General features: G+C 36.1%; 1 long non-coding RNA gene across 1 annotated transcript; it reads left to right on the top strand.

Annotated features, from left to right (window-relative positions):
• Positions 1–32,342: 32,342 nt before the first annotated feature.
• On the top strand, positions 32,343–115,384 carry LOC139437269 (uncharacterized). Its single transcript, XR_011647006.1, has 4 exons — positions 32,343–32,606; positions 45,732–45,766; positions 46,779–46,825; positions 111,906–115,384. It is a non-coding gene; the product is annotated as an uncharacterized lncRNA (long non-coding RNA).
• Positions 115,385–144,179: the final 28,795 nt, after the last annotated feature.

Here is a 144,179-nt window from a genome sequence, read left to right as displayed (position 1 = left end):
GGGCATCTCTAAGGGAGAGTAGGATATACGCTTACGAAATTTACTGGCCCTTCATGGATATCCATTATATATTTTAGGACTTATATATGCCTCAAATGTGATTTTATGCTATAACACATCCAAGAATTTGACCACATCCTTAATGCATTAGAAATTGTTCCAGGGCTCCTCTTATTAAATGGAAAAGTCAATATAATTTAATAACTTTTTAAAAAGTGAAAATGACGTCAAAATTCATATAAAACATCTTAGTTTCCAACAAATGTTTTACTTTGATGGAGGAAGGGAATAAGACTGGTGTTCTCTTTGACATGCATCTTTTTAAGCATCTCTAGGTTTTCAGACTTAAGAGAGAAATCCTTTGAAATATTGTTTATCATGGTTACATCCTTGAAGAGTTTTTCCATGCTTACCAGAGTAGATATAAATCTATGAAGTGGATTACTTCTCAATACCTAACTTATGTGGTTTGGCTATTAGTATAAAAACCACGTTGGGTGTTGGTAACTTTATATCTGCTCTTGATTTTTCCTTTGGTTTGGGTACCGGAGAGATTTCCAGCTCCTGAGGTATTTATGACTTACTAATTTTCCAGGTTGAAAGCCAGAGACTCCAATAAACTTATCATTTCCCAATTTGATTGTTAGGACACAGCAGTAACCTCTTGAGAGAGAATGAAACATTGAAATACTTTTGGTAGCACAGACATGGCCTAAGAGTATCTATCTAGCAATTCATCTCAACTGGTCAGGAGCTGTATGTAGCTGGTATGGGCTAAAATACTCAGTTCTTTCTCAATCCTCTTTCTGTCAGAGAGCATGGGTCATGCAGAACTCTAAAATGATTGAAATAAGAAAGAGATTTAAGTTAAGCCAGTTGCTTTTGATGATTGGAAAAGAGCGGTGTACTCCAGAATATTGTATATATTTTGGTTGCAGCAATCTGCATGGTGACTGGATGTGCTGCACGTGGTATTCAGAGTTAGATTTGATAAAATATACAGTTGTCTGAACTTATGCCCAGGACCAGAAACCAAATAGGACCTAAAAAATTTGGAGAGTTCATTTTTGCATTTCTGTATTTGAGCATTCCACCAAACAAATGGAACATTAAGAACTTGTGGTTAAGTTAGGATAAAAATTTGGAGTGGCTACTGCTTGGATGAAATGGTTTCGTTATATTTCCCTACCATCGCTTAATGATCTGTATCCCATGAGGTCATATTGGAGACCCCCAACTGCTAAACCTAAACAGCCAACTGGAGCCTACCTTTTTATCAATAACATGATTTTTTAAAGTTCACTGTGTTCCCCTCACTCTTCTGCCCACCCTTAACTTGTTAGGGAAGGATATTGGCTCTGAATTTTAAACCAGACATGGAAAGTTGGTTGGTTTCCTTAATAAAATCTTCACAAAATTGACTTTTAACATATAGAAGAGTTTTCCACTAATGCCTTTTTTCCATTTAAGGAAGGCAGTAAAGTCTGATGTAGTGAAATCTGTAATTAATAACAAAGATTCTCCAGGTTCCTCACTTGTTTTTATATACATTATGCTTTTTGATTATTGCCCTTTGCATTTTTTCTTGATGAGTGGTGCCTGGTAGAATATGATACAAGGAGGAGCCTTGGCATGAATATGAGTGAGCTCAATTACCGAAATGGTGAAATGGCAGGGGCGTTATGTATGATGCTAGTTGATATAGTTACATTGGTTATGTAAGTGCAACATCACCTATTTAAATAGTATTTTTTTTCTGTGGTGGTTTTGTTTTCCTTCATCTACATAGGCAGCCTTTAATAGGGAGTGTTTATGCTTTAGTACAAAGCACTAGAATTTGGTTCAGGATTCTGGATGCTGCTACTACTGCTACTGATGACTTATTTGCATAACTTTGAGTCCTTTTCATTCATTATTTCATTTAATCATTAGCAAATTTCCTCTGTGGTACTTAATATCGGCCCCATCTTATAGGTAAGAAAATTGAGGGTTAGCAAAGCCAAGCAATTTACTTTGATTCTCAGAGCCTGCAGGTGGAGGGACTAGCCCAGCTAGGTGGGATTTGGAACGCCCAGCTCTTTGCCACTATACCACTCACATCATGTGAGAAGCTCCTGCTGCCCCTGGCCAGCCCTGTACATGTGGCCAAGTTGTTTAATTTCCCTGAACCCCCTATTAGCAATATGCATACAGGCAACAACTCTACCTCTTTCACATGATATTATGTATATTAGATAAAATAACATGTGAAAGTACTTAACAGCATGTTGTCTAATGCATGTACGAAGTCAGTAAGTGTTTGTTTAATCTGAAAAAATAAATATCTATGACTTGAAAAGATTAAAACTTGCAGAAGGAAGACAATGATTGTTTCTGAGCTGCCTAAACGGTTGTGAAACAATAAGAAAAGAGACAGTTTGAGCAGAGAATCTGAAAAATAAGAAGAATATATATCTTCCTTTGTTTTTCCCCCAGGAAAGGATTGATGTTCCCTGCAGAGACAGAAAAAAAAATTGCCAACTCTTTTCACCATACTAGTTAAAATGCTGAATTATAAGGTGTCTTTCAGCATACAAAATGCATAGTGTCAGGCTTGAAAATGTATTAGTAGCCTAGGAATTCAACAACCCGATACTATTTCATTCTGAAGAACAAAATTAGAAGTTCTCATTAATATACTCTTCACCAACTAGAGAGTATATATATATATAAAAACACAGCATAGAATTTCTCCATGAATTTATGGTGTTTTTCTTTGCTTTACTTTCTGGCTTCCTATGAAAGCCACAAATGTGAACAACGGTTATAATGGACCTTAGAAAAGATGAAGAAGAAGGAGAGTAGGAGAAGGAGGAGGAGAGGGAAAAAATGATCGCTACAAATTACTAAACTATTGAAAAATATATTTTTAAATGACCAATTGAGGATAATGGAGTCCAATAATAAACCATTATGCAAAGAAGATAAACTTTAAAAAATAACTATGGACATTGTTATTCAAGAAGCAAGAAGGTCTTTTTGCTCAGAATATTTCTTAAGGAGGACGGATGACAAGGAGGAAGCATGTGTGTATGCCTATCTGTTTTTATATTTACTGGAGAAACAGTCAGGGATAAATTCATGAGAAGACCTGTACTATTGTAAAGGAATTAAAATCTTATTTTGAGGGCATTGGGCAACAGGTGAAAGGTGTTTCTTTGAGAGGTGACATGATCAGAATGGACAGCTTATGAGGTCATTTACAGAGAAGAACAAATAAATAAAAGTAGGTATCCTGCTTCTGATGGGGATATGAAGCAAAATGATGCGTTTAATTTTAAAATGTCGAGCTTACATTCTTTATGGGGAAACAGGTATAAAATGCTTGAGAGGCAGTTTAAAAATTCAGGTCCAGAACTAAGGAGAGGTATAGGTACAGAAGTCACCATGTACATAGAAACGGAGACTTGAGAGTAGAAGAGATAACATCATGGAAGAAGACAAAAGACAGAATTTATCTGAGAGATGAATGAGGCAGAAACATGCAGGTATCGTTGTAACCATGTAATCCCAGCTTTCCCAGGCTTATCAGAAAGGGGTCTGTGCAGTGTACCAGGAGACTATGGAGCACTTCAGCCCCACCTCAGTCTGTACCCCACCCCCACCTGTGCTCCAAATACACACATACACGCTGGAATTTTTCACACTTAAAAGGAAATGGAATGTGTGGTTCGGGGCCACTTATGACTCAAGTTATTATAGTGATTCATTTAGGTGACTCTAGAAAAGGAAATATCTCCCACTTCCAATGAGAGTATGGCCCAAATGGCATAACATGAAATTCTCAGAATTGGGGGGAAGGGGGAGATGTAAGGTGTGAAGGATTTCCTTTTGGAGGTGAATTAATCTCAAGCACTAAAGTAATGCATCTGCAGGCTTGACGGTAAGTGCATACAAAGGAAATATTGGCCAGTTCATTTTAATGGATAGACCCTTAGCAACAAATGTCCACTGCACAACCCTATGTCTGGACTGCAAATGGAAATTGTTAACACCTCATATATCTCCCTATTTCTGACCAGTATTTCGTTGGCCTCATCAACAGTGGTAGCCTACTAACTTGTCCTCTCCCGCCCTCCTCTGTCCTCTTCTCCTTTAAATTCGTTCTCCACAGGGGCACCAGAGTGAACTAATTAAAATACAAACTTGGCAGCCTAAAATGTCTCCCTGGCTCATTCCCAACCCAACTCTCCAGTCTTATTTCTACCAATTCCTGCCTCACAATTTATCCTCCAGAATGATGTTTTCTTTTGTTTATACCCAGTAGGTAATTTCTCACATACATAGTTTTAATTTTTCTGAGTCTGACTGGAATGTATTTGTCCTTATATATGACAAATTCCTTCACATTTTTCAAATAGTTCAGGAGACATATCCTGCAAGAAGCTGCTCTTTGCTCCTCTTCCCACTTCATTCATCTTTCCTAACAGGTATTCTAATAATAATGCGTCCACATCTTCACAACTCATCACTTCATCTTAAATGATACGTTTCTGAATTTTTGTCTCCCTTAGTCAAGTTGGATTCTGCAAAAACAAAGAATAAACTATTATTCAGTGGTTTTTATAAGCTATTATTCCATGGTGTTACCATACGTGATTCACAACGGGCATAAACCAATAAACCTTGATGTATTTTTAAAAAGATATATAATCCACTTCTTCACATTATTTAAATTTTGAAGTGTCACCACTCACAGAATAACATTAGATATAATTGATTACTTTCTTTAATTTGAAATTAAACATGATATTTCCTAAAGAAGAACATTTATTTCTTTGCCACATACTACCTATTACACTATTATGTTTTTTTATTAGAAATCAAACATCATCTGCCTACAAGCTTGAGTTTATCCAACAGCCTAAGGGATAGCACTGAGCTTTATAAGTATGTCCCATTTCAATGTTTGTGTGCCAGTCTCCTGAGAATCCTGCAGAAGAACTTCCTGTCATTTCGTTGCCAATTCTAGGTGGATGAAAAATGCACAAGGGGCATTCTTCGTAGCACTGTTGGAAGCTGTGGAATTAGAATGAGTAAAGGAACCCATTTTCTTGAAATTTTTTCTCAAAAATTTTTCAAATTTCCTGAAATTTGAAAAAAAAAAACAAAACCAGATTCAGTGAAATAAAATGGATTCCAAAGTCTTCATGTCTGGGCTTTAGGTACTTTTGGCATTTCAATATATTCATAGTAGAGTAATTGTGATTTCTCTCTACTTAAGTTCATAAAGTATCATAGGGCAACCCATCAGAAAACAGGAATTCTCAATCTGGTGATTTTTGGAGAACCGGTTTACCTATAGGTACCAACTCGGAGGGAAGAACTAGATCACTTGCAGCCTGTAAAACTGATGAAAGATAGGCGTACACTGGCAGGCTGTGTCATTCATTAACATAAATTGCTGCTAAAATAGTAGGTTACACCAGAGAAATTGGTGGCTGTGATTTCATCTACTTCAATAGTGACTAATTCCTTCTAGTAAGGAGATTACATGCTTCCTGCTACATGCGAGAGATATTAATAACTGCTGTCTTTCTCTTCAAAGTGAATTTGAAAATCTGAAATAGACTCGAAATAAGTTCCCTGAAGGAGGCAGTTGCTTAGCTTTATGATTGAAATTAAAAGCAGGGGTTTCAGCAGTGTATTTTGTTTAATTTAAAGGTCCAAAATAAAATCGAGTGTGTATGCTCCCAACTTCTTTTATTGTTCTGCATTTTGAAGTTATCCTAAAGTGGGAATTCAATAAGCTGTTAGAAGTAAAATGGAAAATAAATGAAAGAAAGTGACTCCTTTATGTTTTCTAAAAAGTCACTTATTCAAACCATTGGATTATATAACCAGAGCAATGCAATTTGCACAGAGTGATGTAATTTGCTTGAAAACCAATGCTTCACATTTCACTTCACAGTCCATACAAACTCTAGCAAGATTTTATTTAACGATCTTCATAACTTTACCATCCCTAGTTAGCCATATATATTCTACTGGAGAAGTGAATCATGTGAGAAGTTGGTGCATTCAAATCATAACTGGAAGAGTGAAATTCAGATACTTGGTGTTCAGGCACACGTAGTACTTAAGTTAATGAAGGTAGTAATAAGGCAGATCAGAAAGATGGAGAACATACCAGGTGTCCTTCAGTAAGTCTATCTTCTCTTTAGCTTCCCATTATGTCTGAAGTAAGATTAATGACCTCCCCTATTATATAGTTGTCCTAAGGATTGTAAGAAAGCACTTTTGAAATTTTGTGGTGCAAACAAATCAGTGTATTATTTTCTACCAAACCTAGGAGAAAAGTCCAAACGTATTAAAGAAAGCATAACATTTCAAAATGCCGAATAAACAAAACTCTAATTTAGGCAGATTCTCAGGATTCTAAAATTAGGTGATTTCAAATAACTTTGTATTAAGGTTTCTATAACTTTTATGTAATTTGTTGTCCCACCTTTATAAAACTTAGAGTAATGTCATATTTTGGAGTCATTGACAAAGGGTATATATAAATTAATTCTAATTAGGTTTTAAAATTGACTCATTAAAAAGACAACGTTTTGTTAGCTGAAATGTAAGCACCAGGGCAAAGCCATCATTTCATGAAAATCAAAATATCACTTTCACATGCAGATATTTGGCTTCTAAAATATTTATTATGAGGCCTGGTGAAATTTATGTTAAACTGCAAAACTGATACACAAATGTTATTTTCCAAGAATGCTTGTGACGACAAAAGCAACGGAGATCTAGACCAAAATTAAACCATCTGCTAACAAACTGTAGGAATTCAATTGCTCTTTTCATATGAATCCTGGAAAACTTAAATTCTAGCCCTTCTTTTCCTAACCATAAACTACGAGGCAGAAAAAACATCATTTTAACATGAATAGGTTCAGTTTTGTTTTATCACAGCTTTTACAAACAAGTCAGACTGACTAATTCAGTTGTTTCATTTGTATATAATCACTGCTAATTTTGCCCTCTAATATATGCTGAAAATGCAATGCTTAGCATGACTGAGGTTTCAAAAATATTTGAAAGCATAAATAAAATTGTATTTTAGAAACATACAAATTTTATGGACTTCATTAAAATTATGTGAACATATATGAACATTCCTAAGTACACTTGTATTTCTTTGGTAGGGTCTCTAATTCGCTAAAATGATTATATTATTTTATTTAATGAACCAAAACATTACATATTTCACTATTTACACTCCACTGAGAGTAATGCTTAAGTTTTCTTATAGATTTGCTCGAGCTGGTATTGTTTTTTCAAGGGTTACTTAATTTTACATAAATGTCAGACTAATTTTAAGCAGAAGCATCTTTATCCATTTTATATTTTTAAAATGTATTCATATTCCAGAAGAAGCTCTCCCTAGCACCAAATACTCAGAAAATAAAATTGGCTTGGAAGTAGGGGGTAGTGGATTTATCTGTGTATATCTTGTGTTACTTAACCCCACAAGTCAATATCCTCTTATTGTTATAATGTGAAATTTAAAGAAAAATTTACTTATTGTTTTATGTTATCAATTATGAATAACTCAAAAATATGATTGATCTTAAAATTATCACTTAAACTGTAGGGATTTAATCAATCTGTTGCAATGTGTGCTCATAAAATATATTTTTGGATTTTGGTGATATACACCCTTTTTATAGAACTGAACAGCCAAAGGAACCCTAAGTTGTATGAAGAGCTAAATAAACATTCATTTGCATTAGGTGATTGGTCCTCAAGAAGTGATGCTGTCACTGGCAGGTTCAGTAATTTTTTGGAGGTTTATAACATAGAGATCAGAAGAGATAAAGGGATGGCTACATGTATCAATTAGAGGCATCTTTTTTTTTTTTGTAAAACTGCCCAGAAAAACAGAACAAAACAGTTTATTTCCCTGTGTTCCATGTCCCAAGGGCTTCTGTTGTTATTGCTGGTTTTTAAATAAATTTTTATTTTGAAATAACTTTAGATTTACAGAAAAATTTCAACGATAGTACAGAGTTCCCATGCATCCTTCTCCCAAGTTTGTTTTCTCCTAATGCTATCATCTCGTATTGCTGTGGCACACTTGTCAAAAGTAGGAAACCAAAACCAAGACATTACTATTTACTGAGCTGCAGACCTTATTCTGATTTCACTCATGTTTCCACCAATGCCCAGGACACCACATTGCATTTAGTTGTAATGTCTCCTTAGTATCCTCTGGTCTATGACTGTTTCATAGCCTTTCTTTGTTTCAAATGACCTTGACAGTTTTGAGGAGTACTGATGCCTTACATTTTAGAATGCCCAAGTACTATGTTTCTAACTCTATTAAAATTAGCGCTCAAGAAAATAATGACAAATTTATAAAATATCACATTTTGAGATGGCCATGGATGCAAATATAGATTCTGGTTAAAAGTACTCAGGCCAATTAAAGACTCTCTTGAGGAAGAATTATCAGCAATGTTAAATGTATTTTAAGTCTGAGGTGATTATGGACAGATATTGGTAACCAAACTCTAGGTAGCTAGATGAAAATCTGGATAATGCTTTATATTTGAAATCTTGGTTTTAGTCAGCTCTATAGTTTGTACTAAGCTATAGCTTGATGCAAAAGTAATTGTGGTTTTGCATTGTTGAAATGCCATTTGATATTGAAATACATTCTTAAATGTGGTTATATTATACATCATTTTAATGTGCATTTCTCACTTTATGTTTTTTTGCTAATGACTTATTACTTGCTATTTATTTTATATTTATTATGGACTAAGGAAATGATGTTAGACAAAAAGCAAATCCTAGTAATTTTCTTATTTGAGTTTCTTATTTGAGAATCATCAAGCAGCAGAGGCAAATCACATCAACAACGCATGAGCCAGGACCTGCTAATGAATGTACAGTGCAGTGGTGGTTCCAGAAGTTTTGCAAAGGAGACCAGAGCCTTGAAGATGAGGAGAATAGTGGCCAGTTATCTTAAGTTGACAATGACCAACTGTCAAAGTTGATCCTCTTACAACTACGCGAGAAGTTGATGAAGAACTCAGTGTCGACCATTCTACGGTCGTTCGGCATTTGAAGCAAATTGGAAAGGTGAAAAACCTTCATAAGTGGTTGCCTCAGGAGCTGACTGAAAATTAAAAGAACCATTTCTTGATGGGGTTGTGACGTGCTATGAAAAGTGGATTTTATACGATAACCAGGGGTAACCAGCTCAGTGGTTGGATCAGCTCAGTCGTTGGACCAGCTCAGTGGTTGGACTGAGAAGAAGCTCCAAAGCCTTTCCTAAAACCAAACTTGCAACAAATAAAGGTGATGGTCACTGTTTGGTGACCTACTCCCAGTCTGATCCACTACAGCTTTCTGAATCACGGCGAAACCATTATATCTGAGAAGTATGCTCAGCAAATCGATGAGATGCATCGAAAACTGCACTGCCTGTAGCCGGCATTGGTCAACAGAAAGGGCCCAATTCTTCTCCACAACAATGCCTGAACTCACATTGCACAACTAATGCTTCAAAAGTTGAATGAATTGGGCTATGAAGTTTTGCCTCATCCATCATATCCACCTGATCTCTTGCCAACTGACTACCACTTCTTCAAGCATCTCGACAACTTTTTGCAGGGAAAATGCTTCCACAACCAGCAAGATGATGCAGAAAATGCTTTCCAAGAGTTCATTGAATCCCGAAGCATGGATTTTTACACTACAGGAATAAACTTTTTTTCTTATTGGCAAAAATGAGTTGGTTGTGATGGTTCATATTTGATTAATAAAGATGTGTTTTAGCCTAGTTATAATGATTTAAAATTCATGATCCAAAACCACAATTCCTTTGCACCAACTTAATAGAGACTTTTGCTCCTATTCCAGGGGTCTGGCACTGTGGCTTTCCCATTGCCTGGGTGCTCGAGCTGCTGAAAGCAGTACAAAAGTATAATGAACACAGCTGAAAATTGAAAGTGTATGATTCGAGGTCGCATTGCTTGCAAAACTTCAGAAGTCTGTGCCTGCCAAGAAAAGAAGTTGAAGCATTACACTTCCATTTCTAGAGAGAAGCAGAGCCAATACCTATAAGACATATGTCTTTATTTACTCAAACATAAATCAAACCGTCCAGGAACTTGTGCAAGTAAATCGGATTCCATTTGTATGTTTTTCCTGACACATAAATCTAGCTGCATGCAGAATGGCATGAATAATGCACACCCGAGCTCCCAGAGTGAACAATCTTTCACTGAAAACCTGGGAATGATGGCTTACCTTACAGAAATGGGATTGGCACCATAGAGACAAATGTGAAAAATGCATAAGCAATTCTATGTGCATCTATTTTTCTCCTATTGGAAAAGAATGTTCTGATCCACTTTAAAGGAGCTGTATGCCAGTGATTAGTTTCCTCATTTAACTCATTAAATGATAATAATAATAAACCATAATCACTTAGTAGTAGTAAGTGATTCTTTTGTGTTGGGCACAATAAAACAATCCTGTCAGATGGTGAAATGTAAGGACTAAAATTAAGGCTCAATATAATGTGCTGCCTTGACATCTGGTAAAATCAAGATGCCCTCACATTGCTAACCACAAGGTCCCCTCCCTACTCTGCTCCTGCAAATGAGGTTCCCAAGCAGACTACCTTTCTTATCAAAAGGACCATGCATAGTTCCCGCTTATCCTTGAGTGGCGGGTTTCAATTCCCTGCCAGGCCACGGAATTAGTCAAACCAGCCAATCCCTTCCTCCCGTAGGAACCCGGGGGCACCCCACCCTCTTGATACTGCAAAGACTGCCTCCCTCGGTCCTTCGTTGTTCACTTTGTTCCCCAGCTCTACCTCCAACCTCTGCCTGGCATGCAGTTTCCTTCTCATCTGGGCTATGAGTTTACATGCCTAATAAACTACTATTGATCTCATCTGCCCAATGCCAGGTGTATGTTTGGCCATCCTGGGCTGGAAGCCCTCCTTCACCAATGGAATGAATAGGAGGTGATTAAACAGAGAGGTCTTATTATTATTGTCATGGTAGAGCTGAAGAAAGTAAGAGATGGGAGGTTTTCCTAACTTATTCCAGACCATAAGCTCGTTCAAGTGCAGTGTCAAATCTAGTCTGTCTGATTCCAGAGAAATAAGAAGTACTAAATACTTGTTATCTTGAGCTCCAAATGTTTTTTTTTTTTTTAAGATTTATTTTATTTATTTCTCTCCCCTTCCTAACCCCTCCCCATTGTCTGCTTTCTTGTATCCACTCGTGTGTGTTCTTCTGGGGGTCCACTTGCATTCTCAGTGGCACCAGGAATCTTTGTCTCTTTTTGCTGCATCATCTTGCTGCATCAGCTCTCTTTGTGTGCGGCACCATTCCTGGGTAGGCTGTGGTTTTTTATGCGTGGGGTGGCTCTCCTTGCAGGGCACACTCCTTGCACATGGGGCTTTCCTACGCAGGGGACACCCCTGCATGGCATGGCACTCCTTGCATGTGGCAGCACTGTGTGTGGGCCAGCTCACCACAAGGGCCAGGAGGCCCTGGGTTTGAACCCTGGACCTCCTATATGGTAGGTGGATGCTCTATCAGTTGAGCCACATCTGCTTCCCTCCAAATGTTTCTTGATTGCTTATAGTGATGAGTAAATAAGCAGACTTGAGTAATAGCATACACAAATAAATGAAGAAAAACCATTTATGAAATCCCTAGAGAATAAAAAGAAGAAACTATGTCTTCAGTCTACAAAACTGAGTTAAATACACCATGGGATCCTTGTATCACCAACATGAAGGGCAAATCTGCATACCAATATTTACATCCCATTTATCACCAACTTGTTGGAATGATTCAGGAGGAAAATACCTTGACTTGAAATCATAATTGAAGTTATAAAGATCTTCATTCATTTATTGAAACTGCCCATTGACTCTCTCAGAGTGAGGGAAATTGTAAGCTTTCATTTGGCAGTACTGGGGACTGATATACAGGCTTACAGTCAAAACTTGTTTGGGAGCATTTAATATGTGTGTTGGATTACAAGTGCTAGAGATTCAAAGATAAAAATGACACACTGTACAGGTTTGTAGACCTTATATCTGGCAGAGAAGCTAGGCATCAAATAAATAATCTTATATTTGAATTCCTACCATTAAATTTTAAAAAGTCACAAGATACTAAAAGAAATTTGCATGATTCCTCAAAAATAAAAGATGAAACTAAATATCCAGTTCCTTAATTTTGATTAATACTTCTGATCAGTTGATTTACATGTATGAAATCTGGTTAAAAAGAGTTAGCATATGATCCAACAATTCCAATCCTAGGTCTGTGCTCAAGATAATTAAAAACATATTCCATGCAAACACTTGAACACAAATGCATATGATGGCATTTGTATTAGTCAGCCAAAGGAGTGCTAATGCAAAATACCAGAAATCTGCTGGGCATTATAAAGAGTATTTATTTGGGGTAGGAGCTTACAGTTACCAGACCATAAAACATAAGTTACTTCCCTCACCAAAGTCTATTTCCGCATGTTGGAGCAAGATGGCTGCTCATGCCTATGAGGGTTCAGGCTTTCTGGGTTCCTCTGGGCTCAGCTCCTCTGTTTCCTCCACAAGGTGAACTGTAGACTACCAGGCAAATGGCTCTGTCTCTTTTCCTAAGGCTCCAGTGTAAGTCTTCAGCATCAAACTCCAACATCAGAACTCCAACATCAGAAATCTTCAACTCTGTTCTTTGCTATGCCCTAATGACCTGGCCCAATCAAAGCCCTAATTATAACTTAATCATGCCCAGGTACAGACCAGATTACAAACATAATCCAATATCTATTTTTGGAATCCATAACCATATCAAACTGCTACAGCATTATTCATAAAAAAGTGGAAACCTAACTGTTCAATTAATATATGGAAAAAACAATGTGCTATAACCATGCAATAGAATATTATAAGACAATTTAAAAAAAGGGAATGAAGTACTGATACATGCTACAACATGGATAAGCCTTGAGAACATGAGGCTAAATGAAAGTAGCCAGTTAGAAAATGTATAATTCCATTTATATAAAGTGTCCAGAATAGGCAAACCCATTGAAACAGAAAGTAGATTAGTTTAGTGCTTGCCTGGGATTGTGGGGAGGAATGGGGTGATGGAGATGGGGAGTTATTACTAATGGGTAAGGTGTTTCTTTTGGGAGTGATGGAAATGTTCTAAAATTAGATTGTGGAGCTAGCTGCACAATTCTGTGAACATACTAAAAACCACTGATTATAAACTTTAAGTAGGTGAGTATAATAGTAGGCGAATTATATCTCAGTAAAGCTATTAACCAAAAGAACAGAGATCAGTGAAGACCAAGTTTGAGGGGTTTTGGTGGTGGTGGTGGTGTGTGTGTGTGTGTGTGTGTGTGTGTGTGTTTGAATTTATCTGGATGCAGGAGATATTTTTAAACAACTACTTCTGAGGGAAGAGTGAGTGCATTCCATGAAGATAGCAGACACTCTGCTCTAGATATCAAAGAAGAAATCTATGTTTCTCTCTCTCAACTTGGGAGTAAGAGAAGAAAAACACCCACAGATACCTGTGGGGTGAGAACTTCAGGAGGCAGCAGCTTCCTAGAGTTATTTACATTACTACTGCCTTGTACCAAAAAGTATCACCAAGACCCAAATTTACACGAGACATCAACTTATGATTTCCGCAGTATGGAAAGTTCGCTGAGGGAGAAGCTCTTAGACTTGGAAGGCATTGTGCTCAGGTTATAATGCAGCATGAATAATATAATTGAAGACAAAAATCTCAGCATATGGCAATATGGAGGAGTAGTAATGCCTGAAGAACAAGTATAGGCTAGATGGGCACATTATACCCAAGGATCAGATATCCATTAATAGTCATAGGTTGAAGAAACCTATCTATCCTCTCACCTGCAACTGAATGCAATCCTAGGGAGAAAAACCTGAATTAACTTCTACCGATAAGTTTTATATTCTATCACAAAAGCAAATGAGAATTTGAAATAAAAATTAGAGTGATAGAAAAAAAAGTTGCATGTTTTTACAGTTCCATACATGAATTTCATGTTCAAACAATATTAGCAATTAGAAGTAAATAAGATAAGACTCCCAAACTCAAGGAATTCACTCTCCATTGAAGAGTCCTATGCTCTTGGTTCAGAAGAGGATCAAAGAAATGTGGTAGGAATTAACTTCAAAAATAGGTAGAGGTCAAATAACTGCAACTAACTAGAAAGGAGAAACACAAGCAAGTAAGTAATCATTTTGATTTCCTTAGCTAAAAATAAGAGGTGTTTCTAAAAACCTATATATATATATTTGAAAAGTTGTAGATTTACAGAAAAATCATACAGAAAATATCAAGTTCCCATATACTGCCCTTTCCCCCACCCTGATTATTAATACATTGCATTTATTACAGTTGATGAAAGAATATTATTACAGTTGTACTATTAATTATAGTCTATAGTAAAACCTGTATTTTTGATAAAAGTGAAGTGTGCAGATTCATCGGGCAGTCTACAGCAGGATTTATTTGTAAGGGAATGGAATTAAAGCATAGAGAATTTTTACAAGATGATGTGATTTTTCCTACTATTTATAAGATTCTGAGGTTGGCTGATATTGGGAGGAGTAAGGACATGGGGAGATATACAAGACATAGCCGGCCAAATGGAGAAAGAAACTTAATGGAAGCTTGTAAACATCTCAGTGCTAAGTCAGTCATTGGAAAAAATATGAAAAGAAATTTAAAAGTAATCTTTAAGACCCATTTCATATGTCATAAATCTGGTCTTATCAATTTCAGTACGGGGTAGTTTATATATCTAGACAAGTGAAATAAAATTTGTGTAAAGCCTCAATGATTTAGAGCACAGCTATTAAAAACATAGCAAGCAGAATGAAACAAAAATATGTATAAGAGATTAGACACCATGTCCAAGTGGGATTTATCATAGAAATATAAAGCTGGTTCAACCTAGGAAAACCAAGAAATGTAATAAACTATATTAATTAAGACCAAAACCACATGATCATCTCCATATATGCATAGAAAAATCACTTACCAAAATTCATGGTAAAAGCATTCAACAAATTCGAAATCGAAAAGAACTTTATTAGCCTTATTAAAGGACATCTGTTGAAAACCACAGCTAATATATATAAAGGTGAAAGACTGAAAGCTTTCACCCTAAGATCAGAAATAACACAGGCTGTCTGATCTAATCACTTTAGTTCAATATTGAACAGCAAGTTCTAGCCAAAGTAATTAGGTAAGAAAAAAGAAATAAAAGGCATCCACGTTGGAAAAGAAGAATTAAAATGATCTCTTTTTACTGATGACAGGATCTTGTAGATAGATCATCACAAGGAATCCACACATGTACACATACACAAATGAGAACTATTAAACAAGTTCAGGAAGTTGCAAGATCCAAGACAAATATACAAAAATCAATTTCATTTCTGTACCTTAGAAACAAATGATCTGAAAATTAAATTAAGAAACCAATTTCAGGAAGTGGATATGACTCAAGCATTTGGTCTCCCACCTACCACGTGGGCAGTAGGTGGTTCATTCAGGTGCCTCCTTGAGAGAAAGCTGACCTGGCCCGGCAAGCTAACACAACAAGATGATGCGGCAGGAGGCACAGGAAGAAGGGCATGATGGGAGACACAGTGGGGCGGGAGCAGAGGTTCCCAGTGCCTCCTGGAGAGAACAAGCATTTTGGGGAGCTGGTCCTACCAGCAGGCTGATGTTGCAGGATGGTGCGGAGAGAGACACGAAAGGAGGAACATGGCAGGGGATGCAACAGAGAGGGGAACAGAGGTGACTTGAGTGATTGGATGCCTCCCTCCCACTCTGGAGGTCCTGGGTTTGGTTCCAGGTGCATCTTGAAGGGGTAACGGGGCTAAGCAGACATGGCGAGTACAGACAGTGTATGTGTAGGGGGTGATAAATAAGTAAAATAAATCTTAAAAAAAGAAACCTATTTCATTCGCAATAGCATCAAAAAAGTAAAATAATAGAAATAAATTTAACAAGATGTGTAAGGCTTATACACTGAAAACTGCAAAACATTATTGAAAGAAATTAAAACCCAAATAAATGTAAAGTCATCCCATACTCATGGAATGGAAAATAATATTTCTAAGATGGCAATAAACTCTAAATTGATCTATATATGCAATGTAATTTCTGTAAAAACCTCAGTGCAGTTTTTTTTCCAGAAATTAACAAACTGGTTTTAAAATTTATATGGAATTGCATAAAATGAATGACGCCATAAGAAATTAAGTATTGATACATTTCACAAAATGTGTGAACCTTGATAATGTTATGCTACGTGAAAGAATCCAGAAAAAGGTAACCTATTTTAGAATATCAATATTATATGAAATGCACAGAATAGGCAAACTCATAGATGCAGAAAGTAGGTTAGTAACTGTCAGGCATGAGGGGAAGGGGGTAATAACTAGTTGCTAATGGGCAAGGGGTTTTTTTTAGAATAATGAAAATGTTCTGGAATTAGAATTGGTGATGGTCATACAACTTTGTGAATATACTAAAGCACACTGAAATATATACAATAAAAGGGTGATTTTTTTGGTATTTAATTATATTTCAAATAAAAAATATAGGATATCCAGAAATATTAAAAGAGACACCGAAAAAGGGGAAAAAATCTAATCTCTAACTGCCTATCTTTAGTCTAGTTTCAGAGGCAGTATTCACATGAAGCAATATTAACAGTCCATATTTAACATGTTTTAAAATTTTGCATTTTTTGCGTAGTTTTTTTCCATAATAACAATTTACAAGTACTTTGAGATCCCAAATCAGCTTTCTTTTACATTGTTGATATATGTGTCAATGAAAAACATCCTTTTTAAAAAAATTATCTATTTGTTTATTTATTTATTTTAAAGAAACTTTAGATTACATAAATGTTACATTAAAAATATAAGGGATTCCCATATGCCCCACTCGCTCCCCCTCCCATACTTTCCCACATTAACAACATCCTTCATTAGCGTGAATCACATTCATGAATTAGTTCATGAATGTTACAATTCACTAACACATAGTGAAGCATTGCCACTAACCATGGATTAGAGTTTACAATATAGTTTACACTCTGTCCCATGCAATTTTGTAAGTTATGACAAGATATATAATGTCCTGTAACCCTCATTACAATTGTCATGTAGGACAATTACAATGTCCCCCAAATGCCCCCACATTACACCGTTTTTTTGGCTCTCCCTCCCCTCAGAGACTCTGGTGGCTACTGCCTTTATATCAATGATACAAGTTTTTCCATTGCTAGAATAACAATAAGTCTGTAGTAGAATAAATAGTAAGTCTACTTCAGTCCATTGTTCATTCCTCAATCCTGAGGATTTGGGGACGGTGATGCCCACTCTGCCTCTAATTGAGAGGGGTTGAGATCCCATGGGCAGATGGATGAGACTATCTTCCTTGCAGGTGCAGACACTCTCTGTTCCTTAGGATGGGCACTGTCCATCATCATCACCTTGTTAGTTGTCCTGGGTGAATCCAATGAACTGGAGAGTAGGTGTTACAATTCTGCTGAGAGTCAGGGCCCATCTGGCATGTGGAAAGATGAAATGTTTAAGTATTTTAGACATACAACTACCAAGTATAGAACTCGCTACAGGTTAAAATAGTAGGGCAGAAGAGCCATGTGTTGGGAAACCACAAATGAGTCCCACTCTGTCATACTGGGGAGAGCAAATTCCAAGGTAAGGCCCACTTTTTAAATTTATTTTTAAATTTTTGCATTTTATATGTTATTTTTAAGCCTATCATTATTATTTCATTTTCTCATTATTTTATTTGGTTATTTTCTTGGCTTCATCTTTGGAGAGGTTTTGGATCACAGAAGGGTCACAACTGTGGCAGGGGAGGATCATTGGTGCAGGGTGCTGGTGATGGAGGGATGCAATGGACGGGGTTCATCTGGGGAATGCCTCTAAGGCATATGAAAGAGTTCAAGTGTTTCTGGGGCAAAAACATTACCTTTTGCCATGCAATAGAACATAAACATATCATTTCAGCAGTAAATTCCTATGAAATAAGTATTTCTCATAGGTATCAGAACTAAAGCAGTTCTAGCTATATTATAAACCTTCTCCATAAAAGATGTAATTTGTTAAGCAAAAGTAAGCCTTCAAATTATCACTTATAAGACAAATGTTTTTTCACATGTCTTTCACTATTAGCTTTCATTAACATTGTGCTATTGGCATGGCTTACTTATTAATATGAGTGTCAGTGGGGACTGAATATAATTTGACCTATCACCAAGTACTAAGTATATGGTCCTATTTATTACAGAGTCAGTGTGTTACAGCATAGTAATAATTCCTATAATCATAGATGCCTAGTATCAGTATGTTCAGAACACAAATCCAATACATTTCCTGCTTTAATGGCTATACTGAAAATTGGGTGTTCCAAGTGCAAATAGAAATTTTTCTCCTCCTAATTTAAGTTGAATTTCCACAATTCAAACAATAATACAGTGGAGTGGGTATAGCTGAGTGGTTGAATGCCTGCTTTGCATGTATGAGGTTCCAGGTTCAATCCCCAGTACCTCCTTAAAAAATAAAAATAAAAAAGACCACAGAAGTATTTCCCATTCATCTATAATTTTTTAAGTTCAGATACAGATATTAATCAATTAAAATTATTCTCCTACAGGGTTTGATGAGTATTTTTAGGCTTTAGGAGACATAAAGTCTCCATCACAACTATCACCTTTGTCATTGTAGCATGATATAGTATGTAAATGAAAGAGTGACTATACTACAATCTTTTTTTTTTTCTTTTTAACAAAACGCAGGTAGCAGGCCAGATTTGACACACAGGCTCAAGTTTGCTGACCACTGGTCCACTCGATAAAATACTCAGTCACTTTCCTGGAATTTTCTACCCTGCTTATAGTGTCTAGATGTCTCTAGAGCTCTCAGAAGCAGCCCTGCCTAAGGCACTGTTTACTCTGGCAGTCAGTGTAACCTCTGAAATGACCTCCTGACTCAGTTTGAAATCTCTTAGCCATAAAAACTCATTTGTATTTAATATTTCTCCCTTTTGGTCTTTTTTAAATGCATTGCTAGTTGACACTTAGTAATAATCCCTCAGTGCCAGGGAAGCTAATCCCCAGGAGTCATGTCCCATGCTAGGAGGAAGGTAGTAAATTTATATGCTGAGTTTAGCTTAGAGAAAGGCCATATTTGAGGCTTTCAGGAGGTAACTCTTAGGCAATATATATTACTAGGCTAAGTTTCAGTTTCACAAAAATGAGGTTCATAAGAACAAAGATCAATATTAAGGGCCTGGTGTATTCATCTGTCCTCCTTTGCTAGGCACTGTCCATGTACTCTAGAGATTCTTGCCATTCTATTAAAGAATGTAGCAGGACACCCCAGTATAGGAATTCAGTTTTCCATCAGTTATTGTGTGAATCTCCATTCACCAAGACAACACCCCATGCCCACATTAGCACCTTCATATTCTGTAGAGACAGGCCCCAGGTGCACCCCTCCCCACACCCCAACACACCATCGATACCCCACACCAATGGTCCTCCCCTGCCACAGTTGCAAACTGTCTGTAATTCAAACCCCCCAAAAAGCAAAAAATTAAAAAAATAAAATTTAATGAAAAATTTGAAAATTTGTAAAAAATGTTTTGCATTGTGCTTTTCATCACCATAAGATCTGTTACCTCTTAAGTATATTGGCAATTTATTCTGTATGTTCCCCCAGTGTCTTATTTTTTTTCCTACTTTATATTTCAAGAGGCATTAGGATACAGAAAAGTCACATAGAAAGTACAGGGGATTCCCACTATCTCCTTTACATCCACTGCTACCAATAACATCCTACATGAGTATGCTACATTTGTTACCATTGATGAACAAATATTGAAGCATTGCTACTAACCATGGTCAATAGTTTACATTATAATGACCTGTATTGGTCATTGTAAGATCTTGTAGAGCAATTCCAATGCTCAAAAAATGCCCTATGTTCTATACATTCTTCCCTCTCCCTCCCCTCAGAACTTATGGCAACCACCAAGTTTCAATTTTTGAAGAATAAGGTTCATTGTTACATGCAATGATATTGAGAGCTTAACTTACTGGTCTATTTTTCTATACTTGAGAGATTCTTGCCCATCTATTTGAGAATGTAGTAGGACTTCCCAGGATGGGAGTTTAATATTAATACTTTCTTGTTTATTGTTTGTGTCTCCACCGACTGAGTAGCATCCTATGACAAGATGAACACATTCATATTCTATAGAAGTATGCCCCAGGTGCACCTTTTCACACACATCCCCCAGCACCAATGCCCTGAACCAGTGACCTTCCACTGCCATATTTGCCAAAAGAACATTCCTATCATTGTAGTTTCAGCCATGGACCTACAAATCCCCAGAGTTCACCTGTTCCTTCTTCCATTCCCCCCTCCCAGTTCCATGGATAGTCCAGCCCAAACCCCTCACCCTGATCAACCTCACAGTCCAGCACCATTGACCCCGCCCTCATGCTTGCAACACCATCACCCTATCCATTGGCAAAACACCCCCTTCCACCTTATCATGGGTTTTGCCATATTGAGCATTGGCTCACCACACTCCCTTTATGTCTCCTAATACCCTATCTTCCATACTTTAGCTCTGTGAGTATGCTCATATACTTAGGTCATATGAGTGAGGTCATGCAATATTTATCCTTTAGTAACAGACTTAATTCACTCAACATAAGTTCTTCAAGATTCATCCATGTTGTCGCACATGTCAGTACTTCATTCCTTCTAATAGGTGAGTAATATTCTATCGTATATATATTCCACATTCCAACAGTGAATGCTTATCCATTCACTGTTGATGGGCAGTTGGATTGCTTCCAACTTTTGATAATAGTGAATAATGGCATAGAACATTGGTGGCATCAGTTCTTCTGTGTATCTTCCTAGTAGTGGTACTGCTAGATGCTATGCCAATTCTAGAGTTAGCTTCCTGAGGAGCTGCCATATCATACTCTACAATGGCTGAACCATTCTACATTCCCACCAGAGATAGATGAGGTTTCCCTTTCTTTCACATCCTCTCCAACACTTGTAGTTCTGTTTTTTTAATAGTTTCCAGCCTAATAGTTGTAAGATGATATCTCACTATGGTTTTGATTTGTTTTTCCCTAATTGCTAGAGATATTGGGTATCTTTTCATGTGTTTTTAGCCATTTGTATTTCCTGTTTGGAAAAGTATGTATTGAAATTTCTTGTCCATTTTTTACATGGGTTGTTTGTCTTTTTATTTTCAAGATATAGGATTTCTTTATATATGCTGGACGTAAGACCTTATCAGATAAGTGGTTCCCAAATATTTTCTCCCATTGAATGGGCTGCCTTTTCACTTTCTTGCCAAACTCCTTTGAAATATGAAGTTTTTAATTTTGAGGAGGTCCCATTTATCTATTTTTCTTTCATTGCTCGCACATTGGGCACAGTTTATGAAAATGTTTCCTACTACAACATCTCATAGATGCTTCCCTAAATTATCTTCTATGATTTTTATGATCTTAGCTCTTATATTTAGGTCTACGATTCATCTTGAGTTAATTTTTGTATAAGGCATGAGATGATGATCCTCTCTCATTGTTTTGCATATGGATGTCCAGTTCTCCCAGTACCAATTGTTGAAGAGGACATTCTCTCCCAGTTGAGTGGGCTTGGTGGCCTTATTGAATATCAGTTGATAATATATGGATTGGTTAGTTTCCATTGTGCTATCCTTGTGCCAATACCATGCAGTTTTGACCACCATAGCTTTGTAGTAAGTTTTAAAATCATGTAGCATGATTGCTCCAATTTCATTTTTCTTTTTCAATATGTCTTTAGCTATTTGGGGGCCCTTGCCGTCCAAATAAATTTTAAAATTGACTTTTCTGATTCAGTAAAAAAAAAAAGCTGTTGTAATTTTTATCGGACTTGTGTTAAATCTGTAAATCAATTTGGGTAGGATCGACATCTTATTGAGATTTAGTCTTCCAATCCATAAATGTGGAATAGTCTTCCATTTATTTAGGTGTTCTTTGATTTCCTTTAACAATGTTATAAAGATATCTGTGTACAAGTTCTTTACATCTTTAGTTAAATTTATTCCTAGATTTTTGATATTTGATTCTTTTAGTTGCTATTGTAAATGGAATTTTTTCCCTTGACTTCTTCCTCAGATTGCTCATTATTAGTGTACAGAAATGCTAATGATTTCTGCATGTTGATCTTATATCCTGCCACTTTACTGAACTCATTTATCAGCTCTAGAAGCTTTGTTGTAGATTTTTCAGGACTTTCTACTTATAGGATCTTGTCATCTGTAAGTAGTGAAATTTTTACTTCTTCCTTTCCAAACTGAATGACTTTTATTTCTTTTTCTTGCTTAAGTGCTCAAGCAAGTACTTTGAACATGATGTTAAATAAGAGTGGTGACAGAGGGCACCTTGTTCCATATGTTATAGGGAAAGCCTTTAGCATTTCATCATTGAGTATGATGTTAGCTGTGGTTTTTTTCATATATACATTTTATCTTGTGTTTCTTTCTATTCTTATTGTTTGAAGTGTTTTTATCAACACACTTTATTGAACCTCAGGAGAGTTGCAATCAACACCTACTCTCCAGTTCATTAAACTCGTCCAGGACAACTAACAAAAGAATGATGATGGACTATGCCTATCCCAAGGAACAGAGAATATCTATAACTGTAAGCAAGACAGTTCCATCCATCTGCACCACAGGATCCAAGCCTCTCATTCATTAGCAGAATGGGCATCACCAGCCACAAACCCTCAAGATTGAGGAATGAATAAACCTAAGGGGAGAATGCAACTATTGAACAAAGTAGACTTATTATTCAAGTAATGGAAAAACTTGTAACATTGATAAAGACAGTGGTCATTAGAGGTTCTCAGGGGAGGAAGAGATAAGAACAGTTATAACATGGGACATTTTTGGGACTTTGGAATTGTTCTGCATGATACTGCAATGACAGATACAGGCTATTATATGTTTTATCAAACCTATAAAATTGTGCAGTGCAATGTATAAACCATAATGTAACCTATAGACCATGGTTAGTAGTAATGCTTCAATATGTATTCATCAATTGTAACAAATGTACCAAACTAATGGCAGAAAGTGTGGAAGGAGCAGGAAGTGGGGTATATGGGAATCCCCTATATTTTCAATGTAAAATTTATGTAATCTGAAACTTCTTTAAAAATAAAGGAAATAAATAGTCATATTATTTGCAAGTATGGTTGTCAATAGAGGTTGTTATTAATTTCAGTTCTGCCATTTTTCTAGCTGATCATATTATTTTTATCTTTTAGAAAGCCACTATCATTGAATTTAATATTCCCCATAATAGACTAAAGATATCAACAGGTAACTGATTTTGGCTCTCCAGGGACATGTCAGCAAAACAATCTTTAGCAAGTGAATTGAGGCTTCTTGGCCATAGACCTTTAAATCTGGAGGCAAGTTCAGGTCATTTGACTTTGCATTGAAGATAATAAAATTGGACTTATAGAAGAGAAACCACCATTTATAAACATGCTCCCATCTTCTATACTTCTTAGGTAATAATTGACAATGTGTTTCTGATAACAGGAGTAAGCAGGGTAGAGAATGATAGGAGCTGAAATTGGAGAAAAAAAGCATTGGCACAAAAGACCTTGTAGGCTGGAAAGAGTGTTTGGATTGCATTCTAATATAATGGGAAACCTTTAAAAGGAGTTTGATTAGGAGAAAGTCATGATAGATTGACAGGTATAAAAACAACTTTGGCTATTATGTGAAAAATGGAAATCCAATTTGGAGCCCTTTTTCTCAGGGAAATATGCTAATGATTTGATATCAGGTACTGGATTCAGATTTTATCTTGAAGGTTGAAGTGATAGGACTTCATGATAGATTGATGTGGGGAATAAAGGAAAGGGAGGAATTAAAATTTTCTGCTGTTTTTGGTCTGAGCAATTCCATGAATTATGGTGCTATGTACTGAAATGAAAAACTGGCAGAGAGCAGGTGTGGTAAGAAAACTGAAAATACTGTTTTGTACATTTCAAGCTTGATGTGCCAATTAGATGTAGCATTTGGTTTTATTCCTCCACAGTTTTGGAAATACATATTTCTTTATATAAATTTAGAAGTCATAAAAATATAGATTATAGATAGGGTTCTCAAATTTAACAAAGAAAAATGTAGGGCACATAGGTTAACTTGAATTTCTTCCCTCACCAAAGTCTGTTGCCATATGTTAGAGCAAGATGGCTGCCACCATTCAACCTTCCTCTTCCTCTTAAGGCTCTGTAGTCCCAGCTTCTTCCAATATCAGCTGACTGGAATAAATCTCATCTCTTTACCCAGGCTTATTTCTCTCCAGGCCCAGTGGATCTGCTCTCTCCAGTGTGTTTACTTCCCAGGCTGAAGCTCAAAACTCCAGACTCCCTTTTCTGGGAGTCCCTGCCCACCAAGAGGGCGGAGACTCAATGTCCTACTGATGTGGCCCAATCAGAGACTTAATCATTATTTAAGCAAGTGAAAGTAAAACCTCTGAATCCAATACACTCTAATATTCCCAGAGAGAAAGATGAGTCTACAAACATAATCCAATATTTCCTTTTGGGATCCATCAATAATATCAAACTGCTGTAGTCCCAAACAGTCATTTGGCATGCCAGGGTTTAAAGATCAGAAAGAGAAGGAGAATCAAGAAAAATAGAAAGGCTGAGGAGTATCAAAAGAAGTAGGAGAAAAACCAAGAGTATTTGAAAGAAAACAATGAAAGTTGAAAGTTTGAGAATTTTGATCGAACTCTCCATCTTTGCTTTTATTGATGTGTACACACACACACCCCAATATAAATATATACTTGCAAATTTTACTAAACTGTGTACCTATAAAATAAATATGCTTCCAATAATATAAATATATCTACACACCACACATATTTGAATTTCTAAATTTATTTTTATTTTTATATTAATATATTATTCATATAACCATAATGTCCACCCTTTTACAACAATTTAGTGGCATTTAGTATATATTCACAGATGTCCAGCCATCACCAATGTCTAATCTATAACATTTTCATCACTTCAAAAGAAAGCCCTGTAACCCACTAGCAATCACGCCCCATCCCTCTCTCTTTCCAGCCCTGAGCAACCATTAATCTGCTTTCTGTTAAGAGTTACCTTTTCTGGACCTTTCGTGTAAAGGAATCATAGCATAGGTGATCTTGTGCTTGGTTTCTATCACTTAGCATAGCATAATATTTTCAATATTCTCCATGCCACTTTCAATCTTCTCTTTGGATTCCCAATATGCCTATATTGGTATACATGATCATGTCCCATAGGTTTCTGAGGCTCTTTCCATTCTTCACTTTTTTTTCTTTTGTTTCCTCAGTCTAAAAACCTCAATTGGCCTATTGTCAAGCATTTTTCATTCTTTATTCTGCCTGCTCACATCTGCTGTTGAGATCTGCTAGTGCATTTTTCATTTCATTTATTGTAACTTTCATCTCTGGAATTTCTACTTGGTTATTTTTGAAAACTTTTATCTATTAATTATTATTCTGTATTTGCTAAGGATCATTCTCATGCTCACCTTTAGTTTTTCAGTCATTGTGATGGCTAGGCTAATGTGTCAACTTGGCCAGGTAATTGTGCCCAGTTCTTTGGTCAAGCAAGCACTGGGCTAACTGTAATACATGGGCATTTATGGACTTCAGTCACCAGGGACTTTACTGCAGTGGTAAATCATAGATAGCCGATTACAATTGCATCAGTCAGGGAGATTCCCATCAGTAATGAGTGACACTTTATCCAATCAGTTGAATGCTTGAAAAGGGAAGTGATTCCAGCATTGAGTGAGAATTTCCCAGCTAGTCTTTGGACAGCCAGCATCTCCCAGAACTCATCAAGAACCTTCACTGGACTTTCATTGGAGCCCCTGGTTGCAGCCTGCCCGCGAACCCTGGACTTGTGCATCCCATGGTCACGTGAGAGACTTATGTAAAACTGCATACAGATATCTCTTTTTTATTCTGTTTCCCTAGAGAACCCTGACTAATGCAGTTATGATTTTCTTAAATCTTTTAGTAAGTTCAATGTCTGGGCTTCCCTAGGAACAATTTCTATTGATTCCTTTTATCCTGGGTATAGGTCACTTTCTTCTTTCTTAACTTGGCTCATTTTTTATTTAATACTGTATATTTTAAACAATATAATGTGAAAACTCTGAAAATCATGTTCTCCCCCTTCCCCATGGTTTGTTCATTTTGTTTCTCATTGTTGTTTGTTTGTTTAGTGACTTTTCTAAACTAACCCTATAAAGTCTGTATTATTTGTCATATGTGGCCACTGACTTTGCTACTTGGTTATCTTGGTCAGTTAATGAATGGATAGCTATTTGTTAAAATGCCTTGGATTTATAAGTCCTCTAGGCTTTGGCAAGGGGGTCTGTGTGCATATTGGGGCATGCTTTCAATTCTCAGCCATGCTGTTTACATCTCTGCTTTAGCCTTTGTGTCCTCCTTAACATAACCTCAAAGATAGCCAGAGGTGAGATCTCAGGGTCTTCTCTGTCTCTTCTGAGCATGCCCACAGCCCTGGACATGTTCATATCCCTATTCATACACAGCATTCTAGATTTCTGGGAAGACGTTGAAGCTTATAAAAGCCCATATGGATAACTCATGTGTTAGATTTTCCTTTTAAGAATTTTGGTTAGCCTACTGTTTGTCCCAGGTGCTACACATCACCTTAGGTAGCCACAATGATTGTTTTTGGGGAAAAGGCTGTTCCCTCGGGGGAAAGTATGAGTTAGGTCAAATAAAGATAGCCTTGTAAGTGGAGTCTTCCAGTGAACCACCACTCAGGACAAATAATGACATTTCTCTGGGGAAAGTGCTTTGGTGGAGCTTCAACCCTCCAGGGATTACCAGGTTGATGGTTTCACTGTGATTACAGGCTCAAGGCTACCATGGTGCCTAGGAATAGGGGCCTGGAATTGGACTAGAGTAAATTAAAAGGTCACAAACCTTGTTGTTCTTACTGAGATTTAGTTGTTTTTCCTGAATAAATATTGCCCAGATTGGATCTAGCATTCAGTTGATTCCCAGAGTTCTGCAAAAGTTGATTCTGACTACTTTTCCCAGTGTCCTTAATGCTTTTATGGAGGAATGTTATCATCTGTCATCTGCCACCTATATCATAGCAATGCCTCTTGAGTCTGTCTTTTACTGTGTCTTATTTATGGCCATCATTACTTCTTTTACTTATTACTTAAACCAGAGGTGAACAAATAAATGTGTGTATACATTAGGAGATGCTCAAAATGATCTAGGGGATGCAAAAAGGAAATAAGAGGGAGTCCCTTAAAATTTATTTCATTTTTTCTCTTTATTTCTATTTCTGCATGTGTTTGGCAATGTACGTAATATATTGATGCAATAATATGCAAACATACATTATAAATAATTAAATACAACTATTTGGAGATGTGTGAAGTGTGCTCACTTTTTAGCTTATAAGGATGTAACAGTAAAGTAGATTAGTGACAATGACTTGGACAATCAGGTTAACCTTTTACTAGTCCTATGCAACCAGTTTCTTCCTTTTCATTCATTCATCATTCCATCAGAATTATATTCTTAAAGCACAAATCCACATTGCCCTGCTAAATACACATAAATTATACTCCACATGCTCATCTGGAGCTCTTCTCTGTTCTGTGATTCTTGTTTCTAGCCACAAAGGATAACTAACACTCCCCCTAAAAATTTGCAGTCTTTTATCAATTTATTTTACACTTCTAAAATAGTTGTATCCCTATCCCTGACAGTCAACATCCAACCAATGCTCAAAACACAGCTCAAGACCCATTTCTCTTACAAGATATTTCAAGTCAGTGCAGCCAGAATCAACCTACCTATATTTTCTAATCTTATAGTTATTCATCTTTTATATCAATTATCCAAAGGTCTTTCTTTTTAAATAATTTAAATATTATTCTCCATTTCCAGCCTAGTGATTAGTGATTAGAGTATTTGTTAAAATTGCTAATCACTTTTTGTTGGATAAGTTAACTTTAATTTTTTATTCAACATTTTATGCTTCAATCCATACATTATATGTAAAAAAACACACCAGAATGTTTTTTAAAAAAGGATCTACCTCACCTAGGTCTCTATCAGTAGGAATACATGAAAAAATGTAGCTACTGACCAATGTACTGGGATCAAACAATTAAGGTAAATTTGTAAGAATCTTGCTTTTATATATGGTAGCAATGCTGTAAAACAAAAAAAGTGTAAGTTTTTATTTTATCATTTTGAAATTGGGTGACTACAATTTCATTATTAGAAGGCTATTTTCAGTTTTCAGGTAAAAAGCAGAGTACTATTTTGTGAAATGTGGTTAATGACTTCAGTATATGGCAGATCTAAGGTTCCTAGACAGATCCGTATGCCACTGTAAAATTACTTTTGCATTATTTCAGTCACTTTATAAATTATCATTTGTCATTTCTTTCTTAAATTTACTTTTGGTCACTTAGAATATTTTGTTATTATACCAACAAGACTGTTATTTTCTTTGTTCTTTGTTAGCAATTATAAAATAAATACGTAATTAATAAATTCAAAACTGTGTGGGAAACATTGAGGTATTCCTTTATCGCAATCCTTTTATATTGTAGAAATGTATACAGGTAACTGACATTAACAGTTCAGCATCTGACTGGTTATCTGTGTAAACTATGATAAATTTATTCAGCAAGGGAATAAAATTAGTGTACTAAAACCATCACAGAGTGATGTCACACTAAAAATGAATTATCTTTATAGAGTTTAAAAAGTAATTAAAGGATTATTTTTTGAGGCTTTAGTCACATTTCATTTAATGTAAAGCCAATGTGTTCCAGGTCATACTCAGGCCAGTCTAGAATGAAGTCACAGAGAAGAAAGTGAAGATGGAGTTGAAGATTAATTTAATTAGGATTTCTTAAGATAATATTTGACTTTATAAAGGATTTTAAGGCTGTAAGATTGTTTCCTCACATTGCAAGTTACAGAGAATATGCACATTTTCAGATTCTTCACAGGCACTTTTGGCCAACAGGATTGGCTAACTCCAAAATTCACTAACTCAAAAAGCCAGAATTGATACCAGTTACAATAAGAATCTGCAGAATGTTAGTAGCACACAAATGGGTTTGATTAATAAGGAAGTGTAAGGTGGCATTTCTGTAACTATACATCCAGTGATTTTTAAAAGCTTCCTATCCTTGATCTTATTTTGCTGAAAATTGTGATATGGTGCTGAAGTGCCCTTAATAAGAAATCAATGCCTATGTTTAGAAAAAAGAAGGGTGTGTCTTGATATGTTAGCATATAAGTATTTCAGGGAAGGAAAATAAGGAGTAGGAAAGCAATCTCTAAAAGCAATACAGTCCACAAATGTATATAAAAGAAAGATTTATTTGTAACTTTGAAATATTGAAAGAGGAATACAGTTAAGTCCTTGAGGATGAATGTTTTGGAAATGCTGTAGCTTAATGCTTGGGATGTTAAGAGTTTTACTTAGATAGTTAAACATACTTTGAAATGGAATCTACATTATTAAAGGATAATTGTGAGTAACAGTGATCTTGCTAGCAAGAAAGGAACTAGCAGAGCATCCATCCCTGTAAAACACCTTCAAGAATTTATTACCGTTCCATTTTTCACAGATGGTGAAACTGAGACTTTTAGGTTATCTGCCTTTTACACAGCAGTAAGTAGAGGTAGCAGGATTCAAATCCCAGTCAATCTACCTCCAGCCCATGTATTAGATTTTATTTTCCTTCTTTCTTTGAATAAAGGACTCTGGTGTCAAAATTCCAGACAGTGATACATCTGTGTGTCTGTTTTTACACTCTGCTCTGAACTTGTGCTATTTTATGTGGAGAAAGGGAAGAGAATGGTCATGCATGTGCTCCTCAGTCAGAGACCTTTGCCCCTCCCCAGCCATCCTTCTCTTCCCTGCCCTGTGCCCTGGGAGGTTGTTCCGTGGGGAATTCACCACCAAACCCCCATGCCTTCTAGCTTCTTGGTTTGGTGTGGTCAATGAGAGGGCAGAATGGGAGGAAAACTTGAGCATTTATTTCCTGTTCCATCTCTATTCAGCACCTTGGTTGTAGCTATCGTTAAGTTTCCCTGAGCATCCCGTCTTGTTAGGAGGCTCCTCTTCCTTTCCACTCCCCCACTCCCACTGAATCCTGCTGACTCCCTTCACCCTACACTCCTTGAGGACAAGATGTAGTCAAACTTCTCAGCATGGCCAACTCCTGGGAGTCTCAGCATTCTTAATTTATGTAAATAGACCCTTCATGAAATTCTCCTCAAAATCTCTTGTACACACCTGTTCTTTCCTTCTGGAATACTGAAAGATACAAGAACTACCAGAAGACCTCTGAGACTTCTCAGCTATCCCATCACGTTCCCAGCCCTAGACGGGCTCATTGCAGTTCTCATCTTCCTTGGATGCTTAGGTGGGTGTCAAACTGTGGAGCACTTTTCTCCCAGGCTTTATTTTCATATCATATCCTCTTAGTTTTGCCACCACTTTGGCCACTCATTCCCATTTCTTTTGGACTTACCATCTTTCAGTTATTCCTTAAATGTTAATATATCTCAGGTTGCTGGCTTTAGAAATTCTCTCTTTGCATGCTGTACCTCTCTGGACGAGTTTAATCTGTTTGTCTAACTTATATTATCCTGTCTTATCTCTACATACATTCTAGTCTTTTCACTTGGACTCCAGATCCATTGTTCCAAATTATATTGAACATTGCATATCTACATTTAAATTTCACTCAGGTATATAAAACTCTGTTCAAAATTGGATTCATACTCTTCCCTCTTCCTCTACCTAAAAGTGAAAATGAAAACAATAATAGCAAAACTCAGTGAGATCTTTTGTGATATGTTAAGGAGCTTATGCAAAAAAAGTGAGGAATGGCTTTGCCTTATTTTTGTTTTAGAGAATTTACTTGGATTTCTGATTTGACAATGATGTTGAAAAGAACAAGACCATTGGCAGAGAGGCCATCTGATATATTTTTTATAGAACTTGAGGAAGAAAAAGTGGTAATAATAGAGATGGAGAGAAGTGTGTGGATTTTGAGAGACATCTAAAAAGACAAACCAATAGGTATTGATAGCTGACTGAATATAGGGATTAAGGAAAAGAGAAGCAACAAGCATGATTGTCATGACCCTATTTCCCTTTTACTTAGGAAAATGGTAATGTTGCTATTTGAGTTAGAGAATACAAAAGAGGCAAGCCCAAGAGTGGAGGGGAAAATAAGTTTTGTTTTTTTTTCTTTTTTCTTTCTCTCTGTCTTTTCTTTCTTTTTTCCTCCCTCCCTCCTTCCCGTTCTCCTTCCCTTCCCTTCTTTTCTCTTCCTTTCCTTTCTTCTTCTTTCTTTCTTTTTCCTTTTTGAGTTTAAACTATCTATAGGATATGCTAAGCAAGTAGTTGTAATTTACAGTGTATTAGTCTGAAACTTAGGGAAAAGAATATCTGGGCTTAAGAAATAGATCTAGGAGTAATAGACATATAGAAAATAGTAAATTATACCATGATTAGCTCAAAGGGAGAGTGTTGTCAAGAGGGAAAATAGTAGCTGAAGACAGAATGCCAGTAATGTTGCATTGGGTGAGGGTGAAAGTTCAGAAAGCTATGAAGGAAACCGAAGAGCAGATAAGTTAAGCAATTTGTTCCAAGTCTTATATCTAATTTTGGGACGAGTAGGGAACAGAACCTGAATATAGATTCCCACACAAGTTCTATATTTGCTGAGCACTAATTCAACCCCTTCTGTTAAAAACTATATTGTATCATAGAAAGTTTCAAAAATTTCAGCTATGTCCACACATGGTACCAAACATCCATAAATAATTTAAAAATTACTTATTGCTCTATATCCAACCCTCCAAAACATAGAGGCTTAAAATAGTAATTATTTATTAATGTTTGCAAAGCCACGGATCTGCTGGATGGTTTTTTCTGTGTGGGCTGGTTCAGGTGTGACTGGGTGATCTAGGATAACTTCACTAGCCCGTTGCTGTTCCACTCAAAACCAGTGGAGGGGGTAGGCGTAACTGCATCACATGGCTCTTGTCTTCTAGCAGGTTAGCCAAGACTCAGTCACATGGACGTAGTTGTAGTCTTCCCAAACGCCAAGGGGCGAGCACTTTCCAAGTCTCTGCTTGCATCGATTTTGCTCCTGTCACGTTGGCTAAATCCATTATTACAGTGACTTTTGCACACCAGCTACCGCAGGTATTCAGATTTGCAATCGTTTTTCATTTTAAAAACTATTTCATTTACAGGTTTTTTCGAAGTTCTGACTGCAGATTCTTTCTCCTGGCGTGAAGCTGTGAAACATTCCAAATATGAACAACATTCTTAGAAGTCTCAGGTAAGACTTTGGTTCTTAACTCTAATTAATAGCATATTCTACCAATGTGGAAACATTAGTTTAACAATATGAAATCTTCTCACAACAGGATTTTTTCTTTCTTTTCATTTTCTTACCTTTCTTTCTTATTTTTTGAAGAAATATCATAAACTGTTAATATTTTATGAAAAGGAATTCCCAGAATTTATATTCATAGCAAGTTTAGGAAATTTTCAATTTGTATCTGTAGTTCCCAAAGAGAATCAAGTAGAGCAACATTTACTAAACCTAAAAAGAAATAGTTCTTCCTGAATTGTCTAATTAAGAATGCCTGCACTGGGAACAGACAGACCCAAATATCTCCAGCATGAAAATCTCTTGTATTTTATTTCACTTACAAATTGTAACAAACATCTTGAAAACAAATATCGTTCAGAGAAATCTGATAAAACAAAAAGTATTTTATTTCAAGTATATCAAATAAATCTTGTAAAATTTAAGTGGTTTCCTGAGCAAGAAGAGTATGGTAAATGCCAAAGATTATTTTTCTAGACATTTCCTCAAAGAACAAAATTCCAACGACTTGAAAGGTTTTTGTATTGTTTACTTTTAAGCTACTAACTCAAATATTATTTATGGCAAATCTTTTCCTTCAGAGTTCTTTTAAGGTGTATCAAGAATGTATTATGTTAGCATAATTGGAGATGTTAAAATTCACACCATGTGCTAAAGTACAATTTCATTGTGTGCACAACACACAAATACACACACAACACAAATACATATACACCCACAAACACACACACACACACGCTTTGATCTAAAGATTAATGGATTAGTTGTGGATGTTGTTTATTTTACCAGAAATACCTTAAGTCTCCATTTAATTTTGTGCTAAATATTAGGATTTCTGAGTGTTGTGACTAAATGCCCAAGATTGCTTTCTTAAAAAAGAAAGAACACTTATAGACATTCATGAATTTGTACTTATTAATATGCACAATTTTGAGAAAAAATGTTTTCTTTCAATTTGTTTTGAGTTAATGGTTGAATCCTCAGTGCCCCTTTTTTCTTGAAGAGCATTAGCTTGGGTTTGAATACTGGTTCCAATATTTCTAGTAGAGTGGCTTTAGGGAAATATTTTAATATCTTTGAACTTCTATTTCCTTATACATGCAATAGAGATAAAAATAATCATCTCAAATGGTTTTCCAAATTACTATTTTAAAATATTAAAAATAGTAATACAGCTCAATTATTATATTTTACTGAAATACTTAAAAGAATGAAGTCAGTTTTATCTATATACATGCATACATGATTTCAAATTATGTATGAAAAAATATGTGTAAAAACCGTATACTCAGTTGGGACCATTTTAAGCTTCAGATATTTGTAGTTAGATATAAATCCAGGAAAAGAGATTCCAGAATCACTTCCTTATGGGTAAAATCTGTAATTGAGAAATTAAATGCTAGAAACATAGTCTATTTTTTCCTGAGTCTAATTTTATAAATCAATTAATTACAAATCAAAGGGTTTAATTAATTGGTATATAAATTAGATGCCCTACTGTGAGTATTCATATAAGTTCAATATTTTGTTTGGAGAGGGAGTCAAGATAAACACATCTACTTCTCTCCACAGTCTCTGCCATTTCCTAAGGATTCAGTGCCATTACTTTCTCCCCCAAATTTCCAACAACCTCATAATTATTGTATCTTTCCATTTCACCCTTGCCTCAATTAATTCAACCATTAGTTCTCTACTGTGCAGGCAGAATCATTTTATTTTAAACCTAAATCAGACCTTACCATTCCCTAGTTAAAATTCTTCAATGTCTTTTCACTGCTCTTAGAATAAAGAAAAAAAGAAGGAACCAAGCCGTGCATGTTCTGATGCATACCAAACTCTTGATTTGTATGCTGTATTGAGGCCAAGATCCTTGGCTCTGGGGACAGACTCCCATAATTTATATTCCAGCTCTGCCAGTTATTAGTTGGGAGCGATACCTTGTGTGAGGGAATTAACCTTTCTGAGTCTGGGTTTCTTCATATATAAAATTGGGCTAATGATTGTAGGTACCTCTTTAGAGGAATAAATAAAGTGGCACATTTAAAGTGTTTAGACCAAATGTTTATGCTCATTAATATAATTGTCTCCTACTACTTTCTCCCTCATCCTTTGCCCCTCAGCCTCGCTGCCTTTGGGCAGTTTCTGACACATGCCATTCCCTCCGTCTGCGATGCCCTTCCCTCACATTCTCCACTCACACTGAATTGGTAGCATTTGGCTTGAGCATTTCTTCCCTGCAGAAGCTGTCACACTTGGCCCCACCTATCTGTTCTCTATCTCACTCACCAGAACAGTCACCTGCTCTGTTGTATCATCACAGGAATAATGTCTGGTTCGCCTGATAGAATGTCAGCTCCTGGAGGGCAGGGACTGAACCGTTTGTGGGTACCATTGTATCTCTAACATCCGGCCCTGTGCTCAAAAATATTTGTTGAATTAATTAATTAATTAATTAAAATAAAGTGAATATCATAACGAATGCATATGATAAAATGGCCTTCAGCTTAGCAACTTCCAGAAAATTCAAGTAGATAGAAAAAGGTGCAAATTATACCTGTATGTTTTCTCTCCTGCCCTTTATGTGATGATGGTGATGATGATGATGATGATATCCCACTCTGAAATATGCCTGGCACATGGTAAGCACTAAATATGTTTCATTAACTTTGATTAACTCATTAATTCTTACTGGATAAACTTGTCTTGATTAGAAACTGTATAAGACTGAGTAACTACAGCCCATATAAAAATATTAATGAGCTAGATTAATATGTTACTGGATTATTTTTTAAAATGTCACCTTGTCTAGAAATTTGGGGGTTGGTCTTGGGAAAAAAACTATAATTTTAAGGTAGGAACTCACCCTTCTGGGGCAGAGAACATCTATTTCTTTAGATCATAGAATGAACAAATAAATGTTCAGGTCAATTCCAAGTCCTGAAAATGCCCCCATATTATACCTCATTTTCCGTCTCCCTGACTTCAGTACCTTTAGTGGCCACTCTCTCTCCACATCAATGATATAATTTCTTCCATTGCTGGAATCACAATAAGTCTATAGTAGAATGACAGTCCATTCTAGTCTATATTTTATTCCCCAATCCTGAGGATTCTGGGATAGTGATGCCCACTCCACCTCTAATTGAGAGGGGGCTTTGATCCCATATGGCTGATGGATGGGACTCTCTTGCTTGCAGCTGTAGACTTTCTTGGTTCTTTGGTGTGGTGGTTGTCCATCCTCAGCTCCTTGTAGGCTGTCCTGGGTGAGTCCAATGAACTGGAGAGTAAGTGTTGCAGCTCGGTTGAGGCTCAGACCCCAGCTGGCTTACGGACAGCCCAGAGATTCAAGTCTCTTGGATGTACACCTACCAACACCAGCACCAACTATAGGTTCAAATAAAAGGGACAGAAGAGGCATGTGTGGAGAAGTCACATCTGAGTCCAACTCTGTCACAGGTACACAAACTCCAAAATAGGGCCCACTGGTAAAGCACCAAACTCTGAAGCTACCTACCATGACCATAGGACATGGGTGTCTCCAAACCCCCATTAAAATATTAGGGCAAGGTCAAACAGTAAATCAATGGCACAGCCAGTATGCAACTGGTCAAGCAGAATAGTCAATCTGAAAGTCTTGCCCTCACCCCATAACTAAGGTTCCCTTGACTTTCAGCTTTTTGCTCTTCTCATAGTTTTATTTGCTTGTAAGGACATCAGTCATATTGGATTAAGGCCTGTCCTCATTCAGTTTGGGCACATGTTAACTGCTAACATCTTCAAAGGTCTGATTTATGAATGAATTCACACCCACAGGACCAGGGCTTGGGATATGAACATGCCTTTTGTGGGGGGCATGAGTCAGTCCACCACAGTAGTTAAAAATGCCAAGGAAAGTGGTTTGTTCTGGCTTTAAAAAAATCACTGGATTTGAGCAATTTTTTATAAAAGAAAAATGATCAGGATATATACTACAGCTGTTTATTTTCTAGTTTTTTTACCTATTTCATACTAATATTTTCCTTTTTTTTTTTTAGTAGTATCCATGCTGTTGAGTTGTAGAGCGGGGTGGTGCTGAGGGAGAGCTAACGTAATTGACTAAGAAACTGGTTTGTACAATTAGAGACAAATCTACACTATCTTCATTACTCAAGAAATTTGGAAAAAGTATATTATATTCCATCAGAATTGCCTAGCTGAATAAGGACCTCTATTTACAACTTACTAGATATTTTGAAATCTATGTTTCTAACTTGACCTAAGTATTATAAAAGGAAGCCCTTCCTTACATGATCATTCTAGTCCTCATCCCATCCGACTGTTTTCTTTCAAATATATTATTGAGCAGGCACGGGTAAGAGATATGGGTCTATGGATAGAGGGGGGAAATCCTAATGAAACTAACAGAGCAGAAAGGTGAATCTGTTTAAAGGTAAATCTCATTGGTTTCTAATGGAATATAGACAGTTCTGAACCTTTATGTTAAGAATTTTTTACTGATACTCGAAAGTATAAAATAATCTGCCACTACCATAAAATGCTTGCTGTGGAGACCTATCTACAAATCAGATAGAGGGCAAAACATCCTAACTTTTCCATAATTTCCCCACACTTGAAAGAACCTCAGAGAGAATACTGGATGTGATTTAGCTTGTGCCCTTTTGGCTTTGTTTTAAAGACATTCATATAAGCCATGGGATGTGTTTGTTAGTTCTGAACTTAAAACATTGGCTTTTTTGAGATTCTGTTGCAATCATCCAACCAGTACCACTTAGAAACAGTCTTGGCTTTGAAGGCAAGAAAAAAACAATTGAATATAAAAGATGAGATCGGAGCCAAATCATCAAAAATAAATGTGAGGAAGTCATCTGAGGGTTATATGTGAACCTATAAATATTGTGCCTGTGTACAGTCTTAGGTTCCTAGGGTTTAAATAAAATAATAAACAGATGTTGGTGAAATATTTCTGCTCTTGAATTGGCATCCAAGGGAAAGATAAAAGGGAAGAAACAAACAAAAATAATATTAAGACTTGTACAAAGCAATCATTAGTATAAAAAAAAGAGCCTGTCTGAAAAAGAACATCTTGCAGCCAGTCTCAATTTTCCACTAAACACTTAAGGCAACAGTCAAACAAATAAAATAAACCCTCAAAAATAAATTAAAAGACTTTTCATTAAAAATTAAGACTGACTGCAAGACTATTGTTTAGGATCTAAGAGGAATTTCCATGACAATTCAAATCTGTGTTGCTACATTGAGAATCCTTAACAAATCTAGTCAAATAGCAAATCTGCAGGCATTGTCTTTCCCTTGTTTGAGGCATCTTCAGTTCTTGAAAAGTTATATTTTTCACAAAGCTTTATGTAGAGATGCCACCATAGCCAAAGAGTTTGTTATTTCAACCAAAAGAAAATGTGGTGGAGAAAATATTTTTCTTAGATGTGTTATTAATGCATGGAGTAGAAAGCTAAGAGTTTGACAAGTAGTTGTGTCCTACAGAAAGAGATATGTAAGTAACTGCAGTAAAAGGCTGCCCAATATTTACAGAGGACCTGCAGAAACATTTATCTGAATATACCCAGCAAGTTCCCCAGTTCTGCCATACCCAGTGGTGCTTAGATAAAAGATGGGAGATGAAAAAAATTAAAGGTAATATTCTATTCTGATTTGACCCCCTTCTGATGTAAGCTGAAATGTATTAAAAGATCAGAAGACAAGTTCTTTGACCAGTACATGCAGATGCTACTAAGCACCCCTACCAATTAAGCCAGGCAATCATTACTTGCTTCAGGGTCTTGATGCTTGTAGCAGAAGGGGAGTAATCGAAGAATGCCATCATAAGGAGTTCTGAACACTCCCAACTTCCAGTCTTGTGTCCATCCATCCATCCATCCATCCATCTATCCATCCATCCATCTGTCCATCAGTCCGTCCATCCATCATCAAAAATAACATAAGGAAAGGAGCAAATGACTTTCCATTGGAGTTGTCAGCATAAATCTGAACAAGAAAAGGAAGGCAAACCACATCCACCACCACTACCACCACTCATACACACATGCACATACACATGGATGCACACAAACACACAGTAAAGGAAAATATTTCATAGAAGTTAAAACAGATATAAAGAGAATCCTCAGAGCACAGGTAGGAGCTGTTCTTTGACTCAATAAGTGATGTAAAAATTGTAAGCCTAGAGAGAAAAAAAGTCTATGTTTATTTAACTTATATAGGTCTAGCTGTATCTTGACAGCAAACATAGTTTTGGGAAAATAGAGATAGCTAATTTGGCTTTATCATAGCCTTGGTAGGTTTTACTGAAGATAAATTGGGAAAAGTTTACTATTTCCTTCTCGTTCCCACCTTCCACTTTGAGTACAGCTTTTGCAGTTCAGTTCTTTTCCACTGCTTGTCTCCTCTCATTCACCACGTCCCTTGATAAAGAATCAAGATATTTTGGTCTTTACTATATATTGGTTGGAAAACACCAGCCTAAATTCACTATTCCTAGAAAGGATTCTGTTTCTATGTTTAACTCTTAATTTTCTGATTATCATTTAATTTTCCAGAAATTTGATACTAATAACAGAGTGTTTTGCAATTAGATGTAAAAATATGGTCCCTTCATCAATTCAAAATCTTACCTTTATGTATCCATCCTGTTTCTGAAAATTTACCTGCTTTTCTTACTCAAACAAATCACTAGGGACACATCCTATGCTCCTGGATGTTGTGGTCCTTACTACACAGAACCTCCTGTGACCAGCAAATATATTTCCTAAACTTAGCTCAGATGTCTCTCCCTACCCTCTACTCTGTTGTAAAGGATATCTTCCTTCTAGACCAAGTACTAAGGCCTCATCTTCTCGGCTTAGTAACAGTGGACTGCATGTACCCGCTTCTACTTCTCCACTTGACCACAGCAGTCAGGGCCTCTTTGATATTGAAACTATCTTTTGTGAATTTTGTTTCAGAAAATCTTGTCCTTATGGTCCCTAGGAATGAGATTAGATTTTCTTCCAAAGGAAATAATATCCTACTGATATAATTAAGTATGAATTTGGAAGATCACTGTAATGGTTTGGAGATGCCTGGATCCCAGAAAGATATATGCTTAAATCTAGTGCATTCCTGTGTGCGTGAACCCATTGTAAATAGGACCTTTTGTTGAGGTTACTTCACTTAAAGCGCTGCCCAGCCCAAACAGAATGGGTCTTAATCCTATTACTGAGTTCTATAATTAATAAGGGGAGTGGAAATTCAGATACAGAAAACTACAGGGAGTAGCCAGAAGCTGAAATTCAGTGGAACCCAGAAGAGAATGGAGAGGCCAAGAGAGGCCACCTTGTACCTTGCCAAGTGGCAGCAGAACTAAGGACCAAGTATCCCCAGCAGCCAGCCCCAGAAGGCCACAGTCTGGGAAGAATGCACCACCTTGGTGATACCTTGATTTGGGCATTTTCCCAGCCTCAAAACTGTGAGTAAATAAATTCCCATTGTTTAACCCAACCCATTTCATGATATTTACTAGATCAGTTCAGGAGACTAAAAGAATCACTTTGAAACATAGGGTAGAGAATGGATTGATAATGACCCAGGTTTGAAGTGCAGTTGATAGACAAGTGAGAAATCTTCATAGCCTAGAGAAATGTGGAGCAAGTGGAAATGGAGAACAGCCAAAAAAGTCTATTCACATTTAAGAAGTAAACTTATCAGGACTTCGTGAATAACCAGATAGGGAGGGTGAGAGAGAAGACTAAGTTGAAGCTTAGGAAAGGGGTTAAGGAGTTGGGGAACACAAAACTTGAAACAAGTTTATGAAAGATTACAACGAATTCAATTTTGAATATGTTAATTTTGAGGACGCTGAGCAACAGCCAAGCAAAAATAGTGTAAATCAGTATTAAGTTTCTTATGTAGTTTATTTGTAATAATTTTATTCCATAAAATGGCAATTCCTAGGAATTAATTTTCTCTATACTATTTAAAATATCTTAATAACCTGAATTACAATTTCTTAGTATAATATTAAATCTTTCAAAAGTAGCTATGAAATCTTTAGAAACTTAAAATGAACTTCCTTTCTGGATTATTATATTTTCAGGACTGCACCCTTTACTGCTGAATTTTGACTACAACTCTTTCCTCCCATCCACTTCACCTGTAATCTCATGACTCTTATACCTTATAAAGTGTTTTAATTTTATTTTAACTTCTGAGAAGCCTCTGTGAACATCTAAAACCAATGGACCATTCAGTTGGATGATACCAAATTGCATCTGTATTGGAAACTTCTCCACAGAATTTATACTGTTTATTTGAGTTCTCTACATTTCTTACCAAACACAGCAGGTTCCCATTCTTTGCGATTAAATAATGATCTAAATATTCCTGGTTCCTTTTTCTGACTTTATAAAATAGTTGGATTGTTTGTTATGGTTGAAAATTATTTCAGATTAAAAATTGTAACCCTAAAATAAATTTAGAGATTATTCATGGCATTAGAATACATATTGAAGCAACACCTCTTTTCTTTCTCAAATTCAGTGTTGTGGTTCCAATTTTTCTTAAACATACCATTACTTAATTGGTATAAAGTACTCTGGTGCAAAATAACTTTTATATTGCAATCTTCTTCAGAAATGTTAGTTGTTGTAGCAATTTAACATAATTATGAATTCCAAAAATAGATATTGGATTATGTTTGTAAACTGATCTGAACCTGAAACATGTTTAAGTTATGATTAGGGCTTTGATTGGGCCACGTCATTAGGGCATTACGGCACAGATGAAAAACATGGCAAAGGACAGAGTTGGGAGTTTTTGATTTTGGGGGTTTTGATGTTGGAGTTTGATGCTGAAGCCTTAAACTGGAGCCCCGGAAAATAAGCTCACAGAGGAAAGAGAAGCCAGCCCCAGGAGGAGAGGAACCCTGAGCTCAAGAAGAAGCAAGCCCTGGGAAGAGAGGAACCCTGAACCCAGAGAGAAGCAAGACCCTAGGAGGCAGGAAACCAGGAAGCCTGAACCCTCGCAGATGTTGGCAATCATCTTGCTCCAACCAGTGAAAACAGACTTTGATGAGGGAAGTAACTTATGCTTTATGGCCTGCTACCTGTAAGCTCCTACCCCAAACAAATACCCTTTATAAAAGTCAACCAATTTCTGGTATTTTGCATTAGCACCCCTTTGGCTGACTAATACAGTTGCTATATCAAATCAGCAAGATTCAAGTTGCTACAGATACCTAAAGTTATATGGTAAACAATATGAGGATCTTCCTTGAGATGATTAAAATACTCCATGTGAACCGAGCAGTTATACCAACAGGCATGCCACTTACAAACAAATTTTACATTAAAATGCCATGTATTTATTTATGTGTCTGGCTTACCCACATTAGCCACAGGAATTTCCATATGATCTCTTTATCCCAACATTTTTGTAAGGACCTATATTGGCATGCCATGGAAAACTATGTTTATAACCTTAAGATCAGAGCACTGCAAAGGAGGTTCTCCTTGATGTTAATCTCAACAGTTTAGGCAGCATGTTAATAGTCCAATTTCCTTTAATAAAGGCTCATGACCACATTAAACATCTGGATATGCAATTGGACGAGGAACTCCTCATCTGATATCAATGAGATATTGCTATTGCCTTCAAGATGTTCTCCACTTTACTTTATACTTAGTTTTTAATTCAGTTTTTTATGCCCTTCTTCATATAACCATTGCTCAAACTGGAACAGTTAATCATTGTCACCTGCAAAAAAACCCCCATTGATCTATATTCATGTCTTTGCTAGGTTATTCTGCCTATATAAAATATGTTCACTCATGTAAAAACTATTTACTGAGTCTCCCTATGTGCTGGGCAGTCAATGTCACTGCTTTCAAAAGAGTTTTGCCTTCTAGTAAAGAAAAGAGACAATAAGTAAAGAGACAAACAAACAAATAATAGAATATCAGTTGGAGAAATATGTTGAGAATTTAATAAAGAAGAGAAACACACATCACAGTGTGACTGTATTAGGGATAGGTTCTCTGAAAAAGTGACAATTCAGCAAAATACTGAATGTTGAGGAGCAAACCATGGTAAGAAATGAGGGATAAGCTTTCTAGGCTCAAAGAACAACATGTTGAATGCCCTTAAGTTAGAAACATACTTGAGGTAGTTGATTGTCAGCTAGGCCAGTGTGGCTAGAGCACAGTCATGGAAGGAAAGTGTGGGAGATCTTCACACATAGGGTCTTTTATTTATTTATTCATTCATTCATTCATTCCCCCTTGTTGTCTGCTTTCTGCACACTTAGGGTCTTTTTGGCCACACTAAGGAGTTCAGATTTTATTGCAAGTATAAAACAAAAGCTTTAGCAAGAGACTTAGAGAACCTGATTAATATTTTTAAAATTTACCCTACTTGCTGAGTGGAAAATACCGAGTTTGGGAACAAGAGTAAATATGGCAGTGGTCTAGACAGCAATGATGGTAACGTGAATTTAAGAAGGTAAAAAAAAAGTTGGTGAGAAGTGATTGGATTTAGGCTAGGTTTTGGGTGTAGAGTCTACAAAACTACTGATGTGTTAGATGTTGGAGTGACAAAAATAGAGCTAACAAGGATTATGCTTATTGCTTTGGCTTAAGAAACAAGATGAGTGAAAATGCCTATAACAGAGATGGAAAAGACTAGAGGAAGAATGGGATTTGTGGGTGAAAACCATTGTTCTGTTTTTAGCATATCTACAAGAGGTCAATTAAATATTATCTCATAAATAATTATTTCCATATTCAAAAAATTCTACTCCAGAAAGTATTATTTTAATTCATTAGATGAAATAAAAATCTCTCACCCTTTCTCTTTTTCTCTCTTAGTCTCCTTCCCAATCCCTAAATCAACTTATCTTCATTTTTCATTAAATTTCTAACTTGTCTTGTAGTTATTTTGTAATGGTTTTCTTGGCCTGTTGTTAATAAGTAGCTAATGACTGCAATTAATGAAAACCAGCCTGTACACAAAAAAGGATGAGAAGGAAAAGATGGGGGTCTTTATGAAAATAGAGATTTTGGATGCAGCTAGTTCTCAAGGAGGCCTAAAATCATACCCTAGAAGGCTATCATGAACTCTTCAGTTAACTGAAATTCTCTTGATGCAGTTGCTTCATTTTTTCATGGGTAAACTGGCTTGTTTCAGCTAATATTTCTACTGGGAAAGTGGAAAATGTTTGCTCACAGCTCCAAAGTTCACATATTTCAAACAGAAAGAAAATAAGTCTATTTCAATTTCAATTATAACTTCCTAGAGATGGATTTATTTTGTTCTATTCTGCATCAAGTGCTCCACTCCAAAGAATATTATAAATTCCTGAGGTGCATGTTTGCTGCATCTGGTTGAGTCCCCAAAGATTAGTAACTAATCAGTTTTATTTCTCTGTGAAAGTACAAATGAAAGAAAGAATGAATGAGTGAAAGGAACAAACACAACTGACTTCAGGTACATGTAGTCTTATCGGGGAGAAACATGGGAAACTCACTATACAAAAAGTAAATAAAGCCTGAAATTGTAAACCTTTGGACTTCCACTTAAATGGGAAGAAGTTTGTGAAAAACTACTTCTTCCATCATAATAACAGATTAATTAAAAACCCACACTTTTATTTAAAGCCATCAAAGAACAGTGGATGCAGAGTTGTCTAAAAGAACTAAATTACAGAGTAGAATGAGCCATTCATGGGTATCTTAGTTTCCTAGATGCTGACAAGTACCACACCATGTGTTCATTTAACAAGAGGAATTTATTGACTCAGGGTTTCAGAAGCTAGAAGGCTTGCTTCTTCCCAGGGTTGGTTGGGCTCTGACTAGCTGGCCAACAATCCTTGAGTTCCTTGGCTTTCCTGTCATATGACAGTGTGCTCTCCTTTCTCTTCTGGATTTCACTGATTTCCAGCTTCTGGTTCCTTCCCATGGCTTTCACTTCATAAGACTTCCAGTTATAGGATTAAGACCCAACCTGTTTTAGATGGCCACACCTTAATTAAAAATAACATCTTTACCAGGTCTTATTTACAATGCGTTCACACCCACAGGAATGTGACTTAAGTTTAAGAACATGTTTTTTTTCTGGGGTAAATAATATGATCTGCCATAATAGGTAAGCAAAAGAATAGGGCTTGCTTTTGTACTTGGAGCATTTTTTTAGTTTTATCTTGTGTAGATGGAGAAGCAAACCTGCCATAATCAGAAAACATTTGTTGAGACATCAGAGAAGTCAAGCATCGTGGGTAATCATGAATTGACTATTTTTTTTTAGTTTGGTTTTATCATTTTTAATTAAGCTGAGCTTTTGACAAAACATTTTTGAATGAGATTATATTTTTTCTTGCTGGAATGTAGAGAAATGTAAACCTTTATTCTGAAATGAGTGAACTTATGCACTTTGACATCAAATTGGTGAACAATAGAGTTAATATCAATTTTTTAAAGTAAGGTGCTTGAATTTGTCAGGATAGGACAGGATGTGCTTCATGATATGCTAGACTTCAGGGCTTCAATCCAGCAAGAATTTCTTTTGCTGCCAAAGGAAGGCTTTGCTCGTCGCTTTCTTCTAAGAGGCTCTTCCATTGGCTACTAGGCGGTGTGGAATTCATGGCTTTCATGGACACGATGTAATATGATGCAAAGTTTAGAAGGATATGCAGGATGTTTCTAGACCTTGCCTGGATGTGGCTAACATCACTTCTGCCCACATTCCATTTGTCAGAACTCAGTCACAGTACTGCAATCAAACTACAAGGAAGGCTGGGAAATGAAGCCTTCTGGTGGGTCCAGAAGGAAGAAACAGTGTGGGGAACACAAACTGTTGCCTTTGGTAATGTGCTTAACCAGATAATAGACTGAAGTAATTTTTAACTCACATCCAAAAATCTAAGTGTACTTCAATACATAGACAAATGGGTGAATAAGTCCCCAAACATCTACCTTAAAACATATGTTTCTATTCCCAAGGCTTCAATAATTTTAACCAGGGAAGCTTTTCTTTTGCCCAAAACAGGAAAAATATCATCTCAACAAGAGCCCCTCCAGAAAACAGAAGATGACATTTATGTAGTAAGTTTAAGTTATGGAAGTCTGAAATCTTAATGAATAACTGAAAATAAAACTCATTGCTATATTGCTATAAATTATGGATTTTTTTTTGGCTTTCTGCATGTATTAATTTAAGTTTTATACTTCAAGTCATGCTTCTAAAGTTAAATCAATGACTAAAGTAGCTATTAAACAATACCAACATTATGTTATAAGATCCTGATCTGCTAGTTTTCCAAGTGTTTAACCACAGAACAGCATTTAAAATAAGAGCAGAGATTTCAAAAGAACCATTGACAATGCTAGTTTTTGGTGGGGAGAGTTGTGGTTCTTCGAAATTTCAAGAATCTAAACTCTTACATCCAGAAAATGAATAATATGAAATCTTCAAAAAGAACAAGATAGCTTATTAAATGATATTTACATGCATTGACTATTCAAATGTCCTAAATTTTATGGGACCATTGCTACCACTTTTCTCACTATTGGTAACAGATGAAATGTCCATTCCATCTTACATTTTTAAAAACTTTCTTTGTATCTAGTCATGAAGGTCATGGTAAAAAACCCAAAAAACATAAAATGTTTAACAAGAAGACTGACAAAAATCTCCTTATTCCCAACATTCAAAAGCAACACCAGAGTTTTGTTTTTTCTGATAATTCATTTAAAAATGTACACATTTACCAATTACCATATATATAATTTGTGGCTCCTAGTGTTTGGATTATATTATAACAAAGAATTTTACCAGCTGATTCATATAGTTATCTAAATATTATTCCAGTGACTTTATAATAACCACCCCATGATTGCACCATAATTTACTTAGTCATTTTCCTAATATTGGATATTTAGATATTTGGCATTTTTAAAAATTTTTATTAAGAATCTTATTCATCGTTGTATTCTCATGAAAGTCTGCAGAAGGAAAAATCTGGACCCAAGAGTACAAATACTGTAAAAACTTGGAAAACATAGTACAAATTTGCTTCCTATTTATGTTTCTCCATCTTTTCTCTGGAATTCTTAGGATTCCTCTGTGGCAGTTCAGAAGAGGAAAGTATAACACTGTGTGAGGTTAGTTTTCTTTCTGATATAATTATTCCCAGGGTTGTCTGTCTCTTCACTAACATTCCCTTGCAGTCCTAACACATCTTTATAGCAACACGATGTGCTTTGTAATTGGAAAACATGAACCCTTACACCGATTTAAAATAGCTCTTCTTTCAATTAGTGGAACATTTAGTGCTATACAAATTATAAAATATTCTCTATATTAATTACTTTAAACCTCCTAAACATGCTTTACAAGAATAGGATGATATTATCCTTATTTTTATAAGGAAAAGAAGACATACATTAAATTTCTTGCTTCTGGCTCTAAAACTAATAAACTCAGAACTTGAATCCCTATCTTCTGCCTCCTAGTTCTATTACTTCTGAACTACAAGACACAGCAGTTCTTGGGAAATCTTAATGTTTACCTTCTCTGATAAAATGCAGCAACATTAGTCCTCCCTTTGAAAGGGGAGAACAGCATTATGTCAGACACAATTTAAATGTAATAACAATTACCTGACATGCAAGCCAGTAGGAACATGTGATACCCTTTTTTAGTGTCTCTCTGTTTTTAAAAGCTGAACCACATCAGCTTTTTCTTACACTGTATCTGCGATTCCTGAGGAAAACTTGGAATCCAAAATGATTTTTTTTTAAACGAGCACTGTTTTCTTCATGTTTGGGGAGACTTTCTTTTGAATTATGAAAAGAAAATCTTTCTAACTTATGTATAAACAAAACCTGCTTTTGTCACGAGCACCCTCTAGAAACCAAAGATGGGCATTAAATTACCCTGAGCACATGGCTCCTTGCCAGTAATTATTCAATATGAGTTTTACCAAGTTTATCTAGAATATGAGGACCTTGTATATACAGCTAAAGGGAAAGACATGGTTAAAGTAATTATCTGGCATATTTCCACAGTGTAGACAGTCAGTCTGGCTCATTTGGAGTAAAGAATAATAACCCAGCACATTCTTTTTGCCAAAAAGGAGTTATTTGGCAATTCACTTCAATGTGCCTCAACAGATGAACATTAAATCTATAAGATGCCAAAAGAGAAAGAAAGCATGACTGCCCCGGAGTACTGGAAAGCCTGCAGAGGGCCTGACGTTAGGGGAGCTACTAAAGAGAAAGGACTGGGAGATAGTGTGAAAGGGGTTTGTGAATTAAGATTGTGGAATCTCTTGTTCTTACATCTCTGATCAAATCATTAATTCTCCCTGGGAAATTTCTTACCAATTTTTAGATGTCTTTCTTTTTCCCTGGAAGATAAAGATCAGACTTCTGTATGTCTGAGAGCTATGATTTTATCTGGTGATTAATGAAATGCACTAGACGATCTCCAACAAAATTTTCTTTCATGGAGGGTATTGGGATAGGGAGAAAAGGAAGTTGATTGAAAAGCACCATGCTTGTTTTCCCTCTGAAGAAGTATAATGAGGATCTGACTACCCTCTCTGACAGTCAATGCCCTTTTTAGTTATCTTCCCCCATGCTTCATTCCTCGTTGTGGTTTCCTAAACAAAGAAATAACTACTGCCACGAAGAGATCCCCATCTACAAAGAATAGTGTTATTCATAATAATTGTTAGATTTTTCATTTCTATTACCAAAATAGAAATGGTATCTAGTCTTCTTACATTGACAATAATTCGGGAAAAAATTATTCAGAATTTTTTGTCTGTTTATTCTGTTAAAGCAAATTGATCAAGGACATGGATGCTGGTGGCAATTTGCATGGGTTCAAATATTGCCTGCACTGCTTGTTGGTTAGTGACCTTACTTATCTCTTTTGGTCTCAATTTCTTCATTTTCATGAGAGATAATAACAGTCTCTGATAAGAATATTATGCAGAATAAGTAAGATGATGTATGAAAAAGCTCAAAGTTGAATCTAATACACGCAAATCAAGCAACAGTTATTAAATGTTAGAGTTGGTAGCAGTGTCAGTGTGCATGCTCTCTAGAGTCAGATTTTTTTGTGTGTTCTTAAGCTCATCATTTAATCTTTCAGAGCCTATGTTTCCTCATCTGTAATCTAAAGCTGTGGTATGGGTTTCATGGGTAGCTTGTTGTTGTGAACATTAAATGGGGTAATTCATTTAAAGTATGATTAGAATATTATGTGGCATATGATAAATGATTAATAAAATATTATTATTACAAATATTATTTACCCGTACATGACAAAATAATTTTCCAAGATAAATAGTAAACAAGATGTTAAAAAATGAAACTCTGCATGATAAAGGCCTATTTAATTGTAGAGAAATTACAAACACCAGTGTATTAAATATAAATATAAATATAAATAAAAATACAATTATACATACACATATAAATATATTCGGAAAGAAAACATTATCAACAAACATACTGTCAGTCTTCCGTCTGTGGTAAAATGAGATGGTGTATAGAAGATAACAGCTGCACTCTGCTTCCAGAAGATGATTTTAGGTTTGGAATGTAGAAATACATTTACAAACACATCAAAGCCCCCTTTTTTTATTTATTCTAATGGTGAAGAATGTGGCAACCTCCATCTTGAAATATGGGGAGTATATTTACTTCAGGTGAAAGGAAATTATGGAGCCCAAAACTATTTAGCTCAAAAATCTAAATCTAAACTACTGCTGAATATGTTTCTTTCCTTTAAAGAAAATACTTTCGGAATATCCTGAACTGTGTTCTCCTTTTTGCCTACTAAGCATAGATAATTCTAAGAGCCAGGAATACCTATAATGTGAAAAAGTAAGCAAGATTATTTCAAGCAAACATACACATAACACAAAAAATCCTTTTCATGTAACAATGTTTGGTGCCCAGCAGACACCCAATAAATATTGTATGGAAGAAAAAATTCTAAGTGAGCTTTTAATCATTCTTGAAATTGGAGAAAAATTGGGGGCTGGTGAAAATTGGGTTGATGTGATTGCCTAAAACACAAGATCTCTCATTACCAAGCCCACCCTTTAATATTCTGCCCTATAGTATTGTGAAAACCATATTTCTCCTTTGCCATTTGCCTCCTGCTAGACTTTCTGCAACAGATGACTCTCAGCAGAGACTGGGAACCTTAAGGAGGGGCAGGGGACTCACTTTTTTGTATTTCCTTCCTGTGGTCCTCAGTTTCCAGCTTCATTTAGTCCTCCCTGAACCAACCTCATAATCTTCCCTCAAAGATATTATCTCCAGCAGATGACATTCCTTCCTCCGAAGTCCAGCTTCCAGCTTCAGGATACTTCTGTGAATTCTGGAGACCTAGCCCTCCAGCAGGTCTTCTCCTCAGTGGGTTGGGTCCCACATGGACAGGCCCCTCCTTTAAGTTCTAATATTTGGGAAAACAGTTTCTTCCCTTTGATCTGGCAGCTTTTTTCAAAGTATTTCTTCTGTGTTTTTTATTTGCTTTAACTTAATTCAATACCCGTTTAATAAATTGCCTATATTAAATTCTCTCTGTTAAAACAACTAGGATGTCTTTTTTTCCCCCTAAGGGGAGACTGTGATATACTTAGCAATCCTCTTCTGCCTGTCAGCAGGAAGAATACTCAGCATTTTTCTCTTTTTTGTACCAAAACAAAAGATGCCCCCCTGCCAAAAACACATATAACTAAACTGATAATTAAAATGTCATTTTTATGTAACAGGCATTATTAAACATTTGGGTAGATTAAATGTTTTATATCAAAGTGATGCCAAGAATATAAAACTTAATTGTTACATTAACTATATTAATAGCAACCACAACAAAGTGATTCCAAGAATATAAAACTTAATAGTTATATTAACTATATTAATAGCAACCACAACAAACGACAACAAAATCCTAACTATTTCAGTAAACCTGAGCTAAAGGCTCTTATCAGGATGCCCAGCTTGACTTTTCCCTCCTCACAAGAGGGCAACACAACACACAAATGACACTTTCCTTATACAGTGTAGTTCACCTTTTTAAGTTGCTATGCCTTTCCCTTTCTGCTCCTGCTCTAGCACCTACGTTTTCACACACAGATGACTAATCTTTTTATTTGACTAAAGAAAAACAGACTCCTCAAGGGGAATTTGGGTACCAGCTTTAAGAATACAAACCACACAAATAAACTCTTTTTAGTAAACAAGAAATTCATAGAACTCAGCCTGGTTTTCATTTTGTTGTTGTTGTTGTTTTAATTTGTTGTATATTCACTAATCTTTCTCAATCCTCAGCAATTGCAAGAGAAATAATGAACTAACAACTATTGTAGTTCTGAGCAGAAGGGTGAGGAAGAGGTTCAGCTAATATGAAAAGAGTATAGAGAATACCTATCACTATATTTCCAAATTTTGCTACAACAAATTTTAAACCAGTTGTCATAAAGCAAAAATTAAAATGTTAAAAGAAGCCTGAAGCTTTTTTTTTTGGTAGCATAGTGGGTTTTTTTTTTTCAGGTCCCCTCATTCCTTGCTGTGACTTGAATTCTTTCTATTTGATTTCTTAGGATCACCTTGGTGCAATGAAAAGGCAGTTAAGAAATAGAAAAGGAAAGAAAGAGGAATTGAAAAGGAATGTATTTATAACCTTGGTCACAGGTATCCTAGGAGTGTTTTTGTTTTAATAATTAATTAGCTTATCAGTTCAGAAATGCTAAAGTGACTTTTGGAAACCCTTGCTCTAAGGCTATTGGCATCATAAATGTTTCCTGACTGCAGTTTCCTTAACTTTCCATTTAATGTCCTTTTCCTTGAAACTAAAATCGTTTAATGAAATCTGACACTTCAAGGCCACCGACTGATCTTCTGAGCAGAAGGTATGCAAAGGTGGCCAATTCCATTAAATTAAGGCCCCTGTCCAGGTTGTGATGCATCATTTTAGAGCAGACAAAATGCAATACAGCCAGGAATGTTCGGAGACATAACTAATAACAAGGGGGAAGAAAGAATAATGTGGAAAAATCTGAAGGGAAAATAAGTTCAACACAGAAAAAAAGAAGAACAGGAGGTGGGGAAAGGAAAAGGCACATGTGCAATTTTTTTCCCCACTTATTCTATTTCCTTTATGTTCCCTAGTTCAGGGCCGCTAGTAGAAGATTGATACATTTATTAATTCTCCATGCAGAAAGACAAACAGTAGACTTAGTCCGGTGGGATTGAAATGTCTGGCCCCAGGTGTCCCTGCGGAATCTTCCAAAGTTGCCTAATGGTCTTTGACCACCACAGACCCATTTAAGGAATACGGTATCCATTTTCTAAAATCTCATTTAGACTCATACATAAAATAAAATCATCCTGCCACAATGCTCTAGTTTTCTCTCTGGTTCCTCTTTTTTGTTTCTCTTGTTTAATTTAAAATACAGGGCTAGGGAAAGGAAAGACAAAAACAAAAACAAAAACAATTTAAAGGACGTTCAAGATAGCTTTTGTAATATGATTTTTCCTTTAGGTTTGCAGAAACATGATGAAACAAACCTTTTTTTTTTTCATATAAAGTGATAGTTATGCGTTCTCCTTTAGAAAGTCTTTGAGCAAATATTCATGGAGTAATACTTTCACCAACTTTACATGCTTTTTAAGTTAAGATTTGTCTGTATGGGAGCATCAAAATATTGACTATATTATATTAGTGTTTTTCTTAGCATTTAAAAAGAAAAAACAGGGTGAAAACTATTGTCCATCTGTTTAATCTTTCTTTTTGCAGTTGAAGTTTGCTGTTTTTAATTTTTAGAACTTTTCTTGAATCTTAGGTATTTAAGGAGTGAATACATTTTTATGTATTAGGTGAAATAGTAATATAAATGGAATCTTATTTACATAGCAAGTATTTCCCTGTTTTATTACTCCTGGTACAACTCTGACTAATAGCAGCAGCTAAAAAAAATGAGATGATCAGAGGTTACTCTGATTTTAATTTAGGACTTGAAAGTAGGTAAATTTAGAACAGTTGTTTAAGACCTTTTTATGAAAATTTTGGGAATTTCTTCTGCACAAGGGAAATAAGTACTACCCTTGTACTTAAGAGTACCCTTTTTGTGTGTAAAAGAAAATATATTAAGATATCAGTAAGAGACAAAAATAATTTTTTGAAAATCAATTTATATGTGAACCTGAAAAATAAACATAGCTTAAGTATGAGTCCTGGATAATGAATTGGAAAGGGTGTTATTTTACTAAAGTGTTCAGTTATGTCTGTTTATGTTATTAAGTGGGATGAGATAAAGTACATATTCATCTCTTGTAAAAAAAGAAAAAGGCAGAATACGTCATTTTAAGTAATTATGTTCATTTATCTTAACTTTATATTTCCTTGGGTTGGTTCCTGAAATCAACCATGAAACCAACCTATCTACAAGATTTGAAAAAAAAAATTATTTTCAAACTTTCTTGAGCATAGGATATTAATGCAAAATTTTAGTTAATATATTACATTTAAACAAATCAGTATATAACAAATTTTATATGTAAATTGACTTTACTTTTTTATTTTATGAGAGCCATATTTTTGGAAATTATTATTAAATGCAAATTAAAATGTTAAGTATATAGATAAAATGCCATACAAATATACATGTATACAAACCTAATATAAAATATAATTTTGTGTATATATATGTATATATATATATATGCAGAGAGAAAAAGAGTCATATTTATTAGATATGAAATATAAATTCATAAAAAGACTTTACGAATTTATCCATTCAAAATATAACTCAGTGGGAAAGCACTGTCCCACTTGTGGATCCTTAGAATTTGAAGATAAGTGTTTTAAAAGTAAATAAATCAATACTTTATAAGGTTGAATTCTTACATCATCCCATACAAATTAAATAAAAATTTAAATGTAATAGAAACAAATAAAAGTGATATTTTGAAATAAATTCCAAGTGTCAACTTCTTTCTAAGAATGCTATTAAACCAAATAAAAGTGAATATTCATTTCTCTAACAAATTTAAACTTAAAATTTTTGCATAGCAAAAAATAAATAAACAAAGAAGACCAAAAGCCAGGGTGACCTTCAGAAGAAGGGGAAATAGTGGCAAAATATATGGTAATAAGCTTTTAATAGCTAAAATATATAAAGAACAACCAGAAATTCAGTTAGAAATTGGTCTGCATTACAGTAATAAAATCACACCAACACATGAAAGGCAATTTATGAGAGAAGTATACATTACTAATACAATTCTAAAAGATAAACTTCATAACAATGAATACATATGAATATAGCCATGAGATATTACATTTATTCATCCAATTGCAAGTCCAAAAAGAGTAATAATACTCATTTGGACAGGGCTAGGAAGAATAGTCATTTGCTTTATACAGTTGGTGGAAGTTTAAAATATTAAAGTTCTTGGTGAGCAATTTGACTGGGACTTTTCTGTAATTTAAAATTTCTTTAAAAATAAAGTTAGATACATGTACAAATATGTTTATTGCATGTTTGTTTGGAAAAAAGAAAACTTGGAGATTTGCATGTGACAGTAACTATAAATAATAGAATACAGTGCAGTCATTAGAAAGAATGCGCTAGATCCATCTTCACCAAGCAAAAACAAAGCTGTATACCATATGATATAATAATATGCAGTATAGTTAAGTTGAAGCATGTTTATATACCGTATTATAGTAAGATTTAAAATTTTGGAAGTGCATGTACAAACTTGTTAACAGGTTCATGGAGGGAATTTCTTTACCTTGTAAATAATAGGACATGAGCATGATTACATTTAAAAAATAATATTTAATATATGACCATTTTTTCAACTGTATCCTCCACAGTATCACTTGGCCACAAAGGGTAAAAAGTCACCTGCTCTAACAGTCTGCCAACCTCCCCAGTGTCTGATGCAGAAGGGACTCAAACGGTTGCTATTCCCAGCTCAAACCTGGTCAAAGGGCAGCAGGTCTATGAGAGAAGCTACTGAATATCTAATTCATTTCTCCTCATTTTTATATCTTTCTCCCTTCCTTTCTATCAGTTTCTCTGCTTATAAAACGGGTATATATCTGTAAATATTTTAGGCATGTTAGCCCTACCCAGAAAGTAATTTCATCATGAGGACTTGGATGCTGAGCAGGTGCTGCCATCCTCCTGCCACCACACGAGAGTGGCTAAAGAATCACCACAGTCCTGGCCATGTCCGAGGAAAATATGCTCTGCCAGCTACAGGAGCATGAAAAAGACCACGTTCTTCAGAAGAGAGAGAGAGAATTCAGACAGGAAACTGAAGAATGCAAGGAAGCCTGTAACATAGTGAAGGGATTATGGACTTTGTGGTCAGGTGGGTCTTGGTCTCATCTCAACTCTGCTAGTTAGTTGTTTTAATACAGACATTATTCTTTCTGTTCCTCACTTCATAATTCGTAACTATTACAATGATATTTACAACACAAGGTTTTTTTTAAACAAATCAATTTTATTGATGCATATTACTAAAGCATACAATTTATCCAAAGTGTATAAGGTTTTTAAAGTTGACTTGACATAATGTAGCATAGCTCCTGTCAAGGAGCAGGGGTTTAGCAGAAGTTGGTGTCCATCTTCCCACATCTCATGTCGCTGCTTTGCCTTAAAGAAGGGGATAGGATTTTTAATGTGTGATATCACAGAAGTAAACGAGCATGTCTGGAAAGAATTAGGCAAAATCCCAATTCAACCAAGGTAGTGTAACTCAGTTTTTGGAATTAAGAACAATGTGGATGAGATGAAATAAAAATCAGGCTGACCTGATTATACATGACGAGTAGTGTGGACTGGATTTATTTCAGACTCATTTTTTTCATTTGTAAAAATTCCTGCCTCAAAGATCTGTGATGAAGATTAAATAAAATAAGGTAGCATTCTATTGGAAATATCACCTATAATTAATTTCTAGCTTCTCTTTTTATGCTGGATGTATTGGCAAGGAATGAATGATTATAAATCCCTGACCCTGAAGATCCATTTCCCTGTTCCTTGAATGTTTTTAACCATACCACTTATCATGTTGAAACATGCTCCATACTTTGGTTAGTTTTATTTATTTTCTGCCTACCCCCACAGATTGTAAACTGTACAGAGGCAGAGATTTTGCCTTCATTTTCAATGATACAATTCCAGTGCCTCTAGAAGTGCCTCAGCACAGTGAGAACTCGGTATTGTTGAATAATAAATAAACAACGATCAACACCGTCTCAGACACATCAAAACTGAATGTGTAGGCTTGATCCTATCACCTCAGAATGAATGGCTTTTATTCTTTAGTTTTGATAATTAAAATCTCTAATCTGAATATATTTTACTGTGGTTTTTTTGGGGGCATCAGGCTAAAGTCTACTCAAAAAAAAAAAAACCCTGGAGATGAGATTTTTTTTTCTAGATTGTTAATTGATGAATAGAAGAAAGGTGTTATGTGATAGCAAATTTATCCAAGTAATAATAATAATAATAATAATAATAATTAGTGGACTGCTATTTTCATATCCTCAAACTTGAAGATCTAGCAAATGAATAAAAAATAGTATTTTAAAAAGTTGCAAATCATGTCCCTTTTTAATATTCAGGCACATCGAGCATCAGAAGATAAGGAGAAAACCATGCCCTCAAACACTTGCCCTGTGTGCCGCCTCCAACATGTTAATATAAGTTTCCATGTTTTAGAGCTTGGCAAGGAAATCCTTAGGAAAATAAAAGCAATCCACTGTAAGTTCACAGTAATTGGAGTCTATAAGTTATGTTCTTGTCTCTAGGCCAGATCGTGGTGGCAATGAAAATATTTGGAGCTAGTCCTGGCACACAACTTTTGATATTCAGGTGAAATTCACTAGGAAAAGAGTCATTTTAGGTTAACCTGAATCTGAAGCCTCATTATATTAGAGACATAAACAGTCATTTTTTGGATCCCTACATTTCGTTTTTTAGCCAAACGTAGAAGTGATTGTGGTAGTAGGGTAATAGGATGTGCTGAAGAGAGTATAAATGGTCTCATTCTGGTTTTAATGGTCATGTCTAAAATAGTGGTCACCTTTTGCTGCTCTAAAGCCTTGAATTCATAAATTCATATATATAAATAATTGTAAATGTATATGATTTCCTAGCCAACACACCTTCATTTGTATACTAAAGGACTCTAATTCATTGTACCTTCAAAATATATGAACGTATGTGTACATCTGTATGTGTGTGTATTCTCACGAAGTGCACGTAAGTCTTTTTACCCCTTCCAAATCAGAGGTGGAGCAGGGAAGAGGCTCTAATTTACAAAATCAGTGGTGGCAATTAAAGGATGTCAAGTGATCTAAGTGTAACCAATTAGATGACCCTGCTCAAGGCTCTTCACATTTGGTCACTCTCTCAAGGTGTGTTTTCAGGCAGTGACTACAGTGTAATTGAGACTCCATGACTATGATGGTGTTGGGGTGAAGGGTGCTAACCAAGCAGGCAAGTGCCCAAGATGGCAGTTCCCATATGGTAGATGGGAGCCCAATCGATTGAGCCACAGCTGCTTCTCAACCCCTTTATATTTTAATTTTAATGCAACTATCATTTCCCTTTCTAATTCCCAGTATTCTTCTTTTATCTCAAAATTTCCTTTCATGACTACTATCTTTAGTTTAAGAGATACAGTATCATCTTGTATCTTTGTGAAAAGATGAACATTTTATAAAATTTGTTCTTATTCCTTGGATTAGTCCTTTTCTTCTAAACTAACTTTCTCATGCCAAAGTTTGTTCAATAATGTGCAATGGGATGATGTCTGGAATTGTTTTGAATCCTTATCTAAAATTTCCTGCCCAGGTAAAGGAGAAGAGAAGCTTTAATATTCACCATAGATTTATTTTGCCAAATTACAAACCCAGTAGTCTGGGGAATTAAGAGGGAGCCGGGCAGGAGACATCTGGAGAAGAAAGTTTCCTCTTGGTGTCAAAAAGATCCTTTTTCTTTATTATGTGGACATCCTGAAGTTAACTGGGAGAGAACTCCTCTTCTCTAATTGACCTTTCATTAGGAGCCAGCTATGAACAGACCCTTTAAATCATATCCAGCCACATCTGTGGTTGAAAGGGCTGAGGGCTGAGGGAAAGGGCAGGGGAGAGAGGATGGAGTCTGCCTGAGAATTTGGAGAACAGAAACATCCAATATAGTAATACAGAAATTGAGAATTAAAAATAAAATAAAGCAAATCAAAAGGATTACATCCTTAATTCAGAAGCCAATGCTTTCCCTTGGGCAAGAGAATAAATATATCCATTTTAATCAGTACCCATAAAGGGATTTTTTAAGGCATAAAAATGTGAGACATTATTCAGATGATTATGACTGTTCAAAGTTGTTTGATTTTATAAACAAATAGGAAGAAATTATTCTTCTTTTGTTTTAACTGCAAATAATGGTATTTTTCCCCTCACTTCCTTGCAGTTGCTCTTTGAAGGCTGCAGAATGGCTCGTTAGCTTAAGGGCACGTGAACTTGAGGGGCAGGTTTGGGAAATTTCGGTAGGGCTTAAGAACTAAAATCTTGTGAGTCTCAGCTCTATGAGCTGCATCCCCAGGAAAGTGTTAAGACAGGTTCCAGCATGCAACTTTTTAATGAGTAGATTGATGGTGAAATGAAACGAAGGCATTTCAGTAAACATGGGAGTCACAGGTAAGTCTGGGACTAGAAGTTTCCAATTCATTATGAGACTTATACAAAAGATAGCTACATCATCTGACATGACCTGTAATTGGGACTGTCAGGAAATGGATACACTAAGTCATAAAAAGCCTATCATTCAGAAAGACATGGAAGAAGTTACGTTGGAATGTTGTTCAAGAAAACAGAAATTGTCTACCAAAGATAAACTTAACTATAAGGGATGGGAGGAGATTGAGAAAGACAGAACCAGTGCTCTCAGATTTAGGTGTCTGTATAATGAATTGTTTTGATCTAGAATTTTTAATGGGTACATTGATGAATTTCCAGATCTTCTGCCTTCTAGTGTGTTCATCTTCGGAGTCATCATTATTTGCTTGTTTCACTCCATACAACTACACTGGCCTCCCAGGGTCTAGGCTGAGTACCAAAGTTCAGACAAATTGCTCGAACACAGGGCAAAAAATCCAATAAATGATTTACACTAAAGAAATCTTTGGACCTATCTCCTATGTTTTTATTCTTGAGCAATAGCATATCTGCTGTTATTGGAAAGGTAAGAGTGTGTTCTTACCATGAGATGTTTGAAAGGACTGCTTCTAGATTTAAGTGAAAGTGAAATAACGTGATCCCTTGGAGTCTAAGGATTGATACCGTAAGTGTGAACTAGAGAGAACTTACCTGTCTATTGTATTACAGCCCATGTCTCTTAAAAGTCAAAATAATCACTCAGTTCTTTACTTTGGCAACTTATAAGCGATCTCTATTCTTTTTAAAGGAAATTATATTCTTTTAGTTTAGGTTTTCAAAAAGAGGTGGGTTTTTTTGCTGCCTCTTTGTGAACATTTTATTCATAGACCATATTTACTTGGATTTTAGAATTAGTAAATTTACTGAAGTTCCAAGATAAAAAAAATAGAACTTATTTGTTATTAAGAGTAAGTTGATCTTACAAACTTGTTTTTTCTCTTTATAATGTGAACAAGATTTAACAATCATTTTCAAGAGACCTTTGATCAATGTTTGATCAAGTCATGTTGAAAAGTCTAAATTTTCTTAAACAAAGCCATTAAAATTTAATTCCCTTAAACTTATCAACACATTTTAATTTTAAAATATTCAGTTTCTTGTTTAAGCACTACAAATACCTCTAAAGAACAAAATGCTCCAAAATATTTAACACTCTAATAATTTAAATGTATAAATATAGTGAAACCCAAGCTCATTTAAACATTCTAATAGTGTAAAAACATAGACAAGTTCTCTTAAAAATGTCAACTTAAAATCCCAGTTCTAAGGACAGTTACTCAATTATTTATTTTAAATAGAAATTCCAAGGCTAATCTATTAAATGATATGAAATGTCAAATATTCTTCAAACATTGCAACCCCTGCAAAGGCCAGCACAGATTATTCTACAAAATGTGTTACTACCTTGGGCATGTTTAAGTTTGCATAACTATGATTCTCCTTAAACTTTTCAGAATTAAAATCTACTGATCCTTTATAGAAACAATTATACAATGTTGAGAATTCTATCTCACTAGTTTGAAGCTTTTTATTGACAGGAGATTTTTTTACTGAAATGCAGACTCAAAAAGAATTGTTTACCTGGCTGAGTTGGAAACTTGACTCATTATTACAGTTAGCATACAGATAGAGATGCTAGGTGCACGTTCTCCAGATAGACTAATTTTAGGACACATAACCTCAGAATTAAAGTTAAAATACTACCTTACTTAATTTTTTAAAAAATTTGAATCTGCCCAGTTATTTAATGACTTGATTAAATGTTACTGATCTATTTACTGTCTGATACTGTCTGGCTTCTTTCCATAGTATTCTTGGCATCTGAGCCACAGTTCTTGTCCCTATTTAAAATGAATCCATTGGATTTTGCCTATGTTGCTTATATTTGTCTAGCTTTGTATGTCTTACTATTGATAATTGTTTAAAAGCCTTCTAAATTACCAGTATGTTTTATTTCCATTTTAAAATGCCGTCAAAATGGACTGCTTTCAAATGGGATTTACAGAGGAATATCTGTAAGAGATGTGCTATAAATGAACGATTAACAAGTGAACCCCAAAGCAACAAAATCTAGTGTGCAGCTTTAAGCTATTTAAATTCCATTTAACCTAAATTACTTGTATGGAAAGTAATGTTTTATCCGATCCCAAAACCACCAAACCACAGGTGTTTAAGCAAGTGATGAACTTCTATTATTTTTCTATTCAAATAGATTCTTTGGGGTTCTAAGAAAATACTATGAAAAACATATACCATGTCACCAGTATTTAGGTGGGACATTTTAACATTGGCTGCTCTTTTTCTCACTTCCTTTCCCCTCTTCAGGGCATATAGATATAAATCACTTTAAATTCTTTATGGGACTTTACATGCTAAATGTTCTTTATCTGAAAAACCCTGAGCCATTCATTCATGCTAGCCACATTTTCATCATCTTTGACCTCTCCACCTACACACCCATCTGAAATGCCCTAATTATATGATAGTGAAGCCAGGACAGTTTATTGTTCTGCTTCTTCATTGTCCCTGGCATTATTCTCTGAGTTTGCTGATTTGGTTCTTGTGTCAGTAGTCTCTACTGTAGAAACAGCAAACCTGTGATCAGGGGTCATGATTTCAGATTAATGAAACTCACAGAACACTGTAGACTTTACCCAGTGCCAAATTTACTTATGTTTAAGAAAGGACATAGACAAGCAATAATAAGGCATGCACAGAGGCAGTACGACAGTGGTCTTGTAACGCCCAGGCACAGTTGCCATTCTCTCGGGTATCCCACAATGACCTGGGTGAGTAAAGGTACCACAATGGTGGGCATCAGTCACCTCTTTTCAGATTGGGGGTGGGGTACATAAGCTCTAGATGCTTTTGGCTTTCCTACCTTGTGAGTCATGTGGGTCCATCAGGCTCAGAAGTCTCTGACTTATCCCCGTTCTCTGCTGCCGTTGCAACTCTTCAGTGCTGGCTACTTTTTACTTGATAAACAAACCTGACAATGAAGTAGAAGTACTTGGTCTTGAGCACAGTAATCTCAACTCCTTGATCCTGGAACCTTGAATTAATGTTAGAAGGAAGACTTAATCAAGGTTCAGATTCTCTAGTATCAAACTGTTAATCCTTTTTTTCCAGATACATTCCTCAAAGTCTAATCTCTTTACCAAGGATACAGTTTGTAATCTGTCTTCTGTTCTAACTCTTTCTATTAGTCTTTTCCCTTTAAATTTAAGTGCTCCTCCTTTCCACATTTGCCCAACAGCTTTCTTTATCTCATCCATTTTCTCTTTAATTCCTCCTAAGAACTATAGGCACATGGGTTTTCATAAAAGAATCTCAAGAAGGAATCTACCAGTCTTCTCACTTTTGCTTCCCCTATCTTTCTATCTCATATAGAGAATTGGATTTCCTTCTCAGGTTCTTTAGCCTCTTGCAGAGGAGTACACTGATCTGCAAATACTGCCCCTTTCCCATGCTAGTTCAGGGGGGTGGTAAGCTGCTTTATCTGATATTTCCCCACAGCCTCTTTCCCCAGGTTTCTCTTTCACAATAAATCTACCACAATGGGTCTTCAACAATATGTGAATATAATGTCAAACACCTGATAATTGCCCATCCCAATTTAGTCAAGTCACTGCCGCCCACCCCTAGCCAGGTTGGCACAATTGGTTTGGTGGACCATGTGTATAAGTCCCCTTTCAAGAAGGCCATGTGACTCATTCACACTCATAGGGGTGTGTGTCTCACTTTAGGAAAACCCTTGTGTTACTTCCCGAAGACTGTAGCCCCCGGAAGACTAGTGTTCATTGTGCTTATTGTCCTACCTGTCAAACCAAAAGGAAGGATAAACACTCCCAAAATAAAGTGAGGCTCAAAGAAGAAATTGACAAGCACAAGGTATAGCAAATGATGCCTTCTAGATTCTCATCATTCCACGATAAATATGCCAGACTCACCACGGGTTGTTATGTAAGTATGGTCACTAAATTCATGACTCCTTGCATATTTATAGAGAATTTGGGAAAGAACAGGGATCATCCACTAAATTGGGAAGACCTCAGATTGGGTTTTCAGGCTAGCATGAGAAACATCCTGTTTTGGATGCCAAATGTCTGGGGAGTTTCTATATCAGGGACCTTATAGACCCACCTGATAAACCAGTTTTTTGCTGGACTCATCTAGAGGGGAGCTATTCAGTGTACCCAGGAGACCGACTCAGTCATGCTACTCTCTCTAGGCACAACGTGTTATGTTTTCTGGCAGCCAAACCAAATAATCTAGACTGTATGTTCTACAATCAATAAGTGGGGAAACCTGGGAGTTTTAATCATCATTGAACAAATTAGTACTCTAAATGTTATAGTTTCAATATAGGGCAAACTGGTTGTAAAATTTTTGCATGTCAAATTGCATCTTGTTTTAGATATGCTATAATTTTAAATACAATTGTAACAGCAACTGTCAAGAATTGCATAAATTCTGTGTAAAGTATATCATATACTTGCATAAAGAATAAAGTTATATAAACTATCTTTATACCAATTAGCTAATACTCCATTAAACACTGGAACAGATTTTGATACTATTTTCCTATCTGCTTCCCACTCACATATATTCAGTAGTATTCCATATATATTCACATGCGATTCGTATATAATAGGATTCAAAACAGTTTTATGTGTATTAAACTATTCTCTGTAATAAATTCATTATAAGATTTTATTTTCAGACTAATTTATTTCATTTACAGTTCCTTCTAAAATTTACAAATTGATAATATATACCAAGCATATCTGTATCTTCCCAACAACTCTAAGAGCAAAAGCTGGGCAACTATTATTCCCACTTTACAAATCAGTAAACTAATATTCTAGAGTGGTGGACCTGGGAGCTAGAACTAAACAGTTGAAAGTGGTAGACTCAGGACACCATCCCAGCTCTTGATGCCTGTATGTAATGAAATATTTATATATAGCACTGCTTCATGCAAAAAGGAAACTATGAAAAGGGAATAAGTACAATTCCAAACTTAAAAAAAAAAGTGATTTAAAATTCTGGCAAATATGAATGGGTAGCCAATAAACCCAGCCCTGGTCTTAGAAGCAGGACTAACTAAGAAAGGGGCCCAGTCTGCTCCATTCTGCACTTCAGTTTTGCCATTGTTTAATTTTTCTAGTCAAAGCCATTCATCTTCCATGGTGATCAAGTAAGCTGGGTGGTAAAACAACGGATGTGCGATTCATTGGAAGCAAGGGAATGGCATTACGAGGTAAAAGGAGGAAAGAGTTGGAAATCCAGGCTGGCGTTATTTGCTGCCTCAATCTCACCACAGGGCTCGAGGGAAAATATTGTTTTTCCGTACAAAGTGAAAAGAGAAATGTGGCTTCCCCTTAGCAGCTCTGTGCACTGGGGATTCCACGGAAGAAAACTGATCCCCCCTTTGCCCGAAGACTCATATCAGTTTCAAAGCCAGATATTTTTCTTTTTCTCCTAAGATAACAGATAGTATGGATGTGATGAATTATCGGTATCTGCTTCTAGCAGCATAAATTCACAGCTACTTCAAGAATAAGGTCACAAGGGGAATTAGAAACAAAAAAAAAAAAGTGTAGAATTTATTTTACTTTACTCTCTCACCCCCTTATATACCTATGTGTCTGTGTAAGTATTGTCAAAATTTTTGCAAGGCTCTGTTTCCTAATGAATGCTGATTTCATATTTGAAGACTAAAGATGGTCTTCGAAAATGGCATTATTGAGTATAAAAGTGTTGTGATTACCTCCCTATCAGGAATGGGGCGGGTGTTTCTAGCCAACCTTCTGGCTATACCAACCACCTCTCCTCAGGAATGTTATTACTAAAAGGCATAAACCTTGCTGTGTATATTAACTGAGGCCCTCTCACTTACCCCCTAAAGGTGTGTGAGTTGATATACCCATGCCAGCCCATATACCCAGAGCCCATTTGATGAAGCAGGGAGAAGGGAGGAAATATCAAATCTAATTTTTTGTCTGCCAGAGTTTGAGTTTTCTAGAAAAGACCATTTTTAAAAAAGAAGGGACTAAGATATTATTAATTGGATAGTTATAACCTACTGCTTAATGAAAGTGCAGCTCTTATGTATGATGCAGAATTTCCTAATGCAATGTCTCTTGAATATATTCAACATTTGACAATCTCTGAGAAACAGTATGGAAAATGTTGGGGACAGGGATAGGTGCAAGTTTTAAAATGAAAAGGCTGCTTAAATGGAGACTTTTGACATCAATAAAAATGTAATTATATTATTGAATTGTATGTGCATCTTTATTCTTTGTTTTCCTGTATAACTGTGGGAATTCTGGTCATGAATTCTTTGAAATTGAAATATACTGTATTACTTTGGGATAGAAAAGTAATTTAATATATGTTTCTATCCAAGTTGTACTTTAGGGTGCCCTAAGCCACAAGCCTTGTTCAATTATTATTACCATTGATGTTTATTACAATCCTAAAGAATAGAGTGGGTGAAATACCTTAAATTAGGATACACTGGTTAGATCGTTTATGCAAGATTAGTTTTCCGTAAATGAACTAAAATCCTCTCAGCCACTGCCTGTTTAATCCTGACTATTCATTTCTGTCATGTAACTGCCATTGACGTCAGTAGAAGTTCTTGATATGAAGTAAAAAATATATATATAAAGAGTAAGTATAAAAGAGCTCTGTATATTCTTGTTTATAGTAGGCTACCAACGGTATGTGCAGGGCTCTTTGCAAATTGGTCTGCTTAAATAAAATGTGTTCTTTCGCTTGTACAAATATAGTTTACTTATAAATGAATTAAGTGCAATTAAGAAAAGAAACTTGCAGTAGCTATAAGTTCCTTGCGTTTTCCTTATTTATTTTTCCAGAGTAGCTTCTCTAATCATGGAAACATGTTCCCCATGAAGTCATATTCAAATATTTGTTTTAAAGTGGCAGTAACTTCACACTGCTAAACATAAAGGCCTGCATTGATTGTAAAAGATTTAGGGACATCTCATGTCAAATGTGTTCAAACCTTTCAATGGTTGCTTAAGATTTTTCCATAATCTTAATGAACTTAATGTTTTGTGCCCATGTCCTTTTTCAATGCTAACTTCAGTCTTCTCCTTTGCTATATGTGGATGATCCTGAGATTTCTTGTTCTATCTGGGCCTCAGTGCCCTTATCTATAACAATTCATATAACACCTCATAGGTTCTCATTGTGACAATTAAATGGATAATGAGCTCAACAGGCCCACTGTTTTAATGTATAGTACACATGTAATAATTAACTGTGCTGAGTCATGTTTCTGGACTTGGGCATGTGGTGCATTTCCACAGTTCTCTGATAAATGATTTGAAAATGTTGATGCACCCTCCGACAATATATTTTAAGAATCGTTTTGCCTCCACAACCTGAAAGATTCCAAGAAAAGTCCTTTTTCTTTAGGTAAAATGTCCAGATAATTATTTTCATCTCCTATTAGTGAAATATACTTGGTTTAAGCAAAAGCAAGTGTCCCTAAACTGGAGTAAGGCTGACAAGAAATGTTGGTAGCTAACCTGTTTCACATGTGGCAACCACAATTACATTTCATACTGGAGCTTGTTTGCTTTTTTTTGCCTGCCCCAAATGGATTCCACGGTAGCTGGGAACTTGCAAAATTATTGCCAGTTATAACTAGAGGAAAAAATATATTGAGTTTAACTTCATTACAGCTACAGCACTTGTATCAACAGGGCCTGCCATGAAATGGGAAAGTTGCCGAAATCCATCAAGTGACGTTACTGTTTAGAATAGGTGGTGGCGACTTCTGCTGCTCCTGATTCCAGATCTTCTATTGATCCTGCTGCTGTGGTCTTCTGGCTCAGCAGGCTGTCAAGTTGGAGACGGAGAGCTAGGCAGGCATGGGCCATGAGCAAGATGAATCTAACAGACCTAAGTTGCAGCAGGAGAGTCTCAGGAAGTCAGTGATGGCAGAAAGAAATAGTAAGTTACCTAAGTCTACGCAGACAGGCATGGCCCAGAGTTGAATAGATTAATCAGGGGCACTAGCTAACAGAATTAACACTGACTCTAGCTTAGGAACTTTAACTTATTCATTTATTTATTCATCAAGAATTTACTGAGTTGCCAAATCTATGTATAGTGCTCAGTTGAGTACTGACGTTGACTAAGGCAGGATTTCTCAACCTTGCTATTTTGACACTTTCAAATGGATGTTTCTTTTGGGGGGATGGAGGTGGTACCCTGTGCTTTGTAGAATATCTAGCAGCATCCCCAACCATTAGATGTCAGTAGCACTCCCTCTCCCCAAATTGTGTCAACCAAAAAATGTCTCCAGACATTACCTAGAGTTGCCTGAGAGGTAAAACCACCTCTCTAATTCCACAGAGCTACTGGGCTAGAGGGATCTAGAGGGATAAAGTATACTATCCTTGCACCAGGAACTCCAGTCTAGGAGAACATGTCCTTTGGAACTCCTTCATGCTACCTGCTAGTTATATGTAATTCTTGACTCCCATTATGTCTAGAAAGTTGTCTGATGGAAACAGGATAATACTTTTACTCTGGGATCCCTAATAGTTTCTCCTAAAATTTGACCAGATATCTAGGTACAAAATGTAGAGATTCTCCCTCTCTCAAGCTAACCCTGCACTGGGAAATCTCTGAACCCAATGCTCTTGGTAGTGTGTGACTGGTGAAAGAAAAGTTACACACTTGAAATAGTCAGAGAACATGTAATGGGATGTTGACTTTGTATGAAACAAGAAATCACTTGAGAAATCACTTGAATAATTGGAAATGAAACATGTAGAAAAAGACTTTGATTCGAGAAGAACATTATGGTCAAATTCACTGTGATAAGGGGGGCTGAGTTGGAGAGAATTAGGTATGTTGGAGAAATAGATAAAGAAGTTGAGAACTAGAAGCTTTGTGAATCCCAAGAAAATGAGCTTGCAAGATAATCAAAACACCTCCACAGCAATTTGTCCTCTTCATCTTGATAGAAAATCCCCAAAGAACCACATTTAATTTAGGACATTGACTTCTTGAATTGAAGCTCAACCATCATTTTAAATCTCCAGACATAATCTGCGAATAGTTTAGTCAAAACCACTATCACCATGCTCGGAGAGCTGATGCCACTTCTATCATGGAAAGGAAACCTGAGACTGGCTGCGTCAGACTTGCTGAATACTTCACACGAGGGGCCCCAAGTCAAGGCTAACACTATCTGACATGTAAAGTAAACACAGTTTGCAGCGTGTTTGTTGCAACAAGCAGGGCTGCAAGCTGAGAAGCGAGACCATGTGCTGGCATCATGTGAGCAGAACTCTCCATTATGATTAATGAAGCAGTCGAATTGCAATAGCCCCACTCTGAGCATGGTGGCTGTCCAAAGAATTCAACACAAAAAGCTGTAAAACAGAACATTAAACAAGCACTGAGCTAAAATACACCTCTACCTTCCTGGGGTGGGGTGAGGGTGAGGTGGGCTAATTTGTTTCATTCCACAAGGTGATGTTTTGTTTTACCTCCAGAACTGTGGCAGGAAGGGAGCCATGCCCCATGAAGGGACAGTGGGCCTTCCGAGGCACGACTACGAGGAGATATGTCTCAGAGTTCCAGAAGCTGGCGAACACCTCCCCAGATTCTCTGAGCTGCTTGTTATTAAAAGTGGGGGCAAGGCTGATGAAAGCTCCTAGGTCAGTAACCTCTGAAAATTGTCATTGCACAGCAGGGAAGATATAACCAGGGCAACATTCGGTGAAGAGATAACCCCCTTCCTCCCAGGTGCTCCCCCCAGCTGAGTCGGAGACTTTGGCAATGGACCTCAGCATGGAATTGCTGGATCCTGGCGGAGAAGGCTTTTCAAACTCCCTTGCACATTCATTCTATAAAAAGACTGCTGCTTGCCAGTGACCCTTAAGGTGTCTAATGAGGAACAGGGAGCTGGAATTGTTGTAGGTGGAGAAACAGGCCAAAGGAGAGCTGTGAGGCTGATGTGACTGCTAACATATAACACATAACACAGTACTTCCCACAAGACAAACAGGTTCTCTGTCGTCTTAAATGCAACAGATCTCTCCTTACGTGATATTATTAGCATATTACAGCGCCTTTATATTGCTCATGAATTTAATCTTTTCTCAAAACAGATAGCTTATAAATGTTCATTTTTCACATCAATAGCTTCAAAAAATGGTTTTAAAGTTGCAAGGTAACAAATGCATTATTTGTATTTGTTTTGCTCTTCTCCAAACTGGAACCTTGGGTAGCCACATCATCTCCTACTTTTCAGAGTGTCTTTTTTCTTAGATTTAATAATCTGTGCCTAACAAGTTATGTATAGGGCAACTGCTCTTTCTATATAATGTAATTCACTGTGTGGTATATATGTTCAAATTCTGAACACTTTCTAGAGGCCTGTTATTTATATTGTTTATGTTAATTATGCCAAATATTATTTTAATGTCTAATGGATTGTAGCTAGAGAATTGTTATAGACTTTGATTCTGGAACTCCCCAATGTAGTAATGATACATGATATAATTTTACCATCATTTTGATTTTCCTGTCTATCCTTTACCCCAACATGCTCACACATAGTAGCCTGCTGCCTGTCACACACACACACACACACAAGCATGTGTACACACACACACAAAACTCCTTGATGATAACCGCTGTTGCCAGTGTCTCCATCTTCATGACTGCCTTGTGTTAATGAAACTGGGCCAAAGGATATTAATGCATATTTGATTACTGGGAAAAACTTTGGCTTTCTGTTTCAAGTTGATTGGAAGGAGAAATGTTGTGAAACATGTGACATCTATGGAGGAAGAGAGGGTTAAAGAACTAAACGTGAGAAGACATTTAGAAAGCAAGGTTTATTTAAATAATTTCTTGGAATAAACTCCTAAAAGTCAGCCAGCCTGCTGTAAAATATTTCTAAACCGACTAGGTTGTTCTGTTTTTAAAAATTTCACTTTGCTGAAAATCTTGAAGTTCTAAGGTGTAAGTTTATATTTGATTTAACGTAACTATAAAAATGCAGAATCTTCTAAGAGCTACAACTCAGTCACCTAGAGATGATGAGTTAAATCAGTTTTCTCGATACTGAGCTGCACTTGGAGGACTGGAGTTTTGATGGGATAAAAAGAGGCGATGCTCCTGCAAGCAAGCAAACCGAGGTCCTATGAATGAGTAGTGAGAGCAGGCACATCTGTGGTCTGGGTATCATCACTTTCATGCTCCAAAATTGGTCTATGGAAGACGAGTGCAGGAAGCAGTGTTGACTGGTCCTGTTAAGCCCTTTGAATTCTTAGCATCTTATAGTCTCAACTACTTCTGGATTTGGTCTTTTCTGCATTGGCAGAGATGTGCTCCACTTGTAAAAAGTCATCGACAGAAAGGAGAACAGATAAAACAAGGAAACCACTGCTCAGCCTAGGTTGAATTTCAGTTGCCAGCTTTGGTGGCAAGTAAATAAGATGGTTCAAAATACTTTGACAATATGCCCCTCTAGCATGCTCAGATTCCTCGTTCCCTTAGCAAGAGTAATATGGCAGCAAAGGTGAACTAAAAAGACTTGCTACTCATAGAAATATATACATTTTCCTCATTTTCCCTCCTTTCCAATGTATTTAAAATATATGAGCAAATTTATTTCCTCAAAAGAAATGAAGTTAAATTACCTCTATTCAAGTAGATGAGTTACTGTGTCAAAATCTAGGTAGACATCCCACCATTGTTACTGGTTTACCCATCATAGGTAATCTTGATGCTGGGAAAGGATTTTTGCTTTCATAACTTGTATTTTACTTGGATAAATTTCATTTACTTACCCATTTGTTTGGTTCATTAGAAATCATTTATTGATCACTAGCCATAAATTATGTATTATTCCAGACACCAGGAATAGGGTACTAACCAGGACAGTGGTGACTTTCATTTTCATTGGACTTGCTATGGAGCAGGAAGCTTTTAATCTATTCTCATTGTTATCGGTCATTCAGTTTTCAGAACCACATGCAGCAGTATTTGTAGATATGAACAGATTAAGGATAATTTTGCATTAACATGTAAGAGTTACTAGGTATTCTGAATAAATGAAAAATTTAAGGATGCTCTCCTGTTGTGACTAGCATAGAATTTGAACTATTTGTGAAAATCCTACTTATGAAAACATTCTATTCCTATAAAAAAGTGTGCTCCCTACCGCAGGAGGTTACAATCAAGTTGCAGAGAACAGACAATTTCTCAAAATGATTCATAATATCTGCCGAAAATCATTAGCTGAGTGTTAAATAGGTAATTAAAACAAGAAGTTATATTGGAGTGAGGAGAAGGAATTAAAATTTGAAAAGGTCAAGAAAAACCCTGAGGATAAGATGATTCTTAAACTAGAGCCTGGAAGTCACTCAAGATCTAGCAAATGGAAAGAAGTGGGGCATTCCAAGTAGGTGAAATGATTGAAACAATGGTATATGATTTATTGTAATTTTTGGTCTCAGAAATGTATAATATATTTAGTAAATCACAGTTTTACTTGGTAGAATTCTTGCCAAAGGTTGGATATAAAGGGACCAAATGGAATGATTGCTTTGCTATAATTAAGCTGCTTGGGGAAGCAGATATGGCTGAAGTGATAGGCCTCCAGCTACCATATAGGAGGACCCGGGTTTGATCACTTGGGCCTCCTGGTGAAAAAAAGAAGAGAAAGCATGCCTGCTCAGCAAGCCAGTGTCTGTGTGGCAAGCCAAGTGCCCACACAATGAGCCGAGTGCCCATGTAGATGCCCTCATGGCGAGCCAAGTGCCTGCATGGCAAGTTGAGTGCCTGCACGAGTGCCCGTGTAGTACACCGAGTGCCCACGTGAGCGCCTGCATGGTGAGCTGAGTGCCCACACGATGAGCCGAGTGCCCACACAGTGAGCCAAGTGCCCACATGGGTGCCCGAGTGGTGAGCTGAGTGCCCATGCAGCAAGCCAAGTGTTTGCGCAGTGAGCCAGTGCCTGTGCAAGTGAGTCACGCAGCAAGATAATGACGCAAGGAAAGAGACACGAAGGGGAGAGTCAAGGTAAAGCACAGCAGAGACCAGGAACTGAGGTGGTGCAATTGACAGAGAACCTCTCTCCACATCAGAGGTTCCCAGGATTCAATCCTGGTGAATCCTAGAGGGGAAAGATGAGAAGAAAAGACAGAAAGAGAAATAGATACCAGGGGAGGGGAAGAAAAAAAAAAAAAAAAGACACTAAATAAAAAAAAGGTGCTTGTACATTTACTTACATACCAGTCCCTTCCAGAGTCTTTGAAGGTCTTCTCTGTATAAGACATTAAAGCAATATTGGACAGGGTTCTTCTTCACTTTGAGTTTATAATATCCAGTCTACTGGGAGAGTGAATGAATTAGCCACTTTCAGACATTGACTAGACCAAATTACTGTAACAGAACAACCTGTTAGCCTGTTAGACTCTTCAAAGATTAGAGAAAATATTCTAGTATGAAGAAATTGCATATGTATATGCATTTGTATCATGTAGTATATATGCATAGTATTAAGAAATTACATTTGCACTAGTTTCTCCAATATTCTTCATAGAGCAGCTCAAGCAAGCAGGATAATGATTATATGATTTCCTAAGAAATATTTAGCTCTGCAAATGTGTGTGTTAGTACAAGGCTAATACAAACTGGAGGAATAGAAGAATGAAACTGAAAGTTAGCCATAGTACTTCAAGAAGTCACAAAAAAAATTCTACCTCTTTAATTTAGTCAAATTAAAAATTCTCAAAGAAATTCATGAGCATTGCAGTAAGTTTCTAATTCTCTCAGCCTTTCTCCTACCACTTCCGGTAATTAGACTCTACAAAAGGAAATGAGTTACACGCTAGTTAGGAAAATTTCTGTTTGATTTAATTAGTGTGATTAATAGTTTGTTTTTATTTATATGTCTCTGATCTTAGCAGTGTGGGTCTCATAGGTCAATGCTATCACAAAAGTCTATCAAAAAATAGATGTCTCCTGAGGTTTAAACAAATACGTGTATCACTTTTGTGGCAAGCTGGCTCTTTTGAGTGAGTTTCTCAATTCAAAACTACAAGAATATTCACCAAGCAGGAAGGTGTTGGATGAAAAATCTCCCCATATTATAAAATTTATCAGTACTCAAACCTGGGGTCTTGTAAAAATATTTGATAATAATGCTTTTCAGTGTTATCAAGATGATTATTTATGATAATAAGTCTATAGCTCTAGAGTTCAACAATGTTCAACTAAGATGTCATAAATTCAGCTGAACGGGAGTGAGAATCCTGCTGTGCAATAGGAGCACAACAGAGCTAAATAATGTCATATGCCCCGAACACAAACTATGCATTGCTATTTAGCCACCAAGTTCTTTTAAGTACAAGGATTGAAATTCATACCACTGAAAATAGAAACACTGGGACTTGTATCTCTCCCTAAAGAACTTGCGTTTTCTTATGAGAGAATGAGGTATATGCTGATATCTTGCAATAGAGGGCATAATAAAGTGAGTGTCATGGAAGAAAAACAATGAAGTGGAATTACTTTGGCCATTGGGTAAGGAGGAATGAATTCATTTGTACTATTTAAATGTGAGGAAAGGGATTGCTAACTCTTGGTGGTCTGGGTGGGCTCAATGTATCTGGTATCCATTAAGATCCAAAATTTACTCAAACCTACAGATTAATTCTCCTGCAGGAACTGAGGCAAACCAATAGCAGCTGAAAGTTAATCAAGCACTGATCTCTCCCAATCCTTCTAATCACAGCCAGCTGTGATTTAAAACCTTTGCACTGAGTTTCCCCAGGGCAGTTCTACATGAGCCCTGGAGTGAGCACCCTCAGCTTTTGAAGGGCAAGAAAAAGTTAATAAAATAAAACTTAATGCTTTCAGTCAAGGAACTGAAGAATAGGATAGGGATGCTCCACAGTTTTTTCTGTATTAATCTCTTCCCTGTCTCCCAGCTGCCTATTCCTGGAAGGCATATGGTTTCTTCTGAAGGTTTGGTGGGAATCTTTTATTGAAAAGAGTAATGCAATTGGGAACAGTTGGCTGTTTGTCCATTGGAGAATCTCTAGTTGTCTCATGAGAAGGAATTATTAATAGTGCCTAAATAAATTTTCTTATTTTTTATTGATAAGATAATGAAATTTTTGTAATTTATGCTATTTGGCTTAAGGCAAGCATTCTTAGCCTAAGCTTTAAAGTCAAAGTATGTACCTGAGCCCAGCCAGTTGGTAGAGTTAAATTAAATAATTTTCTAAAAGAGCCATGGACTTTGCAAAGAACATTTCCACAAGATTGTAGGTTTTATAATTTTATTTTTGGTTTATTGAAATTATGCACAAACATTATTTGTGACAGATAACAAATGGTTTAGTAATCTAGCTCTTCTTCCTATTGTCTATTCCTGCCCATAAGGCCTGCTACTTACAATGCCTTCTTCCTGAGTCAACTCTCTTTCTCTGGGACTGGAATCCTTTCCTGTCATTCAGCTCAGAAACTTGGGCATGCCCTCTCTGTGTTGATAGAATCCTAAAATTATTTGTATATATCCATTTCCTAGCATCTGTACCATTTCTGGAATTCTCTCTCCTCAGTATTACCTGTTGCCATTTTGGCTCACTTTTGAGTTGGGACTCTGTTGTACAGAAAGCTAAATCTATCCCTTATTTTCTATCACCTTAAGTTTGGATATCATGCTTTGTTTACAAGGCTAGATTCATTTCCATCTTCAAAATGGATTTATCTAGGATATTGTGAACAACTATGCCAAAAAACAAACAAACTAGACAATGTAGATGAAATGGGAAAATTCCTAGGAATGCACAAACAACCTACACTGACCCTAGAAGAAATAGAAGACCTCAACAAACCAATTACAAGTAGAGAGATTGAAACAGTCATCAAACAATTCCCAAAATGAAAGGACCAGGACCAGATGGTTTCACATGCAAGCATTGAAAGAGATAATACCAATCTTACTCAAGCTCTTCCAAAAAATTGAACAAGGAGGAACACTGCTAAACTTATTTTATGAAGCCAATATCACCCTAATACCAAAGCCAGATAAAGATATTACAAAAAAAGAAAATTACAGACCCATTTCTCTAATGAACACAGATGCAAAAATGCTCAGTAAAAGACTTGCTATTTGAATCTAACAACACATTTAAAGTTATTCATCATGACCAAGTGTGTTTTAAACCAGGTATAGAAGGGTGGTTCAACACAAGAAAATCATTCAGCATAATACACCACATTAATAAATCAAAGAAGAAAAATCATACAATCTTATTGATTGATAGAGAAAAGGCATTTGACAAAATAAAGCATCCTTTCTTGATAAAAATACTACAAAAGATAGGAATTGAAGGAAACTTTCTCAACATCATAAAGGTAATAAATGACGAACCCACAACTAACATTGTAATCAATGGTGAAAGACTGAAAGCTTTCCCACTGAGATCAAGAACACAACAAGGATGCCCACTGTCACCACTGTTGTTTAATATAGTGCTAGAGGTTCTAACTAGAGCAATCAGACAAGAAAAAGAAATAAAAGGCATCCAAGTTGGAAAGAAGTAAAACTTTCACTATTCACAGATGTTATGATCCTATATCTAAAAAGTCCCAAAAAATCTACATCTAAGCTGTTCAAGCTAATAAACCATTTCAGTAGTGTCAGTTAACAAGACCAATATACAAAAATCAGTGGTGTTTCTAAACAATTGTAATGTGCAATCTGAGGAAGAAGAAAGGAAAAAAAATTCCTTTTACAATAGCAACTAAAAGAATCAAATATTTAGGAATAAATTTAACCAAGGATGTAAAGCACTTATATTCAGAAAACTACAATGTATTGTTAAAAGAAATTTTTTTAAAAACCTAAATAATTGGAAGAACATTCAATTCTCATGGACTAGAAGACTAAATATCATTAAGATGTCAATTCTACCAAAATTCATATACAGGTTCAATGCAATCCCAATAAAAATCCCACCAGCATTTTAAAAATAGATGGAAAACACAACTATCAAATTTATGTGGAAAGGTAAGGGGACCTGAATAGCCAGAAACATCTTAAAAAGGAAAAGCAAAGTTGGAGGACTCTCACTTCCAGACTTTAAATCATGTTACCTAGATACAGTGGTAAAAACAGCATGGTACTGGCATAAATATAGACACATAGATGGTCTAACCAAACTGATGATTCTGAAACAGACCCTCACATCTATGGCCAAGTGATTTTTGACAAGCCTGTCGAGCCCACTCATCTGAGGCAGAACAGTCTATTCAACAAATGGTGCTGGGAGAACTGGATACCCACATACAAAAGAAAGAAAGAGGATGTCTATCTCACACCTTATACAAAAATTCACTCAAAGTGGATCAAATACCTAGATTAAAAAGGCAAGAACCTTAAAGTTCCTAGAAGAAAATGTAGGGAAACATCTTCAAGACCTGGTGGTAGGTGGTGCATTCTTAAACCTTACACTGAAAGCATTAGCAATGAAAGAAAGCATGGCTAAATGGGACCTCCTGAAACTTTTGTGAATCAAAGGACTTCATCAAGAAGGTGAGAAAGCAACCCATTCAATAGGAGAAAATCTTTGGAAACCACATATCTGATAAGGGTTTGATTTCCCTTCCATATAAAGAAATCATACAACTCAACAATTAAAAAAAAACAAGCAATCCAATTAAAAATGGGTAAAAACTTAAATAGACATTTCTCCAATGGGGAAATATAAATAGTGAAAAAGTACATGAAAAAATGTTCAATATCACTAGCTATTAGGGAAATGCAAATCAAAGCAACAATGAGATATTATCTCACACTGCCTAGTATGACCATTACTAAGAAAAACAGAAAGCAATAAGTGCTGGAGAGAATGTGGAGAAATAGAAACCTTCCTTCACTGTTGGTTGGATTGTAAAATGTTGCAGCCTCTGTGGAAGACAGTTTGGCAGTTCCTCGGGAAGCTAAAGATGGAACTTCCATATGCTCCAGCAATTCCTCTGCTAGGAAGAAATAAAAACTGTGACACAAACAAACATCTGCACACTCATGTTCACAGTGGTGTTATTCAAAATTGCCAAAAGATGGAAACAACCCAAGTGTCCATTAACCAATGAATGTATAAACAAAATGTGTATAAACATATGATGAAATACTATGGTGCAGAAAGAAGAATGAAATTGAGACACATGTGATAACATGGATGAATCCTGACGACATTATGCTAAGTGAAGTAAGCCAGACACGAAAGGATGAAGGTGGCCGGTCGGCTGCAGCCCATGGACCGGTTCCGCCGGGGGAGAGGGCCTTCCTAACGCTGCCGGTGTAAGCTAAGGGTTGTTGGGGCGACCTCTCTCTTGCCTCGCTCTGGGAACCGCCGCTGTGGCAGCAAACCAGCTGCTGCGAAAGGACCACGCTACAAACTCACACGATTACCGGTTGGAAGAAACAGGAGACTTTATTGGGAGAGCCAGCACATGTGGGCTCATGCGCAATCTGTAGACGGTTGGGGAAGAGGAGGGGAAGGGGACATATATAGGGATATGGTAATTTAGGGGAGGTGCATGCGCCTTGGCCCCGCCCCATGACTCAGCATTTCATGACTCAGCATGACTCCGCACTCCTGACTCACCATGACTCAGCACTTTCGATGGTACCCAGGCCCACAAGACGGCCTATGCTCCCTACAAAAGGACAAATATTACATGGTCTCATTAATATGAACTAAGTACAAAGAATAAACGCATGGAGTTAAAACCTAGAGAATAGGTTATTAGGAGATAAGAGGATGGTTGAGAAGAATATCTGATGCTTAATGTATGTAGAAGTTTTAATCAACTTGACTATATAAGTATAGTAATGTAAGTTGATGTTAACACATTATAGTGAGTAGCAGCTGGTTTATAAATGGGATTGTGGCCAAAAAGGGTAGTCTAGGGATGTAAGTGTCAATTGAAAGAAACTGAGTGAATAATCTAGGGACTGAAGAACACAGTGAACCCAGAGGTGAATGAGAATTGTGGTTGATGGTAAGATGCAAGGGGGTCCTATGAGTTGAAGTGGGTGTACATCACTATTGCAGGGTGGTGGGAATGTGGAGAATCATGGGAAAAATAAAATTGGTGTGACCTATGGACTATGGTTAACAGCAATACTATAATATTCTTCCATCAATGCCAAAGATGTACTGTGTTGATAATCGGGGAGAATGGAAAAAGTATGCCAAATATATACTATGGACCATGGTTGATGGTAATTGTCTGATGATATTATCTTGTAATCTGTAACAAATATTCTACCATGGTGTGGTGTGCTGGTGAAGGGGTATTGTATGGGAATTCTACACATGTGTATGATTATTTTGTAAGTTCATAACTTCTGTAATAAAAATTACAGATATATCTTATATATCTTATATCTATGGACTACCATTTCTGTTTCTCTGGAAAACCCTGACTCTATTTTTGTAGGGATTTAGTTCCAGTTCAGGCCTTTCCCAGTCTGCCCCCATTCTCTTACATTTAACAAGCATACCAAGGCATCTTCTAATAAATAACATTTTCCAGACAAAATCTTCTCAGATCATTTTTTTCCTGAGAGACCGTAACAATATAATATCCTAAAATTTGACAGAGCATTGGTCCCCCCATGCCTCCCACTACAGATAAGGATTAAACCTTAAAAATCAAGTCACAAATGGCCACACTGACCAGGCTAAGTTGTTATTAAGATGATAGAATAGAGATCATAAGCTGGTTGTTTATGTTGATATATCTAAACTTCCTTGTAAGGTGGTACATTGGGTACTCATATTTAATCCCACCTTTAATTCACTCAATTACAGTTGTAATAACCAAAGGAGAGCATCAGTATCTTATTTAGAAATAAGGAAATGCTGCCGTCCATGTAAAGAAATTTCAAAGAATTACTTGATCAAATAAGAATAGGAAAGGGTTTAGCAATGAAACCATAATTCACTGCATGTAATGCAGCGGATTCAGTTGAAGCTACATGGAAGATATGATTCCAGCAGAACCACATCAAAATCGCCTATCGCAAAGCGCCAAAATTTGTGAGGGCCGTAGCAGGATGTGGGCCCATTGGTCAGCCACAAATCCAGATCCTTGCCAATGTTTTGGAAAGCTCTTCAGCATCAGAGGATTGAGAGGGCGGGCAAGGTACCACAGGAAAGCCTACTCCTGTTTCGTATTTGCTGCAGACCAAAGTGTGAGGCAGTGCCAGCTCACCGCGCACCTGTTCTCAATCATGGAGCATGGGCCTCAGAGATAATGAGGCCACTGCCCCAAGAATCTTTGATCACCGCAGCAAACATAGAGACCCATGTCACCTCCCAAAGTTTGACAAGTAAAGACACATCAGAATGAGTAGACAAAAGTAACCAAGTATGTGAGAACAAATTAGCATTTTTAAACCAAACTTTTCAAGTCAAGATGACAGATTCAGCATATGTACTTGCCTCTTTTTCTTCCCCAAATTCCATTGAAATGACAATAAAGCTTTTTAAGAATACTGAATCCATGGCAGTAGTCAGAATAAAGGATGCTGTCAGTGATGCAAAAATTCCAACACCTTAAAGCACAAATATGTGGGGTAATATGGATAAACTAAAACAAAGGTAAACCCCAAAGCAGAATGATGGTTCTTTCTTCAAAGCCCTAGAGAGGCTGGTTGCAAATTTAGAAGGGGTTAGGACAGACACTGTGATTCGGCTGTGAGGCACAAGCATTAGAATACCTTCAGGCATATGAGGCAGGTGACTTCAGTGTATGCTCAGCTGGAGTCCAGGGACCTGCTCACTAAGGAGAGGAACTGAGGGGGTTCTTGTGCTCTGTAGATTTGTGCCTGGGAGAGAGACATAGCAGAGGTTTAGGTGATTCTCTGTTTCTCAATAGATAAACAGATGCAGGAGGAAAAAAATCTCCATCCAGAAATGAATTCCATCCCAGAAGCCTAATGCTGAGTATATTAGCCTCCTGTAGCAGCTGTAAAAAATGACCATGCACTTAGTGGCTCAAGATAACCAAATTTATTATCTTACAGCTCTGGCAGTCAGAAGCCTGAAATGGGTTACACTAGGCTAAATTTAAGGTGTCAGGCAGGGTGATGTTCCTTCTGAAGTCTCTAGGAGAGAATCAAAACCTTACATTTTCTGACCTCTAGAGACCACCTGCTCTCCTCAGTTCACAGCCCCCTCCTCCATCTGTAATACCAGCAGCACAGCATCTTCAAATCGCTCTCTCACCTTCCTGTTTCTCCCTGTAATTACATTGCACCCATCTAGAGTAGCCAGTATAATCTCCCATCTCTGGATTCTTAACTTAATCACATCTACAAAATCCCTTTTGCCATTTAAGTAAGACATTCACAGAATCTGGAGATTAGGTCATGGACATTTTGTGAAGGTATGGCAGTTTGAGATTATCAGAATTATATGAAAAATTATATTAAAAGAAAAAGATTATGTTTGAAAACTGATCTATTCCTCTGGGTGTGAGAGCCTCTGATTGCATTAGATCCAGCTGAGATGTCTTTGATTGCATTACCTGTGTAGAGTAGTGTTTGAGTGCCTAGCCCCTTGGTGGGCCTATAGAAAATGGACACTCCCTCAAGATGACACATGGGAAGGGAAAGAGCTCTGTCCTTTTTAATCCTTGGGCCCTGGGGAGAGATGAGCCATTCACCTGATAGTTTGCAGCTGATATAGAAATCCTAGAAAGACACGAGCCCTAACCAGGAGAGAGAGGACTGGAGGGCTGGAGGGAAAGGCGCGACCAGCAGAGGTCAGCGGCCCTCCTGAGTCAACACGTGGCAACTGACTTAGGTGAGAAAGCAACCTTGAGCTGGGCTCTTTAGGGTCTTGTAACTGTCAGCTTTCACCTCAAATAAACATCCTTTATAAAAGCCAACAGATTTCTGATACTTTGCATCAGCACCCCTTTGGCAGACTTAAATAATGTTATCCACTCAGTGTTATTCTCCCCATAATGCTGAGTAAAGGGATCTTTGAGCTGGCAGTTTGAACCTGTTCTAGTTCTAGTTCTCCCTGTCCATACAATATAAAGGGAAATCAGATTGTGGCTCAGACTCATTCATGGTCTTTGGGATAAACAAGAACTATACATTATCTTCACACATCTACTATTATTTAACAATGCCAAAGCAAATGCATGAGCGATTAGGTCATGGACATAGGAAGGGCCTACTGAGTGCTGGGAACAGAGGGTAAAACAGAAATATAAATGCAAAGAGACAGCTCCATGTAGACTGAATTTATTAGGATAGACATAGAAAAACATTGCTTCACTCATTTGCTCTTTCAAAAATATTCATTGAATGTCTTTTATGTGCTAAGAGCTATCCTAGGCACCAGTTCTGTAAAAACAGAAAAGTCCCTGCCCTCATAATTTACATTCTAGTAAGGGGAGACAAATAATTTTAAAAAGATGAGCTATAGGCTAATATATCAGGTGCTGATTAGTGCTATGAAGAAAAATAAAGCAGAATAATAGATGTTTTTAAGATTAGCCTATCAGTACAATCTAAAAAATTTTGAGAGTAAAAGGAGATAATCATTTTGCCACAGCAATGGGCATAATTACGATGTAATTCCAGGGTGTATGTGTCTATGGGTGTGTGTGTAGGGAGGGAGCAGAGTTGTTTTATATAATACAGACAGAGAAGTTCTCCCTGATTCACAGACATTGCATCAGGTACCTGAAGATCTGAAAGAAGCAACAGCCATGCAGAATTAAGTAAAAACTTGGAAAATCCCAATGCTGGTGGGACTATACAGAGTTTTAAAATAGGCCACATTTTATACAGAGAAATTAGAAGCTACTTTAACTCAATGTCAGACAAAGTCTTACTAAATGAAGTGACATTCATGTTGGATCTGAATGGCATGAAGAAACAAGCCATACACGTATCAGGGGGAAAAATCCATTAGGTTCTGCTTCCAAATATGGCTGGTTGGCTCCATCGGCCTGACCCACCTGCCAATAATAACTACAAACTCTGAAAAAAAAAATACAAAAAATAAAACCCCAAAACATAATATAACAAAACAAAAGATTATCCAAAGACACTGGGCTGCAATTAAAAGAAGACTTGAAACTGGTGAGGGGTTGATGAAGGAAGAAAATGGAACAAGAAGTTTTCCATATTCATTGCTTCTAGTCTGAGAGCACGTACCATACTGGGTCATTGGGGGTGAGAGGGGCAGAGTTTTGGCTAAAACAACAGTTAAAAAACCCACAATAGTTCTGGTTTAAGGAATCCAAGAACAAAGGGACAGAGTTGGGGCATATAAACTAAATATGGCATGATTTAGAGCAAAAGATGGGTTGGAAAAAAGAGCTAATTTCTCCTTGGTTCTTGAAACATATTGTTCTTTCCTTCCTTTCTGACCTAGTAATAGAAAGATCCCTGTTTCCGAAACTCCCGTAAGTGGATGTGGTCATGTCATTGATTCCTTATTAATGGGAAGTAAGCAGGAATAGGTATGACAATGTTGACAATGTGTTCTTAAAGCGGAAGAGGCATGGCCCCCTGCCCCTAACCTCTATCTCCATCTTGATGACTGTAAAGTAGGTATGACAAACAGCCATATCTGAGCATGAATTGATCTATCTATCTCTGAATTATGTTTAAGTAAGAGAGAACTATACATCCATTTGTTATTACATTAGTACTGGAGTTCTCTACTAGTCACAAAATATATGGTACACTTATTCTTAAATTATTTCCATGTTCATTTTAATTAAGTCAGTTATAAGTATAAAGAAAAGAAAATTGTGTGTGTATATATATATATATTACAAAATGTATACATTAGATATTAGTGTAGTCTTCCAAAATGTACTGTGATTCTGAAAATGCTTTGTCACCAAGAACCTTAAGATTCTACAAAAAAAAATGCTTCAATGATTCTGCAAGCATTTGATTCAGCAGTTTTAATATGCATCAGAAATATAACTGCCTTTAAAACTGTTACAAATACAAATGTGCTGTGTATAAAATTTTTACACTTTGAAGATATGTTTATTTGTGTCTTAAATTGAACTCACCATTTTGAAAACCTAATGAACTATTTCTGTTATGTAATGATTTTCCTGAAGCTGCAGAACAGTAATTTAAATCTGCCATATATGATTTGGTTTAATGAATCAAGATTTTCTGGATATTGGACAATCAAAGCAAAATATAGGAATAAGAGTAGATTCACGTGTAAATAAAAATGCTACTATAATATATAAGCCACGTTTTCAGATGTTCCTGTTTATCAAAGTAATCTCATAGTTTCCATTGATTTAATGAAAAATTGGTTATAATCATTAAGTTATAAAATATATATACTAATAAAATAATTATACTTACTTATATTTTAGAATTACTGTTCACATTATTTGTACGATATATATTTCTTTCTGGAGAATTTAAAAATCATGGGGTTAACATAGAATAAGTAAATCCTAAATAAATATTTATCATATGATTATTTGGTTTTTAAAAAATCTCATGTAGAAGATCTCTGAAAGTTTAACTTTACAAATTAAATTTTTTTCATAAATGTTGCTGTATTTAGATGATATCTTCATGTATTACACTTTAAAATTTACCTTCTTTTAAATCCACATGAAATGAAAAGTTAGGTACACATGTGAGTATATTAAATCATGTTGATTGTGCCAAATCTATAAAATATAGAGTAGTTATATTACATTACTTGTAAAACAAATAAAGAGAGTCATTTGGTTGATTTAGTTAATCTACTAAAGTTATGTATCTCTTCACAAATTTTTCTGAAAGGTTGCCAAAACCTAGCTATGTCATTTCAGGGATCCTATAATTATCGCCCAGATTCCCTTTCAGACATCCTCTAGCTATATGCTTCACCAGGATTGTTTCTATTTTCTCAAATGCTTGTTAATAATGCCCAAATCATCTACACATCAAAATCTCAAAGAAATCAGGATATCAAGGGTGAATCATTTCATTAGAATTGATGGTTTCTCATCTTGATGATAACTCCCTTTTAAATTGTTGGCAGCTAGCTGTATTTTTAGTGAAGGGAAGTTAAAGCCCATTACCCTAAATTACTTCCCCCTGGAAATGCTACAGCATCATATTTTATATCATTTAAAGCATACTATGCAACTGTAAGCATTATTCTATAGAACAAGTTAAAGTCCTAGATAAGCCAGACAGGTGATTTTCTCATTAAGCTAACATCTAAACTTAAGTTAGGAAAGGAATTAAAGAGTGTTTGCAGTGTGCATACTCACTAGTGGTTGTTTAAATTTCTTGAAGGTGATAGGTTGCTTCCTTCTGACCTTGTCAATGCTGACCTTATCAAATATTCCCTGAGAACTGGAGAGAAAGAATGGCAGGAAGAAAAGAAGAAGGAAAGAACATTAGGCTTAGATCTCACAAGTGCTTTTTAGAATTGTGATCAGAGTCTAATCACATCTCAGTGACGGGGGGAGTAAAAAGAAAACAAAGGCTACCAAATGCCACTAAAGAAAGAGGGAGAAAAGGCCTTACTGCATTTCTAGTTAAATGTGACCAGAAGTGCTTTGAATGTCTGCCTTAAAGAAGACTATCTTTAAAGATCTACGAAGAGTTTCTCCTGATTCTGTTCATTGGAAAGATGTATTTGTTTTTCATTAATGTTTGAGGTTGTGTCAACCTGATCATTCTTTAAATAAATAAGGAAGATACAGAATAAGCAGAGTAAAGAAGGAAGTGATAGGTTGGAAACACCATGTTTAGAGAGGATAAGATTCTGGTATGTTTTATTACAGTACACTTGTAGTAAAAGCACTGTGACAGTTTCGAATGACAAATATTGTTCTATTTTGGAAATTCCAGTCACACCCTATTTTGGTCATTCTAATTATCTAAAACAAGATATATAACATTGATCAAAATTAAGCATTGTAAAGGCATTAAGTGTGGATTTTTAATAAGTGAATCCAACATATCTACATTTTATGGTAAAATTATTGACAGGTTCCAGAACTGTTTATTCAGAACTGCTTTACTGGAAGAACATAATTGATACGTACTTACTTTTTTTGCATTGTATGGGGGTGGGGTGGGGGCTTTTTATTGAAGAGATTAACCTAAATTATCTTTTTCTTTTATCGATCCTTGAGTTTTTAGGTTAATAGATGCATGAATTTGCAAAGTCCAGTGGGTAACTATTGTGTTTTACTGAAATGTATACAGTTTTATTTTGTATGAGCATGTACACAAAACAGAAATCTAATAAATCTTCTTGTCACTAATGGGCATTGGCTAACTATCTTAGGATCACAGTTATCTGTGATAAGGAGAAAATAAGTTAAAATAAAAAATAGTCAAACTGTACCTTACATTTTGGCAATGCCATGCAATTTTAAGTGTTAGTGAGAAATGGAGAGACTTTGAAGGTAAATGGAAGCTGATGGTGGCCCTTTGTCTGATAAACACCTTGTATTTATTAAGGCCGCATGGTTTTCTTCAGTGTAACCAAAAAAGGATTTTATATATATAAATATTTTATATATATATATATATGTTTTGATTCTATACTATGAAGATAATTTATATCCTATATCAGAGTGCTATTACTTTGGGTGATGATATCCATTTGTGGATAAACGGAGTTCATAAGCAATTCAGACCTGGCCCAAAGTGCGGATAGAACGAAAACTGTAAATTAAAGATTCATCCAAGTCATAGAATAAGATGAATGCTTAAGTGTGTAATCTACATGCCAATATTGTCAAAATAGGCCTTTAATTTTCTTTTTTTACATCTCTTTAAGAATGAAAAAGTCTGCTTCCATTTATTTCAGGCAACTATAAGACAATGGAGCAGAAGGAAAAGTTTAACACTGGCTCTCCAGTCTTGGAGCTAATCGTTTTTCACCAAGCACACACATGTAGCAGCGAAACATCCTTAAAATGTAAAACATCTTGCTTTTTTTAATAACCCCTTGTGGTATGTTTTTACTTTAGCAATAATTGTATTTTCTTTTTTGCACATTTTATTTAACAACATTGCATTGCCAGATAATTGTTTCCATGTGTCCAGGGCACTAGCAAAGTGCCTAACGGAGAAACAATTAACTTTATTGGGCTCCTGTTATTGGCAGACGCAGCCTTACACTCTTACTTGTTCATAGAGCTGAGCCACATAGCTGCAAAGAATTTGGTGTCCTAAATAATCACACAGCAACCTGAATTTAGAGCCAAGTCATCATTAAAAAAATCATGATCGTGAACTAGAAACAGAAGTAAAAGTCCATGACAAGATCAGAAGATAAGACTCACTTTAGTACCAAAAAGTGCAATGATTAGTACAGGGCATGTAGCCAGTGGTTGATGAGCTAGCCTGGCCTTTTGCAAAAGAACGTGCAACATAGTTTGAGACAAATAAGAGTACTGTGACTGAAATGCAAGCCATAGTTCCTTCATTAATAGGCACTGAAACAATGGTTAAATGCAGTAAAGTGCAAGGAGTAATATGGTTAGGTTTTATCAAACATTAACACTTGTACTGGAGAGTCCATAAAATTCTAATTGCCCTCTTCTGTGGAAAGCAGCCCCGAGAGATTCTTTATGCACAAAACAGCTCTGACTCATGCCATGAGTGCTATGAGGAAATGAACCCTACTAGCATAGTGGCCATAGACTGGTCCAAGGAATGATTCCCAAGCTGCACTAACGATGAAGAGGCTGGCTGTATGGTAGGACAACAACCTCCAAAGTGACTTGCCCCAAGACTCTGCTTTGCATTGGGCTAGTTGACCTAATCAAATTCACTTTTAGAAGTGAGAATGGGAATATACTCTGGTCTCAGAAAATACCCCAAATAAATCTGTGCAACGGATCTGGTTCTCCACGAAGCCCATGATACCTCCCAGACTTGGAAGTACAGGCACCCAGAGTACAATACCCTTACCCTGCCTTTCCAGGTATCCTTACAATAAAGTCCCATTACCGGAGATAAGCTGGCAGTTCTCTTTTCTTCTAAATTCTACCTAATACAGCATTATGGTTTTAAAGCATTCATTTGTGTCTTTGAGAGAAAAAGACTTAATGAATGGAAAAGACATTGGGTCTGTAGAGTCTGAGGAAGGAGAAGTTGAGATAAAATCTCACGGACCGTAGCATGTGCTGCCCTAATGATTCCAGAGCAGTTGAAAGCACAAAATCAAAGCTATTTTGGGGGAACCTGGATCACTGAAAGAAACTATAGATGTAACAGAGGGAACAAAGTGGTGGTGAATATGCATTTCTTTATATTTTTGTCTATGTTGTTTCTCTTAATGCATCATTGACACATCATACATTTCTCTTTTTTAAGTTATGAATTACTTTTTTAAAATTTTTTTAAGTGAACTTTGTAACATCTGCTAGTACTTCTCAAAGTGTGACCCCACTGAGCTCTGCACTTCTTGGAAAAGATCCAAAGATGATTGCTGTCAAAATGGAAGCTAACAATCTTTTCCAATGTTAAGAAAAACAATGGGTCAATGACATTGTTTCCATTTTGGATTAGTTCTTTGAATTGCTATTGAATAGTTTGTACCTGTCTTGTCTATAATAGCATTGAATATGTTAAAATCGGACTCGCAGTAGGATTACACGAGAAGATGGTTGTTTGTTTGTTTCCCATATTGATATTCCAGAATATTTTGCAAATGAGAAATATTTGCAAAAAATGACCACAGGACTATGAGACTCAGCTAGCTCTTCGAGAGAGAAATGGTTGCCAGGAGTGTAGCTAGCAGAAAGCCTCCAGCCATCAAGTCTTTGGGACACCTTCTGGGCTGCTCCCAGACAATGTCCAAGCACAGTAATGGTGCTAGTGCTGAGCCATTCCTTGCGAATGCCGTATTCCCTTTCTAGGCACTCTTTTCCTCTGGCTGTCCACCAGCCTGGCTAAGATTTCCTCAGAGCTGGATTGCAGTTTGAGGCTTTTGCTACCTGAACCTCTTTCCTTCCTTCTCTCCTTCCACAGATGTCAGACCTGCACAGGCCTACACCTGCTCTATCCATTTTATCCTTCAAAGGGGTTTCCTCTATCAAGCTTCTGCATATCTAATTCCATCTTGACTTGTGTTTCTTGGAGGGCTCAACTCCTTCTCTAGCACACCATCTTTTAATTCTAAGAATTACCCTTCTGCAACGTAAGTTTAAAAAAGATGATATTTTCTATGACACTGAAAAACTGTCTATTAAAAAATTGCCTAATGTTGCAAATAGGCTCAGATTGACTGGTGCCAACTAGTTACAGCTTGTAAAGAAGGCATTTTAGAAGACAGAGGGATATATATGTATAAATACGAGGCTGAAAACCACATTATAAAGATATTCAGAGTGTAAAATTCAAGAAAAATTCTATCATTTACTGAAATAAATGTAACTTTCATGCCTCAACTGTTTGCTAACAAGTGACTCTCATTTGTGAGATGTCTTCTATAAATGAAAACAATGTTATTGATGTTTACATACATCCCCATTGTTATAGCTACACAGGAAATAAATTTACACACCCAGACACAGCCTGGTTTATAAACTATTAAGATCAGCTTAAAGCATTTGACATCAATCTCTGCTGTAAAACAGTCATGTAAGCAGTTCCATTACTGTGGTTGGAAATCATTCTAAGTGATTCTGATTGGTCCTGGACCATAGATTGGGATTCCCCTTTTCAGCAGCTATTGCAAATCTTTTGTAAAAGTGGATGTCTTTAAACACAGTCCCTTCTCTCAAACTACTTCACCCTCTATCTGGAAAAATGATCTCACTCAGACTTCTGTGAATCTTTGAACAGATAAAGCATGTACTAAATCTGTCTCAGAATGAGGTGCTTAAACTAATTAAGCTAAAAATATCCTTAAATTCCCTTCATCTTCTCTTCCAACCACCCAAAACATAGTCGGGCTTTTAGCAGCTCCAAGAAAACAGGAATCTTTTCTAATTCTCAGGATCATGTGGGAAGGAAAATTGATTTCATATTATATTTAGCACTTCACTGAATCTGCCTCCCCTGTTGAGAGACTCTGTTAGGATTAAACAAAAGACATCACTTTTATGAACTGTCCATATCCCTATGTCTTTGTTGGATTATGGAAAAGTCTGCCAGTGTGGAAAGCTCGAATTCAGAGTGCTCAGTGAGGCTTACCCACTAGAGGCCAGCTCAGTAAATCATATCTGACACCTTTTGTTAAAGAACTTTCTCAAGTAGCCCTGTGTCCCCTGCACTTGCCCCAGTATCACACTACACACACTCACAAACACACACACACACACTCACTGTACCCAACACTATTGAAAACTCCATTGGTATTTACACATGATAATTTTATGGCCCTTGCCAGCATTTCCTTATGTAATACCTACTAGCCCAGCACTGAGCTCCACTCCTTTGCAAAAATAATTTAGAGAACCTCAGTAGTTCTTTTCTTAGGTTTGTTCTGCAGTGATGATATTGCTGTAATTACTTTTGGCATCTTTGCTGATCAGAGTTCAATAAATTAAGGGAGATGAAACTCAAATAACACTACTTTTCATGTGGTGTTTCCATTAACCATTTGATTTTTTAAATGATGCATGCCATTTTGAAGACCTGGAAACCATTTCACCATGGCCACTTTTATAAATCTCTACAAATGAGATTGTAAGTGACTCACTTTAGGGTACCACCAAATAGTCTTAAATAGGTTAAGAAATAAAACTTTTCTCCATGAATAATTCCACATTTTACAGCCAGGAAGATTGTGACTTTGACTCCAACAGGATATTTGAAGGAATATGGCCATTCTCCAATTCCCACCCCTCCTCCAATTCCACCCCCCACCCTTGACATCTGTTTGCATAGGAAAACAGATGCCTGCATCTGTCAGATTGCTTTTTTATTTTACACATCAGACATATCATCTTTGCAGCCTGAAGAGCTGTGTCCTATATTGCGTACACTTCCAATGCAAGTCATTTTCGCCTAATGTTAAGTTAAAGAGGAGCTTTAATCTTAATATTTACGTAGTTTTAACATCACAGAAACCTTCATAAATGGCCAACATTCTCAGATTTGTAGATATACATACAACTGTGAAATAGTTTAACATGATTTTCTCTAAAAGAGCCATTTAAGAATTTTTTTTTTTAAAAAAAGAACCGAGATTGTAAACCCTGTGATCTTAGACCAACGTGGTAAAGATATTTTCGACAGTTTCGCCAAAACATTTTGTTCTCATTGGGGAAAAGCTATCGCTATAGATGAAAGTTAGATGTAATAGTATAAGGTGATTCGTTCTTTGGCAGACAGGAGAGCTATGGACATAATCCATGAGTGTGGTTTCCTCTGCTGATGGAACAATGTCTACATCAAAATTCCTAATGCTGTAGTCTATCTCCTCTTTTAGCTTAAGTAACAAAATTTGCAAAAAGTAAAAATTGTACGGAAGCCAAAAGCATACATAACAGATTGCTCTAATGCCAGTTGGCCAGGAGTGGCTCATTTTAGAGTCTCTCTTTGAAGCTATGGAGTCCTGAGTAAAATGTTATTAAGGTGTTGTCTCCACAAATGGCTCAGCAAAGCCAAATGGATCATTGAGGCAATTACCTCTATGATCCAGGGAGAGAAACACTGTTATTAAGGAAAAAGTGAGTATTTGAGGCTATGTTTTCTTAAATTATTCAGTCTTGCTGTCTTTATTAATTCAATAATAGAGAAAATGTTTACTTTCTTTTTCACGTCTCACATTAATTGCATATCAAGAGCTGAATTAGGATATCTCTACAATCAAAATAACCCCCAAAGTTCTCAGATGACCTGCTGCCCAAAATAAAAGCTGTAGAACCCAAGGTTAAAAATCCTATTTCTGCATTCAGCAGTTGTGACATTGGACAAGCCAGTCAACCTCTCTAAGCTTCATGGGACTGAAAGGATTGTACCTCTACTTTCTAAAGTACATGTTACATAAAGATATTTATGTGACACGTAACAAACTAATGAGATAATCTAGATGGAAATCATTTGTTATATGTCACATAAATATTTCCCGTTACATAAAAATATTTTGGATTGTCAATATCAGAAAAAAAACAAAATTTTACATTTAAACCACAGTCACACTCCTCCTAATCACACTTTCCACTTGTAATAAGCAGGAAGGAAAGACAAGCTTAAATTAATATGATGTGTACTATGACATAAATACAATATATTGAAAGGTGGTTCAAAGCAGAGGTTGGCACACTAAACTTGTGGACCAAATCCACCCTTGCTGCCTGTTTTTGTAAACATGGTTTTATTCGACTGGAGCTACCCCCGTTTGTTTACACACAGTCTATGGCTGCTCTCATTCTACAAGGGCGGAGGTGAATGGTTGCAACAGACATCCTATGGTCCTCATGCCAAAAATGTTGACTATCGGACCCTTATATTGTTTGCTGACTCTTGGTTTAGAGGGACAAGAGAACAAACAAAGCTCATTCCATCTTTCAAATATTTTGCTAAACCTTACAAATGTTGTCAAATATATTGGGAAATGGTGAGAAAGTATATGATGTTACAAACACACACCCACACAATGCATGTTTGCCTGAATGTGCACCTTCTCTGACTGCAAATTTGGTTGCATTCAGTGGCTTGAGTATTCTGACACCCAGCCAGAATAATTCCATGGTGACACTGAAAGCAGTGCCTGCTTCACAAATGAAACCAATTGCAGCTGTCATCCACTGTCACTTTCGCTTAATTATTAAAACAAAGACAATTGGTTTTGATCACTCAGAACATTGGAGATTTGAAGATAATTGTTACAAAATAATTCTGCCTAGGAAACTACTAACAGTACATGAGTTTTATTGTGTGCCTGTCAGTGCAAAAATCTGTCAAACCCGTTTTATATATGGATAAAAATAACGGGAGGTTTGCCTGTTATTGAATTGGTAAACTGAGAAAATAACAAACACACACCTGCAGAGGAGCAGGCAAATAACATCATGCAGTACAGAAAGAAGCACTATTTCTTTCCGTGGAAAACCAATAACAAAAGAGAAAGACCTTTCATAGGGGTAAAATTCTGTGTAGCTATTTCAGCATTGAAGAATATCGTCCTTGGCTTTCTTTGCTCTGCACAGATGTCCATCTGCATCCCACCTGATCAGAATATTCAGCTTTCTTGGCACACATCTCCTCTTGACTGTGTGTTCTTCCTCTGGGCCAAACTCCAGCGTCACAGATGTGCCACGAGGGAGAAGGGAAAGAGAATATAAGCGATGGAAAAGTCTGAGCTCAAATTTATCAACAGATCCTTATGAGTACTGTTTATTTCCCTAAATTCCCACCTGCCCTGTTGCAAGTCTCATAGACAAATTGGAAACAAATCCCCAATCTGTGAAAGGATTTTTTAAAAGTAATTTATACCTCTGGAAGTGAGCATTATAAAAGTTGAGCACAGAATAAACCATGCACAAATGTTTTTGTTTTTATTTACTTACTTTGTGTAAAAAAGCAGTACATAATCAAAATTCCAATTTTCCCTGCAGTTAAAGAGGCTACCTAATAAAATCAGAATAATCTTGCCTTTTAAAGGGCCTCCTGAATCTAACACTGATGTCTCCAAGGAATTATTTGCATTTCTTCTGTCCTGGTGGTTGCAGAGGTTCCAGGGAGTGTCCTTTTAGTCAACATTCATAACTTTTCACTTTTCCAGTCTCTCAATCTATCAGTGAAAATTTCCCAGCAACCCTATTTTTAACCCTGTATTTCCTCAATATGCCAATGTTTTATTATATCATATTATACTTTACCTGTGTTGTTTTATCATGTTCCCTACTTTTTACCCTCTATTATAAGGTTCATCTTTTAGTTTTCTCTAGAGGACCCGATATTACAGTAAATATTTTAGGCTTTGTGGGCCATGCAGTTATTGCAACTCAGTTCTGCAGGTGTAGCACAAAAGCATCCATAGAGAGTATATAAATGAACAGGTGTGTCTGCATTCCAATAAAACTTTATAACTCAATCAGCAGGTTATATCTGACTGACAGGCCATGGTATGATCCCTGATCTACTAATTTACATGTTTCTGTGGACAGTGAATTTTCCTTGTAAACGATCCTATCAGGAATTATTTTCCTTCAACCTTCCTTCAATGTTCTTAAAATGTTGCTGACAATTCTTTCAGCTTTTATTTTGTCTGGGATTATCTTTATTTTGCTATAATTTTTGAAAGATATTTTCATTAAATAAAGATTCTGCGTCAACTTTTTTTCCCTTCATCACTTTAAATATGTTGTGTGATTGCTTTCCAGCATACACTGCAACTGATGAGAAATCAACAATTGTCATATAATTGTTCCTTACCTGTAATCTGTGTTTTGTTCTTTGGCAGATCCTAAAATTCAAGTTTACCTTTGCTTTTCAGGACTATAGCCAGCTATGATAATTTTTGTATATATTCTGCTTGGTATGCATTAAGCTTCTTGGGTTTGTAAAAAAAAAAAAAGAAAAAAAAATTCCACAAGGCTGGGAAATGTTCAGACTTTTTTTTTTTTTTCCCATTAAATGCTTCTGGACTTTTTTTTTCTCCTCTCTATATGGGACTCCAATTGCCTATATGTTAGACCACTTTATATTTCTCTTAATTTTCTTTTAATCGTTTTTTTCCTATTTCTCATATTATCAATATCTTTTGAGCTGCCTTAGATTTATCAAACTTTTTAAAAAATTATCAGGCTTCCAAGTGTTGTGTACCCTACTGACATTTAAAAAAATTTTTTTAACTTTTTATTTCTAAAATTCTCATTTGATTCTTTCTCTTATTTTTTTATTTCTCTGTTGAGATCTCCCCACTGATCACCCATTATATTTTCATTTAAGTAATTGATCTTTAAAAGGTCATATCAGCTAATCCCAACATCTAGGTCATTACATGATCTATTTATGTCAACTGCTTTAAAAATGGCCATATTTTTTCTATTCCTTCAAATGTTTAGTAAATTTTATTATATATTGGACGTTATAAATGATATGCTATAAGGAGTCTGTATTCTATCCTCTTCTTTAAAATGCTGTGTGCTTTTTGTTTGTTTTCTGGCAAGCAGTTACGTTACTGGCAGATCCCACTGGTCTTGTGAGGTTTGGTTTTATTATTTGCTTGGACATAGTTATTGCAATCTTTGAGCTTAGACCTGGAGTGTAGCTTTTATTCTAGGATGTAGTTGTTAGAACTAAGGTGTGGTCTTTCTGAATGTTTGAGTTGCTCACAGCCGTCTCTCCACTCTTGCTGGAACACAACACCCTCTCCTGTCTCTGAAAAGACCTTTGGTATTCCTGTTCAGCTCTCGTCCCTGCAGGGAAATATGTCTGCTGACCCTCACGGTTACATGCGCTGTGCCCAGGCAACCTTGTTTACAGCCAAGGCCCGGTGGTGAATCTACAGTCCCACAACAGGGCTCCTCCTCTCTATGCAACTCCCAATTTCCTGAGAACCTGCTCTGTCATTCCAAGAGTCCAGCTCTTCTCTGCCACTTCACCTCAGAAATTTTACTTCTCTGCTTGAGCTCCAACTACTGATGTCCTGCAAAAACACCATGTCCCCAGGCAAAAAATACCAGCGCATGCGCTGACCTTCTCTTAAAAGTCACAGAGTTGAAGTGCCTGAGGCCCATTGCCTGGATGTGGTTGGTCAGACATTTTGTCTCTTTTCACGCTTGTGTACTTTGGGTAGAGAAATCATGGCCAGAAAGGGACTCCTGTATTACAAACCTCATTTCAAATTAATACTCATCCAAGGATAGCTAAAACATAAAGAGGACACCAGTATCTAATAAATGGTAAGAAGTTTAAGTTAATAAATATGAAGCAAGAAAAGCAAGCATAACTCTCCAGTAGTCCAGAACTATTAAAGTATAATCCAATCTCTACCAAAAGGTAGGTTAATTAATTATAATATTAGTAATAGTCATAGTAGTAATAAATGACAATGTATAACCAAGAAATACAATCAGTTGTTAATTTTGCATTATTTAATAATGTAAGCAGTATCTTGCATTTGAAAAGGAAACTAAAATAAATATTTAATCAAAATTTACTTCCTTTTGATTCTTGTTGACTAAATATGCAACGGACTCTTAATAAGTCATAAGAATTTGTATACTATTTGCACAGGCAAAATCAACTAAGAGAATACTGTTAATTCAATGAAGACAATCATGATATGAGCCTGCCAGGTAAAGAAAGAAGGTTTTATTGAAATATTTATATTTTTAAAATAGTTTTCATATATTTTATCATCTTTTAAAAGTTTGTTTGTTTGTTTTACCTTCTACTATTCAGATAATGCTTCAGTCTCAACTGGTCTCTTATAGACATTGAAGAAAAAAATAAAACCATTTGTTACCCATTATTATGTCTTACCTATCCATGTGAAGTGCTGATGTCCCTACAGCTGTCATGTTGTTATTTTCATAATTTCCTATTATCCCTTTCTTTAAAACTCTCAGCGCTGGTTAAAGCAGAATTTCACTGAGAATTTTTAAATTATAAGTGAATGTTAGTTTTGTGATATGAAGGAAAATTTGGGGATTGCACAAGCAAGCAAAAATCCCCACAACTTATACAAAGGGAGATATATAAATATATTTTCATAAGCGCTTGTTACATGTTCTTAGAGTTCTGTTTGAGCTTTCTTGCTGAATGCTCTTAAACAAAAGAGTGGTAGTAACTAATGCTAAAACAGTTAGCTAGATCATTCTCTATATGAGAAATATTTAAGGATTCTTATTAAGAAAAACTGACTAAAACTGTGAAAATGCTGAATTAAACATTCTGTAAGTATAATGGATAGCAGAATTCACAACATGTGTACAAATTTCGCTGGAGATCTATTAATTCACAAATGGATAAATCTAGAGAGCTTCCCAACTGTGGAGTAATGCTTTCAGAAGATGTGAGAGACAGAAGTATGCCTATAAGAAAAGCTATGAGGTAGCAGTACCTCGGGTTTAAATAATCTACCTACATTTTAAGACTTTAAAATCAAATGATGTACTTTTTATTTTATTATTATTTTGATTGCTCAGTATGTAGGCAACACGTTTTTTATTTTTTAAATCCCATAAACGATGTTGTTTTTCTCAAGCAACAACTTTGCTTCATACTCAATTCAATAAGACACATCATTCACATTCTAGAGAGGCTGAGAAATACAAGGCACACAGATAAGCACACACATATACACATATGTACACATATATGCACACATACATGCATACGCACTAACAATATGAGTAAAGCAATGCATGCAAAAGACCTCTCACTATTTATTATATTACGTAATATCACCCAAGCATTAAATTTACTTAATAGCATGGGAAAATGTTAATCTCCTAAATGACAATTGCTCAAAATCAGAACTGAAACCAATACGGAATATTATCCCACATATATATAAACATGATCCCATGTATAAAATGAAAATATATACCAACATACTAAGATGACTAAACATGAAATGGGGATTTGCATTTGATTCATCAATTTTCCCAATAAGAATATTTAGATATTTTTTAAATATCTCAATAAAAGATAATAGAAAAATGTTATATATTTTGATCTGTATTTAACTTAAATATATTGGAAGGTGGTCACTTGACTCCTTTTTTGACTTTGGTAGTAGTTGTACAATTATGGATTGATCATCTATCAGCAACAGTCTTTTAACTATAGCTTTTCTCTTCTTCAAATGACAGTGTTACAGAGTCCAATATGGCTCTATTTTAAGCAACAGAAAAATTTTCAACCATTCTGACAATGTATTTGAGCATCCTAAACTATGTCAGTCACTGTACAGAGACTGAGAACTTGTTTCTCGATGAGATAAGAAAACAGAAGATGAAAGTCCCATGAGCTGCAATGTTGAGGCAGCAGTCTAAGGCTAAGAACTTTGTGCTCCTCATTCTATCTGAACCAACAATTCTTAAAGGTGAATATTATTAGCCTCTTAACAATGGTGAACATTTTACTGCAAAACTAAATGTAACATTTTCAAGCATTGTATGTGTACATATTTACAACTGTACACTTCATACCCTCTTAGTCATATTGCCCAGAGCAAACCGTGGAAAACAGCTATTGTTTATCCTTCTAGGTATTTCCATGCCTATGGAAACATAGAACACATATTCATAAATACAGGTACATAGGACCACAAGTGCAGACACCCACAGTTATATATAAAATAGCATAACATACATATAATGATAACTATAACAAAAGGAACTATACTTAACAACATGCAAATATACATATGTATATATAGATACATCATACTTTATATAAACTGCATGCGTGCATTTTTATAATATAGCTATATAAATACATAGTTACACAAATAAACACATATATAAGTGTATCAACTGTCAATTTATAGCTTTCTGTATCTCTGAGGGGAATTTCTCTTTCCAGTCTCAATTTTTCAGTGTGGTTTGCTTCCACTTTTCTCTTCTTAGGCAGAGAGTGGAGGGAGCAATTCTGTTCATCCCTCACCACTATGTATGTCTCTAAAGAAGAGGAAAAATGTCTAATTTAATTGATGAGATACTGGTATGAGGGCCCAGGGTTTTATCAGTAAGTGGGGTCACTTGGCCAGTCTCTCCTTGTACACATTAGCCTTTCAACAACTGTGTTTGGAAGGAGGATAGTGATTCTCTCCACAGCTGGCCAAGTAAGTGCAGTCAGAACATATTTTGCAGTGCAAATTCTCTCCTTGCACCACCCCCGATTCTTGACTTATAAAGTAGAAAGAGGTTCCAACTGAAGCCTCAGATAGGCATTATCCTCTTAAGATTCATTTTGGTTTTTTAATAGTAAAGTTATTTTATTATTATTATTTTTTAAAGATTTATTTATTTATTTATTTCCCCTCCCCCTCCCCCCCGCTTGTCTGTTCTCTGTGTCTATTTGCTGCGTCTTGTTTCTTTGTCCGCTCCTGTTGTCACCAGCGGCACGGGAAGTGTGGGCGGCACCATTCCTGGGCAGGCTGCACTTTTTTCGCACTGGGCGGCTCTCCTTACAGGGCACACTCCTTGCGCGTGGGGCTCCCCTAAGCAAGGAACACCCCTGCGTGGCATGGCATTCCTTGCGCACATCAGCACTGCGCATGGGCCAGCTCCACACGGGTCAAGGAGGCCCGGGGCTTGAACTGTGGACCTCCCATGTGGTAGATGGATGCCCTAACCACTGGGCCAAGTCCGTTTCCCAGTAAAGTTATTTTAATAATCATTTGGCCCTTGGTATGAATTCTAAAATTGTCATCCCAAATCAAATACATATACTTCAAAAAAAGAAGTAATTCTATAGATATTATCCTGCTGCTTGCTGTTTTCATTAACATCTAATTCTAGATGACTGTATGACATTCTATGTACCATCATTTATTTATCAAACCTGTATTTTGATGTTCATTGGCACTGATTTTAATATTTTATTGTGAAAAAATAGTTTTGCTCTGAATATTCAGAGATATTTTTCTTTGTAGTCTTTGACTTTTAAAGGACAGAGTCTTAGAAATGAAATAGCCAGGTCAAAGGTTATGTCCATACCTTTAAGCAAAGTGCCTAGGATCGTATGTCCAGGGAATAGTGGACCAGGAATTTGAGTCCAGAACTGTCTAACTCAAAGTTGCTTCATTATACCATGTGACAGAATGGGGAAAGCAAGAAAAATCAATATTTTATTTGTTGACCATGCCTTTTTAGCTTAAGTTCTTATTACATGTTTCTATATGAGAGAGCACTTGGTCTAGTTAAAAAGAACTGTGTTCATTTATAGATTCAAAAGATAGAAGATAAGTAAAAGGCTGAATTATAGAAGAGAGATCATTAACTGAGAAAAACCACCTGAGAATATACATTTATGTGTCAGGTAAACATTTAGACTAAAGATTTTTTTCTCACTGACACCAAGGTCAATACTTCATTTAGAGGAAAACAAAACAAATCAAAATTAATAGCAATTCATTTTATGTACCACTTGGAAATAACAGGAGATTCCCTGACAAATAATGAAAATATTTTCATTTCTGCATTTATATTGGTTTTGTATTGGAGAACCAAAACACTTACAAAAGTTAATTCTTTTGTTTCCTGTCTCACACAGTTGTTTTAATGAATTTGATTTTCATGTAGAATGTTAGTAGCAGTATAATTCTATTCAAGAGATTTTTTTTTATGTGTTGGCATTTTAATTCTCAATTTCATACTTGGCTACTGTTTTACAAAAATATATTTTTTAGGCAGAGGTGTACAAATGTTCTAGGGCTAGGGTGTGTATGGAATGATTTGTGGCTGAATATTTTATTCTAGATCTTACTTTTGAGCTTGTTCAGAGAAAGACAGGTACTGAAGTTTTATTTTGTCAGTAAGAACAGTGAACGCATTATGTGGCAGCCTCTCATTGAATCTGAACATTTTGGTGTGCTAACTTACAAGAGTAATATTAATATTTCTTTACATTAATATTATATTCAAATGTACTAACTTTAAAAAAGTTATTAGCTTCAGTTCCCTTATCTGTTCCATGCAGAATAAAATAATTTATTCATTTTTGCCTAATACAACACATACAGCAAGTATCAGAAAGTGGGGTAAATATGCAGCCTTCTAATTCTCCCTGGTTGGTTTGTGTCCAGCATGGCCATCATTTCTTTTAGACCATCCAAAGCACCTACATAGGATTAATTATATAGTAGAAGCTTAGGAAATACCTCCTCATTGATTTATTTACTTTGATACATGGTTTTGAAACATGTGATGGTTAGGCTAATGTGTCAACTTGCCCAGGTAATTGTGCCCAGTTGTTTGGTCAAGCAAGCATTGGGGGGCATTTATGGACTTTAGTCACCAAGGTCTTTACTGCAGTGGTAAATCATAGATAGCTGATTACAGTTACAACAGTCAGAGAGATTGTCATCAGCAACAAGTGACACTTCACCCAATCAGTTGAATGCTTTGAAAGGAGAAGTGATTCCAGCATTGAGTGAGAATTCCCCAGCTCGTCTTGGGACAGCCAATGTCTCCCAGAACTCGTCAGGGACCTTCACTGGACTTTCATTGGAGCCCCTGGTTGCAGGCTGCTTGCGGAACTTGGACTTGTGCATACCCATGGTGGCGTGAGAGACACTGACACAGTCTCTTACTATTGACAGATCTCTCTTGTTGATTTGTTTCTTTAGAGAACCCTGACTAATACAAAACATATATTTGATTAACAGATACCTATTAAGTGCCTAGTTTGAGAGATGGACAGCTGATAAAATTATAGTGTGCTTGAAATGTACTTCGATAAACAGGCAAACAAAAGGGGGCCCTGGACTGCAGTATAAGGATGAGAAGGTTGATAAGTATGCTCCAGATGAAAGGGATGGGATACACAGTGGTGCATAAGTAAAGGCAGACAGATGTGTTTTGGAAATAAATCAGTTGGGCAGTACTTGGGATAGATGAATGCCAGGACATGGAATTAGCAGTTGCTTATAAAGTACTGGTGAGCTTTGTGCACACACACTACACAAAAATATGCCTCAAACAAAAGTGATAAACACCAACATGTTCATAAAGACCATCACTGAATGGTGGGATTGTGGCTGATTTTAATTTCATTAAATTTTCCTGACTGTTCATAATATATTTCTTTTATAGTTGTGAAAACAATATAGATAGTTTAAAGTCAGGAACTAGTGAGAGAATGCAAAATTAACTACAATATGATATATGCAGAAGGTGCCAATTAAATGGTGGCACTTAGGTGTTCAAAGTGAACAACAGAAAAAGGAAAGGAAAATAAGACAAAACAGAAACATTTAAACCTTACTCAAAGTGCATGGCTGATTCCCAACATGCATTTTTTAATACCTTCTTCAAAAACCATACCATCATAATATTTGGCATATATGTTAAAGAAACATCTTCTGAGAAGAGTTTGCCTATTCTTCTTAAAATTCATTCTTGCATTTTTATAGAAAAGGAACAAAATTCTAATCCAACTCTGCTTTCATAATGATTATATCTTCTGAATTTGTGCAAGGAAATAGAAAGTTTTCCTAAAATTTTCAGACCACACATTTTAAACATGGATTTCAAATTCATATCTCAAGTGTTTGGTAAATTGGCAAAAGCAAAAACTCACCTGAGAGTTTCAGGATTAAACACAGTAGTTGCTGAATAAATTGAATAAAAGACAAGCATTCCACCAGCATACAGGATTTCCTTTTAAAAATAGTTCACGATGGTTCCTACTTCTTAATCTCATTACATACTTTATGGTGGATTTCTCCACCTAGATAACTATTCAAGAATAAATTGTGTCCCCCAAAAGACAAATTCATGTCCTAACCCCCAGTTTTGTGAATGTGATCCTATTTGGAAAAAGGATTTTTGAAGATGTTATTAGTTAAAATGAAGCCAAATGGGGCTAGAGTAGACACTAAGTCTACTTAGTGTCTGGGGTCTTAATAAAGAGACACTAAGAGTAGACACTAAGTCTACTACTTAGTGACTGGGGTCTTAATAAAGAGAGAAAAATTGGACACAGACAGAGAAGACGGGCTATGTGACAGAGGCAGAAATTAAGTTATGCCACAAACCAAGAAGCTCATGGATTACTGGCCACTGCCAGAACCCTCCAGACTTTATAGGAAGCACATCCTGCAGATACCTCGAGTCAGACTTCTAGCCTCCAGAACCGGGAGATGATAAATTTCTGTTGTTCTAAACCATCTAGTATTTAGTACTTTAGTTTTTAGAAAACTAAGATAGCAACTGATAGAAGCCACCAATGCTTAGCATCCATTTAATCTATTTATTCAGTAAGCATTTACTATGGAGGATCTCTGTTCAAATCAAAACCTACATGTTTATTTTCAAAGGGATGAAGAGAAGAACCAGTAAAGGAAAGGGATTAATATCACAATAAAGAGAACAAGAAACACCAGTTAAAATTCTTACAAAACTGAAACAAATGAATATATCCCTGAGAAATTGGGATGAAATGGAACAAAGAAGGTAAAGGGGAATTTAACCCAGAGAAAAGGAAGGATAGTTAACTACTGAATTACCAGGAGAAAAAAAAAAAAGCGCATTCAAGGGGAGGTAAAGCCCGTATTTGGATACTTTTACTAGGCTTTTTTTTTTTTTTTTTTTTAATCTCTGGAAATCTACAGCAGAGATGTCTGCTATGGGTAAGGAATTAGCAGTCATGTGGCTAAAGTTGGGGGGTATTTTGTCACAAGATCAAAGTACAGCTGGGATGTCAGGGGTAATTTTATGATAATCAAGTCACAACATATGGAGAATAAAATGGTCACGTGAATCTTGACTTACAGTTGTAATCTATCTTGCAATGAGTGAAACTTAGAATGTTGGAAAGATATTCAAATGGTTGTAAAATAAATAAAGTAAATTAAAATTAACGGGAACTAAATCCCAAGAGATGAGAAAAAGGAGAGGTAAGAAGCAACATCTATAGGTAAGGCAGGAATTAAAAAGAATAAAACCAGAAGAAATCCAATTTTGGAGGACAAAAGTTTAGAAGCAAATGATAGAATTAAAGAGACTTATCCAGCCATCTGAGGAAGTAAGAAGCTGAGGAAGGTTCAAATCTATTATCTTGAAATCACTCAAAGAAGCCTTCACAAATGTCAAAACCCAGATCAGCAAATTTGAAGGAGCTATATAGCATTCTGTGCAGAAAATATATTATAAAATAAGTGGGTTACTGACTAGGGCATATAAAATTTATTATGCAGAAATTTCCATTGCCTCTATGGAAACAGAAAGGCACATTCAGCATTCAAATGGAAATTTCTGAGTCACATTTAAAACACATAAAACCCTTCAGATAAAAAGTCAAATAGACACTGACCCACATTTCTAATTCCAATTTCTCAGCTATTCATTTGCAATGGGCACTGTTACCTCTGAGTCTCTCAGTATGACCATTAGGAAAATGCATTTAAATGTGATATAATAAAAACAACATGAAAGATGGGATAGCGATCATGTTTGAAAATTAGTTATAAACCATTTGATAGAAACTTCCATTCTTGGAATAAGCTAAAATTCCTATATGTGGAGTTGTATGAAGGCAATATAGGATGTTCCTGCTGTGCAGTAAAATGAGCCCTTTCTCTGTATTGAAAAATTAGAGATAGCTAAGCTTAAGATTCGTAGGTCTAGGGACTCTTTCCTACCAGGTCTGTAATCTCAATTAGTGATACCCTCTTGAAAACAATAATGCTAACACTAATTACAATTATCTAACCTTTATTGTGCAATTACCCTTGGTGAGGCATGCAGATTGCTTGATATGCATGCCATTTAATTTTCACAAAACCAAAGAGGAACACTCCACTATTTCACAATTTTAAAGAGTAGCTTTCTCCTCACATATTAGAAAGTTTATTAGAAACAATCTTTCCAAGAAACAGAGCTGGAGATGGTTGGCCAATACTAGTAATTCCATCATTCAGCCTAATAAAATCTAGTGAGACAATGCAAGCCCCATTTAGAAGCCCTGTGTTAAGGGAGGTAATGGATCAAATGAAAAAATGCTGGTTTCATCCTGTGGTCAGCGGTACTGAGTACTTTAATTGAATGTGCAGTAGGTCAGTTGCATATGTCCTTAGAAACTCAAGCAGTACACACATGGAGAGTGTCTGTGTATTTGTGTGCGAGTCAAGGTGGGGCAGGGGTCTTCTTTTTCCTTTTCTTTTTTTTTTTCCCTTTATTTTCTCCGGGCAAGAGTTTGGTGCCAAGCCTATTTACAAAGTTCAGCTTTGGGGTCGTGAGAATTTTGCCTCATGCAACTGACAGTTTTATGTTCTGGAGACTCAAAAAGCTTTTATCCTCTTTCTTGTCTTGCTTTAGTGCCATGTTTTTTAACCTATTCTTCTTGACCTGCCCCAACTCTTATTTAAAATCATATATGTGACCTCTGGTCATAGACTGCAAGAAATTCAGCGTATTTCCTGAGTTTTATTGCCAGAACACATTTGACAATATTTTGGTGAGTTTTTTTGCTGCTGCAATAGGATCTATTCAGGCAGTCAGATAATAGTCCCTTTTTGTGCTAGCTAGATCTCTGAAGACAGATCGAATAGGAGTTCTGGAGAGAGACAGCTATTCTGAGATTTTCCTGTAAACAAACATAGAAAATAATGGAAAAAGAAATAACTTAATAGTCTTAAATATGATTTCCCCACTTCTCTGTTAGACTCAGTTCATGGGTACATCAGTAAGTTTGTGATTTCAGTTGATAAACTTAAATACATTTTAATAAAGATATCCCCCTGGAAAGAACGCTCTATAATGGACAAGGATCTAGAAAGGAGCATTTCTTTAACTAGAGGTCAAAAGCACAATTTCCTGGAGTTTTAGGTTCCGGGTATACTCAACTATATAGTCAGCAGTTAATGACTTCAAGGTACCAACTAGCTTTCAATAATAAAAACAAAAACTACGTAGACAATCTTCAATGAACAAACAAGCTGTTTCAGATTTGTTTTAATGTCAGCTATTTGAAACATGGAACATATTTGTCCCTATGGAAACAGTGATGTAAATTGTGGTTAGGGCCTTAAGATAGTCCACAAAAAGCCTATTTAACTAATAATGTATTTGAAATATAGTGTTAGTAGTAGGAACTACTAGTTGGTCCAGGTCTTGGTGGCAAGGGACCATGGGAAACCATAAAATGAAGGAATACAGGAAATGAAATTTCTCCCTTTTTAGTGATCAATACCAAACCATCCATAGATATTGCAAAAGAGCAGTGGTCAATTTTTGCCCTGTTTTAAAAAATAGAGCACATTTTTGCATTTTGAAGTATGGAAAAAGAAGAAAATTAAATATCATAAAAATCACAAACCAAGATTAAGCACCATTAGTATTTTGGTAAATTACTGAGGAGGCTCTTGCAAACAATACACGTAGAACAAATTATTTGTCTATCTCTCATCTGTATACATATGAAAAGTCCTGCAAATATAGACCACAAGAGCTTTTTAATTTTTATAAATTATATTGAGCTGAAATAATTATGTGGGCTACCTAAGATGCTTTTCTTGGGATAAGTGCTTCACATTGTACTTGCTGGTACACATTATCTAATATTTAAAACTTTTGAATCTTGTTGCCAAAGGGCTTTCCAGAGAGGTGACTCTAACTTTTATGCTTGCCCAAAGTACACGAGAGTAGTTGCACAAAGTTTTTGAAATAGTTATGTTTGTCTTCCACACTATTTCATTTTCCTTTCTAAGTGCCTTCTAAAGTCACCCTTGCCCCTTCAGCTGCCGAAAGGCTCTGCTGCCTGCTTGATCCTCTAAGCCTAGTCGACTACTTCTGCTTATGACACCCAGTTATACATACTGTTGCCCAGAAAGTGCCCCTTGTCCAAAATTATCACTTTTTCAAAAAGTTACTTAATCACCATGACTGTGAGACTCTCAAATGAGTACATCCACAGAGCTGAGAAAAATATCTATTTAGGAATGTGTACACTTTAGGCAAATGCTATTTATAGTATGCCTTTAACCTCAACTGAAGGTGTACAAAACACCAATTTTGAAAGAATACCTAAAATAATTGATTCCAAAATACATGGTAGCTAAAAATGTTGAATTATAAGAAAGTCATTATCAATAGCCTTAAAGTATTTATATGTTTTAACTCAGTAAGACCATGTCTAAGAATTTATCCTCAAGACACAATGAGGGGAATGATCAAAGACTGAGGTAAAAGGGGTTCATTCAGGGTTGTTTAAAACACAAAGAAAATCTAGATGCAAATGTCAATTTTAGCACACTCGTGTGGGGGAATAAACACTCAATCTCACCACACATGAAGGATGTTACTGGTTGCAAGATGATAGTGACATAGGACTAAGGAAAGATAATATTTAAAAGTTCCCATCACTATGAATTTGTAAAAATCATGCTCATACATAGATCTCGCAGTCAGATAGTGAAGAGCAGTTATTTTGAGTGTTGACAGTAAATATCAATTTTAGTTTTCTGTTGCATGCTTGGCTTCACAATGAGTTTGCCCAGCTCTTATAGTCTGTTATGAACTACATTTCATAAAATAAGTCTTACATTAAAAGTCAATAAATTCTTCTGCGCTTATATTCAAGGATTTTTGTCTAGCAGAAGACAAGCTGCAGGAAAACACACATTCAAGGGGTCTTAGTAGATCTTTAAAGAAACAACAGCTCTATTTTTGCCTTTGCTACTTCCCATCCCTGAATAGTGCAGGTGCGTGGTTCTTTTACCCATCTCTCTATCACAGAGAATCAAAATAAATAAATAAAGACACACAGGCTCCTTGTAATTGCTAAGCTCAGCAACAAGCATTTCGACTGGGGTTTATGAGGTAATAAATTATTGTCCCTTGTCCTGGCAAGTAGCTTTTTTGAAAGGCCACATCCGGTCTTTGGGGCACCAGCTTTTATTATGCATTTCATATTGAACCAAAGGTCAAATTAATTGACCTTATCTATGTGAAAAACCAGCTGGTTGCCTAGAGAAATAAAATCTTTTAAAGAGAGGTTAGGTACAAATAAAAAACAGGAAAACTCAGTCCAATAGCAGCTGGAACCTCCTATTAGAAAGAGTAAGTCACTTTGAAATGATCAGCTGAGAATCAATAACAATTATGTTTTATCGAGAGAACAGAGCTACCAATGAGTTTCCACGTATCACCTGCATCTTCACAAAGGAAGTAATAATCCCACACGTATTTCATATTTGGGAGATCAGAAAAGCTATAACCATTCATTCTGTGGAATCTAAGGATAGATGTGGCAACATTTTCTATGATAACAACTAAATCATCCAGATTCTGGAAGAAATCATTTTAGACCTAAAAGAATGAGGATTAGGACATGTTTTTTCCCCAAGAAATGCAAAAATACTCCGTGCTTCCTGACTATCCTATTATCAAATAGATCAGCCCAAAGTTTGAGAATTATATGTAGTAACATAAAAGGAGCTGAGTTTATGTTTTACGTTTGTTCCTCTGTTTGCTCCTGATAAACTGGATAATAATTCTTTGCATCTCATAATTGTGAGAGTCAAATCACATAATGTAAATAAATATCTTTTCACTTAGGGTCTGACAAAAAGCAATAAAAATGTTATGTTTTTATAATACATAAAAATAAAGTGAAATAATAATTGCCACTTTGAGTCAGAATAACAAAATGTAATTTTTCTCCATTTGTAATAGACAAAAAGTTAAAAGTATGCCTCCAGTTTCTTAGTTTATTGCTTTACTTCTCATCTTTTAAGTTTATATATGCAAACAAAGCCTTTGACACAGTTTCATGTGAAAAAGTACTCAGAGTGGCAAAGATATGTGCTAGCAAAGAGGCATGTTGATATTTTTGACCATTTATGACTCAAATATGTGAATTTGGCTTAAATGTGTGAAATTAGCCAGTGTGCTAAAAAGTAATGGGGTGTGGGGGCATCCATAAGACTTACTTAAAAGAATACTGCTATGGATATGCTGTACTAATCCCTGTATCTCTTGTTTTAAATAGTGGGCAAAATTTAGGGTTCTCATCTGTGAGAAGTTTCATTTTTCATTTATCATATATATATATATATATATATATATATATATATATATATATATATAAATGGGCAACTCTGATTTGATGGATGAGACTTTCATGCTGTAGCAAATCCCACATTGGGGAGAGACCTGCTGTATCATCTAGTATGGAAAAGATTAACCCACAGAATGCACATCTGCTTGGTAGAGCACTGAAAAAGTTAATGGCTGTGAAAAAGGGTTTGAACTTCTAGCTGAGGTCAGAAACAGGGTGATTTAGTGGCTTTAGTAAACAGACTTTCAATGGCTAAAATGAAATTTGGTTTCATTTTGACCAGTACCTAGAGAACATCAATAAACGTTTTGGTGCTCAAAGATAAGAAGTTCAAGGCCCACTCAGAAAGTGAGCTATTTGTAAAGATCAATTCATTGTTATATTAAACGAATTCATTGTTAATAATTAGAACTTTTTGTCTCACTCAATGCAGGATATAATTTTAGAAATGGGAACCTAGAGATGAAATCACTCAGTCATTTTTTTAAAAAGGAAGGGACAATCGACCCTCTTGCCCTCACATACTGAGCACACAAAGATTGAGCAGATTCCTCTGAAACTAATAAAACTTACTTTTATGTCTACCTTAAATCCATATCCGAACTTGATTTAGCCTTACAAAACAGTATTAATATGCTTTTTAAAATTCCTGGTTTTCACTTACCAAGTGAGATTTGAAGGTAAAGAGAAAAAAAGTCAAAACAAAAGAAGAAAATGTCAGGAATCATTAAGAAAAATACAAGGAGTAATCTTTGGAGATAGAAAGGTGAATAGGAAATGAGAGGTAAAACTAGATGCCTCCAAAGAGAAGAATTTTCTTTTTGTCTTTTTTTTCCCAGAGATATAATAACAAACTTTTCTCTGATCAGTAAAATATGGCCTGAGGCAGAGAAACAACCTCTTAGGCAATGTATTACTGGCTGTTGGACCATAAGGGGGATCAATTGTGAATTGGTTATAGATCTACTGTAGCAACTTGACAGAGCAACAGTTGCTGATATTTCAAAGGCATTTGTGTTTCCTCATGAGTCTGGAAGGAAGAGAGGGGTGTGGTGCCTTTGGGGGCATTAAAAGGACTATTTGGGGATCTGGGGCTGACCAGATTGCTTTGGGCTCCACGTCGCCATGTTTCCTGGTGGAAAGCAGGAACGTGCGTGAGCTGCTTTGACTCCAAGCACCCCAGGAATTGTCAGTGAACCTGAAAGCCCCCACATCTGGCTGTAGCTTGCCCTTGTTTGCTTTAAGTTCTGCATACAGACGACCACCCTGGCTGTAAACCTGGGGAAGCCCCAGCCTTCTTTAAGCATGGCTGGGGATGGGCAGAGTCTGAAAGCTCACCTGGTCAGAGAGTGAGGTCCACTCCATTTTCAACTTGCCTGTGTTTTTGTTAGTGTTACTCCTTTGGAAAGGGGTTTCTGTGGCAGAGAATGGACATTCATCATCATTTCTCATTTGCTTATTCCTTCTCCATCAGATATAAACTGTAACCTAGCCAAGAAAAAAAAAAGCCAGTGGTTTGCAGTGATGACCCCAAGACATACCCTTATAGGATGGGTAGTTCTGGTTTAGATGACTCTTTTAACAGCGTACTTTCCAAAGACTTTGCTTAGCTTGACATTTCAGTTTGCCCCACCTCCACCCCCCGCCAAAGAATATCTTTTATTTAGGAGAATAAATTGAATAGAAAAGCTGATTCTCAAAGGATCTTGACTATCAAGTACAGGGCATGCATCACATTTAAAAATAAATATACGAGGAGGAGATGAAAAATTGCAGAAGGGAACAGGTGATTGGAAGGATGAGGTAGTACTTAAATTAGTGAGCCCCTCTCTAGGTTTTTCATGAACTCAGTTTTTTGTTTGTTTTTCCAGAAGCCCACTCATTTTTTAAAAGAAAAGCACATATCAAAGAACTGAAAAGAAGTCATACAGGCATTTGTCCTTAAAAAGAAAATAAGGCAGTGCAATTTGTACCTTCCTTTTCCTTATTTTTTTTCAAAGAAACAGGATTTTGTGTGAGAATTTCCAGAGACATAACAGCAAGACAACTAGTTGGAAAGTGAAACATTTATTTAATGGGGTTTATTTCCTTTCCGAAACCAGAATTGACATATTTCTAAATACACAGGATGGATGGCAATGTTCTTTTCTCATGTATTTGAGATGCATGCCTTTAAGTATATTATCAAATAACTAAACTTTACAGTTGCATAAAGAAAAACAAAATAGAGAAGAACAAAAACAGAAATGTAACATCAGCCTCAACTTATACTTTCTTCCTTTTTGTACATAAAAAATGTTTCAGACCACTTGATTAGGGAGAATTGGAATTATGCTGAGAAATCACACCACAAATGTGTCTCTAGTCACATTTGCAGACTCTCATCTTTCTCCCTGCTGAATAGTTCAGTAGAGTTGTTGCTCTCCTCTGTGGCTCAGTTGCAAGTTATTAGGGCAGATCCACCAAGTTCACTGCACTGCTTCCTGCCCACAGGGTCCTGCTTGGCAGAATTGTTCCAAGCCATCTATTGTACCTTATCTTTCTGGGTATTAAGTGTGCCAGACTATCTGAGTATCCTTTGACCAAAAATGCTGTTCAGTAATGGTCTAAGGGCTGGCAAGGAGTTATCTTATAACTGTGTAAGTTGATTAAAAGATTTAGGGAAATTGATAAGCAGAGGCAAATTACCTCTGAGCAGGAAGGATGGCTCTACAGAGCTACCTGCATTCCTGGTAACGAATGAGTTTTAAAACTCTGCGCCTAAGCCAGCAAGCCCAGAGGTCTTGATCTCCTAACCGTAAGCCCTTGGTTATTGGAGTTTTTGCTCCAAACAACGAGGTTTAAAATTAGTTAGGTGGTTATGAATGTGAGGATAAAAGAGATAATAAAGAGGAATGTGGTAGTTAGAGAGCACTGAAGAGAAAAGCAAATGAGTCTTTGAGATTTGTACCATTGTCAAGTTTGTGGTCCTCGGTCAACATAGAAAACAGTACTCAAACATTGCCCGAGTTTCAGAATAACTAAAGTATCAGGGGAAAATAAGTAAAAACAGGAACAGAGAGTGTTGAGTGTTAATAATCTTTTAGTAGTAAAATATTCAGTGTTAAGACCGTTCTCTTTCTAAAATACCGAATCTAGGTCTTCTGTATGTTAAAGAATAATTTTCTACAAAAGTATTCTTTTACTGGTTGATGGATTTTCTCTACAATTTGGGCAATAATAATTGCCCCAATTTCTAGCATCTTTTTATTTGAAAACCAGGTAAAAATGTACTTTACAGATAACACATACCTAAAAACTCATATAACTCAGAAAATAGAAAAGGACAAGTCATTATTTATTTCAGCCCCTCAGGATTTAGTTAATGTGACAATGTTACCATGCGGCAGAAAGTGAATAAATATTTGTCAAATTAAGACTGAATCACTAGATTTCCTTTTGTTAAATTGTGTCTAATATAATGTAATCTGAAAAAAAGTCTGGTTTCTTCTCATACCTGAATCAGTGATTATTGAGGTGGTTTCTAAAGAGAGCAGAGAACCTGAATGGTATAATATCTGAGACAAAATGAATGCCTACTTATTTAAGTCAATGAATGAAATCGATGGGTTGGAAATTACAAAGCAAGCTCCTTTAGTTAAGGTAGGAAAACATTCTGAATCTTTTGTTTGTTTCTTTTTATATTTTGCCTCCCTAGTTACAATTTGCTTTGGCTGACACTAGAAAGTACTTTTATTTTTTGAGTGGTAGAACGCACATTCAAGAAGGTGGCAGAAAGAAAGCAGATGGACCTTTCAATGACAGCCTTCCTGTAAATGGCTCCCAGCACACATCATCCATGCTGAAGCACTGACAGCGTCATAGTGATGGTTTAGCTTTCCATGCCTTGGTAGTTTCAGACATTGCATGCTACACTTGTGTCTGGGGAAAGATAGATGTCCGTTAATTCTCCAGATGTGCTATCTGTTCAACTGCACTTATACTCTGTCTGGAAATGTTTAAATAAATGGCTGAAATTTTTTCCTCCTTATTTCTGAAAATCTCAGTACCCTGGAGTCCTGTCCACAGCCCATTCATATCTTTCTTGATCTTCATCACAATACCAGGAACTCTTCCTCTTACTATATATATAATAATGCCATATGATAACATTTTTCAAATGTCAAGTTTGTTCTCAAACAGTAGTTTTTACCTCCCAATAAAGAACACACGTAAACTGATGTGCTGCTACTTCCACCTGGTGGCTAGAGTGCAGAATACAATTTTCATTTCACGGTGAAAACAAAAGAAAGTATCTACTGGGTGCCCTGTGATTTAGTGACTTGGCCAATGTGTCCTGAGCACTTTCCATGTGCTACACACAGTGAACAAAACATAATGCCTAAAACCATCTCATTCTAGAAATTACAGTAGGGGAATTCATTGAAAACTCACTCGACACTTTTATTGAAAGATATGGTTCATCATTTTTTCCAGGTTTTATTTCTTAATAAATATTGTGGAATAATTTTAGATTGGCATGAAAGTTGCAAAGGTAATGCAGAGGGTTCCTATATAGCTTACATTCAATTTCCGCAATGTTAACATTATATATTACCACTTTCCTTTTCTCAAAACTAAGAAGCCAACATTGATGCATTACTAGTAACTATTGCTTTAGCTTCAGATTTCCTTTGAGTTTCACCAATTTTTCCACTAATATTCTTTTTCTTTTCCAGGACCCAAACCAGGATACTACAGTGCATTTCATCATGTCTTCTCAGTCTCTTCAGATCTGTTCATTGTTTTTAATGAACTGAATTATTATGCCCTTCCACAATTAGGTTGAGTGCAATAAAACAGCAAGAAGAAAGTGAGTACAGCAGGCAAGTCTATTAGAAAATTAACTATACATTTTAAGAGGTGATTTCCAATGTGTCAAAGATTTTAAGAATATTGGGGAAGTGATAGTGTTAGGGAAAACAGACAAATTCATATGTTGAGTTCATTTGAAAGTAGAAATTTGGGAACAAAGTGCCCTTTGTTCATTTCCGGTTGCCCTTGGGGCATCTCTAATTTGTGGCCAGGTCTTCCCTGGAGCTGACAGTCAGTGAGTGGGAAGAGTCAAACAATAAATGACTCACTTAATGAAACATTGAATAGGAAGAAAAAGACCATAAAAAAATCGCATCTAATAGGAACAGAAGAGAAGATACCATGTTGAAAAGGAAATATTTCCCCTAACAATACAAACATAGTGGGTTTTCATCACGTTTTCATTTATGTGATGCCACTGAGGATCTGTAGAGATGAATTTGCTGAATTGATAAGTATTGAGAGTCCAAGAAGCTTATTTGGAGCTGAATATTTCAAGAGCAAATGCCATTTAAATACATTTCTTCTATAATCCTTCCATTATTTTCATGTCTTGGGAAATAAATTTCTACTTGTTGCATACAGAAAGAAAGAAAAAGGAAGGGAAAGGGGGAGGAAGGAAAGAAGGAAAGAAGGAAATCTTCCTTTAAGAGCCCAGATATAGATCTGTATCTAGGGAAATTAGACCTCTGTCGCCCAAAGTGATTTATCTCTTTTCAGATACCCATGTTTTACATGTTCTTCATTGGCAAATATTAATTTCTCATCTAGTGATACTGCTTTGTAGCTTTGATATTTAACTCAAATAACATCAATGAAGTGATGGGTTAAGTTGTCTTCCCAACCACTTTGTAATCACTTCAAGTTACGGATAATGGCTCTTAATTCTCTCTGGTTGTATTTAGTATAAATACATACGGAGTAAAGCAAAAAGGACTTATGTCATTCATTCATTTATATATTCATTCGTTCATCCCACAAATACTGAGTGTTTACCATGTGCAAGACATTGTGCTAGTTGGTAGGTATGAACAAAACAGTATGCCTTTCCCAAGTGAAACATTATAGCCTCTGAGTTAAAAATAATCTTTGCCCATGAAGGAAAACATCTATCCACATCATTACTTTTCCTCTCCTCCAAACATTTGTTCTGTCTCTACTTTCCATGAGCATGCCCTAGAGTGTTTCCAAAAGTTGACTCTTGACCAAAGAGAAGAACTCAAAGGATTCTACCTATATGTCTAAATAAATTGTCTATAATTGTAGAACATAATGTGATTTTTAAATTATACGAGACCATGTAAGTGAGACTTCAGCTGTGGAAAAGCAGAACAGTTTGATGGCAAACTAGCACTTAACTTATCCTAGAAAAAAAGTCTTGAAAATGCAAAGACTATTTGTAAGTGCTTTTGGTAGAATCAAGAATATATGGGAATTTAATTTTTAATGGAGAAGAGAGAGATTTAAGTAAGTGCGGAAAGGTGGACACATCAATAAATGTGGCTGAAAGTTTTTCCTTTCTTTGAAGAGTAGAACTCTTCTAAGTCACACAATGTATACAAAAATAAAATTTAGATAAATTAAATGGCTAAAGAAAGAGTACACCATGTACCATGTTAAAAAAAAGCTGAATTTATTACTTATTTAAATAAGGGAGAACTGTAATTGCTAGGCACAGTTTCCCTTTGAGCAAAGGAGGAAGCTTAGTTTATAAAGGGATTTGTGAAAGGTGAAGTTCAGGGATTGAAAGACTTTCCAAGGCAGGAAGGGGTTGATGTCAGGTATGAAAGTGTGGTTATTTGGGTAAGCCTACTGTTGACTGGCTGACTATAGGAAATTCAGTCACAGAACTGAGGTGGTGGTTTATGACTCCCCAAAATGTGTGGCCTCACAGACTGGCTGATTTCAAGAAGCAGGATCAATCTTTAAACAAGTTCTACAAATTAAAAATGGGGTAAAGATTAGAATAGACACTGAATCAAAGAAGATATTCAGATGTTGAATAAGCATAGGAAAAAAAAGATGCTCAACATCATAGTTCATTAGAGAAATTCAAATTAAAGGCACAGTGAGGAACACTATGCATGATTAATCTGTTCTAATTTAAAATAACTGATAATAATAAGTGATGGGAAGGATGTAGAGGAATTGGGGCTCTCATACACCACTGCTGAGAATGTAAATTGGTACAATCATTTCAGAAAATAATTTGGTAGTTTCTTTAAAAAGTGAAACATATGCTTCTCCTATTGTCCAACCACAACCATTTCACTCTAGGTACCTACTGAAGAGAAATGAAATCATGTTTCATACAGAAACTGGTACACAAATGTTCATAGGAGCTTAATTTGTAATAGCCAAAAAGCAGAAACATTATTCATTAACATAAGAATAGATCAAATATGTGGTCTATATCCTTATGATGGGATACTATTCAGTGATGAAAAAGAATGAGCTGTTGATACAGCCAATAACATAGCTGACTCTCAACCTAGTTGTGCTGAGTGAGAGACATAAAACTAGCATACAAGCTCTATGATTCTATTTTTGCAAACTTATATAAAATGCAAACTAGTTTTAATGCCTGGAGATGTCTGAGGTGTGGTGGGAGAGATGGCAAAAGGAATGGGGAAACTGTTGAGGGAGATGGATATGTTATCTTGATTTTAGTAATTGCTGCACAGGTGAATACCTATTTTAAAACATTAAATTGTACACTTTAAATATATGCACTTTATTCATGTCAAATATACCTCAGTAAGTTTTTAAAAAGTACTGATGAATATATAAGAATATAATGAAGCAAGTGAGGCCCTCCTAAGGAAGAATCAAAACTCAAAAGACATGAAGTAAAATCTTGCATATGGCATATTTTTCCTATGAAGTACTCTCATGTTTGATGTTAGATTTGGATACATAAGAGAAAAAAGTAACAAGAGAAAACATAACATAAATAATGTTAGAATGGAAACATTGAATTAGGGAAAACAATTACAAAACATATAATATTAAAATAATCGACATGAATATATCACAAGGTTTTATAAATCAACATAATGATAAACAACAATAGAATAGGTCAAGGATATGAGAGAGGAATCCTGAATAACCAATGGCATATAGAGAGATAGCCAATTTCATCTGTATGTCCATATTGGGCTACTTGAAATTGATTGTTTACTTTGTTTATATTTCCCCCATTTTAATCTGAGTGCCCCAAGGGCAAAAAGACTCTGGTAGATATTGCATCCCAACTAATTACTCCAATGTCCAATAAATATTCAAAAGAACTATTCAATGATGCCCTGCCCCAATTTCTTTCTTTTTAATGAAAAAAAAAAAACCACTTCTTTTTCTTTTTATTATTTATATCCTTTTGAGTCGTTTCCTCTTTCAAAATCAGCAACTTGAAAGGAAAGAATTTCCTTTGGCACACCTATTCTATTTTCTTGAATGTCATTAGGTTTCAAAATAAATAAATAAAAAGAAGTATATTCTGTTCATCAAGATTTGGGCTATGCCTATTCCAGTACTTGCTGATGTCATTATGTGATAGAACAATGTAAAGAATGAACCAATCTCTTTTTTTTTTCTTAAAAATTTTTAATTTTCACACAGTAAAAGTCACTATTTTTGAAGTACAGTTCTTTGAGTTTTGGCAAATGCATAGAATCCTGTAACTCCCACCACAGGTAAGACATAGTGTAGTTCCATCCCTCCCAAAAAAGTCCTCTCTTGATACCTTTGTAGGAAAACCCTTACTTCACCACTAACGTCTGACAACCATTGATCAGTTTTGTCCCATTAATTTTGCCTTATCTGAGAATGTCATATAAATGAAATCATACATTATTTAGCCTTTGAGTAGGACTAGTTTCACCTAGCATATAGCATTTGCGATTCATCCATGTGGTTGAATAGATTGTACCTATTAATGCTGAGTAGCATTGATATAACACAGTCTGCCTATGTATTTTCCAGTTAAGAGACAGTTTTCCTCAATGTTTGGCAATTATGAATAATTGCCAAATACATATACCCAAAATATGGTGAAAATTTTTTAAATATTCATTCAATTGTGCACAAATTGTACATGTGTGTACATATGTTTTTAATTTCCTTTGTGTAAATGCCTAGAAGTGTGGTAACTGGGTTAATGCATGATTTTATAAGGAATTGCTATTTCTCAAAGTAGCTGTAGCATTTTGTATCCCCACCAACAATATATGGGAACTCCAATTGCTCCATATCCTCGCCAACATGTAGCATCATCAGATTTCCCCCCATTCTTTAGTATATAACTGTATATCATTATATTTTTTATTTTTAATTGAAATAATTTTAGATTTACAGAGAAGTTCTGAAGATAGTACAAATAGTTTCTGCATTCCTTTTACCCATTTTACCCTAATATTTACTTCCTCCATAAGCATGGCACTTTTACCAGAACTGAGAAGTCAACATTGGTACAATGATATTAACTAAACTAGAGACTTTATTTTAGTTTCTCCATGAATGTTCTTTTTCTCTCCAGGATCCATTCAGGAAACCAGGTTCATTTAGTCGCCATATCTCTTTAGTCTCCTCCAGTCTGAGTTATTTGGTCTTTACTTGTCTGCCATGACCTTTCAGTCTGGAAGAGTACTGGTGAGGTATATTTTATAGAATGCTTCTCAGTTTGATTTGTCTGGTGTTTTCTCATGATAAGATGCGGATTATGGATTTTGGGGACGAATATGTCAAAAGGGAAGTGATCTTTTCACTGCATCATATCAAGAGGGGCATGATAGCAACAAGAGCTATTACTGATGATATGAACCTTCACCACATAAATAATGTGCTGTTTGTGTTTTATCCACTTTACAATTTCTGTTTTGTCCCCTCCATATTTTATCCGTTAAATTTGGGCCACTGAATCCAGCTCACACTAACGGAAGAGAATTCATTGCCACTTCTTGGAGGGAGGCATGTCAAAATAATTTTTGGACATATGTTAAAACCACCATAGCAATTAAGTTATATTCTGGGGCAATATATTGAGGCAATTTAGCTATTTTTTTTCCTTAAAATTTCATTGCTAAAGGTAGCATTTATGAATAGATCTTGCCTGCAACATTCATTAATGTGGTATTTCAATGATAGATTTTTATTTTCCTCATTCCTTCCATAAATATTTTTTGGTGTTTCTCTCTAGGGAAGATTTATGCCTTCTACCTCTACTTATTTATTTGATCATGTATTTATATCAGTATGAGCTCATTGATATTTATTTTATTCTGTGGATTATTCTCACAGTGTTTTAATTGTTTTTTTCCTAAAATTGTTTCTACATTGGTTATTAGGAGTTATTTCAGATTGGCTCTTATGTTCCTTTGACAGACCTCCCTCCCTTCTTTTCTCACTCCCCCCTTAATGTTTTTTTTTTATTGTTAAGTTTTAAGAGGTCTATTTTTTTTATATCTTTGGATGCAAGTTCTTTGGTAGATATATGATTTACAAATATTCCCTCCTATTCTATGGTTTTCTTTTTCCATTAAACTGTTCCTTTCACAAAGCAAAAGATTATAGATTTATGAAGTCCAATTTATTTTATTTATAATATTTAATATTTAGCTAATATTTATTTTTATTATATGTATGTGGTTTTGCTTTTACATGAGATCACTTTGCCCAAATCCAGGTCAAAGATTTTTTCCCAATGTTTTGTTATGCAAGTTCTACAGTTTTATGTTTACAGTTAAGTCCTTGATCCATTTTGAATTACATATGTATAAGGTATGAAATACACTCTAGGTTTATTTTTGTGCATATGGATTTATGTACCATCCATTATGTCAACATGTTGAATAGGACTGGAAATAGAGCATATTATTGCCACTCTGGGGGCAAAGGCATTCAGTCCTTCACCAAGTATAATGTCTTGTTGATGATATCATTTAGCAAGTTAAAGAATTTCCCCTCTCTTCATTCATGGATTTTTAATATACTGAATCCTTGATTGTGTTACTGCCTGTATCAATTCTATTAGGATAAGTCATTAGATAGAGTTGTCTGGTCTTCTACATCCTTGCTGACTTTCTGTGTACTTATTCTATCACTTAGTGTTAAAGTCTCCAAGGAAAATAATGATCTTATCTGTTTTTTCCTTTCAGTTCTATCATGCTTCTTTATGTATTTTGAAGTTCTTTTGTTAGTTGCACACATTTAGGATTCATATGTCTTCTTTGTGAATTGACCCTTTTCATTATTATGTAATGTTTCTATATTTTTCCCTGGTAATTTTCCATATTATGAATTCTATATTTATATTCTGAATTCTATGTTGTTTGATATTAAGTCACGTCTTTCTTTTGATTAGTATTTATATGGTATATTCTTTACTATTCTTTTACTTTTAGTTTATCTGTTTTATTACATTTAAAGTGGGTTTCTTTTAGTCAGCATATAATTGGATCTTGTCTTCTACCTTATTCTGACAACCTCTTTGAGTTTGTCTTTAGACCATTTGTATTAAATGTAATATTGATATAGTTACGTTAGGTCTTCCACCTTTAAACTTTTCTCTTTATCTCTTCTATTTTTGTTCCTAAGTTTCCCCTTTTGTTATAGATTTCTTTTAGCATTCTCTCCTAAATAATCTATTTTAGGTGTGCACTCTCTTTGTGTATAATTTTATGCTGGGGATAGCTATAGGGTTAAAGTATACACCAAATTTTTCAAAATCTACTTATAATATTACTCAAGTAAAATATAGAAAATATAGAAACATTACAACTATCTAAGTCCTTTTACCCTCCTCCCTTTATGTTTTAGTTGTCATATATATGGTTTATATGTATATTAACACTGCTCCCATGGATAAAGTCATAATTTTTGCCTTCATTATTCATGTATTCTTTAAAGAACATAAGGGGAGAAAAATGATCTATTATCCTTACTTAGAAATTTTCCATTTCTGTTGCTTTTCCTTCATTCCTGAATTTTCAAGTTCCCCACTGTTATCATTTCCCTCCAGACTAAAGAGCTTCCTTTTTCATTTCTTTTAGAGCAGTTCAGCTTCCAACTAATGCACTATAACTCCTACCTCTGAGAATGTTGTTAATTCACCTTCTTTCCTGAAGGGTATTTTCATTGGATGTAGAATTATGAGTTGACAGCTATTTTCTTTCATCACTTTGAAGATATTTCCCACTATGTGCACCCCGTGTCTTCTGCTGAGTAACCTCTAGCCATTCAAGTCATTTTCCCCCTATATATAATAGGTGATTTTTCTTTGGCTGCTTTTAGTAGTTGTTTTTTTAATCTCAGGTTTTACACTTTGATTAGGATGTGATTACCATACTTTTCTTTGAGGTCTGATTTTACTTTTTGTCTTACGATGTCATAGTTTGCTTTGTAACAAGTTCAAGTTACCTGAAAATGGGAGAAATCAATGTACTCTGACTGATAAGTTTCTTTCAATTTGTCCCTACCATCTGTAGTCATTTCATTGCCTCCCACTGATTCCTTCATGAACTCCAATACAATTCTTCTCTTCTATACCATAAATAATGATATCTTAGAAAATGTATAGTTCACTAAATACAATGGGAACTTTTTAGTCTTTGTATTGCTGGTCTCTCCACAGCTTGTAACCTAATTGACCACTTCCTCCTTCCAGGGAATTATATTGGCTTTCTCCTCTTACTCTTCCAGTCCCTCCTGCGTCTCTTTTACCAGTTTCTCTCCATCTACTGTTCCCATAAATCTGATATAACTCAGGGTTCTCTCCTCGGTCTTCATTTTTCCCTCAGCATAATACCGTTTAATATCATTCCCAAGCAATCCAACCAATTTTCTGGTATGTACATGTAACTCACAAATGTCTTCCAATAATCTTCCATTTTCCTGAGCTGCAAACCTTAGTATTGCCAAATTTGAACTCAGAATTTCCCCAAATCTGCTCTTCTGCCAGAATTTAAGTCATTTCTCAATAAATTATAATATACCCAACCAGAAACCAGAAACTTTCCCGTTGTTGTGAACTCCCAACTTCGCCTTTCCGTTCCACACTAATAGCCTTGTCAATTTTTCTGAATAAACATTTCAAATGAATCTCTCTCTCTTTTCCCACAGCTACCATCTGCCCCTGTCCAAATTACCATCAGGTATTTGTGGACAATTAACAATAGTCTTCTCCCACAGGTGCCCAAGCATTGGCTAGTGGTCCCACCCATCAATTCTCAATGAATTAGGAGGCATGATCTTTGTACATGCTAACCTGACAATGTCGTTTTCCCTTCTAAACTTGACAAAGGTTCCCCATTGACCATAAATAATAAAATCCTTAGCATGGTTTGCAGGCTTCCCTGATCTACTCACTGACAACACATCTAATGTGTTAATTTTCTATTGCTATCATGTAAAATTACCACAAACTGAGTGGCTTAGACCAACACAATGCATTGGCTTACAGCTCTGGAGGTCAGATGTCCAACATGGGCATCAGGGGGCTGAAGTCAAGGTATCAACAGGGCTGCGTTCCTTTCTGTTGGTTCTAAGGGTGAATCCATCTCCTTGCTTTTTCCAACTTCTAGAAGACACCCACATTCCTTGACTCAAGGTCCTCTTCCTCCGTCCCACACATTAAACATCTCTTTCTTCTTCTGTCTCAATCTGGTTCTCCCTCTTCCACTTTTGGGAGCTCATGTGATTAGGTTGGACCCACCTATATAATCCAGGCTTACCTCCCTATTTAAGGTCATTTATGGTCAGTTCAAGGGAGTGGCTGTGGCTCAAGTGGTTGAGAACCTGCTTTCCACAGGAGAGGTCCTGAGGTCTGGGTTCAGTCCTCAGTGCCACCTTAGAAAAAAAAAAAAAGCAAACAAATGAAAAAACCAGTTTAGGGGAGCTGATGTGGCTCAGTGTTTGAGTACTGCCAGCTTCCCACATACAAGATCCCATGTTCAATCCCCAATGTTGGTACCTCAAAAAAAATTAAAAAATAAAAATAAAAACAAATAATAAATAAATAAATAACTCATTAGCATAGTGCTATTGATTGGTTCCATCTGCATCCTTGTTTCTCTTTTACCATGCAATGTACCATATTCACAGATTCTGGGTTAGGACCTGGACATCATGTGGGGGACATTGCTCTGCCTGCCAATCTGGCCTCGCTTTGGGATTATTGCCTCTCGTGGTCCATTGACATAAACGGTCTGTCTTTCTATTTCTTGGGGATAAGGGTGGTGGTGCAATTGTTCACTTCTGGACTCCAAGCTGTCCCCAATGCCTAGAAGGTTCTTGCTTCTATCAATCAACTTTCCCCCTTTGCTTAATTCCTACATTCCTTCATCCTTCAAATTAAGTTTCACTGCATCATAGCGGTCTTTTCTGACTTTTCTGACCCTTTCAATTTCATGTTGTCAGGACTGTACTTGCCTTATCCACTTTTGCATCTTATCACCTAGGAGAATACCTGGCAAGTGGGTACTTACTACATCAGGACTTGGACTAAATGAATCATTCCTCATCTCTGCCCACACTTCACTCTACCTTGATTCTATTTCTTTGGCTATGCTATTCCCCCCAGTTTTACTCTGCCTGGCTAATTTCTACCCAGTTTTTAGTGTTTTCTCTTTTTTTTTTTTTTTTTTTTTTTAATAAGTCTTCTCTGAGGGCACCACTCTGAGTTTGGTGACTTTCCTGAGAATTTCTTTACCATGGCTCTTCACACTCACTCTATTAGAGCTTGAACGCTTTGAGGGCTTTTATTTTAATTTTTTTTTTAAGATACATAGATGACACAAAATATGACATTAAAAAGTATAAGAGGTTCCCATACACCCCACTCCCCACACCCCCCACTCTTCAAGGGCACATGTTTTTGCTAAGCCATATGTCTCCAGGGCCTAGCAAGTGCATAAATACAGAAAGAACTCAATAACTGGTGATTACAAAATCATTTAATGGATACCTTTTTAGGGAAAAAATGGCAGCATTTCATTTGCAAAAAATAAAATAAAAAATCAAGGATAAAAATGTTTAATAAACCCTTCTGTTGTTGTACTTTTGTTTGTTGATTAGTTTTATGTGGGAAAGGGTGCTTAGAGCCCCGACATTAGAATTAAGATTCATTACACTTCAGAATCTAATATAGCTGTCATTTTTCATGCTACCACAAGATGTCAGGAGAATATTGTGTTTGCTGTCCACATAAGCCGTTTATTTAGTACTGTATTTCATGTTCTTTCCTAGATAGTCAGTACATACTGGGATAGAATAAATCACTAATAAGTGGCTCTTTTGTTAAGTAAGTTACATAGAGGGAAAATCTGGCTAAATTTTTATTCTTTTTCCTGAGTTAGCTAAAATCTAGAGTCTAATCATTAGCCACACCCCTTAACCCCTGCCCGGTCTCCCACCCCCCTTTTTACCCCTCTCTACAGCTTCAGTAGCTACAATTTGATGAATGCCTGCTATGAGCAAGGGATCGATTCTATAAGGGGATATTATCTCTAGCTTTCCAAAGGGAAACTGGAGCTGAGTAAAGGCCTAGAAAATTTGAGTTAAAATTTAAACTCAGTTCTTTAAACCTTTTAAATTCAAAATTACCGTTTCTTTTGGCTAGGCCATCCTGCCTCCATAAACTTGCCATCTGCACGCACAAGCCTATCTTCCTAATATTGTCTATTTATGAAGGATAAAATTGTGATCTAACCATTGGCTTTCTCTCCTGTCAAAACTTGAAAGCGGGCTTCCCCTTTCTTTCCCATCCTATTTCCTCTGCTGAAAATGATGGAAAGCTAAAGATACCTCTAGTTCCTCTTCCTTTCAGTCCTTCTTTGCCCGTCAGCAAGTCAAAGATCGTGCTGATGGAATATGTGTGGGTGTCAAGAAGTGAAATAAAAACAGTAGAGTTCGTGGTCAGCAGAGTTCCCCCCAGTTCTGGTAAAAGGAAATACATAGTGCCTGATCTGCAAAGTACCAAGTGTGTAACTTCAGTCACTCTGCACTGACAGGCATTGCACAATTTAAAAATGGTGCTAATCATTCCGAATTTAATTTTTCTCTACCTAGGATGACATTAAATAAAAAACACCAAGCAAGTAAAAACCATCGATGATCAGTGGAGAGAGATCCCGGAGGAAAGGAAAAAACTTTCCTTTGTAGTACTTTTCATGGCACTTTTCCCTGCTTTTTGAACCAGGGATTCCCCATTTTCATTTGGTACTGAGCCCCGCAAGTTAATGTTGTTGGCCTAGGCATTCATTCCCTTCTCTATAAAGTGAAGGATTTATACAAGAAGCTCCCTTGTGAACCCCCAGCTCTAACACTCTCTACAGGGCTTCTGCAAGATAAAAAGGCTCTGCATCTTAAGATAGTGGCACTGCTTTAGGCTTGGCCATCAGATGGAGGCTTTATGATGAACAAAAGGGAAGAAAAGGTGCCCCTTCCTCTAGGTGGCAGCAGCCTGGCTCCTTGGAACACAGTTAGGCTAGAGGTGTAAGCCGTGGATTTTAAGCTCTCGTTCCCTTCCTCAGCTGGGCACCTTTACATGGAACACAACTTACACAGCATTCCACGCTAGTCTTAATTTTGCCTGTTAAAATCTTTTTGACATTCTCATTTCGTTTTCTAACCCATATTTTATGAACCATGTTCAAAAATAGCTGCTATTAACATGGTCCTTGGTGCTACATTAAAGTGGAGGGAATTGAGCCAGTGGCAATGATGCTGCTTGCAGTGCCATCTGGGTTTTGGCAATTCTAGAAATGAAGTGGTTGGTGAAATGTTACTAAATTTTCAGAAAATTGTATGAAATATACAAAAAACATAACTCTGTGGACTTTTACTACTTCTTGTTTGTGTTTTTTCTGGTTGTTTTTTTTTTTTTTTTTTTCAAAATAAAATCATAACCTTAAAAAAACTACTTCTCTGGTAGTATGCATAAAACAGAAGGGCACTTTAAAATTAACAATGCATTTAAATGTGTATCATTGCCTTTCTAAACGAAGAGGAATCCAAAGACCAGTTAACCATTCTCTTGAGTTCATTAAATATTCACCGCCTTCTTTTTCAGAGCACGTCTGCAGACTAACTAAATACTCTCGTTCCTAATTTATTATCTCCTGCCCTTGTACCTTACTCTCCCCAAGGCAATTTAATTTAAGTGCATTGCTCTTCTTTGTTTCCCTCCCACACTGTTGTGAAGTGTTGCTGTGAGGCAGCAGAGCAGCTGCTCTGCCTTTCCCAGAGGTGGCTGCATTCCAAAGTGGGCAAAGGCAGTTATGTAAAGACAGCTTTTCTGGGTTTCCTAGGAAACTGGTGATGCTGGTCTAGCTTGGATTTAACATGGAAGCAAGAAGATTAAGTTGTAACATTGAAGGGAGGTGGAGAGAGGAGGTAGAAAATTTTGAAGATTGCTCCCATACAGGTTTGCTTCATTTTTATTTCGAAAGTAGATCAATTCAGACTAGGGGGACTGTGGTTGTCTAAACAATAAAAACAGCGATACGGGATTCAAATTCACGACCTCACCACACAATCATAATGACCTAATGTCCATTAAAAATGAGGAAGAAATAAACTCCAGAAATGTTTCCCTTTCTGAACATCTAGTAACTAAATTGAGTAGAGGTTCCAGCTACTCTCTATCTGATTATTTCAGTATGAAAAGTCAAATTGGGACAGTCGGGCCCTAACATTTTTGTAATGTATACACACAACCATTCCATTTAATTGATACACAGCGAGAGAGAGAGAGACAAAGAAACGGAGATAGAGACTTTGTACTCAGCATCGTTAGATCCTGAGAAAACATAAATGATTGCGCTTAGAATATTTCTTTTTAGAGCCCAAAGATTAAGAAAAGAGATAAGAAACATTGAAAACATGATGTAATATAAACAACTCAGGAGCACATGAGGAACATTGATTGACTCTCTCTAAAAAGCTCTTGCTAATTCTCACTGGGTATTTCTGGAATGCCTAGTATAGCATGGTACTTGCAACACACTGGAGAAAAGTTATTTAGAGTTAGTTCTAAAAATGAATGTATATATGATACCAAATTTTTAAAAAATTGTCAAACTACCAGTTGCTTTGCTGCATTATGCCAAATAACTCCTTGTCCCTAATATTTTTCACTGAAATAGCTGACTGCAGAGTGGAATCCAATGGATGCTTTGGTAACAGGTAAATCTAACTAATAAGCCAATACTGACTCTGAAAACCCCCAATCTGAAGACTTGGACAGTACCCACAAATGCCAATGAAAAAAAAAAAACCAAGAAAATTCAAAAGAATGGCAGAAACATATGAAAATTTGATTTTTTAAAGTGTGGGAATTTATGGATTTATTGACATTGTCATTGTTATTATAATTCTGCTTTTTATAATTTCTGATTACACAGGTGAGAAGATCTTATTATCTTCTGCCTCCAGTGACTGAAAATTTGCTTTTCTACATAGCACATGTGTTTTTCCTTCAATATTTGAATAATTAAAACAAAAGTCTTAATGTTTCTGTTAATGTTTCTAGGATGGATTTCTTAATTATTTCTCACCCTACAAACAAAGAAGGAGAAATATCTTTTTAATTGATTTTGAAGTGAGAGGAATGAGAATTTGATAGCTTTAGAAACATACTGATTTTTTTCTTCTGATCCAGTCTTTGTTTTTAGCAAAAAAAAAAAAAAAGCAAAAAGCAAACAACAAAAACAGAATTGGTAACTATTCAAATCTATTCCATGATAGCAAAGGCTGAGCCATGTCTCCTTTGTCACTTCTAAGAATTGGCCAGAGCAATTTGTTTTCCCCCTCTTTCTTTTCCTCTTCCTGCTTTCAAAACTCACAATAGTTCTTTAGGAATTGTCTGTGTCCTCACAGATAATTCGGCTAGAGAGTTGAGTAGGTTGTGAGAATATTATGGCTCTCCTAACAAAGGCCTCCAGAACTTTCTTCCCTATTCTATATTTCTTTTGGACGACATCTGTGGCCTAAATCCAAAGGTTGTAGTCATTGCACTTGAGACATTATATTCTCATGAGTTACACCATTTCAAAGCAGGCCAGGAGATGTGTGGCTTCTGGTTTTGTAAATACGTACCATCATGTTTTGAAAACGTGAATTTGTTCCAACACAATTGATCTACTAAGGATTGGCTTGAACATAAAATAAATAGTGCATTTGCTTATAGGCACTTTCATCCAGGAGAAGCACGAGGTAAACACAGAAAACCGCACTCAGCCAGTTGAACGGCACTGCTGAGGAGTACACAAAACACACAAACACACTCCTCACAAGGACCATGAGCCACACTCCCCCACATCTGGTGTTACAACTTCCTGTCTGATTGTAGACAACCCTCCTCCCACTACTTCACAATAACTCACAAGCAGCAACTCTTGCCATGCCCACTTATTCCTTTTTATTCTACTCAAGCTTGCTCTCCACTTTACCCATTAAATTGCTTACTGCGTAAATTATCCTGTCGCTTTGCTATTTCTATTATCAGTATTAGTTCTAAAATGTTTTTCTTTGTTTGATCTTATTCAATAAATTTATTTCTATATCATTTATCTCTTTTTTTTTTCCCTGAGGTCATAAGCCCTTTCTTTCTGTGAGAGTGTAAGGCATGTGTTACCTGACAGTCTCTTCTGTTTCCTGAGATCTTTTCCCCAAATCTTCTATTTGCCCCCCAATACTGTGGGTGGTTTCTCCTTGACCCCCCTCCCTGTGCTCTGAGTTTCCTTTGTATTTTCCCCCCACTTGAAAATGGACACTGATTCCCTGATTCTGTTCAGCCCTTCTGCAAGCGCATGGGTAGTTGATGTTTGTGAATTTTGCTTCTAGCCTCTTCCTCTGGAATCCTACCTTCTATAAAAGGGCTTTTATAAAAGGGTATTTATTTGGGGTAGAAGCTTACAGTTACCAGGTCATAAAATATAAGTTACTTGCCTCACCAAAGTCTAATGCCAGGTGTTGGAGCAAGATGGCTACTGACGTCTGCAAGGATTCAGCCTTCCTCTTAAGACTGTGAGGTTGCAGCCTCTTCCAATAGCAACTGTAGGCTGGGGTAAGTCTCATCTCTCTTCCGGAGCTCATTTCTCTCTGGGCTCAGCTGCTCTGCTCGCTCCATAAGGTCAGCTGTAGACTATCAGGCGAATCTCTCTCCCGGGGCCTCTGCTATGTCTATTGGAGACTTCTTTCTTTCCTCGCGTATCACTTCTCTGTGTATTTACTTCTCAGGTCTCCAGCATTAATAGTCTCTTGTGTCCTCCTCCTGCATGTCTTCATTTCCCCAGGCTCCACATCAAAACTCTAACTTTCTCTTCTGCCATGCCATTTTCTCTGTGAGTTCTCGCCTACCAAGGGCGGCGGGGACTCAAAATCCTACTGATGTGGCCCAATCAAAACCCTAATGATCAAAGCCTTAATCATTATTTAATCATGCCCAGAGGAATAGACTAGTTTACAAACATAATTCAATATCTATTTTTGAAATTCATAAACAATGCCAAACTGCTGCAGGCTCATTGCTACTGCAACCTCCTTAGGGTCCCCTGGGTATTATTTTGAGCTCTGATGCCAACTTCTACAAGCAAACTTCAGGTGCCATTATTTATTGTGATACTGAAATATTTCTTAACCATTTGTCACGTGCAAAACTTGATCACTTCTATTAGGTTCCTGTATTTGTTAATGAATCACTGATGAAGATTATAAGAATTGTGCCCCTCACTAAATTCATCCAAAAGCCCTGTGGCTTTTATTGCAGTCTTCTACTTAGTGAAGTGATTTTTAGGAATGCACATGTCACATTATATCAGAAATATATATATGTGAAATGACTGTCCAGGAGTTGGGCAGGGTGTGTATAATAAATAGTAGAAAAGAATGTACTCAGACACTCATCTACAATTTGCTATATAACTTCAATAATGATGGCACTGTTCATAGATAGTAAGAACACTCTACTAAAGTTTTCACAGGCATTATTGAGCCAGTGGTCATGGCAAATATTAAATAGGATTTGCTATATGTGAAGGATGCTTTCTGTTTACTCTTGGTGTAACCGTCTAGGCGAAGGAAAGGGCATGAGTGGAATGCTTCCAGTTTCTTTCCATCAGAGTGCTGGTTGCTTGAGCTTGCTGAGCCCTAAGGTGGCCACCTTCTTCCCATTGCACTCCCACCTGGCTGTGTTCTACTGGATGAGACATCTCTATCAGCTCTCCCGTGGTCTACATGGATTGCATTCAGACCTCTGTGGCCCTGAAAATAACTCTGGGAGAATGGAGTACTGTTCATGGAGCAATGGTCTCCTCTTTCTCTTCTCCCATAGAGGCTCTTCGGCAGATTGCTTATCCTCTAGGAAGACCTCAATCCACTATGCCTCTGTTATGGATTGAATCATGTCCCCCCAAAAAGATATGTCAAGGTCCTAATCCCCAGTACCTTAGAATATGACCTTATTTGGAAACAGGGTCATTACAGATGGGAATAAATTAAAATGAAATCACACTGGAGAAGAAGGGTGGGACCTTAATCCAGTATGACTGATGTCCTTATAAAAAGAGAAAATTTGGACACAGACAGACAAAGGGAAGAATTCCATATGGCAACTGAGGCAGGAAACCCAATGGATGGTTGACAGATCATTTCAGAAGCCAGGAGAGAGGCATGGGACAGAGTCTTTTTTACAGATTTCAGAAGAAATGTGGCTCTGAGGACACCTTGATTTCATACTTCTAGCCTCCAGAACTGGGAGGCACTATGTTTTGGTTGTTCAAAGTCCTCTGGTTGGTGGCGCATTGTTAGGGAAGTCCTAAGAAACAGATAGCCCCTCAGGTGCAGGAGTCACATGATGAGCCCAAAACCTCTTTGAAAGGTCCTTTCACCAGGGTTGAGGTGAGGTGGGTGGACAAACTTCTCATGCTTGAGATGGAATGGAATGGGATGAGACTCACTTCTGACTCTCCTAAAGTATATTCACATAAAATTCCCCTCTCACTACCCATTTGATCCTTTTATCTTCTCAAAGGAGGCAAGAAGATTCTATTGTGGTGGAAGGAATTTGACATTTCCATTGAGTATCTGCACATATTGATTTGCCACTTCCTGAAATACCCTATTTCTCAATCTTTTCAAACAGAGACATATGTGGAGAACAAGAGTGCTGATTCCCAGGCTCCTTCAGCGATACAAGCAGAGATGGAGAAATAAAACAAGAGGAATTAGAAAAGCCAAATATCTTGTGATGAGGTTTTGATGTGGGTTTTTGTAATTGTGTTTTTGATATGAAAAGAATATGGGGCTATGGGTTTAGTGCATGGGAAGAGGATTCTTATCTTGGTGGTTTGTACAGGCTTATGTGAGCCCTGGAAGGTTTTTATCCTCATGCAGTTGCACCTTAACTGCTGTGGACTGGACAGAGGCTTTAAGCTGGCTATGCCAGATGTTTGGTGTAGATTAGGATGGCTTTAACACAGAGAAGGAGCTGTTTCCAAAGAGGTGGGGCTGCATGTAAGGATAGCTTCAAGAGGATGGATTTCAGGTCCTACCTACCTTAGACAAAGGGGCAGTGTCTTCAGCCAAGGCCCTGGCCATAAGCAATGAGGCAAGAGGGCTTCTGGCATACCCAGACCACTCCGGCCTCAGGCAGGGCACACAGGTCCCCCAGATGGCTTCAGGAAAGTCATGGCAGCCTCCCAGACAGCCTCAGCATGTGGCCACACAAGTGACCTCAAGCAAATACCATCTTAAGTCGACCTGAACTGGGAAGAAAATGTTCCCTAGAAGGTAGATTTCTTGTACATAAGTAGCTCAAAAACAGAGAGCGTTGGAAACGGTTTTTGGGGTACAGAATTTAAAGTATAGGTCTTTACGCGGCTGGTGCTCTAACATTGAATGGGGCCATACTCAGTTAATATTTAGTTTACCATTGGGGTGGCAGAAACTTGAGGCTCAAGCAGTAAATGGAAAGGAATAGGTTTTAAATATAGGCATACGAAGGAGGGAAAAAACAAACACAACAAGATATGGCAGCTGGGATTGTATCATTGCAAAATTTTTCAACTGGGCAGGAAAAGAGTAATGTCTGAAAGAAAAGTAGTGGTAAGTTTTTCCTCCCAGGTATAGTCAGTGAAGAGTTCCTAGAGTAACCCTCTGCAAAGAGTTTACTCCCAACTGAGTTTAGGTTGACCGATTGTAGATTCTGGGCAACAGATATGAACTGAACATCATTCCAGGAAAGATAAACCATAGTATACTCCATTTGCTCAGATAACATTGAGCATCTTCTACAGCTTTTGGTAACACCATTTGCACCATTGTTGTGGTTTTGAACTAATATAACTTCCAAAGCCCTGTAGAAATAATATCCATTAGTGAGAAAAACAGCCCATACTGCTGCTGCTGAAAGAAAACAACTCTGGGTTGGCATCAAGTGCCCTTTAGCTAAGTCCAAGTAGAATAAAAAGCTGAGTTAGATACATTTTAGAATATATGAGTTTTTTAAAAATCTTTAATTTCCAAGGGGAAAGGAATTCGATTAGGGTTTAGTTTTAAGGGGCACTAATATATTGTATGTAAGGCATAAACTTTACCTTAAAGGGGGATATAATATTTGAATTGAGTTCCTCCTGGAATTTCTATATGGAGTAGTTTTATTATTGAATCATGTATCATTTCATCTTTTCACAATGCACCAGTATTGGAGAATGTAATTGACCACCTATATTCCGAGAGAAGTTCCAAGGGTGGTGAGGCTGGAATCAGGGGAGTCCATGAAACTGGACACAAGTCTGGCCTGAAAGATTGCTGATCTCTTTCCCTAAGGCGGTAGCCACATATCTGACTGAAAATCAACTTAATGTTTAAGCATGACAGGTTCTGGTCTCAGACACCTGGGGAAATGCTATAGGAAAATAGTTCTTTCCAGATCCAGAAGATTCCCCAAGAGGAACATTTCTTCTCTCTTTTTAACCCGTTTCTACCAGAGAAACGAAATGATTTATCAGATTAGTAAATGTGAGGAGGATAAACTGGGCATGCTGACTTTGGCTTTTCTTGTTTATTTGCCCCCTGGGAAGTGAAGCTTCCCCAGTCCTAGGTCTAATCTTGGTGATCTGGCACAAACTTCCATCCTGAGACTCACTTAGCAGATTCATCCTCTAACTTAATATGTATCATTAATCCAGGTGACATTTTGGCCTTCATCTGCCACTTATATTTATTTTCTCAATTTTCTTAGAACTTGGGTGGGGAAGGGAGGTGGTATTCACCAATCCTGTCAAACATCCACACAACTGATACTCATCCCAATTTACAGATAAGGAGATTGAGTCTTAGAGAGAGGGAGCAGGCTAACCACTTCACATCATTAGCACAGGAAAGAAGCCAATATTTGTTGCCAAGTCTGTCTGGTTCTTTAGCCAAACTCTAGAGCCACCTAATAGATTTTTTTAACACTCCTGATATAAATACATACTCTTTCCAATGTTTAGTGAAAGCAGTTATTTTCTTTTAATTAATTAAGCAATTACTATTTGGAAACAATCAGGAATAGAATGTGTAGAGGGTCTCAGAGTCTTCTGCCCTTCTGAGGGCAAAAAAACAGAAAGAATGAGAAAGGGAGAAAAGAAGAAAAGGAGAGAGCAAGAATAAGACAAAGAAGTGGAGGTCGGGGAGAACTACTGCCTTAGACATATCAACAAACATTCGGAAGGTGGGCGCATTCTGAGTGTCTACCCATACCCCTGCTCCACGATGAGGATATGATCTTGAAAATCCACTAGAATTTGTTCCCCGGTAATCCTCATGGTAGGGGTAGGGAATATAACATTATTAGATATGTTAAGAATTTTTATTTATAGTTATGGTTAGCCATGGAGAATTAATGTATAATGATCTGGCACTGACATAATTTTAAAGAGCATTTATTTATGGAATATATTCACCTTCATACATCAAATGAGCTGGGCAAATATGTTGAAATTCAATGCAAAATCAAAGAAAGGGAAAAACATTTTCAAGCTTATGGAGCTGCTGGTGCCAGAAACCTCATTAGAAGTCAATCAACTAGAAACCACTGAGAACTGAATAAGAATTCTCCTTTACTCGTGCTGCAGGAGAATGATTTAATTAGTTAGGTTGAAGAGCCAAGAACTGCTCTTCCAGAATAATTAGTACTGTTGGTAAGTATTCCTAACTGCCTTAGAACTGATAGCAAAGAACAGATAAAAGAAATATCCAGAATTAGAGTGCCCGTGCAGTGTCAAAGAAGGAGGTTTGTGGAAGGCAGGAATGATAGAATGGAATTACCCTACAAAATATCCAGCTCATTGTGCACATGTTTATGGTTGTGTTCTAACATTCTAGGTCTCTCTAGTTTAAATATGTAGAGGGTTTTTGTTTTTTCATTTTTGTTTTTTAAGGGAACATTATAGAGAGTACAAGAAGTATTTCAATGACCCTATTTTTATTATTATTTTTTTATTTCTCTCCTCTTCTCCCTCCCCCCACAGTTGTCTGTTCTCTGTGTCCATTCACTGTGTGTTCTTCTGTGACCACTTCTATCCTTATCAGCGGCACTGAGAATCTGGGTTTCTTTTAGTTGCGTCATCTGTGTGTGGTGCCATTCCTGGGCAGGCTGCACTTTCTTTCGCGCCGGGCGGCTCTCCTTACGGGACGCACTCCTTGTGCGTGGGGTTCCCCTACGTGGGGGGCACCCCTGCGTGACAGGGCACTCCTTGATGACCCTATTTTTAAATTTCTCAAGTTCTTGAATGCCCATGGCCAGTATATAAGTCTAATAAATACACACAAATAATAACATCCATCTTGTTGTTTGTGTCTGTGATGCATTGAAAAACTAGACAGTTTTGCCATAACTTCATTAATCAATTAAAAAAATACACATATCTCAATATTCCTTTCCTTATTTTTATCATCTTTGTCTTTGCTCTGAGAAAATGTCCCACTTTGATAGCTGACAAAATATCCTCTGTATTAGGGAATTCTGGAATTAATTGTGTTTTGAATTATTTGAGCTTTTCATGGGGAAAATACATATTTTGAAAATATGTTTCATTTTGCTTACTGCTGCCTAATACAGGAGCATTTAATGATGCCTAAAATTATATGATTTTGCTGGTCCTGACTTCAAGAAAGGAAACTATCTATGAGTGAGGTGATTCTAGCCTTATTGTCTTATTTCTTCCAATTCTCACAAGGGCACTTGACCAAGGTTTTCAGGAGAAAGAAATTTCTAGGTGATTACAGCCCTGCCTCCTTTTGCCCTCTTCCAGCTTTAGTTCTCTTAAGGAGAAAAGTTTTTTGCCTAAAAACATCATCACTTTTGTAAGAGAAAAGTAGTCTTCCAGAAAACTTGATGTGGCTAGACTATTAAGAGTGGTGATGTTAATGAAATAACAAACATATCTCAGTTGCTAAGTGTATGGGATCCAATACCAGACTGATTGATTTCCTAGCTCAGGCTCAGCCTCTTATTAGCCATGCGACCTTGGGTCAGTCATTTTAACCTCCCCATGCTCCATTTTCCTATGGGAAAAGTCACCATCATATGAGCTCTTGCTTCATAGAGTTGATGTGATGATTAAATAAGGAAGATGTACCAAATTTACAAACATGTTATGGAGATAAATACAATGCATTTCAATATAGCCTGGGTTTAAAAACAGCAAATATTTAAGAGAATGGAGACATTTTATTTCTCTGAATATTTTCAAAGAGATATAACAAAGATAAATTTTAGGTCAGCTTCTGTATTTTTCATCTATCTTGAGTGATATGTATCAGCCAGTGTACTACTCAGATCACAAAGCAATTCAAAACTCTAAACTTATTCAAGTCTGGCCACCGCCTTGGCACCTAGTGCTTATCAAACAGCTGACTGTGGCACAAATAAAAACCCAGTCACAAGAGAAAATACAGATTTTGAAACAGTGCCCATTGAGGAGCACAGTATCATTCCTCTATTCATTACAAAACAAAGTGCTTTATATTCCCTTTGAAACAAAATAAGACAAAGCACAACAAGGTCATGTTCAGAGTTGTTGGTTTGTTGTTTTTAAATGAATCTAGAAATATTTATTAGGCTATCTAGCAAAAGATGGGTAAGCATCAAAATTTATAATAATAATAATTTGCAGGTTTAGGAAGAATAGAACATAAAACGGGACCACACATACACAAGTACACTGACTATGGAAGTTAAGGAAGCAAAAAATAGGAGTTGTTTTTGCTTGTTTTGCTTTGTTTTGTTTTTGCCTCCATTTCTACTGCAGACACGGTCAGATTTTCAACTGCATTAATTAGCTAATTTCAGATGCCTTGAAATACCTTGTTATTCATCACTTTTCACTGTTTTTGCCCAATTTTTATGCCAAACATTTTGCTTTATATTGGGTTTAATTTTTAAAATGATAAATTAATGAGAACATAAAACTCTGAATAAACTCATCAAATTCTTTTCTTCATAGTACCAAAGGCCAAAATAGTAACAACGACTTTCTTCAGAAGAGAGCTTGAGGCTCATCTCATGTGAGTAAAATGATATCCAGGTGCTGATGGGACATTCAAGTTTCAGTGCCAAATAAAGTTCCAGTGGAGTTCATTTCTAGCAAAGGGCATTCTATAGAATATTGTAGAAAATGAAGGTAAAAATAAACATAAACACACACAAAACAGAGAGATCTCTACCCCTAAAGATCTCAAAGGACAATGGAAACAATAGACTGAAGATACCTCAGAAGAACAACAGGATTTGGAATCAGAAGCATTTCATCCAATCACACCTTTTCCTTTCACTCGGGGTTGGTGACCAAGGATTAGGTTTTCTCCATAAAGAACGTCATTTTCTCTTCTGTAAAGAAAGCAGATTATATTTCAAGTCTCAAAGGAGAATTGTAATTCTGCAGATGTTAAAGTACACTCAAGAAGACCCAGAAATTTGTGCACACTAAAGCTCGTGATAACATAGAAAAGGTATAATGTTTAAGTTTTTGTCTACACAACCACTTATGGACTGAGTGATTTCTAGAAAGGTTTCTCCTCTCCTATAAAATGGAGATGCTTGCAGGTTTGTTGTATTGTAAGACTTTGAAGATTTCAGAAATTCCTAGCCTGGTGCATAGTGCATATTAGCTGCTGGATTAGTCTCCATCCTTTTTTCCCGTTCTTTTTTAATGAGGGAAAATCTTTATGAATAAAAGATTTGCTTGGTCATATATCCTTCTTATTTCTAGAGGCCCCGACATACCTTGTATATTTTCTTGACCTCAGAAGTGAAGTGATAAGAATTCTAAGACTCAGAACTCTGAATGAACAAATGTTTTAAAGAAATGAAAGAAGCATTATATCATTGTAGTTAATATAGAAGCTATTTCAGAAGAACCTATCTACAAAGCATTTTCTAGCACATTATGCTGATGGGCATGGGGAAAGAAATATTCAGATGCAGTGTTAAGTTTCTAACTGCTTCCACAAGTAGATAAAAGCAATTTTTAATTAGGCTATGTAGTAGCCACAATACAAGAGTTTAAAAATTAGGGCCACCACTGAACTCTTGTCTCTTCCATGAATTTAATTTACTTCATATATTCCTTTTCAGAGATATCACTGAAGGTAATTCCACCAGATTCCTTTAGTATAACATTATTCAAAATTCAGAATTAATGTACTTCAGGTGAATAAAGTTTGTTTACTGAGTTTAATATCAGGCTCCTTTTTTTTGTTTTGCATATTTTTAAAAATGCAATTACCACATACAGATACTTTGCTGTCATGATTTGTCTCATTTTCCCCTGCGGTGAGGGGTTCTTTTGGGCTTCCATTTTAACTTATGCTGAGGGAATCAGAAATAAATCTGTTGTTACCCAAAATTCAAAGATAAAGAAAGGGAACAAATATATCTGCTTTGAAGTTTAACTTAGATACGAATAGTTGATGATTTATTTTCATTTTACAGTGATATTTTTATGCTCTTCATAGGATAAGAAATTGTATTTTCACTTACAAGGTAAAGGAAAGCATAACTTTGGTAAACCCCTAGATCATCACAAATTAATAAGCTCTATCTTGATAAGGATTTACAGAATCCTCATTTATAAATAGCAAGGGTTTTTCCCAACTGTGTTCTATGGTTTCCTAAGCTCTTTATAAATGTTCAGTGGGAAAGAAGTTCCATGGTCCAATAAATTTGATTTAAAAAGATAAATACAGGCTTTCTGCATTAATTCTAAGAATCTTTAATATGCTAAACATACATTGTAATTCTCTAAAAAGCGGATACAGTAAGTGAAGTTCCCCACACTCTTAGACCATGAAAGCCACTTTTGACGGAGCATCCCTTGGAGTTAGAGGTTTTCAGAACATGCTTTTGAAAAAGTTTCTCTAGGCTTTTAATTTAAAAATCTTCTAATACCACATACCTACATATGTACTTTACATTTATTCTAAAAAGCTAGAATGTCAATTTGTGATCTTCAGGGAAATGAAAGATTAAAATTAATCTCTAAATAGTAACAGGCCAGATAATGAAAGTCACTTTCACCGGGCATTCTCTTCCCCAAAAAAGTCAGGTTCCATTAGATTAGAACCATCTAAGAGATTTAGACTTCAATCAATGTAATTTACCACATTAAAGAGTTAAGTTAAAAATATATAAACATGAGAATAGATGTAGAGAAAGCATCTGATAAAATTCAAAATCCATTCATGCACAAATTTTCAGCAAACTAAAAATAGAAGGGAACTTGTATAAAGTATATATCATAAGAAAGAGTAATTTTAAATGGGACATACATATTTTTACCTATTGTCTGTCGTAAGTCAAAATGACTAGAGGACGAATTTGTATATTAAATGCAATCATTTCTTTCCATAAAAATAAAGTATTTTATTCATATAAAATTTGGTCTATAATGAAAAAATATAAATATAATATAAATGTCACAAATAATACTATAGCCCATTTGTTAATATTTTGAGTATGTATACATATAACCGATATAGATATGTAGGAATATACAGGTTATATACACACAGACATATATACATATAACTATAAATATACATAAATTGTATGTGTACACTAATGTTTGCATGTGTTTATTTATATGTACTCAAATATCCCAAAATTGAACAATAATACTTTGTACATTTTATATTTAAGCTAAAATATATTTTTACAATTGTCTCTGTGTAAATCCTTTTTGAGACCCTGTTTTTTCTTTACTGGTTGCATAGTAGATCATCTTGTAGATGTATTATAACATATTTAAGTAATCACTACTGTTAAACATTTAGTTTTTTTCCAGTTTGTCATTATTATAAAGGATGACTGGACGAATACTGGATTAAAGAGCAGGTCCTCATACATTTTTTAAAACTTTCCCTCCAAAAGTTGAAATGTTCTCTAATTGCCTCAATGATTTTTAAAATTTTTCCCAAATACTTGGTTATGTAATGTCTGACTTCAATTATGACAACCTGAAGAATTAGGAAATGTTAACATCTTCGTGTTATACTTTAAAATATTTTTTAAAAATAATGGCTAGATAGATTCAACTCATCCTACTTGGTAAGTAGCAAGGAAGGAATATAAACTCTCACAAAGAAGAGATCTCATTCCTCTAGTCAAGAGGAGAGCAAATATTTTATAAGGGTCAAATTCTTCAGAAAAACTAAACATGTACTTAGCTGAATAAATTTTTTTAGAGATTAAAATAACTTGATTCAATCCCAAGTAAAATAGTATATTCTCATAACTTAGAACACTCAGGGGAATATAAAGAAGAAAATTGCCACTGCTTTTTAGTCAAAAATTATCTATAGGATACTATCCTTCATGGAAGAAAGAAGGTGATATAGATGGATCATCAAATATGCATAGATCTCCTGGCTCTGTGAGAGGACCTACAAATAAGGACATCCCAGGAGTAATGAGCACAGCTAGTGCACAGATATTGGTTTCTAAATACCATTTTCCAGCAAAGGGAAACAGATCTCTTTGAGGAAGTGCTTGATCCCAGTTCTGGGACTGAGAAAATACAAGATAAATTTGAAACATTTTGTCATGCCAGAAAAATAAGGAAGGGCTTGAAAAAGAATGGGAGCATGTTGAAACAGGGGACCAACAGAAAGGAAATCTCAATAGTCAAAGGTAGGACAATTTGGAAACAAAGAAATAAATAATGATTATAGTAGATTATAACCTATAGAATAAAATAAATACCCAGGAGTCCAAATTTAAGTAAATAAACAAATTGGGAATAAGGACAACTCTTCTTTATGGAAGAATCTAGTTTAAACATGTAGAAGCAATGAGGAAGATACAAAATCACCATTAGACGATAGTAATAATAATTGCAAACAAGATCTAATGATGGAAGCTAAAATAGTGGATGAAAGCCTAAGAAGAAACAGGATATTTGCATAAATCTCCAAGAATATTGACAACAAAGACTATAATAGTAACTTTACTGTAGAGAAAACTGATACTCACCACTTTAAGTAATCACCAGTCATGACACCTTGACATCATGCATTCTCAGTATGATGCACAGAGGGGAACAAAGTACCTTCTGTGATGGCCTTGTCAAAAATGGATGACCTCAGTCCACATATGAGAAAGTATCAGGCAAACACATATGGAGAGAAATTTTATAAAATAGCTGAATGGTACTAGATAAATGCATGTAGGTCATGAAAAGCAAGGAAAGCCTAAGGAGCTGTCAGAAATTGGAAGGGAATGAGACAAAATCTTCAGAAGCTCTCTGCATATCCCAAGGTTCTGTCTAACAATATTTGAGAACCATTTATGTAGAGTAAGTTTTAAAACATGGGAATGGGAGGAGAGAGCTAAAGAGAGGATTACTTGGCTCAGAGAGTCTTCATTTCCTTAATGGAATAATAATATGTGCTCTATCCCCTTGGGAATGATGGGAATGAACAAATTTATGATTATAAAATATCCAGCATTTTGAGAGCATTTTATTTTCAAAGTCTTATTGGCAAATGCAGTACTTAAATTTGAATGTCGAAATAGTTTGATTTTTTGCATGATGTGTGAGAGAATGAGATAAAAGGAAGATAGGAAATGTGCAAATGAGAAAAGCAAGAGAAACTTTAAACTAGGACTCTATTTTCTCAAGCACAAAAATGCTTACACTGCCTTTGGGGACAGGAACTAAGCTTGAAAATCAGAAGTTGACAGTGTTACCATCTGTGGGTTGCAGACAGAAAAATGGCAGGGCTTTGGATTGGGGTGGAAATGGAATTTGTATGCAAATTAACTGAGATATAAAAACATATTCAAATCCAAGACAAACATTTTTTAAAAATTAAGTTTTATTGTGAGACATTGTAGATTCATGTACATATAAGAAATAAAACTTAGAGATCTATATATCCTTTCACTACTTCCCCCATTTGGTACCATCTTACAAAACTATCATATGATAACACAACTAAAATATTGACATTAATACAATCAAGATACAGAACATTCCATCATCTCAAGGATCTATGTGTTCCTCTTTTATAGTCACACCCATTTCCCTCCTGCCCTCACTCCCTCTCCAAGGCAAACATTTTGAATGGTGAGGTGGAACCTCACCAGGCATATCTAAACACTGTTTTTCAGAAGAAAATAAGCTTGCATTCAGAGATTCCAAAATTATTTTCAGTTATGACTAGTCACTTCTGTATTACAACCCAAAAGGACTCATTTTTAAGCCACTTAAATTATACATTACAGATTCTCATTTTCATTTTGAAAGTTAAGAAAGCTTTTGAAAAATTAAATCATATTATGAAAAAGTAAACATACACAGATGGAAACAAAGTGAATAATGTGAGTGAGACAAAGTGAAGTGGAAAATACATGATAAGCATTAAGAAATAATTATGATGTTTCAGTAATTACTAATGAAAAATATCAGAGGAATTCGAACAGACTGTAACTTCATTAAAAGACCTAAGGAATTGAGAAAACTTTCAATGTCCTGAGGGGCATTCATTTAAATTCAGCTCTATCTGTGGAGTGTATTAATTAATTTCCTGCAAGTTCAAGCTGGTCTCCTTGCTTTTCACATACCATACAGTCCATCCAAAGTGTACAATCAATGGCTCTCAGTATAATCAGAGTTGTGCATTCATTACCACAATCAGTTTTTAAATATTTTCATTACTCCAAAAAGAAAAATGCCATATGTTTTATACCCCCATATTATTGACCCTTAAGAGGTATTTTCTATACTTTTATCAGAGACAATTGTTCTTAGATGTTGCATTAATTAGAATTTTTATGTTATACAAATTCAGTATTCTTAACTTGAACAAGCTTTAAAAATAAGGAGAAATTTGACTCACGCCTTGTGAATGTTTAGGTATTGTTTATTATCCCCCAAATAGATTTTGGATTGTATTTGTAAACTGGTCTTTTCCTCTGGGCATATTAGATTGTATTAGATTCAGAGGTTTCACTTTTACTTTATTAAATCGAGATTAGGAATTTTATTTAACCACTTTGTTAGGCGACTCAGTTTGAGTCCCCATCCTCCCCCACCCCTTTGTTGGCTACACAAATGGATGCTCAATCAAAGACAGGGTAGTAAACATACTGAGAAGGAAAACAGAAAGTTGAATTTTAACACTGAAGCCCCAGGGAGAGAGCCAAGTCATTTGCCTGATGATTTACAGCTGGCCTGATGGAGAGAATTGAGCAGCTGAGCCCAGAAAGAGATGAGTCCCAGAAAGAGAGACAAGCCTTATGCAAACCTATAGTTGAGATTGGAAGAAGCTGGGACCACCAAGCCTTAAGAGGAAGAGGAAGTCTGAACCCTCAAGATGTTGGCAGCCATCTTGCTCCAACATGTGACAACAGACTTTGATGAGGGAAGTAAGTTACCCTTTCTGACCTTATGACTATAAGCTTCTACCCCAAATAAAAACTCTATAAAAGCCAGATTTCCAGTATTTGTATCAGCACCTTTTTGGCTGAGTAATACACACCTGAAATCTAAAGATGGAAGGACACCCAGAGTGGTTTAGGGCTGCAAGTCCATTTCACTGGCCTCCCTCTGGACTTTGGCTTGTCTTTTGGCAGCAAGATGATAGTATTTCCTCATTTAAATCAACCAGGGAGAGAGGGGGCTTTAATTCCAGGAACACTATCAAGAATTCCAAGTGTATGGAGGAAAATAAATTAGGGTTAAAGAAAGGGAAAAGGTGATGAGATAGAGAGAAATTATAAAGTTGCTTCAAGTTAGATGCTACAGGAGCTTTTTCATAGAGTGTTCTTCCAGATAATATGAGGTTGCACCATCCTATGATCTACAGTAAAGAAGGCTCAGGCATATAACTAGTGAGAAAAAGTCTATTATTACTCACAAAAGGAGGAAATACAAGGAAGTCTTCACGTAACGGGAAAGATTAGGAGGTGTATATTCAAGACTAAGAAGCCAGCTCCTCAAGAATAAAATGTGATCCAGGTTTTCTGATTCACTTGAGAATAAGCTGTTCTCAGAAAATTACTGTAATACATGGCATTCAAGTTCTGCATGAGTAACAGAATGACCTGCAACGGAGATCAAATTTTATTTTATTTTACATATTATTCGATACTCAAAAAAGAGGCATCACGTATGTGTATGATGAAGCAAAATAATACAGTGAACATCTGAAAATCCTCCAGTCAAGTTAATAACCAAAACTTTACAAATAACATCAATACCACTAGGCTTCTGCTTGCCTGATCCAATTCCCATGCCTCTTTCCCAATGTATTTAACCTATGGCTCTTCATCCCCATGTCTAAAAATTATATATATATATATATATATATATATATATATATATATATATATATAATATCCATATAGGTAGTTTAGTTTTATTGATTCTGGATTTATTAAAAATAATATTGTTATTTATATTATGTTGCAATGCCTAGGGTAACAATACTCACCAAAACATATTCTAGAATTTCAGAACTGCACTATTTTTATTAATCAAAAGTAATTTGGTCTTATCCAAATGCTCACCAACAATAGAATGTATGTATGAATAAATGTCTTTGTTTATGTCTATCTATCTATCTATCTATCTACCTATCTAACTAACTTTCATGCCTGGGCATGAAAAGTGAAAAGTGTGTGTGTATAACAAACCAAATAATAAAATAGGATAAAACTACTCTCTGCTGTTAGAAGTGAGGACTAAGATAAAGTTGGGAGGGTACAGCAGGTGATATGGAATTGGAAGGGAACACAAGATTAGTTTCTAAGGTATTGATAATGTTCTGTTTCTTGATCTGGAGATTCGTGTGCTCAAGTTGTAAACTTATGCTATATGTGCTTCACTATACTTAATAAAAAGTTCCAAAAGTAAAATTCAGTAAAATTTTAGAGCTTAAGGTCAAGTGAATTATCTGAGAAGAACAGGGAAAAAGAAAGTGAGATAGCAATATGATAGAAAAATAAAATTTGAAGAATGTTATGAAATGACAGTATGCTCTATATAAATGTAAGTTCACAAAGCTTCAATTTCAAATTATTGATCACATATGCAAGACCAAAGACAGTGATAGCCTGAGTCATCCTCACAGCAACCTCAGAGTTCTCAGAACACAAAACACAACATTGTGAGGGGAAATGAAGTCCATCAAAGAATTCCATCCCTAACCAAATTTACTATTGGCTTAGTAAAATAGTTCTCAAGCATGCAAACACTGAAAAAATGTATTGCTTAAACTCTGTTTTTAGGAAACCCCTTGAAGATATGCTCCACTCAAGCAAAGAAGTAAACCAAGGAAAATGAAGAAAATGGGATTCAGGAAAGAGGGGATCCTACTCAGGAGTGAGACAAGGGGAATCCTAGGATGAGGATAAGAAAAGAGCAGCAGGGTGGGGGTCGAGTGGGCAAAATGCCAGTTTGAGGAAGTTGGACAGAAGGCTCTAGGAAGGAGGCTCAGGAAAGAGTAATTGATCAGATGGATTATCTGACAAGATGGAAAAGTGGTTTTCAGAGTTGGGAAAAGAGATGTGAAGACTTTGCCAGAAAATCAACCAAAAAAACTAGTAAAAATTAATTACAAAGAAAAAAAAAAGTTCAATAAATAATATGAAACTAACAAATACCAGACCCAGTGATCCCCAACTTTTATGGAGTTAAACTAATGACAATACTGAATATGTATTTTTAAGGATGTAACTATTAGGGGTTGATGAGAGGAAGGGCATATAAGATGGCTGAAAATCTCATCAAAAATGCCATATAACCTTATTTTAGTTAACTATATTTTGAAGAAGAGGACACAAAGATAATTAGAAGTTGAAATAAGAAAATGAAAAATAAAAAAAGATAAAAACAAACAAAAACTAGAAATCATAAAACAAACAAAAAGGAAATAAAATTAAAATAAAATAAACTGGTTGCCTCCAATGACTAGTTTTAGTGGAGCAAAACAGAAGCATTTAGGGTTTGCTATAAGTTTTTAAGCAATGTTTGAATTTTAAACTGTAGGAAAGAATTACTTTGATAAAAAATAAATTTACTTAAGCATAATTACATTAAATAAACAAATAAATTCCATCGATGATGTGAGGATTGGAAAAAGTCATGCTAAATAAGTTCTGATTTTAAACTCTTGACCTTTCAACCCAGAACAGCCTAGTATAAACTAAATCTTCTCCATGTTGCTAGAAATAGCCACCATTTAGTCTGCCTTAAAGAGGAGAGAATGGAAATAATAGAAAGGAATTGATTCCTTGAACTCTATTTTGGTCATATCATTTCTGGAGAACCTCAGGCCATTATGAGCCTCATAGTCCTCCAGCAGAACTTTGACACATTAATGAAGGGACCATTATCTTCAGGGGTTTCGGACATTTTTCCTCTGAGGGTTCCTCATAGGACATGGAAATGTTTAGCTTGGAGGAGGAATAAATGAAATACTGTCTTACAGAGTTTTCATTGCCTCAGAAGCCAGACCTAGGAAAAGTGCATGAAGAGCTCAAGAAAGCACAAACACTTGGAGCAAGGAGAACCACCAAATGTAAAAACACACTTTCTCATGAAAAAATCTGCTTCCTAGAACTTCAAAAATGCCCATGTCCAAAGTATGTTCAC

Source organism: Dasypus novemcinctus, chromosome 21, assembly GCF_030445035.2.
Source record: "Dasypus novemcinctus isolate mDasNov1 chromosome 21, mDasNov1.1.hap2, whole genome shotgun sequence".
Lineage (NCBI taxonomy): Eukaryota > Metazoa > Chordata > Mammalia > Cingulata > Dasypodidae > Dasypus > Dasypus novemcinctus.
This window is presented reverse-complemented; position numbering and strand designations above follow the sequence as displayed.